Raw genomic sequence first — 144,179 nt, 5'->3', positions numbered from 1 at the left:
GATCTTAAGTATACAAAAATCTACAGATCATTACATTAATAGGTCCTGGGGTCAATTCAGTTGCTATAACAATCAGAGGGTTTGTGATGCAACAGCCTAAGTGATCACTACAAGGTCTTTTTTTGTCATGCCTGAAGATCATGAAAACCAAGCAGAGCATATGTGTGCCTCAGGTGTATTTCTGTCTTTGAAAATATGTTAAGCACCTATTTTAATGATGACTTGTGTAAATAGATCTGACACTATTTAAATCAATTGTGCTTTTTTTTTTTTACCGGTATTGATCTATTTCACACAGTTATTGATCTATTCAATTAGTTATTGATCTAATCGATCGGTTTGTTTTACAAGAATTACAAATGAACAAATGAATGACATGCCAGGTTAAACAATAAGTAGCAGGGTTTCCAAAAAATAAAATGTCACAGGTCCTTACATGTTGCTACCACTGTTTAAATAATGTACCTGTATTTTTTCTTTTCATTGCTAACATCCTGACAACTTTTTACACTTAGGACTGTAAAGTCTGTTTCAAAGCTTTTTTTTCAAAATGTCCATTCTAGTGCCTTGGGTTTGAGATCTGTCCTCTAAGTCACTGCAGGAAGAGCAATTAAAAAAAAATAACAACAATTTCACTGGCTTTTCTGTGCCGAATCACATCATGGATCATTATTGCTGCGTTACCTGTTTGACAATGTGGGCAATAATCCTTACACTGTCAGTTACAAGAACAACATATAGATGTTTTTTTTTAAAATATTGATTAGCTCTAAATGTGAAGAATATGGGAGGTCACAACTGAAATGCATACTCTTACAAGTATATTATTATAGGATTCTTTATAATAATAAAAAGAAACAACGATTTTTTCCCCCAGCCCACATTTTTTTAAATGCTTTGTGATTTATATCACTTCACTATACTGTTTATAATGTTATGCATAACATTTCATATTGATTCATTCTTTATTTGTGGAGCAACCGTGTAAAAAATAATACCAAAAAACAATATTTTCAAAACAATTTTCATTAAATTTTAAAAGTAAGATAATGCTGGATTTTCAGCAAGTGGAAATACATTGAATATGCTGAAAATAAATGAGAATTCATTACAGTATATAAGAGTGTTCTGCTGTACAGTTGCTCTATCTCACCAGACCACAAATCCCATTACTCTGTTATAAGTGGAACTGACAGGAAGAAAAGCATGCAGGGAGCAACGCCAGACAAAGGGAACCAGCATCTGGGAAAATCAAAACATCAGGCATCCAACACTTCCATCTCAAAGGTTATCATCAAATGGGTTACGCATCTTGAGAGGGGGCTGAATGTGCACCATCACATAGATTAGATCCACAGGTTTACATCCAGCACAACCATAGGTCAAAAGATGGAAACCTATACACTAGGAAACATTAGGAAAATTATTACGCCTTCAGATTTGGGAAACTCAGCGAGTTTTAAAGCACATTTTCTGAGAAACGTTAACCTTTTGTACCTGTATATTGAGTATATCATTCCAAAAAAAATACCAGTAAAAATACATAATGGCATCTTAATGACCCCCATTAAACATTGGGAGGAAGAATTTCATTCTCCAATGTTCAGATCAAGCAGATGATCACAGATGATTAACACTGGCTGGAGACTTAATATTGTAATGGGATCTTGTGATGTTTCTTTGTTCTGTTGCTCTTGTGTTTTGTATCTTTTCGCATAATCCAGTGAACACTTAAATGCTGTCTGCGCATTGCCTTTTCATATGTAATAATGTGACCTGACCTTTGAACTCTGTTGGCTGCATTGTTGGTTGGAGCCCAATGAAACAAAAAGCAATGTATTGAAGGTTATGAATGACCGGTTATGGAAACTGTTAGAATGACTGAATTTGACCCAGTATCTCCAAAAGAAGAACATTTTTTTCTAGTAGCCCTAATATAACAGCCCTGTAAACAACTGGGCCGGTCAGCTTCCAGTGACGTCAATTCAGAACACTGCCTTCACCGCAAGCTTAAACGAGAGCGCAGTGGGTCCACCATGTGTTTGACGTCTTATAAACGTTATGACAGCAGAGAGGCTTAGTAGCATTGCAGATGGAAAGAAAAGCTACAGACTATGAACAGTTCTGTTCATGGTTTACTAACTGAGGAACTCACTTTGTATTTGTGATTCTACCCAGTTACAGTGCTAAGCCATATTTCTTAAGAGGTCACAATGTTCTAAAAGTCTATTGTTTTTCAAAGTTAAACTGAGGGCTAGTGCGTCCTCAAAGGACATCTGATCTATGTCTTTCTCAGGCTCCTCCATTACTGCAAGCCTTCTGAAAAGCTAAAATATTGTCAGATAATTAAAACAATTACACACACCCATCAATGCCAGCCAGGTGACCCTTTCCTGTTTTAGTTAGAGGGATAATATTAGTGCTAGTATTTGAAATTAGGATGACAGAGTCACCTAACTATGTATTACTTCTCAAAGACCAGACCAGCACATACAATATATAAAATTATATTTTGGTGTAAGAGGCTGTGTGAATTTTCCTTAAACACAGCCAGGTAATAAATAAACTTTGAAGCTTCACATATAATAAACTTATATTACTAAAATTCTTCATTTCTGTCAGTATCAACATTTTATAAACTTCCCCAGAGAAAGGAAGTAGCATTTTAATAATAGACTGCCCCAGGCTATGATGTATTTATCACTATGCTGATGCAAGTTTTTAAAATGACAAAAGTTAGAGATTAGTTGAAACAATATGCAATTTAGGCTTTGAATTATACATGAAAACGCTGCTATTGATCACAGGAGCTAAACACTGTGTCTCAAGAGTGTAGACCTAGCCCTAATCCTATTAAACAAAGTTCAAAGCAAAGCCCGGGATGAAGGTGGAGCTTATTTCACCATCATCAGAGCATTCGACAGGGAATTGTGAGCCAGTCCACTTGGTGCTGGGATTTCAGAAAGCTTGTGAATATTAAACTCCTCAGATACGCACTGCAGCATGTCTTCTTGTTTTTGCTCTAGGCTTAGAAGCTCAGCTTCATTAATCATGTGAAACGATGTGCACAATAATCTTCACATCATGAATAAAACCGGGTTTGCATAATTTGCCTAATTTTATCTAAAAATCTTTTTTTCAACAACACTTGTGTGTGAAAAACAATGTGCAGTGTGTGAAAATCAATCCCTTGCAAACTAAGTTGGTTCATTGTCACATAAACTAGTTCCTATATACCGCCACACACCCCATTCTGAGCACCATTCTCGATGCTTTCCTACTTTGACAAGAGTGCTAAAGTTCTTCTCTTTTCTTTTATGACAGTTCAAGGCTCCTGTACTGTGCTCCTTGCACATGCGAATTGCTGATTCTGGGTAAAGTACCTGGCAGATACAGCAAAGTGGGCTGAGCTCTCCAATCACTCTGAGAGATGCTGCTTCTGACTGCTGTTACTAATAATGCTCTCTGAGTCAGTTATCAAAGGTGCAGGGTCAAGGCTGCTTTAAGCTTTTTCTTTTATCAAATGAAACCTTGTAATGGTCTGTCTGCGGAGAGCCAGATCCCCCTGCACAATAATACATTCACGACTAGTTCAGCTAGTATATTTTAGCAAACAGAAGGGGCTTTTAGTTTTAGCATGCTTGAGGACTGTTACATCTTTCAGGCTGCAGTAAAATAGGGAATTAAAAAACAACGAGCACTCTAAGATATGTCTCAGATAAAATTGAATATTAAATACTGTGTCTTAGATTTAACACATTTCCCCATAGTTAAAAAGCACTGGTTATAATCAGGGGTAAGACTGGATAAAGGTTTGTTTCAGCGTGTTTAAATTCCTGAACAGTGTTAGGGAGGCTGGGGGTCACATTTCTCTTAGTGAGACTTTCATGTGGAAATAAGATGTCCCCTGGCACAGAGATACACTAGCGCTGATTTGCTGGAGTGGTGGTAGTGAAGCCTTCATATTTATGGATAGCACTGTCCACACTGGTTTTGATCTTTATTGTCATTTTTGTCAGTTAAATATGGCAATGCTTTGGGTTTAAAGAGATGACCCCTTTAAGGAGTCTTCTTGTTAAAGTGATCGTCTGCGCATGTGTCTTAGGTGGGTTTTAAGAAAGGTTTTAAGAAAATTATTAAATTGAGACACGGAAAGTGCTTGACTTAATTATAATGATTTTCTAAATCTCAATCATAGTGCTGCATATCTTTACTAAGAAACTGAACCTATTTATTTGGGTCAGCCTTAAGCAAGATACAAATCCGCACCAGCGTGGGCTTGCTAATAGCAGAGATCCACACCAGCGTGGGCTTGCTAATAGCAGACATCCGCACCAGCGTGGGCTTGCTAATGCACAGATCCACACCAGCGTGGGCTTCATCAAGCAACATTTTGTTTCTTCTAAAAAGGTAACATCTAGATGCAAATAGAATGAATGTGGACTTGTAGCTTACATCTCCATGTGAATCCAGGCTGTATTTTGGTTTCAATAGATGTCTAATGCTGCAATTATATTAATTAATTTTAACTAAAAATATTTTGAATACTAAAGCATGGTCTGGTATCTATAAGTATCAGACATTCCAATGTTTCAAAATGTTTGTCAAAAAAAAATTTAATATGGGGTGTTGAAGCAAAATAATAGTACTGGATAATACTGTAATTGAAAGCATAATTTTATTACTGTTTTACAATTAGGGATTAAAAAAAAAAGAAAAAACCTGTTCAAATATGCATTGAATAAACAGGAGGTATTGCTGCAGAACCAAGGCACAGAAAAAAAATGCATTACAATGCATTCCTGGAGGGCAAAGAGAACAAAGTATAAATCAGTGGTTATTTGGGAAATGAGCACAGACATGCAGCTAAGAAATCAAAGGGATAGAGAGCAGTTCTCATGGGTAATACAGTCATATTTTGCTGGTATAAGAAAACATTTGATACAGTCCAATCAAATAGCTCAGCTTCTTCTGAGCAGGGCACCTGCTTGTTTATGTGTGAGATCTTAGTTAGAAAAACAGACTTTATTTGAACCTTTAATAGTTAAAGCCTCTCTGTTCTAAATCACATTTTAAAAGAAAAGTCAAAACCACCAGATTGCGTGCTAACAAATAATTGCTGGCACTTACAATGGTAGAATATTTTATCTCTGTAGAATTCTGCAGTTTCCTGCAATATTTATGTGACTCAAAACCCCTCGAATTCCTCCCTATTCTTTATATTTCTGTGCTGCAGGTGTCATCGGTACAGTTTTTACCACTTCAGTGAAGTATTGCTAATTAGTTTGCCCAGGCAGACATGCTTAATGTGAAGGAAGGAAACATGAAATGCTGTCAAATACAGTACATTAATTCACTAATTTCCCTCATTTTAACTGCTCTGACTATTTCCTAGAAGATTCCACTGCAAAACATTGAAAAGTGTTAAAGATACCAGCTAGCATCCCATATAAAATACTACACACTGGCATGATCTTGCTTCTTTATCTCTTAAAGCCTGCCTTGAGGTAAGGACTGGACTCCCAGCATTTGTGACTCTGAGGACTTTAATCTGCTTATCTGAGATAAGGAGATATATGGGGAATAATTTAACAACTCAGCAAAGATGGCCTCACACAGTTCTGTCATGGAACCTTTAGGGATGGAAGACATTTTCACTTGACTAACACCAGTGCATTTTACAGAGGATCATGGCATGAAATCCAAATGCAGTGTACAATAAGTTCCAAAGCAAGCCTTTTCTATTGAACGATGCCCAGATATTATTTACAATAACTGATCTCATAAGACAATATTCCCAGCAGCATTGGGTTTTTGTTTAATCACTGCCATGGCCTGTATATAAAGAAGTGTTTTGAAAGCCATTACCATCTTTATTGTATGTATTGAATTCATTTAAATAAGTTATCTCTCTAAAATGTATAAATAATATGCTATATCATATTACAATATAATAATATCATTAAACATATATAAAGTGCAAGAGTCCTGTCTAACTATGTTATTATATATTGTACAGTATATAAAGGACATCTTAACTGTGTAACGTATCAATAGTGTGTAATAGCCTGATTCTACCTCTAATATTTTTTATTGGTAACACTTTACATTAAGTGTCTCTAATTACTGTGTATTTACATAGTAGTTACTTAGTGAATACATGTGTACTTATGTGTAATCTTTTTGCATGATATATGTGTACACGATTGCATCACAAAAGGGTTAGGGTTAAGGTCATGTTGTGCAAAAAGATTGCAACATTAAGTACATTGTAACTATGCATAATACCATTGTAATGATGTGTAAGTGCACGTGTATTTACTAAGTAATTATTATGTTATTATACAGTAATTAGAGACACTTAATGTAAAGTGTTACCGTTTCATGTTTAATCAATCACAAAAAGGGTTACTCGTTCTTCAGTAATATTGAGTATCCTAAATGAAGGACATTTCCCTTATTTACTTTATATACTTGTATTTTAAACAAGTGGATTCAATGGAAGTATAATGAACATTTGACACTTCTACAGGCCTGGATACAACTCCCCAAATCAGCTCTCAATGCATAATTGGTACCCTTTTGAGATTGGTTGAGACTGACAACCCCATAATGGCACATCAGTTTAACGTGGACCATTATTTACACATTTACAGAAATATCTTTTTTTTTCCTGTATGAAGGATTTTTCTGTCACTTATGCTCTGACAAAACTAATCAAACTGCAAAGCTCCACAATGCACAGAGCCAATCCTGTGAGGGAAGCTGGCACATTCAAACTATTCCAGGACAGCCAGTGTGAGGGGGTGGGCTTGTGTCTATGTTCCCTCATGATTGTCTTTTCCTCGACAGATCAGATTGATTTTCAGCCACTCCACTAATTACTTCATCTCAACCAACATGATATTTTTTGTCTTTTTTTTTTTAGAACTGTCTTGAAATTGTATCTGTCGGGAATTGATTTGAAATCCTATTCAAAGGGTATTATCAGTAACCGCTGGGGAGTGTAAAGCTGTTGCACAGCATTGGATCGTGGGTGGGGGGGGGGGGGGTAGAAAGAATTCTTCAGTTAAAATGTCTTTTCCTGCTGGTTAGCTTGGAGTTGTGTGGGTTTGACTCCTAATGAGGGGAAGTGTTACTGACACATGTCAGCTGATCAGATTGAAAGTGGGTTAGGCAGAGAAACACTTCTTTAATTAAAATAGAGTTTCCTTTCGGCATCATGGTTAGCCAAACTCCATTGGATTGGATTTTGTGAGGGATTGTAGCATAACAAGTCCCACTCACTGTAAACAAACCTTGATGTCGGTAAAACCAAGGCAATCACATGCAGAGCGTCCTCATAACCCCTTAGTAAGCACACAGCAAGTGAAATGTTATAGGTAAATGCAATATGAAACTTATTTTGGAGACTAGGAGCATGTAACATAATTAAAGTCTGGTGAAGACAGGATGCAAAACCAGTGCAGTTATCGTGTTCGCAATGTAGAGACAGACAGACACGTGGGTCATTTAAATTAAATATGTAATTACAATTTTAGCTTTACTTAACATAAGTCATACTAGATACTGCACTTCCTAGAATAATGCACTGCTGGGTTTAATTAAAGCAGGTCCCCATTGAGTCAAAGATTTCAAAGTTATTTGGGAACAGAAACTTTGGCAAGAGAATAAATTGGGTCATTTTTAACAATGTAATTTAACTTACTTTCATGATGCCATGCTAACAGTGACATATGTTTTCTTTTCTTCTGGGTTTCACTAGGATAATTGTAAATGCTTTTTGCAATATGCGATAACGGAGGCATTAATATCTTGACGGAAGTGGAGAATAGAAAGCCTAATATGAGAACTTATGAACAAACAGAGAATTTCTCCCACTCACCCTGAAGAAGAATTCCCAGGCTGGGCCAGGAGTTCGGTAGCTGAATAATATCTCTTGCTTAGGCTGAGCGGGTCACTATTTTGCAGAATCTCAATGTCAGTAGGTGGAGAGCAGTGACAACATTTGAATTGGGAATTCGGAAATAGGTAGAATATTGTATAAAACTTGCCAGCTTTGATAACTGGGAGCAATGGGGAAAAAATGAGCCTGCTGAACTCCAAACACTGACCATTGCACACCACAATGAGAACACTAATAGCTGCCCTGGGAGCAAAGAAACCGAAGTTAAAAAGCAAATGAAAGAATGGTGGTGCTGTGGATAGCTTATTGGGTGACAATCACTCTTCATTAAACTTGTTATTTCCAAGCTTTTCAGTCATTGACTGTAGTTTGTAACCTTAGGGAGAAGAGAAAGGAGATTCTCAAGCGAAGCTCATTAGACCATTTAGACTGTGCTAACCATAGCTATGGGGCACTGAATTATATTCACTACAGCTTCCAGAGAAAGTCATTACAATTCTTCAACCTCTGGGTATTTCAAAAGTCATGGGGTAAGTTAAGAATAGTAAAGACAAGAGAATGGTGGTTTACAACAGCAATATTTTTACTTGGCAATTCAAATAGAATAGCTAAAGAACAAAGGTGCTGGCAACTACAGCTATATATCAACATGGTTTTATTTTTTTTTTTAAATGGCATCGTTAAGTCAGTATTAAAATCTTTCCATTGCCAGATTGATCCAAAGTGCTTTTGAACACATAACATGATCTTTTTTTATTATTCATTGTCATTTTTTACTGTTAAACAACATTCAGAAAATAAGATCTATAATTCCAGCAGCACAGATGGTAGCTAAGTTTCAGGATATTTGGATAAATATCAAGAATGAGCATAAGACAGATGACTTTATAACAAGCGCTGGAGGACAAAAATGAAGAATCTGTTAAAAATAGTACTGATATATACTGTAATTCTAAAAACAGCTATATTATCTTTTCCTCTCCACTTATATATTCTAGCAATAAAGGTAAATGTCTTTGATTGATGAAATTAATATTATGTACATTTAAATCAAATTAAGATTCTTAGAATCTTATGTCCGGATCAGGTGTTAATCCTGCAGTAGAGTCATTAGCTTAGGGAAAGCGATATTAAATATTTATTAGCAAACTAACAATAAACATTAACAGAATGCAACATGGTATTTCATTTGAATGTTGGTGTTCAGCCTAGATTTAGGCTTCTTGCCTTATGATTCAATCCCTCAGTAATGAAATAGAAGTTGTCTTTGTTGTAATCAATATTTGTTTCTTGTTTCTGTTGAGTGGATCTGGTATTAGCACAGCTTGCTCCTCTATATTAGTCAATTATTGATATATAGCCAAGTCTTTGTCATAGGTTAGGTAGAGCAATTCTCACAAGCTGATTTCTCTGCCCAGGTCCACACACAACCTGCATTAGGCCATTGGAGGGAGAAGACTTGTTGAGGTGAAAGATAATCAATCATACAGCTTTGAACTGACCTTTCAGATTGAAAGCTTGGCAGCTCTGTAAAGATATTCAGTATCCAGGTTCTCTGCTTGTGAGCTCTTGTGAAGTGTAATTGTGCCACACTCTGCCTTCATCGAGAGCAGCCAGCCATCATTCATGTTGCTGTTATTCTAACCCAGTTTGTGAGTAATATAGATCTGTGTCAAAACTCTGACCTAGAAATATCAAGCTGCTATGAAAAATTTTGAAAGCTGCTTTTGGGGATAGTTAACAGCTGGCATTATTCCAAGTGTAATCTTCATGCCAAATTTTGCATGTGGATTGTTAGAACTGTATCTGCTGTTTCATTCCTTCATAAATGTTACAATATACTGTAACGGAGCCTCACTGCTCAGGTTAATTTTCACCCTTGAAATCACAGACACAGACACAAGATTTATGATTTTAGCGCTTGCGTGCACTTTTGATGAAGCAAAATAAACAAAAATGAAAACAAACACCTCGCTCTTTTCGAGCACTACCTAAACTTATGCAGGTCCCTGACGAGCATGCAGGACGGCTAAGCCGTTTACCTGGCACAAAACAGAAACACACAGAATAAGAACAGACAGTACCTTCTTCAGGGATACGACTGATTCCACACACAGTCGGGCTCTTCACACAGCAACCCTGAAGAGACTGGAAGCTCTCCTTTAATACCCTGCGCCTGGCTCTAATTTACAATGATAGCCAGGTGCAGGTGATAATTAACAATTTAAACCTGTTTTTTGGCAGGGTAGATTTTAACTCCCTCTATGTTGTGCTACTCTATATATATATAGGCAATCAAGAATCTTGCGAGGTTCCCCAAACTTGCTTTGTGGAGGCACAGTAAACTGAATCAATAGAAGTGCAGTCCTTTTTAAATAAATATATAGTGCTCACAAAGTTCTACTTTCATGGCACTGTTATGTGTTTGGTGTATGCTTCAGGAGCATATCAGCTCTGTCTCAAGTGAGCCATTTTTACAGCTTACACTTAGAGATATATTTTTTTATGTCAGTAGAGAATTAATCTTGCTGCATTACTTAATTACCGGTACATCAAGACTTCAGCCTTCCTGCAACCCTCAACCTTTTCTCATAAGCATCTGTAATCAAAAATCTGTGAGATATATAACACAGTAGACAGACACATTACCTTAACAGCCCTGTACTGTGACACATGCTTTCACTGATGTATTTCTACCCTTTGCAGGTTCAGCGATTCTGTTTAAGTAATTATCTCAGCATAATACTCATACTTAATTAAACTTTATGTAGAATCAACAGTTATCTATTCAAGCTAAGGCAGCAATCAGCTGGGTATATAAGCCCTTGCTGTCTACTTAATGAAAGGCTAACTCCTCCCCCCCCAGAGGCACTTGTCTCTAAGTACAGTACATACAAATAAATATCAGGTTTCTTACACCCACTAATCGAACTCTGATTAGACAATAGGCATTAGGATAAGTTCTGTATTAAGATCATGGTAACACACTTACGCATGAGTTCTGGCCTCTGATTGGTTACTGCAGGCTACATCAAAAGACCCGCCCGGTGGAATTTGAAGTTGTGCCACATACTTCACTTCACTATTAAGGTTATTATTCAGCTTGAGAAGGAAAATATGCAAGTGCATGGGAATGATGCTCTGTTCTAATTGCTGTAGGTGTAAGGAACAGTATGCAGGTACTGACACCTGTATTCTTATCTGTGAAACAGGGTGGAGGCAGAGTACAAGCTGGTGAATATACACACAGCGACTGAGCGTCTTAACCACTATGCATAAGAGAAAAGCTTGTCTGCATTCAGGCTGCCCATTACATTGAAATAAAATTACATAGAATGCAAAGCATTAACTGTATTGTGAATGTTAAAAATTAATGGTAATGTACCAGTAATATTTTGTTTTGCTTGTTTTACAAATAATTCCATACAGAAATATATAAATGGATATATAGATACGTAGGGAAATATCAGAATAAAATGGTTTAATCCTATTACATCAAATACTAGTATTGTGTTTGTGAGTTGCTTTATCATGTGTTTACATTATCATGAGCTATGCATGCTTGAACTATTTAATACAATTCCAAGGATGTTAACATTTTTTCCAACTATGTTTGCCTTCTACTTCAAAGTGTGAAAATATAACGCTGTGGGATTCATTGTTTTACTCATGCAAAACCCACTCCCTATCCAGGAAGATCTGAACTCAGACCTAAAGACTGCAGTGGCCCCTAATGGTAACAATCACTGAGATATATATAATATATATATATATATATATATATATATATATATATATATACTAAACATGCCTGTTTCTGGTTATAAGCATTTGTCCAAAGCAAGGGGGCATTCACTCTAGACCTTCATCAACTCAGTCATTCACATTCTGAAATAATTAATTTAATTCCAGTTTATCTTGAGTAGGGCTCACTTTTACATACTGTGCATTATATTCTGAGGGATTAAAAACAAGAATGAGGTATTAGAAGAATCTGGAATTTATTGATCGAGCTGGGACATGTGTGGGCTGATTGAACTTGTCTTCCGTCCCTTTGTCTTCAACTCAACGTAGAGGGCTACCTAGATGGAAAAGCCTGCAAATGATTATTTTTAGTTAATCATATGGTACGACTTTTTAATGTCAATAGTCAATTACAATTTTATGCGCTGCCTTTTATATGCATTTTTCAAATGGACGCACACAAGTACAAGCGTTACACTTTTTACAGAAAGAAAGGTTCCTTACTTCTGCATCATTGCCTGTTGTCCATGTTCTGAATTACATGCTGGGTTGGTATGGACAGCATGGCTGGATTCCTGATTAACTGCAGGTGGGCTCATGTGACAGACGTTGTCTGCTGTGCGCTCCTCCTGAAAAGCCCTCTGAGTCACAGACAATCAGAGGACTGAACAACAGTGAAGATGTTTTTCAATGTCTAGAACATTTGGGGCCCTCTACAGAGAACAGCTGATGTAGTTCAAAATGTCTCTCTGAGTCCTTTACACAATTTGCCTTACTTGTGTCAACTGATTAATGGAATTTTACATAATGCACTGCAGTAGTACAAGGGCCATAGGTTGTTGCATTCATCTTGCAATTATGGGGCAGACAGCTCATCTCTAAAAGCACATATAATAACAGAATGGATTTATACAAGGCCTAAAGTGGTACAGTATTTGTCTATTCGTGTGGGATTATACCAGTGATCAGTTTAATAAAGGTTCATTAAGACTAAAAGCTTTCTAATGGTGAACTAAATACGTTTTATTGTTACTTTTTAATCATTTTTATTACAGATGTGCCTGCAAATGAATTCATCATGGTGAATAGCGCTGACCAGTTTCTGTTCGCTGTATACTGAAATTACAGAAATAATACCAGATTTCCTCTTATAGGGCTAAAGCACACAAAGAAAAGCTTTACAGGTGTTCTTTTATGGAACATTATATTTGAGTTGCCATCATTCTGTACAGTATGAAACTTATCAGAATCATATGGAGCAAATGAGGTGGGTCTGTGACAGATAACAGCTCTGCCTCACTTCAATTGAAATGCATTGCAAACATTACAATTTCTCTTTCAATACAATTTTTTAATTCCTTAAAAGAACCACTAGCCACAGTTAATTTTACTTTTCATTGCTCACCCACAAAGGCATACAAATAACATATTAGAAAATAAACAGAAATTATCTACGTTTTATTAGCAGTATTTGTAGAGCAGGCCAATTGGGGTTGATGTGAAATCTGCAGCAGCATTACTGAACCAATAATAAAGGAGTCTGTGTAAATGGAGAGGGCGTTTAAAAGTCAATAATACCTCTTTTTTTTAAAGCAGGAGTGGTACCAAGTTAGTAAACCCATACTTGGTTAGAGTAGAGCTCTCAGCTATGCTCAGTTTGTGGATATTGCTGCACAGTTTTAATTGAATTCATCTTCTAACATGCCCACCACCTGCTATCAAGCACACTTATAAATCACAAAAAAAAAAAACCACAGAATAACGTGCTGCTCTTTTAGATGTAAAACACTTCCCTGCCTTATCATCTTCAAATAAGCAAATCCAATTTAATAGTTGGTACGTGTAAAAAAAAAAAACTTAAAAAACCATTACTTCAGTTTCATTGCGTTTCAAGCTCACGGTAGGGTGGCATGCTTTTAAAACCTCTCGCAGTTGATTTCTGTAGCATATCTCATTGAGTTAGTGATCATGGAAAATCATTCAGACCCTAGAAGTGCTGTCTTATTCACTTTGCAAAAGACAGGACCTGGGGCAGAAGAACGTGGGAAGAAAAATGTCTGTGAAAAGTGAGGGAATATAGATACATTTCATTTTGTTTCTATATCTCTGTTCCGAGGGCTAAGGCTAATTTCCCTTTCCCGCCCATCTCCAGTGCGTTTTTCTAATTCACTAAACTTCACTTGGTTTCATTTGTCCTCCAGGTAGCGATTTCTCTGTATCGCGAAGAAGTGGGTTTCAAAATGGATCTGTGTCTAATTTTCCAACCACTTTATCTAACATCTCTAACACATTTTTACTCAATAAAAGTTTTCCTTGCTGCGCTTAATACAATAGAGAAAGTGGATACAATGTCTTTCTTAATCTCTGTAAACAGACCTGAGACATCTATCCTTTAAATGCAAGAAAATAATAATAATCTTCATATGTGGTCTCTCAATGATTATGGTTAATGATATTTGTGCTTCTCTAACTATGCACACATCGTAAAGTCTATAGAGACAGCTCGTGCCTCTGTTGCTAGGAGAGAGCTGTTATGCAGTAAAGTATTTTTTTATCGACTAGTGATCGAAGTTAATCACTCAGTGTATTGCTTCACGTTTATAAGGGCTACTGTTTTTTATATTTACACAAGCAGCTGCCCTAGGGAAAAAAAAAAAAAAAAAAAAAGACATAATTTACAGGCCATCACTGCCAAACAGAGCATGTAATCTTTGGAATCACTGGCCAGCCAGTCAGAGAAACAAACTGGAGATCACGCTGTTGTTGCCGTGTTTAGCTCTCCAGCACTGGTTCTGTCATTCCGAAGTGTCGGAGACATCAATCAATGCTTAATAACATATTTGCATTTTATTCAACCCTGCTAATTGCTTAAATCAAAGATGTGTTGATCCGATCATAAGCAGTACACCTATGGGTATGCATGACCCTGTCCCAGTGACAGTATAGGCAGGTATCCCTCGGTGCCTCTGTGGGCAGTGACTCCTTCAGAGGCTATACAAGGGTTAGTAACTGTTCACTACCTCGCTGTGTAGCTATAACACTGGTAATAACATTTATATCTTTATGTAATTCCCCTTTCACTCAAACTTGCACATGCCGGTAGCACCTGTTGAAGAACCTGCTGCAGTCCTGTCCTGACATCATCACGCCCCAGGCATGTTAGGGGGGTTGTTCGATTCTCCAAGGCCAGTTTGCTATGTTGCCTGTTGTTCTGTGTGACCAAGCAGTGTCACGTTTCAGCCTCAGGGCAATTGAAAAAGTGCAGCAGATTCTTCAACAGATGCCCAAAGGCCGGCAAGCATAACCTCGAGTCAGGCTGGGACAAGTGTAAGATCAGTTCCTGTATGCTGGTTTCAGCTCATACAGTTTGGAGGGTTGATACTGTTCAGATCACTGTGTTACACAATCTCTAAAGACCTCGAATAATTCAAAAGTCTCTTCTTCAGATATTTTGAATGTAACAATATGCTTCCTGGTTAAGTACGGTGCAGGCACCATTTAGTGTAACATTTACAACATGATGAGATGTTGCTTTATCCCTTTTACAACAACTTGTTGTCAAAGACGCACTGCATGATGACGTCTATTGTAGATTCAGTATTTTATAAAGCTCCTCGTTTAGCCACACGGTGTCAGTGTTGTGCGTTTTGCGTAATGGTGTTACACAGCAAGAAAATCCAGGAGAAAACTTTTGAAAACATTTATTTGACATGTTGAGCCAAAATAACAAGTACTTTGCCAAATATATAACATTTTAAAAAATATTTAAATACATTAAAATACATCATTTGTGAACTTGGAAAATAAGAGGGTTTTCTGTAAGTTAACTGTTCCATGTTGAAAATTAGCTTCCTCTATCAATATCTGAAAATAGATAACGTTACATGTTTGTCAATGTATTAAAATATATCACAGATATGTTTATTTATATTGTTGTTTTTTCGTTCATATTCTATACGTTTAAAACCATATTTATTTGGCAGTAATGATAGCAGATAAGCTCTATACGTTTTTAAATAAATGCAATATTTAATTACAATATTGATTTTTGTCACATATTTGGCACAGGCTGTAAAACTCACTTCAAGCTAACACTATCTTACCATTAATAAAATACATAATTAACTTGTACCAGAGAGTGCTGAGACTTCAACAGAAATACAACTGATGGGGAATGATCTTTACATTTACAAGGGATCATTTATTTTCTATTTAATTAGTCTCCCACTTTACCCACCCACATTTGCTCTCTTAATTCTATAGAAACACACATGGTACACACAAGTTATTAAATCATAGGCAGCGATTACAAAAAAAACACTTTAAAAAGGCAGCAAAACCTTAGCAGATGTGCTATAGTTAAATATTGCACCATATGGTTCTTAAAAGTAATAACCTCAGTTTTAAAAGCATTGACTCTTATGATTGGATATTTAGATACAGTACTATATAAACAATGGCTCAAATGAATACATCACAGTAAGGCACAGTATTCCAAATACTGAACTACAATGGACGGCAATGCAGAACAAAATGATCTAATTCAGCATTAAAATAAATTTTGCATTTCCCATTTATTCCACCAATGCATTTTGCTTGCTTTTATATAGATCTGCTGCATATTTACACAAACATATCTTTCGGAAACAGTATTACAGTACCAGATACCGTATGTATATAAACACAGTCCAGCCACACTATTCATAGTAAGCATGTGCTTGTGCATGATATGCATTCATACGAGTGTGCCATTTACACAGGGGTAAAACTTAGCAGTGATGTCCCTGCAGTAGGAGAATCTGATGAATCAGGCTCTCAGACTAGTACATTAGCCTACTGTTCCACAGTAAAGAAAAACAAATCAATAGAAATTTCAAATAATAAAAAAATAGCGCTATGGCAACCCTGTTATATTTATTAATTCAACTTATAATAGGCTAACATTAGTCTTACCATTTGCACAGACATAGATCTCAAACCTAGTAAACAGCTTAGCTACTTTTCAGATGTTAAAAACCAGTTAGATTTTTACTGGCACTAGGGCAGCTGATTCCACTGCTGCCAGTAGCTGCACAAAACAAATTCTTAATATAACCCCCCATTACACTTCCTCTAAACATACAGTCAGTAAAATAGAAGTACTTCTCTTTCTTCAGCCCTGATGTTAAATTGATGGCAGCAGTCTTTTGGGGGTTTCTCACTGGAAGTAATAATTTTTCTACTGGTAGTAACCACTTTCTTAAATCATATAAATAGGGATGGTGGTTTACATCTTTTTTTATGAGGCTCAGACACACATGTAAATGTTTGATTTTCATAACATTTGTGTTCACAAAGGTCCCTTTATTATTATTTCTATAAACAAGGCGAAGTTTGATGAATTGATTAATTGAACAAACCCTCAAGTTCTCTGGAATGTCAGAGAAAGCCAAATATAAATACAATAATACAGTATCACTATTGTGTACCCAATACAAAAGCAGCAAGGGATAAATGCAATGCAAAATGTTTTACTTGAAGGTGTGGGTAAAAACTTGAGGTGAATATCTTGTAACATTTCAAACACCTGTGTTATTGATATGATGAGGAAAGCAGCTTGTTAGAAAATAATACGTGGTGAAAGGTTTGGTGATTATTGATAGCGATTTAATATTTTTTGGCTACATTAGTTTGGCAAGTCAATAATAAGGTATTTATGGATGCCAAAACAGAACATTTAGTAGTCATTCATTACATCGGCCAGCAGTCACAAACTATAGTTTTCTAAATTGTATAGTTTAAAAGTTTCCATTTTAACAGTATAGTATTCATATATATATATATATCACAAAGGTCCCTGAAATTTTCAACTGCTGCCATTGAATTTGCATATGCCCTCATCTGTAAACTGTGTATCAAAATATTTTTTGCTCATATCCTTGTTGTATATTGCCACACTCTGACATAAAAAGCAGAACACCACAATACAATTTATTAACCACTTTTACTGTGCTTCCAAATGCTATGATAGACTTTTGACACCCATGCTTCTCAATCATGTTTTTAAGGCATGGCAGGGGTCTTCCATTCACTGAAAGCATTTCAATATTATCTCTGCCTCTGTTAAGCTATTGAGAAAACACTGTGCTTGTTTCAAAGTGCTACTCAAAAAGTTATCATCCCTTATCGTCTATTTTATATACCAGTAGTTGAGAAGTTTGGCCTCGTTGACTGCTGGGAAAGCCCAATCCGTACATGGCGTTGTCTGACCCATAAGGCACAACATGATAAGACTGCAGATTGTTGTAGCAGAAGGACTGAGAGCAGCAGCCTGCAACCATGAGTTTCAGTTGCTTTCTTGGTTCTGGGGTATTTTTTCCAAAGTACTCAAAGTCCTCTTTCTCAGCCTCGTGGTGGATCTTTCTTAACAAATTGTTAATCAAGACAGACCTACGCAGATAGGCTTCAGGATCCTCAAGGAACTTCAGTTTCTCCAGAGACAGCCTCAAAATACATGTCCGGTCCTCTGGCAATATCAAGTGCTGAAAAAAAAGCAACATGAAACATTAGCGATTTCAAGCCATGGAATGCACAGAAGCAGTTTATTTTGTAACATAACAGATGTATACAACACTTGTGGCATGGGGCCAGGGTTGGCACAGTGGGCACACTTCTGGAGACTTGGATTTGCAATCCATGTTAACTGAGTTTGGTCATTTCAAAATGGATGCATCATCCGTATGAAAAAAAACATCCGAAAGCACCATTTGGTTTTGGGTAAATTGAACTTATTTTAAGATAGAGTCTTTCTTTATTTTTTTCTGTTAGTAAAATATGTATGACTCTAACCAAAAAGGCTGGACAGCCTACAGGAATTGCGGATGCTCTGTGTCTTTATATGGGACAGTAGCCTTTCACGCAAGGAAGCCACAGATTGAATAGGCATGGAGACAAAACTATGAACTACTTGTTCGCTCAGGTGGGGTCCTCACAGAGCAGGCTTGGGGCATGTTTACAGGACAATGTAGATGTGGACAAGCTCACATTTCCACAGTTTGTGCTATCCCTCCTGTTCAGATACAGAGAGAGGGCTCTTCTCCTGCCAACCAAGCAAGTTTCATGAACACCAGAATCCATCCCAAAGAAAAGTTCTTACTTTCTGAAAATACCCATGGTAATCTTTATGTAAATCCTCTTCTTCTGCATATTTTCTCTTAAAGTACGCAACTTTCGACGTTGTTGATGTATTTGGTCTTTCTCAGAGTGAATAGGCTGTGAAAAAAAAATAACTGATTATTTTTTAATGTAATGGACAAAAAAAAAAAAATAATGGTTTGGTTACAGTTTTAACTTTAAACAAATAACAGCTTGCATCATTGTTCCTTATAATCAAGCCAGGTTGTACATGCCTCAATAGAAAGGCTGATGGGTAGTTTATTTGGAGGAACAGTAGTTAGGGACCACAAAAAAATGGCTCTTTTAAAGATGGGTCCTAATTTAGAATAAATTCAGGAGGACAATTCTACAAACTGTAGGCTGAGCTTCACAGGGCAGGAATACATCAGAATTAGGGCTGTGCAATATCCATTATAAAGCACAGCAAAGGCTACACCATACGCTTTGATTTAATTCAGGTCCAGGTTCTATATCAAATAACATATTTTAAATGCATAAAACTAGCACACCCTGTTCTTAACTTCTTCATAAACATTTTCCAACAGATTTATGAACATCAGACCTTACCTGTATTAAAAATAAGAATAACTCCAGATTTATCAATACAAACCTTCCCCTCTATATATTGTATTCCAACTATTTACTTATTAAAATAAAATAAAATAAAAGAATGACAGAAAATTAAAAAGTACATATGCTAAACTACAAAAAATAAATTACAAGAAAACCTAAGTGTTCTAAATAATAATAATGATAATATAACAATAATTAACCGACGTTACTGTTGTCAGCCGTCAAACTGCTGTTCTAAATGGATCTCTTTCGTTTCAGAGAGCCTTTTTTCAACAGCAAGCATCTCTTTATTACACAGTCGCTCTTCTGTATGGCTGTAAATTGCAAAAGGAAACAGCGTTAGGTCCATGTACCACACACGATCATGTAATTATTAATATCATAACGAGTACTGTAAGCACATATAGTTTTAGAACAATGAGCTAAATTAAGAATATCCATTGCACATGAGATGGTATTAGAATCTTCTGTATCAAGGTCGGTTTGTCTGGTTTATGGCATATTATTGGCACACGCTGCACTTATTCAATTCGTCTGATGTTTTAAAATCGTAATTACCATTCCCGCCAGATTAACAATTTAGAAAATGTAATCTGGAATTAAATATAAACACAGGGATGTCACATCTTTATAATCCGCTCTTAAAACGACTACATTTTAAGGAGCCATAATTGAAAATGTGTCACACAAGAGCTAACACAATTAACATCAACAATGCTGTTAACTCACATAATGCCATCTTCTGTCTCTAATTTTGTGCGTTAAAATATGCTGTTTAAAACAAACTCCTTCAAATATTCTAGGTGTTCTAGTAAGCATTATCCCTAACACGTCCATGTTCTATCGGGCTAGTGCATTTACACTAGGCTGTATATTCAGGCGACTTTTTGTAACCTGTACCTAAGATCGTGCAGTAACTTGAATGGAACTGAAACACATCTTCTATAAGGATTTACATACATGCAAGTTAAGACGCACCAAATGAAAGTGTTTCGCACAAAGTAAAATGTACTGATTTAGAAAATTACTGTTTTCTGTTTTACATCGTTGTATATTTATATCAAAAGTTTCTGCTAGCACATCCAATACATATTATTGTTCTTCCTTGTATAACATAGCTAAACTAATAGTATTGTATCACCTTCTTTTAGTTAATGCTCCCACTATAACAACGCAATAGCCTACATTGTCCATGCATATTTAATATGGTATTTTATAACATGAATTAGTAGAGGAGGGTAAAATAAAATTAATAAATATACAAATACCTCATAGAAAACACGACGAGTTGTTGTAATTTATAACTATCTCTTCGTTTCTTAAAAACGCAATTCACAGAGGGAACAAATGCAGGGTGATCTTCAGAATATAATAGGCAGGTTGCTGTGCCATTGGTCCTTTGTTTTCTGTCAGATATCCAAACCCTTGTCTAGATGTAAGTTTTTGTTTTTTGTTTTTTGTTTTTTTTTTACACCCAGTTCCAATATCGGTTGCAATAATCTAAGATCTTAAAATATCCTTATATGTGCAATAAGCAATAACACAGCTGTTCTGGTAGCCGATTGGTCCAGGCAGCGGCAGATGTTACCTGTTGCTAAGAGAGTTGCTAGGCGATAATGACGCTCCCCGCATCTCAGCAACATCTAGACTTTGGTGCTAGAGATGTTTGTGTGTGGGTGTGATTTTTTAAAACTACAATTATAAGGTATAGATGACTCCATATGAGCACAGCTGTAATATAAAGAAACTGCATGAAGTATAAAGCTATACACAAAAGTGCTATATAATTGTGTGTGTGTGTGTGTGTGTGTGTGTGTGTGTGTGCGTGTGCGTGTATTCTCAATTGTGTATGTAGTACTGTTTTGTGTGTACTATTGGCTAATGTCACTATCTTTACACAGTGGACGGTCAAAGTCAGGTTCTCCAGCAGCAGTCATTAAATTACACATTTTAAGTTTTACACGTATCCATACTGCCAGTACGCTGCTGGACAAAACGTCAGTTACCTAAACTAATTTCTTCTTCTTGTAGTTCATAATCATTGTGTATGTGCTTTTTTGTTTCAGTCATCTTAACTGGGCAACTTCCTAAGTTTCTTAAAAAATGTTGCAATCGAACAGTAAGACAGACAGTATACAGTGACATGTATTGCATAATTAATTTTATTTCATTTTAAGAAATCATTTTAACTTGGCCACAAAACAGTTGTTTGATGTACCAGCATACAATCTGTATAATTACAAAGCAGGTAAGCTGAACAACCCTTATTTTCATAGACCCTCCAGTTTAGTGTTTAATAGTCATTTTTAATTCACCTCACATTAAAAAAAAGACTTATTATTTTATTTGTAGAACAGTACTTGACAATTTTAATAATGCACATTTTGAATGAGGTTCCAGAACAAGATTTTGTATGAGACGAGGAATTAGACTCTGCTGTTCAGAAGTAGGATTAAGACACACTGTAGGTGCAGAATGCTACAGGGTATAGCCTTACTGTATATTTCTATTCAAATTAGTTTGCTCGTTTCAGTGTGTCATATTCCCTGCTCATTGATAGTTTGTCTATATGATATGGCTTGCATAAATCGAACATTACTCATAGTGTATGAAGTGCTCTATAAATACTGGTATTGTTGGTATGCTTTTTGACGGGGTATATGACATTCTTTTATTGGCTGTATATGTGCAGTTAACATTAACAATTCTTCCTTTAGGTACTGAATAGATCATTATAGGAGAAGTTCTCCAAGAGCTCTTTAATAGAGCACAAAGACAGTAGTTACACCCTTTCAGGCATTCTGCCCTCCAGTGGTTGTTAGAATTACAGCTTGGTGAAATAAAAAGAGCACCACACACAGATATGATGAATTATCCCAGGTATAGTGTTTGAACAGACACTGTATTCGTTCTGTCTGTCTCGTTTTACAACATCTACAGCTATGGACAAAAGTTTTGCATCACCTAGAATTTTAGGATAGAGACATAATCCAAGTTAAAAAAAAAAATAATGAAAATAATTTAGATTTTTTTTTTTTTTTTTAAATTTAACATCATGTAATTGAAGAAACTAGAAAATGATATCACAAAAGTCTACTTGAAGCCATAATAGAAACCAAATAAAAGTATTTAATGTTAGAATTCAACATTTTGTCAGTTTTTCATTAAGTATATGGATTAGTGATTCTAGGGTGATGCAAAACTGTTGCCCTGAGCTGTATGTACTCTGAATTACATACCAGGTACAAATGAGCACAGAGCCAGTTGGCAACACTATGCCATGCAACTATAGCCTTTTGAGGGTTGCTTGCTAATAATCTGCCTGACAACAAATGTATTGCTGCACCTTTTTCATTTTTGTAAAACAAAAAAAAAGTTTAAATACATTGCAAATCTTTTTATACAGACTCAACATTCATTGAGTTGTTTGTTTATAATTCCTTTATATAAGTTTAATGTACTAGGACAGGAAGTGTAGTAAAAGCACAGCTGCAGGATCGCCATGCTCTATACTGTGTGAAGCACACTGCAGGAAACTTCCAGAATAGTTAGCTTCCATTTTGGTTTCAGCTAGCAAGATGCTATCACAGAAATTTCTCACCTTTCTTGTTAAAACACTTGTGTGTGTCGGATTAGTAGCCCTGAAGATGCACAACATTTGCTACTGAATATTGCACTAATAAATCACAACTGACACTATCATAAAATACATGCAAAACATTTTGTTCCCGTTGCAGCATCTTTGCATGCATTGCACAGGTCCTGTGTAAAGACTGTCCCCTGGCGGTTGACGGTTCATGCTTCCATTTGATACCATGGAAACACGTTTAGCGCATGCTGATCTTAAACACTGGTTTTGTTTCTCCTAATACTTACACACCATAGCCCCACACCGACGCTTACCTACAGGCACTTTATAAAAATACAGACAGAATAAAATATAAAGTCATGCCATATGAAATAGATTTTATTTCAAATGCATTAAAAAAAATATATATTTTTTTTAATATACATGAATATAAGGACATGCACATTGTAGGTGTGTTTTGGGATTATATGGTTAACAGTTAAAAGCTTTGTTGTTTGAACTCTAGCCAGTGTTTCTTGGTGTCAGAGCGAATAGAAAGGAATTCAAAGAAAGCTCTGTGTTTGTAGACACCTTGAGGAATATCCCCTAAAAAATTAGACATTTCAAAGCGAACATCACACAACTGTTGCCACAAGGTTTTAGAAAAAGACCATTATTTTACAACATAATAGACAAGACAACATTTTAAATGGACTGAAGTATTTTTGAAATGCAAATTAAAGGAACTAAATGAATTTCTTTCATCACAGCTTGCAAACCCCCAACCTCATTAGACAAACTTTTTTGTGTGTTATTTTTTTAATAATCTTATATTCATTATTATTATTATTATTATTATTATTATTATTATTATTATTATTATTATTATATCATATTTACATTTAAATTTGTTCATGCAATTAAGCACCTCAAAGCACTTCACAAAACGTCCACGATGCCCTCAGCACTAGTCCTACACACATCATACCCTTTGTGGTGAGCATGTCTCGACAGAAAACCAACAGCAATTTGGATCAAAGGGGATCTTACACTGTGCTTGATTTTAAATCCTACACAACATTCAGTACCACTCACTAGATCTCACTTTGCAGCTGCTGTCCATCCAGGACAATAGCCAGGTTCCATACCATACCAGCAACCACTGTTCTTTAATGCCTGCAGCTGTTCCTCTAATGCAGACTGCTGGCAGGTCCTGAAACTAGAGTTCAGTTCTCTGTAGGTCAGGACTACAATTCACAACAGCCAATCCACTCTACTTTACTAGGGTTAATGATGCATATGTGCTGCCATGATAGACAGCTGGGCCTCCCTACATGAGAGTGCAAAGGCTTATTGTGAGGTAGATGTGGCACATTGCCCTGTATATCTAGAGCTGGAGCTCATGGTATATCACTTTCTAAAACCAAGCACACCACTGGCAGTTGATATGTATTCCTCAAGGCTAAATGGATGGAAGTTAAGATGAAGATGAAGTTAGTTTGTGGAATAGCTTCTCTAGGGACTGTGTATATAAGACAAAAATGACACAGCAATGCAAAAGAGCTGATCATTTTGAAAACATTCAGCTTGCTTTTTTAGTGTTAAAAACGTATGGCATGCAATAAAAATGTATCGCAAGTGCACAAGAATTGGTGGTAATGATTTAGTTCATTAGGTCACCTCATGTCTGAATAATTCTTTATTCGTGAGGACTTATAACAGTGAATAATAATAAATGACCTTTCATCTGAACAAACCGTTGTTACATCAAACCTGGATTGCCTCATGTGTAATTCTGAATGCGCTGCAGCAACTGGTCTGAAGTAGGTTCTGGTTGAGAGAAAAGTAATCAAAATGCAAACAAGCCACAGAACTCATCTTAGCACCAGCTAAGAAGCGGCCAGTTCTAGAAGTCCACACTGGTCCTCATGGATTCGTACAAGGGCACCAACTTTAGAGGACCTTCTTTGGACTTTCGTATGGAAGTCTAGGATTCAAGTAAGACGTGCCACCGGCACACCTGCTGGCCCTTGGATTCCTTCATGTCCAACCAGTGGTTCTGTTCCTCCTCCCCGCTGCTGTTCTGGCCCAGGGAGACCCAGCCGATCATCTCCTTGCGCTTCATGGTGTGGCGGTTGTAGATGGAGATCATGAGCGTAACATCAGAGAGCTGGAAGAGAGCCACCTGGAAGATGAAGGTCTCCTTGTAGATGGGGTTGGGCTGGCCCCTTCTGATAGATGTCTTGCACCGAGAGATCTCCTGACCCACCGAGTTCAGAAGCGTGAGTTTCACGTAGGTGTCTACAAGAAACGAGACATCAATCCTCAACCCAGTGTAGGGAAGCCAATAGGAAATACTTACACATTCTAAAGAAGGACCATTCCATTAAAGCAGATGTATGCAGATGATAAGACTAACTGATAAAAAGTGTTTCACCCCTTTACTAAAACTGTTTTTTTTCCTTCTATTTTTAAGACAATTATTTTCAAATCAGTCGCTGTGTTTAGGAGGTATGAAAATGAAGTGTGATATCACTTCTCTGCACACACACAGCCTGGGGCGACACAGCTAATAACAAACAGTAAGGACTGACACTGGAATAAGAAGAGGAAATGCAAAAGTTAACCTGAAAAATATGAAAAAATGAATAGAAACCAACCAACCAACCACTAATAGAAACCCCATCATGCATCCCCTTTGTAAACACATTACATTATGTATGAAAAGGTTCATGCCAAGGAGAGTGCTCCTTTGCTCTAAGGCAACTACTAATGCACACAACTGGTTATAAAGTATTTTTATATGGCTCTCATTTTCCCTTTAATACCAGTCAACATGCACTTGCAATTCTCATTAGAAGGTAGTACACATCCAGCACAGGTCCCTTTAGAATAGCTTCTAATAAGGGTACAGTGCTTTGTGGAGTGCTACCAAGTACAAGGAAACAAAGTAGTCTCCATGTGCTGGGCATGTGGACACATTCTCTAATACAATTCTTCATCTACACCAAGGTTTAAAAAAGCTGCCTTGATCACAGCCTTGACACAATGTGGTAAAGACTGCATAAGGTGTTGGAAGGGGACATGACCTAACCCTAACCCATTCATTCATTGATATTTCGGACTTGACAAGCCTAGCTGACTTTTCCCTCTGTCTATCACTAACTGCTGCGACCACTATCCCCTTGTTTTGCCCTTGCTGATACACTGCATGTCTTGGTTTAGCCTAGAGTACCAATATGACTGTCCTTGCTACTACAGGACCTTCTTTCGAATGCAGTCAGATCTTAACCTTTCCCCTTCCCCTTACCCCAGGCAGTGGCCAGACAGTGTATCAGTTTTTTCTTTCCTTTAAATTTCTTATGCATACCAACCTTTTTCTACTGTATTACAACCTGTATTTTACTGTCTGTCTATGCCTTCTCATAGCTAATTCTCTGAAGTGCAGTTCTTGAGCGGTTGCTTGCAGACTGTAATGCACTCCCAGGATGTAGCCCAGCAGGAGGTGAAGCTGTGAAGAAAGAGCAGGATTTTGACTCACCGGGTGGTCGGTTGAGGGCTAGGTTTTGGAAGTGGCTGCCTTTAATAACCTCGATGGAGAGCCGGCCCGTGGTGGCGTTGTACAACAGGCCAACGAGGAGCTCTGGGACGCCTCTGTGAGACAGGGACTGCGTAGATGAGGCGCTATCGCTGTGGGAGATGGCAGACAAGCTCACCTGGGAATCACCGCTCTGTGGGGCAAGGCAAGAACACTTCCTATCAGCTTAAATACACTCCATGGTGCAGAATGCTTCTGCTTACCTACTGCATACATATATATGTTGCCATATGATTTTAAAATAAAGTTAATTAAAACCATTTTGAATAAACAATGACAGTAATCTGGTTATAATTAAGTTTGCAATCGATTTAAAACCATTCTTGAACAAACAATGACTGTAATCTGGTTATAATTGAATTCTGCAATCGACTTTCCAATTTACCTCTTTTGATTGTACAGCATGACTGATTTACAGATACATCCTGGAGATAATTTGAAATCTGGAATAGCTGATTATTATATTGATCCAACAAACTCATGCAAAATAAAACATGTTCTATGAAATCAGATTTTAATACAGTTACACCCTTTGATTAGTTGTGAAGCCTCAGGTAAGCAAAAGCAAATGCAAGAAAATCTTAGATGCTACAATATTCAGAAATTGTAGGTATTCTTTACGCTTCACCATTGGCTCACACACTTTTGACAAGCTGCAATATCTGAGAGGAAGAGGTAGGAGGTTCTTAAACTCACTTCACAGCCTTCCCCTGCACCATTATTATAAGACGGGGGCGGGGCTTGAATCATATAATCATAAGCCGCAGAGCACCACAATCATGCCCAATTTATATCCACTTATGATTAAGTCAAGATTTCCAAGTGCTAGAAAAACATACCTTGTCCAGTTGGTTTACATTCGTCAAAAGTAAGCTTTGCTGTAGATTACAAATTGCATCTTGAAACTCAAAAGTTTAAAATTACATCTTAAAAACAAGCAAACAAAGAAAACAAAAACTAAAAACGGGAAAAACATTCATGTTTTTCCCAAAACAGTGTATTTGGTAAACAGATTTTACAGCAAATTTATTAACTTAAAAAAATATATTTTAAACCTCCAAATCTTGAAAACAGCATTTCACCCCCCCAAATGCTTTTTTTTATATATTAAAAAAAAATAAAAAACAACAATACATTTTACCAATACTTACACTCATGTTGCTCCGCGGTTCCAGCACTAGCACAGCCTCCATCTCTCCCCCCACGTTCAAGTTTCTCAGGTAGAACAGCTTCTCTCCCATCATCCTCTCGCGGGTCATCTTGCGCACAGCGTACAGACGGAAGCGCAGGGCGTAGTGTTCCAGCTCGTCTGCCTCCAGCTTGCTGAAGCGGAAGGTCTCGTTGAACGTGGGCGTGGAGCCCCTCTGCACCCCAGTCTTGTGCCGCTGCTTCTTCCTGGGCAGGAGGACCACATGAACCTGCCAGGTGTCTACTCCGCTGCGGTCCTTATCTGGGATGTCCTTCGCGGTCGCGACGGTTACCAGCAGTTTCTGGCTGTCAGCCTTGTAGTCAAGTATAATAATGAGTTCCCCGCACTTTGATATGGGTTTGTGCGTGTCGGGCTGCTGGGAAGGTCCATCGGTAACTTCCTGTTCCTGGGATCATAAAGCGAATGCTTCAGTCTGCACTCTCGTCAGCATATACATCTGGTAATGTCTTCATTGATAAAATACACGTAAGGTATTTACATGACTAGATCATTTATTACTGATATATACTTTGCAAAAAGCTGAATTTTACATCTGCAAGTCGCTTTCTGTGGCAATACAGAAAATCAGATAGACTTGGACAGAAGGCTGATAAAAGGCGATGGGCACAAAGAAAGCACAAATGACTGCTTCACAAGGAACAAACGTAATGACTCTAGTTTGGGATTCTGGGGAAGATGCTGAAGGTGTTTGAGGCAATTATCATAATGGTCACATTTCTTTGCAGAACAATTTAAACCTTGAAGTTGATTCGATTATTTTGTCCAACTCAAGTATATTACATCAGAGTCAGATTGAGGCGCCACATATACATATGTGCACTACACTTATACATGTGGAAGCCTTAGTGCTTTAGCTGTATTAATACAAATGAATCCATCAATACATTTTTCTGCTCCATTCCCCAATGACAATGATAACTAAGGATAGTTCCTTCCAGTTTCCCTTGGAGACACCATCTGTCAGCTCTTTGCTGTAAACAGCAGTTATTTCAATAGACAGTTCTCAACCTGGTTTAGTCTGAAATGTCTCAACACAATAGTTCTGAAAATACACAATAGTACTGTACCAGCCCACACTTGGTCAAGGCTTTATGGCTTGGTCTGAATCCTGTCTGTGTAACCAAGGTTTGTCTGATTGTGTTCTCTGCTAGACATCATTAAAACAATTGTTTGTGTCAATGTGTTTATCCCTGCAGAATAATATTTTTTTATTTTTTAATTTTTGCTCAAAGCGGGACTTTGTTGTCACTCAGTCGCAGTTATTATTGCTTGGTGCTGCCTATTCCTTTCTCTAAACTGAAATGGCAGGAAATAAATGCTTACTAGTGTCAAAATCAATAGTGTTTAGAACAGGCATCATTAAAGCAACAGTTGTCACAGACAGTTTGGAGACATTTCCATACTGACAACTGCAAATAAAATAATATGCATTTCTAATGGAAGAAAATTCATGCCATTGATTTTAATGAAAATTGATTTTTCTGCTCAAGAGACATGACGACTTGGTACTTTAAACAGAATCTGAAATTGTTCATTGTTCAAATTGGAGGGAAAAAAATAATGCTTTGAAAAGCATTGTTACAGAAGCAGCCTTGAAAGCACTTTCAATGGCATCAAATCACAGCGCAGACTGATCAAATGTCAGTGATTAGATAACCCTTGAAGTCAGGAACAGGTAATCCAGTCCACATAATGTGATGCGCCCACCCACACGCAATACAGCAAACGCTGGTTTATACAACGACTTCCAGACATGCATCATTATATATTTCTTTTTATATCTGTTCTGAGAAGCAGCACTCCTGCACATTCACAGGCGTTTATCATTTGTGGGTACAGAATTGTGTATTTTTTTTTCGTTTCCGCAGCCGAATCCTGCATATGCATTCAGTCCTTTCCGTGTTTTATGTCACGTATATCACAGGTAAATACATGCTTCTTTGGGGCATTATTGGGTTATATTATCTTGTGTAGAACTCATATTTAAATTGATTTCACTCTACAATGTTATTTGCCTACCCTGGTACAGTGATACTACACCAAAAACAATTACAAATCTTTCTTTCAGAGTACACATGAAAGAAAAAAGGAAAAAAAAACAACTCAAGCGCTAAAACAAAAACAGTTTCTATAGAAATATAGATGTCATTGGCCATTTAAGATCATATGTCATCTACAAATTCTGCACAAGAAGCTAACATGTTGTGGCGGAGTGTCCCACCCCTATGTGTGTGTGTGTGTGTGTGTGTGTGTGTGTGTGTGTGTGTGTGTGTGTGTGTGTGTGTATCAATCAATCAATCTATCAATCTATCTATCTATATAAAGAGAGAGAGAGAGAGATATGTGTGCATTATTATTACAAATGCGTAAGGGAGGCAGCACCTGTGTTGAAAACTGGAAGAAAATGGACGGCAAAGAAAGCTGTGGAAGCTGCCCTTCAAATCGGTGATACTATGGGGCAAGTTCAACATGGAAAAGGAGGTTTTGGTCTCAGTTCAGCTCCTCCTACATGACACAAGGCAACCCCAGCTCAACGGAGGAAGCTGGTAGTCAATGAGGTGCAAAAGCAGGAGGAGAGGATGAGGTGTATAAAGGCCATTTCCCAGGCCAAGTAGGGAGAATGGATGAGATGGGAGAGTGTGGAACAACGCAAGATCGGCTGGCAAGACCTGTGGACAATGGAACAGAGCAGGATCAGCACCACAGAACCTAAACCTCTGGGTGGGTGAGGATCCCTCATGTCCTTTGTTTTAATCACCTGCAACATTAAGGCACATTTTGACAGGATATAAGGTGGGTCTTAGCCAAGGACGGTTTACTTGGTGCCATGACCAGGTGCTGCGATGTTTGGCCTTAGCATTGGAAGACAAGCGTAACATGACCGATAAGTTGCCACCAGTTCTATCAAAGCATTACACACAAAAGACAATATTCCTCCATCCAGGAGAGCAACCACCAAGAAAAGGTGTTAAAACCAAGCCTCGCCCAGGACAACTGGAAGCTGCTACCTACTGGAAGTTGCTGGCAGATGTTGGTCAACAGCTTATTTTTCCAACTGAGATTGCCACCACTAACCTTCGACCAGACATTGTCCTGTGGTCTGGATCAGCACGCTTTGTTCAAGTGGTAGAGTTAACGGTGCCATGGGAAGATGGTGTGGATGAGAAGTATGAAAGGAAGAAACTTCGGTATGCTCAACAGCGAGGTGGAGAGTCTGAGTTTACCCAGTGGAGGTGGGTTGTCGAGGATTTGTGGGACACTCTACAACCCGGTTTCTCAGAGATGTCGGGTTCAGTGGCCAAGAGTTGTGTCGCACAGTGAAGAACTTATCTGAAGCAGTAGAAAGGAGCAGCAACTGGCTGTGGTTGAGACGGAAAGATTCTGGATGGGGATCTCAAGCACAATAGAAAGACTGTAACGCTGACGTACAGGTAAGTAAGCTGGACTGAGCTGAGTGGGGGATGGAGGGTGGTGATGCTGGGACACCAAAATCACTGTCGAGCCCTCTTGAGGTGTCGTGGGCTAGTCAACAAAACACAGAGGATGGAAGGTGCCCACTTGAAGACCCCAGAGATGTACCCTACTTAGCTCAATCCAGACGGTTGTCATGCTGATGCGCTGGGGAGACCGCACTGGGTTGATCCCCGGAGCCAGCATTGCAGCCGCTGTGTGTGCTGATGCGCTGGGGAGGCAAAATGCGCTGATCCCTGGAGCCAGCATTACACTTCAGCAATCAACACCAGATAGAAGGATATCTACATCATCAGATGGAAAACAACGCAAAAGGATGGAGATGCAGATGGATCACATTAGTTTACTGCAAAGCTACATCTTAGTTGTTGCTTATCTTGGCGAGAGCCGAGTTCAAATCAGCATGAAGTTCAACATCACGTGGACGAAAAGCGGCTGCCATTATTGTTTTAGAAATATCTTGTGAGAATGCGTGACTGTTGGATAGCAATTATTGAATTGGCTGACAGTCACGCGTCTTTAGTAAACCCGTGCAGAATGTGCCCGAGGGGTTAATAAGATCATTAATAGCTAGTTAACCCCTCAGTCACCACTATAAAAACCTGCTTTGGCTGCAACGGGTTGAGAGCTTTCAGAGTGGTGGAGTAATGAGAGAGGAGGTAACCTGAATCATTAAATATAAAACAATTCCTGAAGCGTGCTGGGTCTACACCAGCGTGATACTTGTTTTGTTCTGTTTGTTCTGTTTGTTTGTTTGGCCAATGTGCCCTTTTGTTTTAAGTGTTTTGTTTTGTTAAACATTTATTTTTGTTTGTTTAATAAAACGCTGAGCGCCAGTTTCATCTGCCAGTACTTGTGTTTTGGTTTCTGTTCCTGGTCTGTCGTCACCCTACAGCCATCTCTTTCACACATGTCGAAATACATTCATTTAAAAAATATAGACATTCAAAATTACAGTATAAAAAAAGACCAATCTTTATAAAATTCTTACATATTCGTAGAAAAGGTATCTGCAAAGAAGAAGAGGTTTCCACAATACCTCAGGGCTCCAGGCTGATGAGCTGTCTGTCGGCTCATTCACGTCATAGCCCTGGTTGTCAAAGGCTGTCTCCATCTCCAGGCTTCCCTTGGTGGCCTGTCTGCTGGGACTGGAGGCGATGCTGCCTTCTGTCCCAGACACCTTGCGCAGCCCTGAACCTCCCCTCTCAGAAGCCACATGGCAGCCCATCGATAAGCGGTCATCCTCAATGTAGGAATGGGTATCGTGGTAACTCTTACTCAACCTGTCTCTGTCTAAGACATTACATACAAAAAATGTCAACAGTTTTCAGGTTATGATGTGTTAAAAAAACAACCCCAAAACAAAGAACAAATGCACTTCAACAAAATACATTGACAACACAACTGAAAACACTTTAGTTTACATGCTAGAAAGACTCTATTTGTATATGTGTGTTTATGTATTCTTCAGTATTCTGAATATAATCTGTGGAATACCCTGTCCACAATACAACAGCACTTTGAATTGTCTGGCGTGTAAACAGAGTATTCAACAGGGAATACTAACGACTGAACTAACTCCCTACTGGGCTAAGGTATGAAAATATCCACAATTAATATAAACTAAGAATGGCTCCTGTTGGTTGAGATTCATAAGACTGAAGCACCACATGAGACACGATGATGAAGTTAAATTCTTCACTGGAAAGAGTATTCATATTTTAAAGGAGCCAAGTAAATATGGTCTCATATATGAGAAAACTAAAAACATGTTTGCATGCTGCAAATTGAGTTGACTATTATTATTATTATTATTATTATTATTATTATTATTATTATTATTATTATTATTATTATTATTATTATTAAAAGGTCTGCCAAGCATGAATTCAAAATTAGGTCTGAGGGCAGTAGTGAGACTAACTGGGATAGTAAATCCTTGGCTGCAAAATAGTTCAGATATAATTTACAAAAGGCTACATATGAGCTCTTCGTTCCCTTACAAGAATATAGTCCACCACATGCACAAGACAGTATACTGTAAATATAGTGACAGTACACTACATTAGCGGACTTCATACGCCACATTTCATTAAGGGCTTGCTTGCTGCTGCTGTTTTCTTCTGAGACAATGGCACAGCAGGTACCTTCACACTCTGACGCCTCAGTGCTGCCCTCTTCCTGGTTGGAAGGCAGGCGGGTGAATTTGTGGCGCTGTTCAGGGCCTGCCTGTATGCCCTTCTCGGTCACCCCTGAGCGGAAGCTCTGGGAGCGCGACACGGAGATCTCAAACTGTTTAATCACCTCGTCCTCGCTGTCTGATGACGTGGGCAGCTCCTCATCCTGCCCATAACTGTTTACTACAGAGAGAAAGACAGGACAGGTCCTTGATAGCAATCGCTAGACAGGAAGCAGAAGTGAAGGGGGTGAATTGGAATGAGGAAAGCATTAGTCCAAATAGAGCAGATACAATGGATATGCACCCTTATTGAAATTCCACAGTAAGTTTGGATGAAAGTCAATGGTTTATATATGAGGTAAAATTCAGTTGAGAAAGCTTGGTTGGACAAAAGGGGAGCCATGGATAGGGTACTTAAACTAACCAGGTGGAGGAAAATGATTTAAAACATAAAGTGATGCGCTTTCAACTCAGGCAGGGGAAAAGCTGTGACATACATATGCAAAGGAACCGTTTCAAAATGGTAACTTTTGGTTTTACGTGAACAAACCATTAAATGGCAATTCAGCAGTGTTAAGACAGCATGCTAACTGCAGTTGGGGCTGAGTTAATGGTAATTTACTCCACTCCCATTGCACTTATTCTGTATATGGGCACTGAGATCGTGTAATGTGCTTGAAATGCATGAATATTCTGAGAAACCCAGGTACGAGGACCCAAAGAGGAAGGCAATAGGGTTTAGAAACTAGGAATTTCATGTGGGTAGATAGGAAAAAGGGAAAGTAGAAATGTTTTCAGAAAGAAACCCTGAACCCTTTCTTTTTAGCCATGTTTGGTGTCATTCTTTCTCAGACCAAATCTGTCCTCATAAACACCCCACACTTTTGCTTTTAAACCGAAAGCGGGCAATTTCCACAGTGGGCCACTCCTAATCTGTTTAAACTCAAACAGACTGGTGCATAGAAAATTAACAAGAATCGTTGTTCTGTCTGTGTCTATATTAGAAAAGTCTCCATTATGGCACCTACAGTACCATCCAGCAAGCTCCAGGACGGTGCTGGCACAGTATGGGTAACACTTCATTGTACTGTACATTTTATTTTACCTGTTGCCTAGATTTATGTCCAGTTGCCTGATTTGCACACCTCGGCTTCAATAAGAAACAGCAAAACTGATCCAAAAAAACTTAAAATCAAGCAAACAACACTTACTGACAGCTTCACAAGACCCCTACAAAGATAGCACTAACAGCAGATGAGCTAAGCTACTGCTTGCACCTGCGATGCTTATACTGTATGTGGTAATGAGGTTTGTTCGTATTTACTGTGGCATTCATTAAGACTGTTATATAAAGGGCTGTTTGTATTACTTTAATGAGTAAAGTGACCTAGTTTTTTTTTTCTATAAAAGGGCACAAAATGCTGTACCTGCTGCAAACCATGCGAGGAAGAAATTGTCTTCAGTGTCACCATGGAAACCACAAAGAGGCGGACAGGTCTATTTCATGAGCTTCTGAAACTAACTGATTTGTCAGCAGCTGAATCCTGCATGAACACATTCAGTACGTTTTCAAGTTTTATTTGATGTAAATCACACATGTTTCTTTTGGGCATTACTGGTTTATTTTCTGTACATACTGATAATTAGATTTATTTAACTCTGATGTTATTTTCCTACCCTGGTACAGTGATATTTAGGACATACTAAACCAAAAGTAATTAAAAAAAAACCTTTCTTTTGAAAAAAAAAATCTCACCTCAAAACAAAAAGTTTTTATAGAACTATAGATGTCATTGGTCAAGAAGCTAACATGTCCGAATACAGTCAGTTAAAAATATATACATTCAAAATGATAAAAAAATGAACTACTTTATTAAAGCCTGCAGTTTCGTACCTACAGAAGAGCTGGTTAAGTAGACTGTAACCATTACAACCAGTGCAATTAGGATCAGCTTTTGTAATGGCCCTCTATTAGCCAGTATACACAAAGCCATTAAAAACCTACATTGAAATGATTCACTTATTCTGCAAAAGGACCACAGATATTGTACTCCATAAAATTACCAAATGGAAGTGCTGTTTCCATGGCAATGAAAACCACCCACCTCTAACCACTACAGTGGTGCTTAAGATTCTATTAAAAAAAATAGAATACTATGAGTACACTACTAGTAATTACATACAAAACAAGACATGGATAGTTGGATAGTGAAGTGGAGTTAATAATTTCCAAACAAAACTGATGCATGTTGAATGAAGATTGAGAGACACAATGTTTCAAAGTATCTGTCAGTGCACAATGAGGAGCCAGCGTCTTAACTGTTTCAATAGAACAGAACATTAGAACCATGCCACGATTCAGGGAATAGGTTCCATCTAAACAATGTGTGTGCATAATGGTATATAATGTTAAAAGCCTGGAAACTGATAAGCCACCTTAAGTCAACTCCCTCCAAACTGTAAAGAATAGTCCGTCACCAGGCAGTGGAACAGTATGTTACGTGGGCTGCCTGTTCCACATCCTGCTTTCTAAAAATAGCCACACAGGCCTTCTGTTTAACCATTACTACCTAGACAAGTCACTGTTAAGAGCCAGGCAAACATTAAAGAGACTGGATGCTGGACGTTATGACAGCATGACCTTTTGTTACTGGAATATCAAGTAGGGATGGTACTAAGTTAACAATCTTCCCATGTGACTAATTCCAAGACCATTTGGCACGACTTTCTTCTGTAACAGTTTTTTTCAGTTTTGATTCAGTTTCAGACCATTTAGTGAAAGTTTGGTGTAAATCTGGTATGGTCAAGTGGGCAGACTTCCTCAATTAGGTTGATTAAACGCTACTGTCTTCAATCTTAACACCGAACAGTACAGACCTGCACTAGGCACACATGCTTACAAGTTATGAATCTCAGTGCTCAACAGTTGTCATTCCAGGTGTTGTTTTTTTTTTTTGTCAGCCTTGGTTTTGTTTATATGGTTTCACACACAATGTGTCTATTCAGATAGGATGCATTTACCTTTTTTCTAGATCCCTTTCAGGAATTGTTAGCCACTCTCTGTTTTATTTTATTTTATTTTAAAAACAGCAAATTGGTAACAAGTCACGAATAAGATATTAAGATATTAACAATTTGAAAAAGTTGTCATATTTATGTGCAGAAACTGCATTGATCCTCTATTGATTAAGAAAAAGTTGCTAAAAAAGGTGCAAAATATTTGCAAGTTTTCTACATTTCATAACCCAGACTATGGGGAAAGTGAAGTAAATGTCAGTGCATTCAATGTAACACTTACGAATTCTTTACTATTGGTTTTATTTAGTCAATTAAGTCATATGTTGAATAACTAGAAGGTCCCTCAGGATATTAGAACTTGTTGCCTACATATCATCACTTTTTGCTTACCTGCTGTTGGGTTCTTACCATTGCTTGGAAGCTCATGTCTTGTAATATCCCCCTGAAGGTCTCTTATCCGGTTATCCAGGTGTTCAGTCTCTTCAGGAATGGTAGAAAGCCTGTCTAGAAGTTGCTCATCAGTCAAGGCCTGGTAGTCAATCTCTGAGCCAGCAGATTGCACCAAAACGTTATCATGCTGGGTTGAATGAGAGATGTCAACGCCTCCATTGGCACTGCTTTGATAGCTATTGTCATTGTTTGGTTCCACATGAACATCACCAGCAGGTTGCAGTGAATCTGTGCTCCCCACACTCTGAGTTTCATCCTCAGACTCCTCAGGGATGTCGTCCATATCCGAATCAGATTTGAGGCTGTCAGAGTCGTTTGCATTGGGGTCAGCGTTTTCATCCCCAGTAGCTGTCCCCTGACCAAGGCTGAGAAATGTGGTGGATATGGTCTCAGATATTCGAGCCATCCATGCAGAGAATGGATTCTGAGCTTCTTGAGAAGACGCCATGGTTTGAAAGTCTAGTTAACACTTGGCAATCCGGCTGGAGGAGGTCTAATTTGACAACATGCCACAGCTATCAATTTTCCAGCTTTAGAATGAGCATAAATCCATTAAAAAGGGGTTATGATCCAAACTTTACTACACTGTAAAATGTTATTAAGTCAGAAAATAAGGTAAATATGTCAGCGAGCAAACTGACGTAAAAACATGGTAATTGTAGACATAAGAGAAAGGTAGAATCCAGTATATTTAAATGAGAAGGAGATAACGGAAAGTAGGAATAATTACAAAGAGTGGCTGTATATAATTGGTGATTACTTCAGGCAGGAAATATATTCTGGTGCAGTGATGTTATTGTATTTATTGCAAATCTTATTAATTGCTTCTTTATTGATTTCTGCAATTATGAGACTAAACAAAAAAATAACATATTAGCACATTGTCAAGCAAACAGTTGCAATGTTACTGAATGCCAAGAGCTAACCACAGGTCATGGAAACATATCACAGTGGTGTCAGTCAACTCAGTCCACACCATGCTGACATTCTAGTCTCACCAGTCTTACAGCCAGATCTAGTCTCTTCATACAGCTTGTAAAGCACAAAGTGAATTAAATTACCAATATCACACTCAAAACTGAATATGCTTGTAAAGGAAGTAAATAGAGGATTTCTATCATCCTTGCCTTAGTCAATAGTTAATTTGAGTGGAAAAAAGGACATCCCACATTGTGGGAGGTTTGTGTAAAATTGCCCAGATACAAAGGCAAGTTGCTTTAAAGCAAATTCAGTTTTGCGCACCCTGTGAGATTGTCGCTCTAACGAGTTGAATGGTGTTATCTGAACCACTGTAACACATTAATGTGTGAATCTCTACTAGCAATAAAATATGCACAGTGCTATTAAAACTGACAGTAAACCTACAGCAGTTCCATAATGAAGAATTTAGATTAAGTATTTAGATTAATGATAAAGTATTTTGTTCCTTAGAATTGCAGATGATCGCTCCCCTAATATCCTTACAGTAATTTCTATAATATAACATGCACGCTATGAATAATGCACATGAGCTACCTTGGGTTACATCCCTTTGGTTTACTGCTCTCTTCTCTATACAAGCCTATCAAAGCAGCACAGTATACTATACTATTACCCACTATACTGCACAATTTAAAGTTCAGTCCATATAAAAACATGCATACATTCTTCCACTATTAGAAAAGAATGTGCTATACTATAGATTTTGGTATTAGTGTTCTGGTAATTTTAAAGTTAGGGATGTGTAGAAAAACAATCCATTGTCCATTGTTGCATGAGGCGTCTGAATTGTCCTTTGTTTTGTATTGTTAGAACATCAAAGGCATGCACTCCTGTACTACACTGCAATCCCACAGTTCTGAAAAGCATGATGCTCTCCATTTCCAAGCCCTCTATCTGTTACACTGATAATGCCCATCTCTGAGGTCTCTTAAATGTGCACGCTGTTTTTTTTCCAGGTCTCACAGCAGCCCACACACTTCTCTAAAGCCCGATGAGGAAACTTAAGAGGAGAATAAAATTGATAAAAACCTGATTCAAATTCCTGGCATTCTAATCATCTGCACTCCTGGGTTTTGGAGGCTAATTGAGTTTGGGTGATATTCGGTTGATCTGCTTTTGTTTGTTACAAAAGATGTAAATGAGCTTCATGAAACGTAATAAATAATTAAAACATACTTGTCTCTTTATTATTTTAAATTGCAAAACACCATTCCCCATACCGTGCTACTAGATGCTATAAGCATTACCAAGAATTGCACAATGTTTAATGGACTCCTCCACATACTGAAGCAATGAACCTTCAAACAAGCATACTTATAGGCTCCCACTCTCAGCCGGTGGGATGTTACCAATATGAGAGCTTTTACACATCTCCACTGCTACGAAACTGCAGGCTGGTTCATGTCGGTGTTCTCCAAAAGTGAGAGTAGTTACTTGAACTCTCAACTCATTTCATACTTAACATCTGTATAGCTTTTATCACTTGGAGTGGCTAGTAGGCTGTGTAGAGGCAATTCATCATTCCACTTCCAAACCTACTGTATAGTGCCTGGCTACTTTACTGCTGTTACGCACAAGCGACTCCCAAGGTGTGTCTTCACTCAAAAGACAGAAAAAATCTTGAACTCGCTGTCAATCACAGTCAGGTGTATCAACACATTGTACAGGTACCTGAGTTTGTGAAAGGTATCTTCTAAGCTAGATATGCAACAGTGGTTCACCGTATACTTCCCCTCTATTCCGTTAACCGATATGATCAGTTTATACGTTGTGTGGAGGTCGTTGCAGGTTCTGGTTGCTCAAGCTGTAATATTTGTTTTAAGACACTCTACACATGACGTATGATAATTAATCACAATTAAACTACTATTAAACAGAAACTTTTTTTTTTACTTTACTATGCAGTAGTGATTTCTTATACAGTGTACATGATTTATAATATACCTATATCCTCTTGTCACATCTTGCCACCTTACTTCCTCTTGTTCAGCAAAACCGGTACTTCACACAAAAAAAAAGAAATCACCTCACCCATCTAAAACATCTAAAACCCAAAATGCAACGTGATAACAGGCTGATGAAAGGCAATTCACTTTTTCTGAAAGGCCAAAATTACCACAGGAAACAATTAGGACACATCCGTCTGTACTAAATATATCACTTTTATTTCCTGGTTAAAAATAAATAAACAAAAATGAGTTACAGTTGAACAGGCTACAATATGATTAAAACGCTATCAAGGTTGAAAAATCTCTTGAACTCAAACACCCATTAGAAAACAGGGCCACCTCTGTTTAGAACATGGCTCTGTGATTAGGGTTGGATTACAATGGAGGAGGTGTTTATTTGGTTAATCCTCTTAATCCATGCTCTTTGCCTTTTACAAATGCCCCTGACTGCATGGGCTCTTTCTGTATTACAAGGAGGAGTAACTTTCTGTATTACTAAGTGGACTGGAAGGAGGATGAGGAGACTTTCTCTCTGGGTAGTGAGTTCCAATCCCATCCAAGTCTGATAATAAACTCAAGTCATTTTCCCAGAGATAGCACAAATTTGACAGTCGTGGTTTGTATACTGCCTTGTCAATTAAACGGCTTGTCAGAACACACTTTAGAAGCAGCATAAAAAAGGAAGCTTTTGTTCAGCACTGAGAGGGGATTTAATCATATTTAAAGGTGTAAGTACATAAAGAAATGAAGGGACACTGGCAGAATTATCTTGCTTTCCTTTAAAAAAGAATGAATACAGTATGGAAGACTCCAAACATGTCTACAGAAAGAAGGGGTTGTAATGCTTGTGATTCAAATAGTGCTGGGGTCCCTTCTGCAACTCAACTCCTCAAAGAGATTTAAAGAAGAGGGTTGGATTTCCATTCTATTCCCAGTAGAAATGAAAGTACCAATGATATAAAAACGCTCACCCTGAGCCTTGTAGCTTGGAAGTTTGTTTTCTGAAAATAAAGAACGGTCCCGTATATTTACAGGGCTGCCAAACAAACAAAAGGGCAAGAGCAAACGCTGATCAATACAGTACATTATAATGTCCTCTATCAAAATGTCACAACAAACAAGATTACTTCCTAGCAGTGGATGTGATGTTTTCTTAATGTCTGATGTTTTCTTACTTGTATGCTCCCTGTTACTGTATTGCTCCACATTCTACCGCTCATATAGTACTGAATTCATTTTGTGAAGTTTACATTGTCTGTCTCTTCACAATGCATAGTCTGATTGATGCAGCAGTGGGGAAGCAATCTAAAGCTACCCTGTGCCTGTGCCGGCGAAGCTTCCTGGGAGGCTTCAAAGCTGTATGAGTCACAAACACAGAGGCTCAAGGTGATCAACAAAAGAGAATCAAAATAAATGGGAAATAACATGAACCACACAAGAGAGAACAGCAAAACACCCAAAGGTAAAACAGTTGCTAGGAATTAATTCCTAAAGTCTCTTTGAGTATTAAATGTCGTGGTAGTTAAAGCCAGGAGAAACACATAAGAAAGTTAACGAAAGAGAGGTCACTTCAGCCACCAGGGAGTTCTGGTAGTTGCTTGCTCGTGGAACTTACCCAGCCCCTCGTGAATGCCAGCTTTTTCCTTGGTCCGTTTCTTCTTTCCTCGCTGCTCCAGGCACGGCAGGCCGCCGATCTTTTCAAAGCAAAGCTTCTTGTTGATAAAGAGGAAGAGGACAGCCAGAAGAATGACAAACACTCCAACTGCAGACAGGAACCCAATCGCCTCAGGGGTTACTGCAGATCAAACACAAGACACCAAAATGTCATGAAGGCATTGTTTTATTTGTTGAGGGGTGGGGGGGGGGGGGGGGGGGGGTTGTTGCTGTTGTTGACCACTTTGCTGTGAATCAATTCACTTTTTAATTTTTTGTTCTAGACATCCCATCCTGGAGACTTTTTAAAACTCAGAAGTCAAAGGTGACCCTTTGGTCGCCTCTAGTTGATATATTTCTTACTACATTCCCTCGGGGCAAAATGTTTCAAGGGAACAGTTAAATTCTTGGTGAACCAGCTGTACTTTGAGAATATTTGAAGGCCCTTTGGAGGCCATAGGGGATCTTTAAAGTTGAAACTTCTGAGTTTTGAAGAGGATAGGATGATTGAGAACAGACAAGTAAACTAATTCAGTCAAAACAAGAGGATACAGTTAAATGTGATACTTCACACCCATGCCTATGCATGCAGTAAGTTGTGTTAGGCTGTAATTCAAATATTTACCAAAGACAAACTCCGAGAGGGATAAAAGATTAAAAGCTTTAGAAAAGCTTAAGGGGTGTGACAGTTAATATTTCGTTGCAATATTTGTTTTTCTAATGCTTCAATTGAATAAAAATAAAACTGGCTAGAAAGACCTTCTCGCCATTCAGGTCCCTTTCAATGCAATCAGAGGACTCTTTGTATTTAGAAAAGCTCTCTATAATAACCACTTTTTGGTGGTCTCAATTTGCACTTCCTTGTGAGAGAGGGGCTGCATCCCTGTCACATGGTTGCATCACGTGATTGTTGTATCCTCCCACCGCTTGCGCATGAAGCTCGTCAGAGACGCTACAAGTGTTAAACTGATTGACTGCTTTCAGTACAAAAAAGAACCTGCGACCAAGAGAATTTGGTCACGTTCAGGAGTCATATGTAGCTTGCTCAGCTAAAAACCAAAGTGTTCATTCACCAGGCCGAGTCTGTGGGGAGAAGAAGGGCAGCTTTTGAATCTTTAGTCCTGTTCAGTAGAAGCTATAGAGAGTTCAGTGGCCAGGATTAGGCTGTGGACAGCCAAGTAATCCTGCATCTCCATAGTTACTTCCCCACTATCAAATTTCACCTGTGAAAGGTGCCCTTTTGCTTTGTTACATTTATTTTGTATTTTTGAGAAATCTCAAAGCTGTTTTGTAGCATGTAAAAGTAGACCGTGCTAGGAGTTGCCGTTGCTAGGGTTCCAGCAATGGCGCACCACTGAAATGTGTAAATATTTGTCAATAAACCTGGGTGCCTACTCTCTCCTACGATTTCTGTAAGCAGATCCGAGCTATTTTACACCCTACAACACACACATAATGCATTGCTTTATCAGCCAGGTAGCATGTTCTGTCAAACTGTTATCTGTGGGTTTACTGTGACACTGATGGCAGCTGCTCTGCATTTGAGAGGTTTGTCCTACTCCTCTACCCACATGCTTTAATATTTCCATGAAAAAAAAAGCTTGCTTGAAAGGCCACTGCCTTTTGTCTACACTCCACCATTCTAACATTTCCAAGGCAACGTATAACAATGAATTAGCACTGAAAGACTTTAAAAAGCAAGGTCTCTCTTTGCACCTTATTCAATGCAGTGCTGCTAGAAAATAGAATGCCTGCAGACAATAGAATCTGTGGTCACATGGGGACTGGGCACAAATTCAAAGTGTCTTTGTATTTACAAACTGTAATTCTGCTTTACGCTTCTGAGATACCCTTTATAAATTATTTAAATGAAGCAAGAAAGGGAAGCTTTGAAAAAAAAAAGATATATTTGCCGATTTGATAGAATTGTATTCTTAGTTCAGAAGCTCCCTTTCTGAAATGTTTTTGTGGCAAACCATCTCTCTCCCATAGCATTTGAGATTGGACATTCAGCTAGACCAGCAATGCTCTCACTCTGCATAATGTATTAGTTTTTATATGCTATTATCACTGTTATACTATGCATTTACCATATGCTTTACAAGACTTATCTGATCTGGATTGTGCAATGCTTATCTATGCTTTACCATGCTTTCACTTTGCTACAGTAAATTCTTCTAAGGGCTGTCCTGGTCAGAGCTGGTACTTTGCTGTTTTCCTTTACCAGGTGTTGCTAACTCTAATGGCTGAGAGAGACAGAGAGACTGAGAGAGAGACTTTACACTTAGAACTGTGTATAACATTGTCCGAATCCTGTAGAAATCTTCATCTAAAACCACAGAAGTGTTTCTATAGCCTTGAATAGACGCTTTGCAGCTGAAGGTTTATTATCTGCAATAACAGCAGCCTTTTCCTGAAACACCTGCTGGAGAGCTGTGAGTCAGAGATGCTGGTCCAGTGCCTGCTAGAGAGAGGTGGGGTGGGGGATGGGTGAATCCGCTACAGCACTCTGTGGTACTTTATGTGAACAGCACAACATTAAAAGAAACAAAAAATGATCAGTGCTAAGTCTATAAAATATAACAGAAAACAACATTTTGTTTTCTAAATTTGTCATGTTTTGAACAGTAAAAGTGGACATAAGCACTGCCTTTTCAAGGTAATGTCAAACTTCAAAAATACGTCTTTCCAAAATAGCTATAACCAGCTAATTAACATATTAAAAGCTTCATCTACAAGTCTGTCTTACTTCAGCTCAGTCTTCAACGTGTTTGCTTAACAATACAAAAGAGAGCCCACCACCTGTTGCTTACATACCTTAAATCGGTCCACAAACTGGCAAAGCTGGTCTGACAACTGTAACATAAGACCAACTTACTTTTTAAAATTGAAAACTACAAAAACACACACTCTAGCTCCCATTGTATTCCGATTTCTCTCCGTGTTTGCAGTTGTTTTTTATGTTCACTGGGGGTGGCAATGCCTGGAAAAGCCGGGAGTGTTCTCCAGCAGTTTGTGTGTCAGAGGCAGGATAGGCCCTATTGGAATGTTGTTTGCATACGAGCATGTGACACTGAAGAAATTTCATTTCAAGCAGGTGAATCAGGCAGGACAGGTTTAGGGCTATGATCTCCTTTTAGTATCACATTGGAAGGGGTAGTTTACACTGCCATAACCTATCAATTTACAGTCGCTGTACAATACTAGACCTGTTGTACCAGGAATTTAGAAAAAAAAAAGTATAAAGTATAAATGTCCATAACCAGCTCTGTTCAGGATAAATCAGTTACAGTCACTTCTGGAATTTCCAACAAGGAAATAAAGAGATATCTCAAATATGTTTTCGAGATAGCACATACCAAGCATGGTAACTCATCATTTCTAACTTTTACAACTCTTTCCTAACTTAAACTTAGTTACTTACTTACAACAGCCCTTGAGGCTATTGCAAACCAGATCCATCAAGTCATTTATCATTTATCATTGAGCTGTGCTCAACCAGCTGTGTCCCCACTTATAGCAAATAAAATATATAAAATCAGTGTCGCATAATGTGCAGTCTCGTTACAATACAAGAAAATAAACTACTAAACACATCACTAAGGTCTTTGAGTTCCTTCTTTTTCTGTACATTAACTGACAGAAACATTAGTGACAAATTAGAAGAATTATCTAACAGTATTCTGGGAATAAGAGACACGTGACACCGGCTCTCATCATGCTCTCTAATGTCTTCTTGCTATTTTAAAATGTGCAGACAATTTGCTTTGGCGAGTCCTTTGCACTTGAATCAGGCAGCTTTTTTCTACCCGAGGATGACAAAGTGGTCAGTTTCCCTGGCAACCAGCTTCTCTGGAAAATAAAACCATGTGGCTTCTCAGAATTGCCCTCTATAAAAAAAAAAAAAAAAAAAAAGAGCTGTTGCCATGGCGTCCGGTGAATGCCTGTCCTATAGGGTAAATTGTCGAGTTTTGACATAGAAACGTCAACAAGGGGGTCAGTTGTAATTGTATAAACACAGACAATAATAGAGTGGGAGTAATATATATGATTTTACAAAGTGTACTGCTGAGCACAGCTAACCTTGGACAGGGAATTGTGAACGTACAGTCCATAAAATAGCTTGTACCTGGATTCAGTGCCTCATTATTCTCCCAATTCCGGCATATTTAGATTGTATCACTGCTCATAATGTCATTTTACAATACAATGAAATAGAACGTGCCATGCTGAATTAGATTGTCTCAGGTTGTGATCTGTATTAAAGTGTCTCTGTAGCTAAGCTAGGGGACTCACAAGAACACATCTATTTTGGTACTGCTTAGCTGGCCTGCATCCATTTGTGGGCTTTTAAATCACGCGTTTCTAACGCAAACTAAAATGGACGAAAAACATTTTAGTGATCGAAGGTAATGGATGGCACCCCTACAAGACAAGGATCTACAGTAAGTGTGTCACATTTAACTTCAATTAACTTCACATTTGTTCTGTTGCTGATGCGATCAGCCCAAGCTGTTGGGCCTTTTACACACAGGTTAAGTCATAGGTATAACTGTTACAGTAATGTTGGTTGTTCAGCTATTTCTTTCAGATAACATCCTAATTGGTATTATATATGACAATTCTTCTCAGGGGGCATACTTCAAAGCAAATCCTCCCAATGCGATTACATCATGCCTCATTCATTTTCATACTGTGTGCACTTTAAACAGCTTTTGCAATCGTGAAAAAAGCCACTCTTCGTCTGAACTGACTATAATAGGTTCTTGTTTCTGTTATCTTCTGATAAAGCACAGCCATTTCAATCTGATCAAACACAGGTAAATAGCAATTGAAGCATGAATAGGCCAGTATGAAACTCACTACAGTTTTCATCCATGCGTATGACACATTTCTAGGATGATTTCATGGCTTCTTATCAAGCAGCTGTAGTTTTACAGTAAAAGGCTTCATGTGGCACTATCAGGAAGCCTTTTGTAAACTGTGTCACTGTAATATACTGGAGGTTTCATTTTGCTGCATTGCGGGTCGTTCTGTGGCAAATTTTGTATTATTTTAAGTTTTTGAAAAGTCTGTGTTAAGCTGCAATCCCCTTTGTTTGGGTGCTGCCCTTCAGTTCTAGTTGTCTGCGATAATCAAAGTGACAGTGCTTCTCATGTGTATTAAAATCTGTTTATTGCAAATGCTGAGGTGTGTATCATTGAAGGTTACACAGGGTTATGACAGGACATATGTATTTACATTAATATATTTTACTGCTCCCATTTATTTGTCATTTGTAAATAATATAGCCCAAAAATGCAAATCCACTTTATGAAATCGACTTCGCTGAAAGAGGCTTGTTATGTCCATTCACACCTGCGATGAGACAGAGACCTGACAGTTAAGAATATACCTAATTACCTGGCAACTGGAATATTGTTTTACCATAGCAACAACATTGGTGACAAAACACCAGGGAACAGGAAACCAAGGAGGCTGGAAAAATATGAATCTCAGAAAAAGTACACCGCACTCAACTAAGCCCCTTCTTGAAGGCGCCCTTCCTTTTTCTTTTTATTCAATCCATTTGTAAATCACATAATAACAGAAAGTAATAAATCCTGTTCACCAAGATAGAGGGGAGATATACACTGTCTGGCCACTTTATAGGACCTGCACCTCCTGTAATATCAGACTGGGCCACCACATGCCCTGAACACAGCCGTGACCCCATATAGCAGACTGCACAAGATCCTGCAAGGTGTCTCGAAGGATGTAAAAATATTGTTTATTCATATTTCTAAGCCTCTCTGACCATCCTGTCCCTCTGTCCATCGCTGCCTGTTTACGGTCACAGCTGGTTGCCACCTTCCCTTCGTTTTCCCTTGCTGATACACTCTGATGGCCAATGTCTTGGAGCAGCCTTCCTACACAACTGTCCTGGCTACAGTGGCCTCTGCTCGATGTGCACCCACTGCCATGCCTCTCTCGAATGCTGTTAGATCACAGACTTTCTCCATTTCTGGAAGACTGTTTGTAATTATGCTGCGCCCATAGCTTTACAGTGCTATAGCAGGGATGAAAATTTGACTTAGCATAGCAGTTTGATCCATTCCTGTTTTTACTATGGGTTTAATAAGATACACCTCAGCTTGTTACCTATACGTTGTGATTGATCAAGCTCGTAGTAAAACCTGGAATCGGTGACACGGGTTATTTCCATCCCTGTATAGGGATCATGTGACATCAACCTAATCTGCATCTGTAATTCAGATTCCAAATCAAGCTGCACAGACAGGTCCAATTAAAAAGGTCAGGTATAGACTGGAACCCTCATGTATTTTAAACATGGACAAAGAAAACATGCATAACCTGTCATTTAATAAACAGGTAACAAGAACCTTTCATATGAGTCTACAATCATCGCATTTACTAGTAAAATCTTTTAGTGTTTTATTCTGGTGCTAAAACTGACAATACATCTCCCAGTGTTCTTTTTCATCTTTAGTGTTCACCCTGATTACCTTTCCAGTTGGTGCCGTTCCATCAATGAGTAAATGTTGTTAAATACTGCCACCCAGTGGTACACACCTGCACACTGCAATACTACAAACAAGCAAAGCCCCAGAGAGAATTATAAAGCAGCTGTAGGTCTGTTTATAAAATAATGGCATTACTTTGCTTTAGGAATTTTCTAGTACTGTTTATGCTTAATAACCAATATGAACTTCAGGACCAAGTGTCGAGAGGGTTAAAGTTCCTTTTTTCACTATTTGCATTATTTTGTCTGTGCATTCAGCTATTGAGCGGAGGTCTGTGATAGAGCAGTTTGCAAAAGGCTTTTTGCCAGCATTAAATTGAAACAGATCTCTATGGTATGTGCTGCCTGGCTGTCAAAAGTGGAGGCCCACAGCTTCCCTGGGGACTTCAGCACCACATTGCGCATCTAGATCCAGTTTCTCTGTTCCAGATCCAATTGATTTCCATTGAGTGAGGTGCCAGAAAGCATAGTTGCCTTTCCACAGATATCGATCTGTAATTCTTGACATTTTAATCTGTTTTTAACTCTCATTCACATCCATCTAACTTTTACTGTTGAATTGTATTGTTTTTGTGTTTTTTTTTTAAATTCAATAATAAACTGTCAAAGCACAGTTCACTAAAGGTTATATGGCTGTCATCAGATTCCCTAAAAGTAATATCTTTAACTATCAGTGCACAACCTCTATGGGCTGGTTTTTCAAAACCTGTAATCTGGATAAAAGTGATCCGGATTTTGTAATCCTAGATTTTATGATCAAGATTACATTTTAAAAAAAAACTGATTTCGTAGTCATAATTATTTATAATCTGGATAAATCCTGCAGTGACATTTTCTGAAAAAACGGATCAAAACGATCCAGATAAAAGTAATCTCGATCACAAAATATAGGATTACAAAGATTACAAGTTTTGAAAAACCGGCCCCAGGTGTCTGGTATTCTATGTTTGGCACACATGCTGGGTAACAGGTAGTAAAGTTACTGTATACAGAGCAATCTCCTGTTCAACCAACAAAAAGGTCTTAATAGAGTGCTGGTCCAAATGGAGGGGGATCTTCTTGGTTTTACTGTAATAGTGAGCAGGTCTCAGGGGGTGAGTTTACTGTGCAACAGACAAGCAGGCAGGGTGAAAGAGTACCTCAACGGGTAATAAAAGTGCCAGGAAGAGCAGAGATAATGAGAGCAGTCAGAGTACAAAGACAATCAGAAAGCCCATAAAGCAAGGTTACTGACACGGAAAGCTAAAGCTTTTCTGCACCTGCCCCTACTTGTAATGTATAAAGTACTATTAAAAAAAGGATGAGTTGAGAAAAGATCTAATGTGGAGGATATAAAAGAGCATTTAGGGATTTATATCAATTAAAGCAAAGAGACTTTTCAGTGCATACAGAATTCTTTATATAAATCAAATGAACTAAATGCCATTTTATATTCTGACCACATCAGATCTTCCTGTAATTCATCTGGGTTTTTTTTTGTTTTTTTTATAGCATGGGAGTGACACAGAAAAGTCTCATTGGCTTGAGGATCATTGCAGATTAAATACAATTTCCCCTCCTTGGCTACAAATTTTAGTGCATCTGTACAAGTCGCACACCAATGCAAACAACAAACCGGTGATTCTACCACAGTATAACATATTAGACATCTTTCAATCCACTGGCATACTGAGAACGAGAAACTTCCAAAAACAGACCAAATCAACGCTGTACAGGTGTGCAGGCTGAGATATGCCATAAATTACTGCCTCAGACTTGTTCAGTCGGAACAAGTGCATGAGCAAAGGACTGAGCAAAGGAGCAGGCTCTGATTAAGTATGCAGTAGATTTTCCAGGCAGGTAACAAACCCCAGAGGCTTCACTGTTCCCACAGCCTCGATGCAGAGTGCAGCTGTGGATAAATGCCCAGTTCATGCCAGAGATGCAGATCAGCTAAGATGCACGACGTTTAACGGCTGGCACTGGGACCTGATTCCAGCACTGGTTATTATAGCTGCTTTAGGTTTAAGAGCAGACATTAATCTGCAGCCCTGCAGGCTGCCCGACTCTGCCAGGAGCAGATCGCTGAAGAGAGGTGCAGGAATATCAGATCCTATAAGAACCACACTGCAATGGAGTTGTGTCCAAATTCATCTTTGCAGATAGGATGCGTGCTATTTTGCATATCCAGTAAGGATTAAGATGTGAGCCAAGAAATGGAACAGAGCTTTTAAGTGAGTGCGCCAGATCATTTGCAGTATTGTACAAACACAGGTATTATAACTTTACCATACTTCAAAAAAGGCTTAGGACTGCTCACAAACCGTTACACTCAGCATTTCCTCTTTTCAAAATGCACTATATAAATACAGTATACAGTTGTATGTGTAATCCATTCGTAATCACACACTTCTATGGGCCTAGGTCACTCTTGAAGTGTAGTTTGTTGTTTCTGAGAGATAAGTCACATCCTCATAGGAACCTATAGGCACCAAGTACACTTACATTTTCACACTCAGAATGTCAATGACAAAGCATTCTAAATATTTAAACCACAAGAGGTTCTATATAACCAGCTTAAGTACGTTAATATCAGGCTTTCGTCTGTTGTTTATTTAGATATAATGACTTACAAGCTAACACTAATTAAGTTGACAGTGTACTTGCTCTTGCACTCTTTGTATGACAAAGCAAAAGAAAGAGTGTGTGAGAAATGCACTCTGAACTTGATTAGAGGTATCCGTCAAACACTTATAAACATACTCTGCAAGCTTCAGAACACCCATGGCCGTGTAAGTGACGAAAGGCGCCTCTAATGCTACATGTTTTGTTCTTTTCCTTTCTGAGTCAACATTTAATCTTCTGAAGCACAACTCTTCCTGTACCAACAAGCACCGTGTTTCCCTTTTCTGTGATATTTCCCAGCCATCCTATTCCTTAAATTAAAAGACTCCACATGAAAACAGCGATCAAAGATAAGATGGAGATTTCCAGTTATAGATTGCAGAAATGGGTGTTGTGCTTTTGGTTTCCTCCAATGAGGGAATTTTCTTGTATCCAGTCCAGGGCAATTACTGTCCAGTCCCTCCTGCCTGCCCTTAGCACGTAAGACTGGAATCTCCAGCCCACATCCTAGAAAGTGGGATTCGTTGGGTCCTATTCATTAAACATTAATTTGCACTTTATTTAAAGTCAGCGTTAACACAGAAAATTTAACAGAAAATTTTAACAGAAAATATATACGACTCCCATGATTCAAGCATCCATACCAATAAATACGCTAGCATCAAGTAAGATATTCAAGACCATGAATGCAAGTTTAAAGAATTACGCAAGGATGATACAAGGATAAGAAATGATTTCATTCATGCCTTGTACAGAAAATGCAAGGTGCATGGTTGGATGAAGCAAGGGATGCATGGATCTCACACAAATGTGCAGGATTTTTTTTTTTTTAAATGACTGCAAAGAAGGTCTGTAGGATCCTTCTTTATCCTTATACCAGTATATAATCCTTATATCCTTATATACTCAGACAGTTTACAGCTTTAAACTTGAATTGTATTGCCTTGCATGTCCTTGCATTTTAATTGGTATGGACATGGGTTATGAGCCTTAAAATAACCCTGACAAGATTAAATATCATTGCTAATAATGAAATGCAGTTAAACATTACTGCTGTCCCCTATACCTAATGTAGACAGGCTCTTCAGTGGAGGATCTCAGCAAAAGATTTTGTTTTTTATTTTCACTTTCAGTATTTCACTTTTCTTAACTTGAATTGCACTGAAACCCGTCTCAATAAAGCAGGGCGATGGAAGCTTCTTGAAAGAACTCACACAGATTTACAGTAACAGAAACAGAATCAGTCATTCATCAGGAACAAAATTATGCTTTCTTCCATCATAATAAATAATTCAATGGTGTTAATACAGTTTTCCAAACTGTAACAAAGCTCTTTGCATACTGACACATTGCATCATTATAGTATGAAAAAAGCAGAAAAAAGTATCAGAGTGATAGGAAATATATGAAGGCAACTGACCCCTGTAGGCAACTCCTTGATTCCTAACTGTGTTTTCATTTAGTAACACACACATTTCTGTATTGTTAAGAATATTGTTACCAGCAGTTCCAGGAAATGAAACATGGCTGGATTCAAACACCTAAACATACGGTTCCCCTACAACCCACATTACAGACAATGGAGTAGACGTGCCTGTAATCCTGAAGCTGGCATAATCCTGAAGGCTCTAAATGTTAAAACCAATTCAGTAAAAGCCACTCACAGAACATGACAGATAGGAGCCTATATGTCTGTTCCAATCAAATATAGAGATTTTCCATAACTGTTAAAGCATATGGATTTAAAGTAATTTGGGGGTTAGGTCTGTCTGGTTTCCAGAATTTCTCTGCTACTGTAAGAATGTCAGCAAATCACTTCTGCTTATTTACACTGACGATTCAATCAAAATGAAGCTTACCTATGAAATGAATGTTTAAATGACAAAATGACATCACCCCCTGAATAAATGCTCACATAATACAATCTCACAAAACTGCATAACAGTTATCTTTATATCTAAGCATGCCTGTACAGTAAATGCTGATCACTTGAAAACAACATACCTCTTCCGCTAGAGACACTCTCTGTTAAGCTTTGTTAAGAATTTGTTAAGAACAGTGACACTAAATGTATTAAAAAGAAACCAGGTTGTGTCCCTCTTATGGATCCAGATGACTAATGCAATGAGAAAGCACTGCTACTGTATAATGGATTCATTTGCAAAGCTGCAACTCTGTATCGGAACACGATAGGAATTCCTGTTTTCAACCCCTTCCTCTGCCAGCCCATAAGCACAGCATAGATAAGACCATTAATAATTAGTGCTGTCTTTGAAATAAGGTCAATATAAAACAGCCACACAACAGCAAGTAAAGACTAAATAAAATGGAAAAATACCACAGTGTCATATAAAGGGTAACACTGAAGAATATACAGGTACATTTAGATTATCTCCAGAGATCATGTCCCACACTCTTTATAATGCAGCTCAATCATTGCTGCATCGTCCATGTAGTTTTGTAAATAATTTAGCAGCTTCACATTTCCTAAGAAAGCACTATACAGTACCTCTGTACTGTCAAATCTGCAAAAAAGAGTTTGTGTTGTGTACTGGTACACAAGGATGTGATATACTATAGAAAATATCAGCAGGCTGCTTCAATTACTCCATAGGCAAATACTGGCAGTTAAGATAAAGGAGTTGGCTGCAGGTGCACATTCTCTAACTTCTTAAACCACAACTTAAAATGAGTGTGTGTGTGTGTGTGTGTATGTGTGTATATATACATATATATTACATATATATCGAAAGCATGCCTCCACACATCAGCAGGGAAACTATATCATTATTGCAGGTGTTCAATCACTGAGGACAATACCTCAAAACAAGCTGCTTAACCACAAAGACTTCACTGCTCAGGCTCCTCTGCGAAGGCAAGAAAGTGAGAGCACTCAAAAGGCAACTTTCCCATGAATACATTTTATTTTATATAATCCATATTATTCAGAGACAGGATGCTATTATCCTCGGACAGCAAAGCTGATGTCTAGTTTACAATCACATCTTCCTCAGAGCATACTATATCTATATATATATATTATATATATATATATATATATATATACACACACACATACATACACACACTGTGGTAGACAAACCCCTGCTAACCCAGGTTTTTTTTAAATCCTTTACAATTTGTACAACCCATCTCGCTGCCAGCATTGTTGACCATGATCAATATACAGCAGACACTCCCTTATCCAAGCTGCTCTGGAGGTACACATGTGTTCTCACACTTGGGTGTTCTGGGTTGATTTTGTTGGCAGTGAATACAGTATCCTCTGTACTGTAAAAGACATGTGTTCAAAGACATGTGGCTAATCCAGAGTTTTGGATAATCAGGTGGCAACAGTGTTTTGATGTGTCAGTATATTTAGGACACCCACTGCACTTCAGGACTTTTCATAATTATAGTCTGGTAATTATTTTTATTTTATTTTTATTTTTAAACTCTTCCAGATTGCATTTAACAATTAGAGTTTCACTGTTATTGATAAAATTATTATACAGACCTGTAAACATATATAAATTACAGGGGTGTCCAGAACACAGAATTAAGTAAGTAGTCACATATTTTTAAGCACAAAGCAATTCTACCTGTTTTGTCTTTGATCCATGGCAGTCCTTTGAACAGTCCTGTACAGGCATCCATTACAGCAAAAGCTACATGTCATTCAGGATTGATTAACCCATAAATACAAATAACCAAAGAATACAAATAATACAAATGTCTTCCATAATATTTGTTTGAGGATGCACACCACCAAAGTTGGGCACCATGGCACTAGGCTAGATCTTTGAAATGTAAAAATAAAAAAAAAAAAAAACTATATGAGAAGCGATACAGTGCTACTGCCAGTGCTAGCAAAACATTCTTGCAAGTGAATACGTTTGATGAGGGCTCATGAAAGTTAAAGGCATCTATCATGTTACCCACTTACAGATAGACAGATGGACGGACATGGTTGTCTGTTAAGGATCCACATTTTGAATAATGACCTATAAACAAAGCAGGTAAGTCTTTGTACCAATTTCCAGTGAAACTGCTGTCACAGTGTGCATTTACCTTGGAATCTGCAAAGTGACTTTAGAGTCAATTTATTAATTTGCACACTTTAACCACGGGTAAACAGAAAATCAATCAACTATTGTCCTCCTAAAGAATTACCAGGGTCGGAGATTTCTGGAAGATACAACATTACCTGGTAAATGAGAACCCAAGGGAATAGTCTATTCAGTGTCTTTACAGTACATCCTGTAGTACTAGTCCATTAGCCATGAAAATATCATTTAAAAAAAACAATAAAAACACATGTACAGAAAATATGCATTATGATTTTATTTTGCTCAGTCCAAAAGTAGAGGCGGAGACTAAAAACACAATGCAGTGTCTGACTTAGTCCACCACTAGTTCATATTGTTGGGGTAGGATATCTTACCATTCCTCTATATCTACAACATGCAATTCCTTCCTAGCAGATGGGATTCGAAAATCAGCAGCGAAAGTTCCCCCCAAAAAAGGAATAACTTTTTAGACTGCTGTATGTACTGTAAACGTAATACCTACTGCCCCTTTATCAACTAAGAAACAAGTATTGAAGTATCCCAATTACACGACCCTAATAGAAACAAGCCTTTAAACTTGTATTTCTGTGGTATAGCCATTGATTTCATATATATATATATATATATATATATACATATGAAATGATATTTCTTAGTTAACTCACCTACCGTAATCTGAACAAGATGTACAAGTAATTAAAATGTACTGTGCTACCAAAGCTAGCGGTGCGAGTATGGTATATGGTATTTAAAAAACAAATAATCCACACGAGGAAATCAACATCCACTGGTGCAAAGCACAGCACTGCATCAAACACACATTGATAGATACATCCACCTACCGCACTTCTTCAGCAGTTCTGCTCACATTGCAAAAAAAATTATAATAATAATGAAACTATTAGTTAATACACATATATGCTGTATTGGAATACTTACTGTCTGCAGCCATGGTTTCAGATTGAGCTGTTTTGGAAACAGCAAATCCACAGATGTGCTCTGTATCCAGATGTTTTTTTTTTTTGTTGTTGTTGTTTGTTTTGTTTTTTCAACAGCGCATTCTCAGCCCTAGCGCATTATTGCCCGTGATAGTATCTACTTGCTGTTACTGATCTCGCAAAGCGCTCACATCTTCCTCCGCCTCCCTGTTGCTTTGATCCACAACACCGCCAGATCCAGCGCCTCTTCCCTTCCCTTTCCTTTCCAGGCATTAAACCGCAGTGACGTTTATAGCTGGATACAATCTACGCTGCTTCAGGTGCAGCAACAAAGCCGCCCCCAAAACAAAACAATGTGTGTCATTTTGCCTCGTAATGCACTACACAGTACAGCACGCTATTGACGGATGCAATTGCAATAAAAACATATCACCCACCTACACACACGTATTTAAAATACATACAAAAAAAAATACATATATTGTAATTAGCAAGCCTTAAATAATTAACACGCTAGCAAATGAAATTGAATGGTTATAATTTTAACACCAACACATTAATGGTTTTATTCAACATATGTGCCAATCGCCATACACTGTTTTCTAAAGTGTACAGTTGACAATCAGTGGTAACAGAGTGCCTGCAGCAGCCTGCAAACCACAGAGGAGCAAACTGAGCAGCAGCAGCAGCAGCATTTATCTTGAGACATTGTTTTATTATTATAGTCCTTTTCGCAACAGCCAGTTTGGAAGCCTGCAGGGGAGTACACAGTGAAGGTAGAGCCTTGGACTCCAGCTAATTTGTAAATTTGACAAATAATGAATCATAATGAGCCAGTAAAATATACTGACTGTTGTTACTTCATGCCATGCCAGTTCTCCCCATTGGTATTAAGCTAAACACTGCTTTCCTCTCCTGAATTCTTCTGCAATGCCAGGACTCTGGTATACATGCATGTCTAGATGTTTTAACTGAACCCCATAATGCAAAGAGCTTGAAAGAGATGATTAATCTTGTAAAATTCAAAGTGTCAGGCTTTGATACCCATTATGCTTTTCCACTTATTAATATTTGCAAAAAAAGCTAAATTATTACACACTTAATACATTCTTTACCCATATTGACAACCCACCCCACCCCAACACCACTTATACATTAAAAGGATAGCTGTCTGTCTATCTCAGACAAGCATGAAAGCAGAATATAAATTCCAGGTTATGGAATTGTAAGCACAATAACTCATGAGAGAGGCAAGATGTTCGCAGTTTCCAACAGGAATTTCAGAACTACCTTTTCTGAACTGCATTAAAGAATATGCATGTCAAAGTGTCTTCTGACAAGTGGGTTCTGTTTACAACCAATGTACCAGAACAGTTGCATTTAATGTCATGTCACCCTTAAGTAGCAATCTGGGAGCATTTCAGTTCTAACAGAACTGCAACAGCGTAGCTTCACTTTGCTTCCTCGCAGGAATGATGGCTTGCTCCTGTGCATAATCAATGAAAGTGTCCTTATGGAAATAACCATTCAATAGGACTGAACCAGCTTTCTCCTGATGGATGAATACAGTGCCTGATAAAACAAAGCACTGGATGTCATGTTGACAATAAAATACCAAAACTGAGTGAGAAAAGAGCAGGGGTGTTTTAAGAGACGTTGCATAGAGATTTGTTACGATAGGCTATTATGCTCATTCTTTAGATATATGTTAACTTACTAATGTTAGCCTCAAATACAAGGTTTAGATTTAAAGGAATGAAAACCATAAGTAGTATTTGTTACCGAGAAGTTATGGTGCAGCTCTGCACGTGATGCTGAAAAATGTTTTTGCACAAATAACAGACAATTGTAACAGGTGTTCCTTTCCAAAACAAACTCTTTACTATCTACAGAATTTACAATTAGGTCCAACATTTTCAGCAGGTCAAGTGCTGCTTGAATCCTTGAAGACCATCAGGGCTTTCTTTTTTTCTCGTTTGTCATCAGCGTTTTCTTCTCCTTTTTGGAGGTGGTATAACTAGAGAGAATAAAAACACATTGTTAAAGCTTATTGCTTCCTAGTTACATGTGGCTAGTCCATATATTATCTCTTGTGTGTGCTGTAACAAAAACACGAATGAAAAAATGAGTCAGAAATGGGAACAGTACTCCCCCTGCAGAGCCATTTAAGCCAAAATGAGGTGAAACAGGCCAATTAGGCTGAGCTATTTCTCTTTTCAGCTTGCCTCATTCAACTCGCAGTGAAACCTAGAATGGCTCAAGCTGCACTTGGAAATAAGCTCAGACTATTTATTTAAATCTGCTTGAACTGTTTTACCTTCTTTGGTATCACTGTCATCTTCTTCTGCAATCATGGGCATACTGAGCCTCTGAGGGTCTGTCTCCATGGCAACCTCTTGCTTCACCTCATCTGCAAGACACCACCAAAAGAGAATTTTACTTTGTAGCTATCTCTAAACAATCATTAGAAGCCATAACATAACCACTGGGTTATTAACAAATCATTTGACTTATACACACACATAGCATTATTACTTTGAGTAAGAAATAAGTACCTATCTTGTCATATCTGCAGAGATTAAACAGTGACATAATAATATTCAGCCTATGACCTATGTTTCCAATTAACCACATTTCTTTAGTAAGTTAATGGGCCTTGTGTTGATGAAAATGAATCTTACGCAATCTAGTCTCTCTAGTTTATTTCTGCCTCAGGTTACTACTAAAGACAGGAAAAACAATTTAAAGCTGAATCAATATAAATATATATATATGTAAATTACCTTACATGTTCAGAAAAAAATTGAAGTGTACAGATGCAATCTCCTAATGAAACTATACACAGTCTCCAACTGGTGCAAAAAAAAAAAAAAAAAAAAAATTACACTGATATGGTAATAGGCATGTTCTTAGTAACGAGTCTTTTACTCTGCATTGTTTTCTTTTGAAGAAATGTGTAAAAAAAAAAAAAAAAAAAAAAAAAAGAAAAGTAATTGAAGGCATGTTCATTGCCAGGCCCTTTTACACGATCAACCGTCTTTTGAAGATATTTTCTAAAATGTTACATTACATTTCTCCAAAGCTTTCTTTCCCTTTTCTGCCAGTCGTCTTCTTTTGCCACCACCTTTCTCCACTTTGCCCTGATCAGACCCCGATCCTGAGGACTCCAGTTCTACCTGTCTATGTCTTCTTGATTTCAGGGCCTGAAAAAAAGAGGCAAACCAGAGCTCAAAGCTAAGCAAAGCCAAACTGTACAGCATATGTTCCTCAGTCCAAAAAAAGTAAGCTTTATCTATCAACACAGGCTCCCTTGTTATAAGACAGCCCTTTATACTGCGGAACCGGCTGCAAGACAGTAGGCTTCCATCTGACCCATAATGCTATTACAGTAGCACCTGTGTACTTGTTATAAGGTGGAACAGAAATTGCACGGCCTCTTGCCCAAGGCTCCCGACTACAACATTATACAGGGGGTCATTTACTGTGAAAACATGCCCCAGTTTCTAATTATAGTTCATCAACATACTATTACTTAAGCCATGTTGTAATCCAAGCTTTTGCTGGGTAGTGTAGACAGAAAATCAATTCTATACCCAAGCAACTGAAGAATAGTCAGGTAAGTCCATTTAAAAATCAGTTATATTCATCAATACTACATTTTCTGCTTTAGACCATCAATCATTTTTGACGGCTTTAACAATCTTTCCAAATATAACTATATAGTTCACTAAATAAAAACTGAATTAACCTATGGGTTGAATTTTAATGGAATTATACAACTACTTAAGAAATTTAATTGTGTATGTGTTCCAGTATATGGCTCCAAGCAATAGCTTTTTTGAAATAAGAGTATACTGGCCTATCGCTGGTAAACATGAAAACAGTATTGCATTAAGAAACAGTAAACAAGAATAGATAAGAAATAAACCCTTCAGAATGATCCATGAATGCATCAGATATGTATAAAAAAAAAAAAAAAAAAAACACACACACAAAATAAGATACATACACACATACATATATATATACATATACACATATATACATATATATATATATATATATATATATATATATATATATATATATATATACACACACACACACATACACACACACACACACACACACACACACAGAAAACTGCCCAATCCATAGAATTTAAAATTTACAGCAATCGGAAAGAGAATGTGAAAAAGTGAGTGAAAGGCTTTAAACTGCCCTAAATACAATATATGAACAAAACACAGAACAAGAATGAAGGACAGCAGACCTCAGTAACATGGCCGTAGGATTTGGATTTTATTTTTTCCAGCATCTGCGCACGTACAGACGACTGCAAAAGAAAGGACAAAATGTTCACACAGATTTCTCTGTAGTTCCTTCACTTAATAGATCAGACAACGATAAAACTACAAGATTTTCAACACAAGAAAAAGTGAGATCAGTAACAATGCTGTTAAATCGGTAAAACATTTTAAAATCTTGGCAATCACTCCTTTTTAGGCAAACTGAGTAGTAACACCCAGTATCGCATTTCAGAGATTTAGTACTGGCAGTTTCAATACCAAATTCTCTAATTGCACTTTTTATATAAGTAAATAGGTAATACATTCCAAATGATTTCAAACAGGACCCCATAGGGAGTATAAAGTAATAGCATGTTAAATTGGCACTGCAGCAATTTTTCTTGTAGCAACAGATAAGCACACATTCCTTTGATGTACATGAGCTAATCCTCTTCCTAATTTACCTGAATCGACGTGTTCACATTTGTTTTTTGTTTTTTTTATCTATCAGGCCAGTTCTAAAGAACTTGGTTTGCACTTCATCATCTGATAAATGTAACACAATTGGTGTGTAATACTTGGAACCAGGCAGTGCCTTTCCCGTTTACTCAGTGTGAAATGAAATGTGACGGGACTACATTTCCTGATACTTTCAGCAGCTAAACTGGGGTTTTAGGACAAGATTTAAGCTTGGATATATAATTCAGTGTGGACTACAGCTGTTCAGATCAAACATTTAAAAAAAATCCTATATAAAATGCTGTTTCAGCATTCTTGTCACGCAAAGCACCCTATTCTGTTTGCAAAGCAGGATCTTGGCGCATTTGCCTATATAGGTCAGTGATCATGTGGTCATTCCAAACTTACCTCATTCACCCGAGAGCTTCCTTCACCACCACCACCACCACCATCCTCCTCCTCCTCCTCCTCCTCCTTTCCTTGTGCTTCTTTCTTCAAGGCACGTTTTAACATCCTCTGGGAGACAAACAGTGATCTGTTTGTGTAAACTGTATGTGCCATGTTGTAAATGACAGTGAAAATGTGCTTGGGCATTAAGAAAAAGTCCACACAATGTCAGGAACCTTGATCATAAAAGCATCCGTTGTGTTAACATCACACAGACCTGGGAAACTACAAAAATCCAAACCTTTGAATATATATTATTCACCCAGTCACCAAAACAGCAGTTGCTGTTTATTTTATTTTTTAAAACACACCACCCAGTGACCAAATGAGGATGATACAGTAAGCATTTAGTAGAGTTCTAAATAGAAAGAAATAAAAAGCATGGGAGGGTGGGCCTACATTAGGTGTGAACACTGAGAAAAGGCTTGCTTTAAATTGTTCAACTCATTCATAGACTTTCCAGAATGTTTAGAATGTTCTGAATACCCATAACAGACATTCTATCAGGGTCATTGGTTTAGGCATCGTATTCTCAATTAAGGTAACTCTTTGGTAATTTCTACCCTATTCACACTTAAATAATACATGATCATAACGCATTGAAACCACATGATTATCACTTTTTCAAAATGGGAGGACTTCATACTATTTAGGGAGTGTGAATATGGTATTACTCATCCCAGCTTAATGTCAAACCTCTCACTGCATTTCTACCAATTGACTTCAATCTAACAAATCTCATTTAGTTCTAAAATGGCAGACCACAGTAATGAAAATGTGTCCACAAGCAGGGATGCTGTTCCACAGCACGGATGAGGATTTAATGAAATTCTACCTTTGTGTGACATTCCATCCAACAAAATTACAGCTTAGAAGCTGAGATGGCCATCTTCCACCAGCAAGGTAAAATGAACTGAAACCTACTGAATTTAACCACCCAGAAACAACTTAATATTAACACTTTTGCCTTTATCAGTTCAGTGATCACCTCTAAAAAAAACGTTAAACATGTATTTTCATCCACCTCTGTCCTTAACCTGCTGCGGGAATGCCACCCAGGTTATTAACTTCTCAAAACTGTTTGTCTCCATTTAATCTTTTAAACTTCATGCCGTGTGCACATGTTACACTGTTACATTTTGGCTATTGCTCATAAATTCCTACCTTACGGTTTTCCTGCCACTCATGAAAGTCCAAGGCAAAGTTTCTGAGGTCTGACACAAGACCTTGTTTAATGAGGCTCAGGGCTTTGTCGGGTTGGGTCTTATCCGAGGAGATGGCACACTTCATTTTTTGATAGTGTTCGTGTATGTTTGTTATTTCCTAACAGGAGACAGAAAGCAGAAAAAAAAAAAAAAAGAAATACCTCAACCAAAACAGAATACGTTTTATGGACAATGGCTGTAGTATCACAACCACCTGAAGATTACAGTACCTGTTCAGTTCTGTCAGAACGGTAACTTTCCAGAATGTCTTTCTGGAACCTAGAGGCTAAATATTCTTTCAGTAATACCACACTTGATATAAAAACAGTATCACTGTTGAAAAAACAAAACAATTACCTCCAATGCATCTGTGGTAATAAGAGTATTCACTTTAGCAGTTCTGTCTCTAAACTCTTCACAGATCTCCTGGCGGGTCATTTTCACTTTTACCCTATAGAAAAGCTTTAAAAAGTGCATAAAAAATAGTTCTTGGAAGCGATGAGAACATTATTTTTTGGGGGATAGTTATTTCTAAAAACAAATACATTTTAAAAATGTTACACGAAATCAAATTATTTGATTACAGAATAATGACAGAAAAGGTGTCAGATATTTTTGAAAATTATATAAGCTGGTCTGGTTAAAAATGTAAAGGCCTTAAGGAAGTAGGTAAAATAAATACATATACACACGCACGCATTAAGGCTTGAAAACTCCCATACAAAGTGTGCTTTTTTAAAATTTTATTTTACATACAGATATAGAATCTTACTTTTAGAACTGTGACTCACATTCAAATGTATACTGGTACATAATAAATTTACTCTGACACAAAATGTGAAATATAGAAAGAAAAAATACTTACCAAGTGGGGCATGGCTGTGAAGTGAAACGCTTTGGTCAAAAACATCTGCCTTAGAATATAAGCTGCATCAAAGTGCTGTGCATTAATGACATCCTGTTTGAATGCCTCAACTTCCTCCCAGTCTTTTAATGCTAGTCTGATCTGAAAAAGTACAGAAAAGGTCTTCAAGTCCTTACATCTCAGTATTACACTACTTGTATTCTTAATTCAATTCATACACTGTCTATTGATATTTCAATTTTCTACTGAAAGGATTAACATTACACAACTTGTGTACCTGTAACAACACAATAACAGAATGCATGCATTAAAGGAGAAGCTTCACTAACCCCGATTAGCACTAGCCTTGGACTATCTTACCTAAGGCAGCATTTCACATATCACCTGAAGTTATCCCTGTGCTTTGGCAGTAATTGTATTTATAGTACATACCGTTTCCTTGGGCTGACAGAGCTGTGTATTATAGAGCCCATAAAGGAGGTATAGTGCACCCACTCTTATCTGAAAACTGTATGGAGGGAAAAAGTAATGTGAGGCAGTAGACAGCGCTTCTCTGCTGAAATTCCTCTTCTCAACATCTCCCATTTTACCACTAAAACAAGGCAGAAAAAAAAAATATTTAACAGTGCAATCTAATGGAGGAAAATATGTGTGGATAACTTGTAATGGGTTCAGAGCAAAGCTGACCAATTTTGAATTTGAAATTAAAGTATGAGAAAGCAAATACAGTACATGAAGTTATTTATATATATATAAAATCACACAACAAATCACCAAGCATGCACACGCGTAACTATAAACTGACGGCAAGGTCTACTGGTTTGGTCGCAGTATTATGGTAAATACGTTTGAATAGGGTAGGGACAACAATAACCACACGTATTAAAAAGACAAGCGAGTAAAACGGCTTACTGGAATATAGTGGAGAACTTCATCTCCCGCCAGACAGTCGAGAATTCTTCATATCGCACAGACTCAGTCATCTGAAACCTGCTCAGCAAATCTTCGCAGTCAGACTTCAGCGTGTCCGTGTAGCTCACGTTCATGTCTGCTCTGGTTTACTTGCGTTTAGTTATTGTGACAACATACCAGTAGCTGAAACACAATGAATATCAATAATATTGGTTAACGCCATGGAATACAGATTTAATGAAAACATATCCTATCCTCAAATGCAAAACCCGCCAGCAAAACAGTGACTTGTTCACGCAAAAGCCACTATTCAACAAATAACATTAACTACCCACTTTCACTTACTTTCAGACACAGTCCGCGTTGTTTCTCGCTTTTTGCTGCTAAAAATAAATAAATAAATACAAATTTGAGCACATTACTTGATTATGCTGCTTTATTTATTGTATTATTGTACACAAAAAGCGCACAAGAACTCTTGGTAATTATAAATAAATTAACTAACTAATTAATTAATTAATTAAATGAAATACCGGTATGCTCGGTTACAGATTACAACGTCATATCTGAGTACCGTGCAGACTCTGCAGAAAGACAGGGTACTTCCGTGCTAGTGATCGCACTTTGGTCCAAAATGCTAACAGAGCGGTGGCGTCCTAGCTCTCGTTTTGCGGATGTGCTGTTTGCATGCATCTGCGGTTTATAGGACCAGTGGCATCTTCAACGCTTCGTTCTTACATCTGTATATTTCATGTTGATATCTGTAATATTTTTACTGGTAGTTTTCTGTTAAGTGTCAGTAATTATTTTGACATGCTAGACAGTAAAGCACTTTTTACTATTTAAATTTCGGAACAGAGATAAACAGACAAGTGATACATGCAAATATAAATCGGGTGTAATTCAGAATAAACCAATAGTTAAGGGATTTTGGTACGTGTTCATGAATATGCATTAGCAATGAACTCAAACTGATGATTTTAGTTTTTAAAACACACAAAGCAGGCTTAACCAATTACTGTTTATTTACAGAGCCATTTTAACTGATAACATTTTAATATTCTGAAAGCCTTGCATCTTACTTTTGCTACAAGTACCTGAAGTACCCAGTTGAGTTCATTGTATCACAAAAAAAAAAAAAAAAACATACTTGCATTCTAACACATGTTTAATGCTGTCACATCAGCACTCGAGTGTAGATGCCATTAAGAGCACGTACGCGGGGTGTGGCTAAGAAATGAACGTGCGGTTTGGATCGCAGCCTGGAACAAGAGTCAGTGCTGTGTCTAATCTTGATCAAGCTGAGGAGAGAACGGCAAAGTTCACGATGCACGGTAAGAGTCCTAAATGATGCTATATATTTTAACATAATGTGTTTTAAGATTTAATCTGAAATGTGGGGTGGCTATAGTGGTATGGTATTAAATTGGGCATAGGTGGTAAATATTTTAACCAAAGGTTATTTGATAGTTTTTTTATGTAGACTAAAATAGCATGCATATCTGCTTAAATTAGCTTTAATTGTGAAAGTTAAAAAAAAAAACAATAAGGATGTAGTCCTTGTGGAAATATGATTTTGTGAGTTTTCAATGTTAACAGAACGCAAAACTGGGCACATCCTACTCCGATACATATGCTTGTTTAGTTGTCAACAATGCATTTAATTAATCAGGTCGAGTTTATGTTCAATACCAGCTCACAAATGTTTTAGTATCTCTGTAACCTGTAAAGAAAATGATAGGACCATTTCCTAATATGTGAAGAGAGCGATACCAGATCTGTACATTTGAGTTCAATTAGCTGAACGTACTGTATAGCAATCGAGACTAAGTGCATTACTATTCTGAATGCATATTTCTCCATGCTGTGTCAACTGGTCAAGGAAAGTTTGTTTGTTTTTTTTTTCCCCCCTGGATAGGAGACAAACTGTACCATTTACTGTGTGCAAACCCTTTTCTAAAAATAACGGAAGCTTCATAATGAGTAGTTGATATTTTTGTGGAATTGTTTTTGTGCACTATAAAATGATACAACATTTTGTTTTAGGTTTAAAAATAATGCATCAACACTATATGGCTTTGTTGGTTTGGAAGCATAGTAAGGCTGAATATTCACAAGTGTTTATAGGAGTTATTAAAATTGTTTAATTTCTGGCGTGGTAATAGCAATTTCATATTACAAAGTATTGTATGGATGTAACAGCGACTACATAAACAAGGAAACATTAAAAAAAAATCTAATGTAACCATACATTTGTATAAGCTGCAATATATATATATATATATATATATATATATATATATATATATATATATATATATATATATACACACACACACACACATATATATATATATATATATATATATATATATATATATATATATACACACACAAACACACACACATTCTATACTTGATGCATGAAAGGAGTCATAAAATCAGACAACCCCCACCCCACTCATTATGACATTCAGTGCCTGTATAACATTGTATTACAAATGTCAAAGTTTTATCAAACTCAGGCAAGTGATTCTAGAATATTTTATTTATAGGCATGCTACAGGGTGTGAACTTCACATCAAATGTTAATAAAACTAGGCAAGAACATTCCTTACCATAGCTGGCTCACTGACCAGCAAAGGTGGTCCTTGGTTGTTCATTCAGTAACTTAGTTTAATTGCATTTTTTACATGAGTTGTGGATTAAATTAAAGCTGTTTAGTGTTGCAGTTATGTTGACTGAAAGCCTGAGATATGAGTGTGATTTTTCCATCTAGTATTTTTAGAAGTAGCTTGAAGTTTACTGTTGATGTTCAAGTGGTGCATAAGACAGATTTAAAACATGTAGCCTGGTCCACATATAATGTTTATTGATGTAATAAAACAATACATTTAGTGTTTGAACCAACCACAGACAGCAAAGGGATGATTTAACAAAATGAGATACATGTGTGTTACAATCCCACAAGAAAAGGTGTAGATATGGCTAAAAAGTTTTAAAAAGAAACTGCAAAAAAGTTATTACTTACTTGATATCAAATTGATGTTAATAACCACATGTAAAACAAACACTAAGAATATTAACATACTATGCATTTTGTAACAATGCAAAACCTGCAACACTTCCTGTTTGATTCATCATGAACACCACAGTAGACAAGTGTAACATGTACACTCTTTACCTACACAATAATCAAGCATTAACTTTTACAACTACAGTAAAGACTTTAGCTGGTAAAAAGTGACTACTGAAAATATACATATATTTAAATGTAGATCATAATTTTATTAGAATCCGAAATGTTAACATCCCAAGATGAAACCCATCCATAGACTACCAAATTAGGCAGAACGTTTCTAACAAATAATTCAACTCTTTAAAGTACAAAAACAGCATGTGACTTGTGCATTCCAGATTAAATATGGTTTTACTACTATATAGAAAATAACTGAAGAAAAAATAAATTGCTGAATCTTTCATTAAAAGTAGTTTAAAAATGTTTAATATATTGCATGAACTGCTGGTATAGTTTAAGAAAATATATATTGAGCTAGTGGAGCTACAGTGCACTGCTGGCAAAGCACTTTTACTTAACAGAGTGGGACTACAAAAAAAACTTTGGTGATAAAACATCAGAAACATGACAAGATTGCAATAAAGCTGTCAGCATTACACAACTCGACTTTCCACTTGTGCTGCCCATAGATGTTCTTATTTTTTGTCAACAAAACAGATATTTTTAAAACAAAGGTTTTGGATAACACAGCTGCTAAACTAAGTAGGTGCATCACTGTAGCCTGGCTTCAGATATAGAAAATATAGACAGACTGATTTTGGTTCTGATTCACCAGTGTCCAAGACTGAGTGTAGCACAGGAGAGTGTGCTTCAGTTGACTTGATCCAGAGCCCGAATTAGATCTTCACCCTGAAGCAAGGTCTGTTTGCCTTGAACTGGAGCATTTACTTCACAATCGTAACGGGTGAGCTGTGGTAATCCGTTGTTTTCATATGAACAGGCTAGCAGTCTGCTTGCCAAGTCTGCGAAATAAAATAATAAAAAAAAGGAAATTCACTATTTTAAAAAGGTTCTACTTCAAGTCAGTTTACAGTTTCAGTAATTAACTAAAAGTACTTTACCCTAGACAGTCCACATATTCCACTACAAATCATTAGGAGCAAATACCTGATAAGAGCTGGTAAAGTGTTAAAAGAATTCCCAATATCCAACTAGTTTAGAAGTTAAAGTTGCTGAAATTAGGAACAGTTACATTTTACTCTCAATTTATACAATTTCTTTAGACATTTTAGATTTACAGTAAATTGAAAATAAAATACCAGGAATACTTTGAAGACAACAATAAGCACTTTGGAATCAGAGGAACAGTTTATAACATTTATTACAATACAATTTATACAAAAAACAAACCTGTTTGCAGTAGGAGAATGGTCTTGGGAGTCAGCACCTCTTTACCACTATCCTCAGATGCCTTGGATCTTTTCAATGTCCCTTCATGTTGATGTAGCTGAGTACCCTAGCAATAAGAGAAACTTAAGAAAATGCAGCTACTGTCTCATTTTTACTTTTATGGAGTCAGTAGTCTGCTGTAAGCTTTTAAAAACTGACACTTTCAGCCAATGTTTAACAGACAAATATTATTCTAAATTACTGTCAAAAATAGAACAATATTATCTCTTTCATTGTAAACAGGTGTGTAATAAAACATGTTGTATTTATAGTGGTATTGCCAAGTGGTGGAATGTGAATTACCCAAACCATTACTGTTAGCATTGAGCACTAGGAGTCAGAAAACTTACAATGCCAACTGCCTTGGAAAGTGAGAGCCCACTTTCTAGTTTTCTCTTCCGCTGAGCTAGCGTCTTTGGGGATAACTCTTCACTGAAAGCAGTAGGCCTACAGGACAAAAAAACAGTAGTTTTAACAGTTTCACTATACTAATTCCACAAATCAACAATTTTACAAAACAGCAGTTTATAGTTATTTAAAAGAAAATAATAAATAAGAAGGTTGATAAGGTTTGTAAATACCTTTTACTTATCAAAGGTGTTACTGGATGGGATTGGTTCGATTGTTCCTCCAACTTTACTAGAGGCTGTGCGCTTTTTCTGATCGGAGACTCTGTTCGGCTATTTTTTCCACTGAAAGGCGAATTTGGAGCACTCTTTACTTCTTCCATCATATGCAAAGGTGAGACTATGTTCATCAGGGGCATGACATCATACTTTGCTGCTGTTGGTGTAAACGTGACCAGTGTCTGAGCTTTATGAAAGATGTCTGGGGGGCTTGCAGAGACGGGCTCCATCGGAGACAGTTGGTCCAGTGTGCGTAACTGGAAGTCATCATCCATTGGGATATAAGGAGCCAACATTTCCAAATCAAAGTCATCTGCAACCTAGAGAGACAGAAAATTTAAATTAGGTGGTGACAACATGCAATGCAATTACCAAGGCAATGCTCTCTAGTCAGGGAAATGCTTTTACAATTAAAAATGTGTTTTGTTTTAAAGCTGTTAAAGCTAACAGGAGTTCCAATTTGGTGAATGAGGTTTCTAAGGAATGAGACGACTAAAAATTACTGCTTTGTAACAAAACACAGAATTAATATGAAGCAATATTACGGACAATCTAAAATAATCTAGTACTGGCTGTAGAAAGTTCTTTGTTAATAAGCTTAATATAAAATGTTTTGCTTAAAAAAACAAACAAACAAAAAACACACACCACCTACCTGTGTAGTAAAGGGGGTCCTAACTTCAGTATCAATGGCAAAGAGTTTCTCAACCAGGTCCATCTTAAACTCACCATAAATATCAGTTTTAACATTAAAGCAATAATCACTGGGACTGCTTGGCTGTAAAAAAAACAAAAAACAAAACAAAAAAAAAAAAACATTTATTTAGGTACATATGTATGGCCTGTATCTTGCTATACAAAGTCCACATATGCATACTAACTTAATTCTAAATATATATATATATATATATATATATATATATATATATATATATATATATATATATATAGTATAGATAGATAGATAGATAGATAGATAGATAGATAGATAGATAGATAGATAGATAGATAGATAGATAGATAGATAGATAGATAGATAGATAGATACACACACACACAACCACTTGACTACCTAGATGTACTAGACGCATGTCCTCATCAAGTAATGCAGAAAGGTAGGATTTTCTACTCTCCTTTAAAAATGTATTATTTGTACAGAGACTGCTGATTGTTCAATCGGCTTGAAAGGACATGTGCTCATGGCAGTGATAAACTTCCTTCTTTGACAATCATAGTCACGTTAGGTGTTAATCAAAAATAAATGCCTGTGTAAAATAAATTAATTAAACTTAATCTTAAAAGGGGAAAAATGTAACTGGTGGCAGTCAAGGGGTTAATGAACAGTTACATTGGCAATCAGTATTTATCTGGTCAGTTCATAAATGACACACACCTCTGGTGAACTCTGGGTTGTACTTGGTAAAGATAAGTCTTGTGTTTGAGGAATGGTAAATGAAATTCCCAGTGGCTCTGGGTTGGACTCCAGCTTTGTGACTACTTCCAGATTCAAAACTGGATCATGACTGCTAAGCAATGGCTTCACCATTTCTGTGGGTGGGAGAGGGGACATCAGCATCTTCTCACTGGATGAAGGCAGCATGACATCATTGTACAATGGAACAGCGTCAAGCTTCTTTATCTCCGAATCATCTGTGTGGCAAAACAGCACACCGGTCACAAAAGCAAACAAATAGTAACAGATTTAAGTGTTATATTGTACATACATTTTTCTAAATGTAGGGAAACTACACATCTAGACTCAATGGTAAAATCTACCCACCTGATTTGCTGAAATCCAAAGATATTATGGTGTCTCCTGCAGCTGGGGCAAGCAGTGTCAAGGCCTCTGTTTGTTCTTTCAGTTTCTCAAACAGGCTGTTTGTACTCTCCTCTGGATCAACCTGCGTTAAGAGCTTTGTAACATCTGCATCTGGAGACTCGACTGGTTTTAATATGTTCTCAGTCTGACCCAGGGAAAATATAAGGTCTTCTCCAACTACACCACTGAAAGTAATTAGATGAGGTTAAAGTAATCTTCTGAATCTACTAAAAAGCAGACATGATTTTGTTACTTTAAGCATGTTACGAAGAAAATGCAAAAGCTGTTTTACATATAAATAGGTACAATAATAATATCTACCTACCTCAGGACATAGTTCACACACACAATGCACTGTGGCTGAGAATTCTTGGTGTTGTAGATGACAGTAGCTTGAGTTTCAACCCAAACAAACCCCCCTTTCTTGGCCAGCATCCGATATTGCCCTGTCGTGGCTTGTCCTTTTGCAAAAACACTGGTTTAAAAAAAAAAAAAAAAAAAAAAAAAAAAAATTATATATATATATATATATATATATATATATTAAACAAAATCTGAGCATACATCATAAACTGTACTTTGAATAGAACGTTGAATAAAAAATACAATCACTAAAGTAAGTAGAACAGTACTGTCAAAGGCATTGGGCGATTAAGTTGCTTAACTAACCAAATACTGACTGCTGGTCATAATTTAAAGATATTCAGCACCAACAGTAATGAATAAAAAGGTAAACGTCATCTTTTTAATTGTGAATTTCCATTCTCAGTTGAACCCTGTGCAATCAGCCAATGATTGATCTCCATATTAATTTGTTAATGCTCTCTGAATAGTAGACACATCAGCTAATGTTAAAAATATGTTGTAAAGAATAAATCACAATAAAAATGCAGTTTAGTGAAATTTCAAAGTAGCTAAAAAATGTTTTGAACAGATAAGTTGAGATTGTTTTGTTGAAGGTAAATCTTAGGTAAATTGCTGTGGTTTTGGTCTCCCAGTGGATTCTCTTCTGTGCAGTATATACATCAGAAAATCTAAACAATACTGTGCCCCACAACTTTCAGTATATTCACAATATTATTCTTGCTTTTATTCTTCTAGAGTTTAACCTTTGGTGAAGTCAAAATTAGTACACCTTATGTCTCTATAACCTACTGGGGGAAATGTAAAATATAGCATTGTGTTATTTGGCCTAAATTGCAATACTGACCTAAAAACGCATTTTATAGACACCCAGTGTTCAGTGGGTATACAGTATTCCTGCATGGTGTGAATCATTATTGCTGTAATGCTTACAGTCATGGTGTGTTTTAGTAAGATGGTCGGAATCCAGGGCATGGTAATACTCATACACTGAACGGCCCAGGAGATCTTCAGGCTGGTATCCCATCAGCTCTGTAATTCTGTAACAAAGGGGAGGGGAGAAATGCATCAGCACTGATCCTATAAACCGATAACCCTTTGATAAAAAATAATAAACCAACTACTCTAACTGCAATCTGAAAGTAAACACATAAAATTAGCCAAACAGTCAGACAAATTTTGGAACCAAAAGGAAGTTAATAAAAATGATTTTTTTTTTACTGTAATATTTCAGCCACTAGATGGCAGAGAGGTCTCATTTATTCTTTGTCCGAAACCTAGTAAGAAATACTACAAGGTTTTTGGAAGTATAATGTGGAAATTGTCATGTTCTACTGGTTGGTGGGAAATTATAGTAAGGGTATATACAAAAAAATGACCCTCTTTGTGAAATTAGGACCTCTATATCAATGCTGTCCTGTCCTGACTAAACAGTAATTTCTCACCTCTCATCACAGTATGAGAATTTCATGTCTAGGCTGTGGCGACTTAGAAATGTCTTGCTGTCCAATGGAACTTCAATATTTGACGGGTGTGGGATTGGATCGCAGATCAACACCATGGAAGTCATTGGGGGCTCCTTGTACCCGCAGTTATTCTGTTCTCCTTTGGAGGGGTCACACATCCGGATGTGGCCTGTGCAATGAAGAACCTGCATTAAAAATACAAAATAAGTTTATCAAATCAGATCAGGTTAGTGTAACAGAAACTGAAAACAGCAATACACTGTTGGTGAAGTTAGCTCTGGGAGTCTCTGACTGTAAATATTGCTCATTAATTATATTCAATTTCTTTTTCAAAAATAACCAACTAATATTCCTGCAAGCAAAAGAACATTTTCATGCAACTGGATATTTTCATGAACCACTGAAAAAAGAAATAGGAGTTTTTGTGAACAAAAACAAAGCATCCCTGGGAGTACAATCTAAGGGGCAATGTCACGAGAATGAATGGTTTGGAAAGATGAAATAACATGTAAATGTGAAAGATTATTATTGTGTCAAAGCATGTGGTCTGTATCAATGATATGGCCAGTTTATAGCATTAGGGTCAATTTTTACTGGACTACACTGGTAATGGAACTTTTTTAAAATAGGAAAATCAAAGAATACAGCTGTACCAAACATTAAGACAATAAACTGTACTGTATGCAGTTGTAAGTTCAAAAGTCACATGACCTCAACATGGCAGCAATATCTTGTGGTCAGCAACACATTTCACATTAAGGATTTACATAATCCTGCAAATATGGCTCTACCTAAAATAGCTACAAGGCTTTGAAACTGTGGGAGCGGCTTTACAGGATGCTGTTAGATTTTGCGGCCGCAGTGGATTCATACAAGCTCTTTTTCCGGGTTATATCCCTAGTCCTGTATAGTCTGGCTTTCATAAATATAAAGAACGCTGGACATGATGTTCGGTTTTCATTGCGAAATGTTGAACTAATGAAATGTCCCTCAGAAAGAACTGACTTAGATTCTGCATGATGTTTTAAAAGCATGAAGCAAAACAATGACTTGCCTTCCATGTTGCAGACTTGATATTAACAGTACGGCCTCTACTGGTCAGAGTGCACTTCATTCTGAGGAAAAAGCTGCGTTCTGTATTTTGCTCCTTACCCTTCTTGGCGGATCCTAGTACACAAGAAACCATCATCATATTATGATAACTTTCAATCCTGGGGTCTCATCCAACAGATCTGTGTGTGTGTCTGTAGGAAATCCTTTTGGATTAAACAAACAATATGCAATTGTCTTTTTTAAATTTTTTTAAATCCTTGAAGCGGTGTCACTTTCCTTCATAAATTCAACCCATTGCCCAGAAGAGCCTCACAGCACAGCTTTTTTTGTATTAAATATTATCGTATCTCTCAACACAACATGCACCTAACCCACAGCAGAACAAATAGTATTTTAAATTGGAAGCCACGATCATTTAAAACCAGTCAGTCCTAATTGTAACAAACATTTACTCTCAGTAGCCATTCACACACACACACACACACACACTGTTTTCTATGGAGAGACCATTACATTTCAACATCAGTTTTCAATTTTATTCAGAAAGACCTTGTTGGTAGGTCAGGCATTTCACAGGAAATCCAGTTGTGTAATAATATATATTTTTCATGATTATCTGATATTGCCCAAACCTTACATTTAAGCTACAAGTTGGTAATAATTAAAACAAGCCAATTTATATAATTCATTCACCTGTTCTGTGTGTGAGCATTTCTCTCAACTCCTCATGGTCACAGGGGTGTGCAAAATCAAACAAGCTGTGGCCTGTTAACTCGAACTATGAGAAGAAAAAACACATTTGTAAATGTACAACTAAAACAGTTTACTTCAGAATAAATTATTTCCAGAGAAGTTAGACATCAAAAGTCCATCTACTGTACAACTAAAACATCTTTACTACTGTATGTTGAAGTCGTCCACGTCCACCCCCCCCCCCCAAAAAAAGGAAACAATCCAAATGTAATACCCATAATTAGGAACTAAGTCAAAAAGCCAAAAAATCAATTATGCAATGACAGCATTAAAGAATACTGTAAGCAGGAGTTTGTAAAGTATCAAATAACAATGCTGACACTCATTTAACTTAACATGTTGCAGTACCTGAGTAAGGCCCATGCACTTGCTGACATTTTCAGAAAGATAAACCATATCTCCATCCTCTGACAGGACCATTACAAATCCATCCAGTGCTTTCAGGTAGAAGTTGTTAAATTGGCTCTCCAATTCAGACTCCTCCTTTGTATTACCTGCTGAAATAGCAGTTCATTTTAGTAAGTTCACCGTTGTACTGTTGTACTGGTTTAATCTGAATTCATGCGTTTTTTTTTACTCAGAAGTCATGAGGGATTACCTAAAAGCATCTCCCCCTTTTCTTCCATATCCAACATGTGACTAAGGTCACTAAATACATTAATAAAACTATTATCTATTATGCTGCTTGAAGTTTCTTAATCCTTTGTCCCATTATGAGGAGCATCTCAAATTCTCATCTTCTAATCTGTATTCAATGTTTTAATCGGTGTGTTCTAGGATTTCGTTAAGTGTTCCCAGATACATTAGCTAAACTTCATGCATAACTGTAAATCCTGTAAAAAGCTACTTTAACAGAATCAGATTTATTTATTTACTTATTTATTTTAAACAAGAGAACTCACCAGCACTGAGTACATTTCTCATGCGAAGGTAGCTGAGGATCAGTCTCATTATGGATGCCTTATCCAGGTGCGAGGTGACATTGTGAGGCAGAGGCAACTCGTGGGCCAGCTCGTAGAAGACCTCCGACTCTTTGCCTCTTCGACATCTTGCTGCATCTCTTGATTTCTCCTTTCTACGATCAGAACTGACCCTGTGGAGATTGATAACAGGAAAACAAAAGTCAAAGGACGACCCTACTGCATCAGAAGAGAGATCACACATAATGAAAGACAAGCAATAGCTGGCAGGCAGGAACCTGTATCATACTGCTAAAGTGCTGTCTAAAGTCATTTCAAAAGACAGCCTCTGTCCCTTTTCCTCTGACGCAGCTACTGTTAATTTACATTAAGTGAATTCTCGGTGACCATTGGGCGAATACCTGGGGAAAACCAAAAGTATTCTCTTCTGATTGGATGTTTAGAGAAAATGATTAAATAAAGCAATTCCTGTACAAGAATATATTCCCACAAGCTTTATTACGTTATCACGACTCCTTTAAGAATATAACAGGAACAGTAACTGCAAGCGCAAACACACACCAAAGAATAAATGTGGAAATAGAAATACAAAAATATACATTCAAATATTTATAGTTCTAACTCAGGACAATTCCCCATCTGTATAAAAAAAAAAAAAAAAAAAAAAGTGGCAGCTCTACAAATAACAATTTGGCAATCTCGACTCGGGAAGACTCATCTAACAAGAACTTACTGTGTAACAATAGAGTGCACTCAAACTACTGGGTAAACATGTTCCTTCATTGGCAGACAATATTTGCCATTTACCGTCCAACTGTAATAACACACATTTCATTTTGTTTTAGTGATACTGTACTTCGATAGAACAATGCTATACTGTACATAATTTCTAGAGCAACTTAGTTTGTATTCTGAACAGGAAGATGTGGAAATAAATATTGTGCAATTTACAGCAACAATTTTAATTGCATCTCTTATGATATTAAAAACAAAACATCACACATACATGCACATTAAAACAACAACATTAAATCAGTAAATAAGACCACAACTGGAAGATGTCTGGTTTGTTTGGGCAGTGCTGTGACAGTAAATGTGAAGCTAGCAAACAAACCCAAACAGGAAGTCAACTTCTACGACATGCTGCGTTTCCAGTTTGGGTTTATAGATTCTAAAACTAAAGCAAACTTCTTCACGCCATCATATTTTTTTTAACACATAATTTACACAAAAATATTCTGTACAAGAAGAATGTCAACACTGAGAATGTAGGACAGCAATCCATCTTGTCCATCTAAATCCACTCTATGCAAACTACTCTTCTCCCCTTTAACCGGTACTGTATTTTAAAACCTCTGACTCAAGTAAAATCATGTCCTTCATGTTTCTGCCACCTAAACAAATGTTAAATTCAATTTGGGGCATCTTCACAATATCAATAGCTTGAAGTGCAACAGAAAAATGGGTAGGTGTACAGAGGTCAGATTATATTATATTGCTCAGAACGCAGGCAGAGACAGCATAGCTGCTATCTAGCGAATACGATCATCTGATTTTTGCATCCAAATAATTACATGTCAACAAATATTTCTTCGAATATTCAGATATTTGTCCCAGCACTAGTAAATACCAATATTATATCACTTTCAACAGGGTGTAGCACAACCATGGGCAGCAGTGATTTAGCAGGACAAGTCTAGAAGGAGTTTCAATTGTTCTGGAGAAATATTTTTTCCATTCTTCAATTAATGCGTTAGATTTCCTTCATTGAAGTTAGTGGAGGCAATCTGCAAAAATCATCACTTTTGAAACTGTGTAAAGTCGGTACAGGACACCGAGTTCTATACTTCAGGTGAGACGCAAGAAAACCGAACACAAACACGTTCCCAATACTCTAAGACAAAATACACTTTGTAGATGATGCAACTACTGAGATTAACAATCAATTTGATATAAATTTGTAAACGGTGAAGTCGTTGGTTACTGCACTGAGCCATTTCAGTTTTAATCTTTTATTAGGCACACCTGAAAATACCTATGGGTGTGTTAAATTGAATCCCCCTTAAACAAAAAGACTATTTACCCTGAAATCAATCCTTTTTTTTTTTTTTCAAATTTAAGGGTAGTTACATTTCATTTTCTGAGATGTTAACAACTGAAATAGTGGCATGGGTTGACAGACGGACACACTTTTCTAGGTTCATCTGTTTATATAAACCACAATGGCATTCACTGTTCTTAGGGGTGCAAAAACTCACACTCCATCTAAGAAATTACTATTTCTGCACTTTTTTTTTTAGTTTTAAATGTGTATGTTACACAGCAGGAAACAATTTGTATCACTGTAAAATGGGCCAAGTTCCAACCACTTCACAGACGTCACTGCTGATATTGATGGGAAACGGGTGGGGAGCATACAAAACAATGACAAAAAACAATGTACTGGAAGTTCAAATGGGTCTGCCCCTCTATGAAAAAACAATGGTGCAATTTCTAATCCAGACAAAACACAACAGATTGTACATTGGAGAAAAGTGTATTTAATGATATATAAACATTTAAAAGAATCCCATCCAACTTTGTTTTTCATAAGGATTTTCTAAAATAGTTTAAATATGCAAAACATTACAATGTAGCCAGTAGCAGCAGCATGTGCTTAAACAGCTTCAAATTACAGTAATTAAATGCAGCATTGCTTCCAATATACCCAATAAACAATCATAAAAGGCAGTCAAAACTGATACTGAACTGTACTGTACATTAATCTACTACAAAATAGCTATGTTCTGGTTCTGATTGCTTGCACTATAATATGCAAGAATGTGTTTGTCTTTTGTCCATAAAAATGCACATGTTTGAATTAACTGTAAATGGCCCGATTTGTCATATCAAACCAACTTAAAATAATGTAAAAAAATAAAAAATCAATACAAGTATTCTTGAAATACCAAAATATTATATCCACTTTTAAAATTAGTGTCAATCAATATTAATTCGACCGACAATGCAACAAATAACCTTGATTAACTAACTAATGATAGAATACTGTAACTGGTGGCAAATCCATTTCAATCCCATTCAAGTTGAATACTTAACTTATGAAAACAAGCTATACAGGAAATGGGCATGACCCTTAATCCCACAGTGGGCGCAGACTCTTTACACAGACCATGTAGCACTTACCATGATGCAAACTAAGTCAAAAGCGTACTTTTAAAATGTTACTGTGTTACAAAGATTTACAATGTAAAGCCAGGTCTAGGAATACTGGTTTATCTAATTTCGCACATGAATTTTTGGAAAATTCAGATCTACGCAAGATAAACAAAACACTAGAAATCGTGCGCTGTACCCAGGCCCTTGTTATTGAAATGTCTGTCCCACTATAAGGAGCAAATGAGATAGGTTCTTTGTATCAGGTCTCACTTCTTGTAAGGCATTGCAATACCAGCAGTTGAGGCGCTTTAATTTATCAGACTATGTACAACACAGAAGTACATTGTTACACTGTGTTGTGATTTATCATGCAGTAATGCACAAAAAAAACACAAAAGGCAAAAAACACCAGCGATCATTTAACAAATTTCGTTGAGTTCAAAGTATACAACTAATGTATAGCCCAATCACAAATGAACCCTCACCCAGTACCAGATTAATGACGTGGCTACGAAAAGAGCCCACTCGTGGCCCCAAAGGAACATACTGAGGGTATATAAATCAACCCATACATACAGAAATGTAATTAGCTTTTTTGTCTGTTTGTTACTGATTTAATCGCTGCTACTACTACTAGACAGTACAAGTTTGAACAGAACACTAACAGTAAGGATTACATACAGTCACATCAGTCAGGACAGCGAACGTCACAAATCAACACACAAATTAAACTCTCGATCAAGCGTTGTCTTCACGTTTCTAATTTAACCGACTGCATATTCTTAACAAAATACAGTATTGGCACACCAGCAATTTACATTTTTTAACGTTTGGGTAAACTACACACTGTCTGTGTTCACGAAACACTTCATTTTGTCAGAGTTCTCCTACACTTGGGAACAGTAAAAGGTAAAACTCGCTGAGAAATACAGTACCAAAGCCTAATAAGATGCCAACTTTAAAATACACCAACTAGAAGTAAATACAAGTCAACTGTGTTGAAGTAGGTACAAGTAAAGCAGTAGCACAAAATGGCGACGTGGACAGGGCAGAACAAAACAGAACCATCATTTATCCAGTTATTTTTACAACAACAAAAACCAGACAGTAGTCTGAAAAAAAAAAAAAACCAATATTTAAAACCACTTAAAACTTGCCGTTTTTTCTCTGTAACTTCCACCACCTCCATTGTATTACGAATTATTCCCGGTTGGCCTTTCCAAGGATCACAATGTCCCAGGCCTGCACGAAAATACAAGTTATATTCCACGGGAGTAGAGTCCGTAGTTGATCAAATTATTATTTTTTTTTTTTTTAAAAACCAAGCTCTTGACTTGCAACTGACGTTAGTCGGTGCCCCGGTTGTCACAACATATACCTCAGGAACGTCTCGACGCAATTCTGAAGAAGAAACAGTTATAATTGTGTTGGTTTTCTCCCGGTATGAGTTCTGTGCGGTTCACTGGCTTATTTTCTTTCCCGTTTTTCAGGGCAAATTACGCACTAAACCGAGCAGCCTCCCGAGCACGCGCATTGGCCGTCACATGCCTCTGAGGCAAACGTGCGCGCGCACAGCCGTGCCCCTTCACGCTGTTCACGCGCATGTAGCTCAGACTCTTATGCGAAGCTCGTGTTGCTTTCAATTCTTTGACAATCGAAATGCATGCATTGGTTATCGCCGTCCATGCTAATATCGCTTCTAAAACATAATGTAAGCTTGATCGCTTATACAATTCCCTGACCTAAATGAGTGTCCTTTCATTTTTTTATTTATGTTGTACTTAATTTTAAAAATATACTACTGATACTTATATGATATTTAGTATTTCGTTCTGGTCAATGTTAAACATATAGAAGTTAGACCATGTCAGACTCATTGCCACGAATCATGAGAACATTAAGATATGCAATTTCTGGAGAGGTGAAAATAAGATGAAAATTAGATTTCCACTGTATAAAAATGTATTATTACGAGAACAACGCACCTAAGCTTGTAACCTATACATTGTGGCTAATTAAGTGCTCAACAACTCAAACTGCTATGCAATAGAAGCCTAACACCCTATTCACACTATCTATATAATGCACAGTCCTCACATTGTAAAAGAAAGTGAAAAACGGGGTAGCTTTGCTATTCTAATCATTGATCAGTCCAGGAGCAGGTCTGTCAAAGGTCACCACTCTGCCCTTGAGATTACAGGTACTCCCTTTAACCCTGGAATCTCCTGAAAGCAAAAAGCAGGAAAGCTGATTGGCTTGAGAGTGTTTGATTAATGGCAGCTCTTTTCAAATCCAGGGTTCCCTCTCTCTTTCTTTTAGTCCAGGACACCAATGCCTTAAGCGATCAAGCTTATTTTCCTGGTTTCTTTGGAGCTGTCAGTGCACCTTGTGCGCAGTGAATATATTTCCAAATGTGTTTTTCTAAATGTCGGAATGTAAGCCTTCTGTTCTAAAACAGATCAGATGACAGCATCCTTGTTCTGCTGTGCCAACGTGTAATGTCAATCAGGGGAGCTGGAACCAGGGGTGCTGAGGTGTGGTAGCATCCCCTGGCTTTGCATGGATTCCAGTGCTTACAATTTTGTTCAATGGCTATCACCCCCACTTTAAAAATTGTTCCAGTGCCACTGAGGTCAATGCAGTTCATTAGTAAATTAAAATAGGAGCAAAATGTCTCCCAGATTTAGAGCAAATCAAATGCAGTAACACTGTACAGTGGTTATACAGATGTTTTTAAATTATTATTATTATTATTATTATTATTATTATTATTATTATTATTATTATTATTATTATTATTATTAATAATAATAATAATAATAATAATAATAATAATAATAATAATAATAATAATAATAATAATAATTATTTATTTTATATAGCGCCTTTCATTAAAATAAATCCCAAAGCACTTTTCATTTAAAAAAAAAGACACACTATACATAAAAATACATAAATATACATAAAACAACACAATAAAAACTATGCAGTGCAGTAAGCCAATGCATAAAAATGGGTATTGAACATAGACACAGACTCTGATAAACTTTGGAAGGGAGTTAAAATTGATATGTAACATATAATTGGTTACATTGATTTACCATGTGGAGTGGAACGAACAGGCCAGAGCTGCCTTCAATGGTGCATTTTTATGGACCAGAAATGTGGTAAAGTTTGTTTATCACTTGCTACCTGTTCTTCAGTACAGATGATTAAAAAACCAGCAAGCATAGTGGACAGGTGGTCCTTTAAGGACGCTGTGTAGAACACAGTGCAGCTGTTTTAACACACAAGGGTGAGTTATTTATTTTGAAGGATTTCATGATCTCACAGGGATTGTACACTAGTGTAATTCTTGTTTTTCTGTAGATACTTTTCTTTTGTCCACTATCCCCAAACATAAACAATTACACATGGGGTCTATATTTAGTTAAGATTAAGATGGCGCCACACAGACTGAAAGTGGTACAAATGCCATCGTTAAGATGCAATACCTTAACATAATCATCCTTGTAAAAACTTGTCCCCAACTGAAATCCCAGCTCAACCACTGATTCACTGTGTGTGACCCTGAGCAAGTCACTTAACCTCCTTGTGCTCCATCTTTCAGGTGACATGTAAGTGACTCTACAGCTGATGCACAGTTCACACCATAGTCTCTGTAAGTGTGTCACAATGCTATGAACCAATACAGAATCTATTGCAGAACCTCATCAGTTCCAGTGCATTAAGGATGTGGTCTGATAATGATTCTGCTAAGGTTTATTTAGGATAAGATACTGAATTAATTATTTTGTCACAATGGTATTTTATTCGAAATTGTTAGGGGCCTTGCCAAACAAAACATTTATGTTTTGATTTAATTTTTTAAGCTGTGGTGGTCTCAGAATATAACATAATTTCCTGTCACCTTGCATGACCCTGTGGATTTATGAGTGAAGTGCGAGTGCCCGTATATTTATTGTCACAGCGTCCTTTTCCTTTTAACAGGGGAGTTGTGTAGTAACACCAAACAAAAACAAACAAAGTCCTACCTCCACTTTGGAATGTGTATCCCTTTGGAGTGCCTCTGTACTTGTTATAGAGCAGGGGTCTCCAATCCTGGACCTGGACGGTCGGTGTCCCTCCTGGTTTTTGTTCCAACTGTACCCTGAATTACTTAATTGGACAAATTAAGCTTCTAATAAACATTTAATTGGTCCAATTAAGTAATTTAGGGTACAATTGGAACAATAAACAGGAGGGAGACTGGCTCTTCAGGTCCAGGTTATAGCAGGTACAAGCTAGGTTTTATTCGCGGTCCTATATATCTAAGCTCAATAATCTTTCTCTGGTCTCTGTCACAAAGAGGATACGATAAGTGCAGAATTTTCTATCCAGATTTTAATAGCTTCAGCTGGATGCAGCATAGTTTTTTTTTGTTTGTTTGTTTTTTTTCATGATTTTGCACTTGGTGAAACTGCAGCCAAAGAAATAGATTGGCAGAAAACAGTTTCTCAATACTCACTGTTCCAGATTGTGAGTAATGCAAATACATCACAGTGAGATCCGCTGTCTTTTGTTTAAAATAATACCAGCATAAGAGATGGCTTGTTTTTCAAGCATTGTGTAATCAACCTTTCCAAAAAGACTGTTATTTAAAACCATGAGAACGTTCTTGAAATTATACACTAAAGTTAAATAGGGTTCATCAAATATCACGGATTAGGTACACAAAAGACAAAAGAAGCATGTGCACAGCAGGGAAGCAAGGCGCTTCTTTAGTTGTACAATGTTTAGTTGCAGTTATACTCTGCGTATACTTTTACTTATTTCCCACCCCCCCTTTAAAAAGGCTCTGGCCCCGTTGACTCCAGAAATGCGTGTAACAAAATAAAAGTTCCCCTTATAACCAACCACATTTTTTTTGGTTTTCTGTTCTCCATTAGTCATGCTAGAAATTGCTGTTGTGGGAACTAAACCAGCAGTGTCATGCATGTAAGGGGAGTGTTTATATAGGAACATGTAACAAGATATGGTTTTTATCTGCAGGGTTATCCTGGTTGATCCCAACCTCCTGAAAACAGTCTCCAATGTATAACCCAAGGCACTCCGGTTATGCTGAAATTATTGCAAGGATTTGATACATATGACCGGATGAGTTACGTAATGTGTTTCTTCACAGTGTTAGCAATCTTTGCTGAGGTTTGAGCGTGAATAAGTCTCTGAACTCAGTGCACTTCTGTATTTAACCACAGTGGCAGAAGTATTTCTAATGTTTCTATTATTTTCTGTAACAATTTGCACTCAGTCCTTAATCGACTTATTTAAGTTCAGCAATTATCAGCATTGGAAAGCATTTATTCCAGGGACGCTCTAAGTGAAGCAGATTAAAAGTGTGTTTGTATGTAACTCAGTGAGATAAAGATGAACAGTCTGTACTGTTACTGATTTAAAAAAAAAAAAAAAAAATACTTTATTTATACTTGCACTGTATGGAAACTTTTTAAATTGCAGACATCAGCACTAGTCTGAACTGTTATGCTCCATTTTGAGCATGTGGAAACAAGGAATAATGTGGATGAATGCCTGCAAGCCTTTTTTCATGCTGATACATGTAAGCAGCCCTCATAGTTACACTGTGCACTTTCCAAACATTTCTATTGCTTTCCAGTAATTGAACTCACCCAGCCTATTGATAATCCTCTATTTGATTACTGTAGGTAGAATGCTTATTTAACAAAGCCCAGCACAAACAAGGGATCTGTATTCCAGAAACACTTGATCACTGCCACTGCTGAGTCAAAACAGAGGAAAGCCTCATGCCACTGAGTGGTTCTGCACTGACAGTTATATTAAAACTGTGTTGCTTTTCATGTATTGGTACGAATGCTGATAGGCCATGTTTCTCAATATAATTATTACATTTATTTTAGCAGCTTTTCAAACCATGTCATTTTCTCAGGTAGACATTCCTATCTTGCACAGTCACATTATTGATAAGACATATGCTTGATTGATGAAAGACTAAATATTCCTGAAAAAGTTTCAGGTATGCTCTTGAAAACATGTGCTTATTTTGCTTCCAGCAATTTCCCTTACGGATTCTGGGTTTGAGAGACTGGGTTTGGATTTTTTTTTCTTTCCAGTTCAAATACCAAGAATTAGGAACAAATAAGACTGTTTGACTTTGTCAAGGTCTAAACAAGTGACCAAACTGTTCCAGTCTTCTCCGCTCACCTTAAATCACCTCAGTTTTTCACCACTGTGAAGGCTTTATATATAATTGCTATTGCACTGAGGCGATGATTCTAAATCTGGCTTGGTCTTGCATTTTCTTTGGCAGTAAAGCAGGATGCCTTCCTGGAACTCCACTAAAAAAATGCCCACCTCAAAACCTCATGTTTTGGGAATCGTTCTTAGGCAGAAAGCTCTCGATTGACCTAAAAAAATATATAATGTCACAGTTTCCAGCCATTTGCTCAGACATCTGCCTGCTTTCAATTTGCATTTTCTTTCCTCTAAAATAATACTTCTACTAATGGAGACAAGAGTTACACAGTGTGTTTGCTTCCCCGTTTTAAAATCTGGGATGCAGCTCATGCTTTGGTGTCTGAAATGCGAGGATGCAGGTGAAGTGAGTTCTGCTGAGCAGCACAGAATTATTGTGGATAGAAGGGCTCAACCATTTAAAATGTCTGGGAAGTCAGTGTGGATACCAGGTTTCAGTGACGGAAACAGCAGTAGATAGCTGCTAATATGAAACAAATATAACAATATTGGCAGCAATGTTGAAAGAGGTGTGCATGTCCTTGACCCCTGTTCTGTAATTTAAAACAGACTAACTTTGTCTAATCCTCAGACTGTCATTAAATGTTGTTATTGTCTTCAATATACTGGCTGCAAAATGTTAAAAGCCCGCCTGCGTTTTCTGTAAACAATTAAGACATTAGGAAAGAATATATTGTTTATAAACACTGTGGACATGATAGTAAAAGCACAGCTAAATATATTCATATTTAATAATAAATACCTAGCATAGCTGAAAATGTGTAAAGCATGGTTAATCATAGGAGGTCATGGTTAATTCATCATTAACACTGTAGACCTGTAAAGAGATCTAAATGACACTCCTAGGGCTTTCCAGAAAAAATATCTTTAGTTTTTTCACTATGTCATTTTGGTTTCTCTTATACCTATATAAGGTTGTTTCTTTATAAAGTTATTCTGTGTTACACACAATAAGTGCATATTTAAGATGTGCAAGGTATATATTGCCCCAGTTTCAACATAGAGACTAAGAAAAACACAGTGAAGAAAAAAAATAGCCTGGAATAAAACATGGGAAATAAAAATATAAATAGCCTTGCTGCTCCATATGAACACTTGCATGCATAAACTTGGTGTATGTGGGCCAGTGCAATGCTGTATCCTGTGTTATATGTGGAGGACGGTATGCATCTGTATGATGCAGAAACACAGCAACATTTCCATTGTTGAGTTTCTATAGCCCCAATGGCACCTCATGCATTCTGCATTTTTCTATTCTCTTGACCTCCATGTTGACTGCATTTTCGCTAGCAGAGAACCCTAACGAAGGTGTTCTATACTGCAGACCACAGTTTTACATTCTTACAAAGTCTGAGTATCACACAAAAATCAATCTGATTGTATGTCAATGTCAACTCTTACCGCTTACTCTTAATGGATATGCATCAGCATTTTAAGCTGTCTAGGGAGTGCCTTGCCATGGTTGCTACAGTAAACTTGAGTGACCCTAAGCCAGTCATTTTCAGGGCAGAGACTGAAATAATTAAAATAATAAACAATGACGATCATACACAAGATTCGTTTTCTGTTTAAAAATGAATGAATACTTGCAACATGTAGCATCATGCCACTGAAGTGCATCTGTATGGAAAGCAGACGTTAATTATTGTACTATAGTCTGAAGAACAGAGGCCCAATGCAGATCACTTCAATGGCCTTGCCGAAGATACCAGTGGTATCATTTTACAATAAATATAGGCATATATCAAGTGTTTATAAAGGTTAAACTCCAATTTTGTTTTTCTAATTGCTAACTGCAAATGATCATATCTTTTGTGTACCACTAATAATACCACATCACAAGACTCACAGGAGCTGACAGCTGTCCAAGATCTCTGTGCAGTGTAAGTGTGCCGAAAGATAACCCTGAGTTAAAAATACAATAGTAGAACAATTTAAAGATACAGGTCCAAAGGCAGCATTCAATCAGAAAGTATACGGTTTGTATCCCATATTATTACCCCCTCTCATTGATTAAAATGGGATTGAAACGTCCTCCTCATTCTTCTCAATACGTTTTTGGATTCAATCTTTGCATGGCTGTTTATTTCTTGTTTATCTGTGAGCTGATGAGCTAATAGCTTTGGGACTCGTTACACTTGTGATTTTTTTTGGATAGTTAAGGCTAAGAATTACTTTTAAATATGCTACTTTACTCAGGGGTATTTCTAAAGAGACATTTCAGAGATATATTTGTACATGGAATACCCTTTGAGATTTGGAAGAGGCTGTGCAAGTAATTTTAGATCTTTTAAATGGTTTAACTTATTTTCTTATAAATTATAAAGAAATAATATCATTTAGTATAACCCTGTCCTTATATTTGTATGTGTGTATTTTAGCATAATTGTGTACACATACCAGGTTTACTATTGTAAAGCCTTGTTCTTTACTAGTGTAATGTAATTTGAAACATATTTATTATATTTTAATTAAAATCTAATGTATGGCACTGGGAGAGTTAACAAGAGCTGATTCCGTACTATACAAAACCAAATTAAAAATATTAAAAAATATTTGTTAGTGCTGTTACAGGTTTTTTTTTAGTCTAGTTGTAGAGTATCACATTTTTACAGTTTCGACAATTTATTTTGCAACTTTCATTAAAAAAAAAGGAACAACAAAAACAAAACAGAAATGAACAGCTTGCCAGCTCAAACAAGTTGGAAGCAGTTAAGTGGAATAAAACCCCCCTTGGGCATTTTTGAAGTAAACAACATTGTCCTTGCATTTACTGCATTGTCCACCCTCCCTTTCCCACCTCCCCCTCTTCCTCTCCATGTCCCGTTCCCACCCCTTTCATTGCATTGCATTTCCAGCCCCATTCATGTGTTCTCTCCACAGGTATCTCCTGTTGGCCTGTCGATCAACGGCAACAGAAAGCTTTGCTTTTCTACTAAACGTTCTGTTTGTTTGTATTTCAAGTGACAATACTTCTTTTCTTTTCTTTTTTATTTTATGGTTATAATCAGAACACAGAAATGCAAACATAAATAACATCTAAAGCAACATAACTAATTATGTATGATTTCAAAAGATGTATTTGTTTTCAATATTGAGGAATACATTATCTGACTTTATTAAAGACTTCTCAGAGAGAAACACGATTAGTACTACATTTTATTATTGTTTTTTTCCTGGGTAAGATTAAAGAATAGAAAAATACAGGTAAAGGTGATTTAATTTAGATTTATGAAATCTGCTTTTGACGGAGTAGCTATAAGAGGTCACCAATGGCAGATGAATAAAAGCAATTTTTTTATTGTTTCCCCATAGAAGAATATTGTTTCCTGAGAAAGCCTAGACTATTTTTGTTGTGTCAGTAAATGACTTAATGAATGAAACATGTAACGAATGAATGTAATTTGCATAATCATAATTGATTAATTAGTCATATAAACCTCTGGGATGACTTAGAACTGCATAGAAACAATTAACATGTGCCAGTAAGTGGCCGCTGCTGCATGTAACGACACTGCTAATTGGTTACAGGTGGGGTTCTTAAAAAAAAAATGCAAGAATAACAAACATAAAAAAAAAAAAATTGATGCCAAGTAAAACTGGCATTCTTGTTTGATAAGGGGTGTAGATGTTTATTCTATTGTAAAGCAACCGTTTGTGCATTAGTTGTCTATCTGTGTGGATTTCAATCTCATTGACGTCAGCAGAGCTCAGCAACTCTACATGCTGAATTTCCTATATGTTTGTTAGGATCATCATTTTCTTTCCAGCTGCAACTGTAAAGCAATAACTACCCAGCTGCTATATATCTATAGTAGCATAACAAATCTAATTTGTGCATTTAACAACACATGTAAACTGTAAAGTGCTGACACGTTACAAGGAAATATACAGAAACAGGAAAACAAACCAGGAAACCCACATAAAGATGATAAGATACAGTGGCCATCTCTGATCCATCTGACCTTTCAGAACTGAGAATCTGTTGTGCTTCATGTGGCCAGCGTGAGGGTTTAACATTTCCAGACATACAGCAAGCACAGTTAGTGCCATACTGTATTGCTCTAACATGGAGAGTCAAGAGTTCAAAATAGTGGGAGACTATTAACAAATAAAAAACACAATGCAACACAAGACCAGGTGGTGCACCCCAGTGGGAATGGAGAACAATGACGTATCTTCAATCCTCCTTGTCCAGTATATGCATTTTGAAATTCAAAATGAGCATTTCAAATTGTGGGGAAAATGTGGAAAATAAACAAGCTTGATCGGTACAGAGCCAAAGGTACCTGTTTAATTAAAGCCAGATGAAAAGCCCTCCATAACAAAGGCTTTTATCAAAAAAAAAACTTTTCTTTGGAAAAGATTGTGGTTGCAAAAAATGGGTTCCCTCAATAGGATTTAGCATGTAGTCTGCAGCTCAGTAGTTTCTCCTAATTTCTTTCCATGTCTCTCGTATAACCAGAAAGCCATAATGTTATTAGTTATGATTCTCTTAAGAGTTCATTGCTGATCCAAATGTTATAAATATATGCTTTGTTAATTATTATTGAGACAAAAGAGTTACACAAAGGGTGTCTTGTTTTTCTTCTGGCACTTTCCTTATGGGTGCTCTTATTGGCACGAGAAAGAAGGAAATGGATGAAAAACAATGTTCAATGCCTAGTAGAGGAGGTATGGCTGGAGCCCAGTGTGAGTTCTCTTATCTCTTCTGCACAATCGCCTGCAGATTTGAGTGGCTGTAATGAGCAGGCATGCTTATCACAGACGAGACGACATGCAGTGCATCTGGTGTAAACAACTGTGTTCAAGACAACTGTGGCTGTGTGAAGACGTCTCGCTTTGACATGGTCTCTCTTGAAAATAAGATTTTTTTCTTATATTATTTTTTTTTATTTACTATGTCCAATTATAATTTTTCCCCCTATTTTCTCCCAATTTGAAATGCCCAATCGCTTTCCCCTCACCGCAGCAATTTCCCACATGGCTCAGGAGACCCAAAGGTTCAGTGGGCATCCTCTGATCCCACGACCAAGCCAGCTTTCTTTGTCATCCAGGAACTTGAGAGAGGATGTCAGCTTGCTACCGACTTCTGGACAAAGGCCAGCCTTGCAAGAGTCTGCTGTGAGCTCACTAGGTACCTGGCCAGCAGGGTTCGCTGTAGAGCGAGCGATAAGGAGATACAGTCTTTGCTAGTTTTACCTCCCTAATCCATGTGAGCCTCAATGCCAATGCAACGCTCCCTTCAGAGTCCCCAGTGAAGACCGGCCTTCTTCGCACAGCCAGGACGCAAGCCTGCGCTGTGCAACTCACCCTGCGGCTGCACTTCTAACAGGTGAGCCACTCGGGGACCCCTTGATAATAAGATTTTAATCTCAATGAACCTTCCCAGTTAAATAAAAAGTAACAAATAAAATAACAAATTATCTGCATTGATAAATGTCTGCTGCTCCTTAGCTCCATCTCTGAAAATTCTTTGAGCTTTTTGTATTGTACTTGACCCACTGATGAAAGAAGTATTCATTAGTGTGTTCTTTGTTCTTTACTTCCCTTTCATCTATCTATCTTCTTGTTCCTGTGTGCATTATTGAATGGCAACGCGATGGGTATTGCTATTTTATGTTTCTTTACTGGGGTCTTTGAGGTGTGTGGAGAGGGTGACAGTTATAAAGTCCCAGACAAGCCTATTTTCAGTGGGCTCTGGGAACTGAAATGACTCTCCAGAGTCGTGTTCTGAATGTCATTCTGCAGAAAAAATGATTCCTGGTTTTGCGTTCATAGTGCATTCTTTCGGCAGTCATCTAAGTTTTAGAATCAAAATGTTTTATTTTCTGTTTTGTTTGTTTGCATTCTTTTTCAGGAAGCCGAAGTTGATGAACATTTTTGCAATATAAATTCATTATTTTAAGATTCTTTGAAACCAATTTTCTTGGATTTTTAAATGTCAAAAGAATAATTTGGGGACTTGGGATGGTAAGAGTTACCTACTATATATTTTTTTTTTGTCTAAACAAGAAATTAAGGTACCAGTACTAGACTGATTTGTATATCTGTTACTTTTTTATTTATATTTGTACAGTATTTTTTTTTATTAAACGCAGTAGATTCCACCACACGGAAACTTAATTGTAAAATTAGGGGAACTCACGCATTGTCACAGAAATGCTTTGCATCAACGTACATTCGATTGATGTCACTGAAACTGACACTGTAACCAAACAGGATATGTGACACACTAATCTTCAGTTCATTCAGTTCATGCTCTATATTTAACACTGCTACTGCCAGTGAAATAATTTCCCAATACAGTTTTCTCTGTAAGATTTTTCTACTTCCTCCATCTGTAGAAGAGACCTTTGTGGCTCCAGAGAGTATTTTAAATACATATTCAGTAGATCCTATTAAAAAGTACCACCTGAAAAAACCCTTGTTGTACTTCTTGTGTATGGTGGACCAGCACGGCTTATCCTATTCTAACATAAATCAGTAAAACTCTGCACCATCAGCACCATTTACATAAATCCACACCTCTCTGAGCTTGCTGCCTTGGTTAACCTGCCTCAAAGATGCATTCCACATGCCACTACACTGCAGTTCTGTTAAAAGCTGCAAAGGGCTGCATTCTCCAATGATTTAGCTTTTTTCCAGTTTCCAACTATACAAATTGTAACCTATTAAAGTTTACAAATATTTCACATACTATAAAGGGTGAGAGGGGGTGGAAGCTGTTAAGAACAGTTTAGTCCCCATGGACTCAATAGAACTGTTGGAAACTGGATCAAAAGAACAGACGATTTCACAAATAAAAATCTGTAGCTTGTATCACAGCCTTCGTGTAAGGGTAATTTCCAAGTAGTGCCTTTGTTTGTTTATTATCCGCGGTCTATTACGTCTCTATAAATGGTCACATGTGCTGCATTGTTAACTGCAAGTTTTGTATCAATGATAGTAAGTGTGGCACATACTTGTAGAAGGCTCTGCAAAATATCAGCTGGATTGACTAGCAGTTGTTCTGGGAATACTGAAAACAGAAAAATATATTTAAAAAAAGCAAAAGAGATAAATGTGCTACATCATTGCCAAACATGTGCAGAGGAAATGTTAGCAATTCACTGGGATACGCAAGAATAGTTTGTGAGGTCTGAGGTGCTGAATGATAGGCAAACGGAAATGGTATTTAACAGTAAAGCCTTTGGTTTCAGTATGAGTTTTTCAATCTGATTCAAAGTGGGAGGAGGTAGAAACTTACCAGCACTAACATCAGAAGTATCTTAACCCTTTCATGCATGGCTGCCTCATTTGGGGACAGATACAAAACGCTCTCTTCTAGTCTTTATATGGGGACACATGGAAGACCCAAATGCGTGACAGCCTCATGTAAAGCTGGAAATCCTCCCCTCTACCAGCTAGTCAAGCTGAACCTTTGCTTGTGCCTCAGCATCAAGGGGACGACCGGTCTTCAAGAATCGAGGCATATCTACCTGCGCTACCAACCTAATCTGGCATCCTTATGCTATTAATTTTATTTTAGTTGTTGTGTTTAATGGTGCCCAATAAAACAAAAAAACTTAAACCCATCTTTTTGTCCCTGTGCCTCATGAAGTAAAGTTCATGTAAAGGGAAAAAGTAAAACGTACCAAAATGCATTGTGATAGGAGTTGAAAAGTCCTAGTTTACTTGGAGTTATAAGGTAACCTTAGGATAGGTTGGACTGCAAATGAAAACTCAAGAGCTGCTGGGAGCGGTGTAAGTTAGAGACAGACAAATAAAGAGAGATGGGGGGGGGGGGGGGGGCGGTATTAAGTCAAAGCTTTTTAGACTCTGTGGTAAAGCTCTTTCTGGAGTCCTTCCAGTATCCTCAGGTTTCTCCTTTCTGTATCCAGTTCACCTTTCTTTTCACAATCTATTCCACAGGGCTGCTGGTGCAGGCTTGGTTCTGATCAATAGGTTTTCTTTGCCAGCAGCACAGTCCATTTCATGTCATTTCACAGTCCATGTCCCTGCATCATTCATTTGTGTTTGTTTTTTCAAATGAAATATTCATTACCTGCATGGATGCTTTCAGCAATGTGTGCTGGCAATAACATCACTGCTGCTAAATTATTTAACGTGTCCAAAAAGACTCAATATACTTTAAGGCCATCTGGGTCGTTCAATGACCTGCGGTGCAATAGAGTCAATATGTGATTAAACTTCATTGCATTAGTGTGCTTTTCGCTATGGCCATAACTGTACAGCTATGGTCAAGTTTTGCATTAACATATAGAATTAACAGATTTTGCTTCATAAAGTTGAATGAAACCTGCTGAATAATGTTAATATATTGAATTATATACCGCTTTGTAGTTTTCCACACAGTTAGCGAAAAAATGGACAAAATATTAAAAAATTCGAAATCTAACATGAAATACTGTACTATGGTAGACTTTTGCGATACCATTTTGTATTTTCTTTGATTAAATGATGTTAAATAAAAAATCTAAAATCATATTCATATAGTTTTATTTTGTCTCAATCTTGTCTCAAACTCTAGGTGATGTTAAACATGTTGCCAAAGCTGTACTATATATATTGTAGAAGACAATATAAGACGTGTTGACTCACTGAGTTTCACAGTTGCTTTATTTTCTAAAACAAGTACTTGACATGACCGAATACAAAACCTGAAAAGAGAAAAACAATGCCTAAGAGTTACCTGAGCACGGTCTGTACAGAAATCTCGGAAGGGTGTTCTCAGTTCTCACCTACAGAGACGTGCAATAACTGTTCTTGACTGCTGATTTATAAATAAATAACCCTGGGACCTGTAAGGCTTCAGGAAATAGGTACGGTTTTGTTCTCAGTTGTTTTGTTTATTTAGGCTCAACCAGGTTCATTTGAATAACAGTAGCGGCATCATAGTTAGGTCACGAAAAAAACAAACAACAAAAATATTCTGTATACGTCAGTTACTGCTAGTAATTTGCATGTCCAAGAACAGATTTTCATAAATTGTCTTAAACACTGGTCCAAACATGTCCAAGCCTACACTGAAGTCAGTTTATTTTCATATTATATAGCAACGAAGAGAAGATATTAGACAAGGCCTTCTAAAAATGAATGCTAACTTTTACACAAGACTTTTGACTTTTAACCCTGTGAAGCTTTGTGTCTCGTGTAAGACGCTATCATTCCGCCCTTCCATCACACGCATGGGTCCATGTTCCATTCCAAACGCCACTGGCACATCAGTTTTGGTTACAAAGGAGATCCAATTCCAAACAATACAATCCAAGGAATGGAGTAATAAATGACATAATAATACTGATTATGGTCTACTGGTGGTTTGAACCCCTGCTGTTACAGGTAACCTGATAGGTAGTTTAAGTGTGGAGGTGTATGCTATAGATGCACACAATGCTATAGTATCTTTCATTGAATACGAAGGCCTTATGTTTACACATAATCAATGTGTTCTTAACAGCTATCCATTCTATTCATTTGCATTTAGGCCCCATTGTTTACCTCCATTCACAAACATCTGTCAATTAGGCAAGTCGGTCACTTCTTTATAAAAGCATTCAGCCTAAAGGAACAAACAGGAGCATAAAACACATTAAACAATAAAAAAGCGACTTCATTCTAAATCAGATATATAAAAAAACATCCTACTTTACAAATAAAAATTCAAGTACTGTACATACTCACTAAATCTAACTTAGTTTCACATGACCCAAGGTGTTTTTTTTTGACACAGTGCTTGAATGCCTTTAAATATGACAAGCCAGGAGGATGCGATAGAAGAAGAAATGTCCTTTTTTTCTTCTCTCCCCTGTTACACCGCTCTGACGTTCGCTCACTGAATTATGAGTTTGTCCTTTAAGTATCAATCAAGTCCCGCGAAGTAAATGAAAAATGTTTGAACTCGTCTTGGTTCAGCATTTGGATCATCGTGTCTTCAATAGGAGTCAGAGCTGGCTCCTCTTTGGTGAAGTCTGGGTCGAAGTTGTTGACATCCTGGGGGGATTTCTGGGAAATATGAACGAATGAAAATGAATGAGCAGGGTGATGTGACAGAGGACCTGTGGAAAGCAACACCTCCAGCTCACACTGAGCTTGTGCTTACCTATAAAACTGAGAAATAAAAAATAAAAAAAACGGACACCTACGATTCTAGGTTTGAAAGGCGGCTCCAGCTGTCTCCGGTTCAGTAATTCCCAGTCGATTTCTCGGAAGAATGGATGCATCGGGATCACACTCTCCCCACCCTGGGACGGCACACAACCAAGTCTCCTGCTGGGGTTTTTAGTCAGGAACTGTGGAGAGAAGACATTGTTACTACAGTCAGCATGTGAGGAAGAGTTGAATGATCTGGACAATAGGGAAAATAAAAAACAATCCTATCCTATTTGTTAATCTTTTTTGGTTTCATAATATACAATGAAATAATATCTCTCTGCTTTTATTTAGTGCCAAATATTTAGCAAGAACAAGAACCCAATGCAATCAAGATGTTAGTTACTAGTCTTGTAACATTTCCAGTTAGCAATAGAGAAGTCTGGGAAAGCAAGCTTGTGGAGCTGGCACACAGGCTGCTGTTGTAAACTCACTGCTTTGAGAATGTCCACAGAGTCTTGGCTTAGCCAGGCTGCATAGCTGATCTCCTCGTTAAGGATTGACTCGAAGAGATCGTCCTCATTTTCCGCCTCGAATGGCGCGTGTCCCGACAACATCTCATAGAGCAGCACTCCGAGAGCCCACCAGTCAACAGAGGGGCCGTAGAGCATCTCCTGCAGAATCTGAGCACCAGACACAGGGGGAGGGTCACTGCACAGCCAGCATCATCACACTTCTAACTCTCACCCTCAAGGCAAGGCTGACATTTTAAAAGTTACACATTCTTAGATGAATAAATTCGCAAACACTTTTTCCTTTTGTTTTTTTTTTTTAAATCTAGCAGCAATCTGTTGGGGGTAGGGGGGTGGGGTGGGGTGGTATCCAGTGGGAACTAAGTAGAACAGTCTTACAGGTATCTGATAGCAAACATGAAACTGCAGCTCCAAACCAAATGTGATATCAATCAGCAGCAGTCACAGTTGCTTCTAGTTTGGAATCTGCTTTGGAATTTCATCGGCTGCTTGTTTGGTTTCCCATCATGCTTTCTGGCCAAGTGCTATCTATGCATGCTGTACCTCTGGAGCAATGTAGTCTGGAGTTCCACAGAAAGTGCCAGTCTCGACTCCTTCAAAGATTCCCTCTTTACACATCCCAAAGTCAGCTAGCTTGCAGTGGCCATCCTTGTCCAGTAACACGTTGTCCAATTTTAGGTCTCTGTAAAAGACAAGCAAGCGGTCAAGTATAGATTCCAGTAAAATTGAAGAGCACTGCAAAGGAAAACTTCATATCTCATCTGCGCTACCTGACACTGCACTTCTAACACCCTATTAGGTGTGTTCTGTAGAACGTTTCTACTGTTCTTTCTGGCAAAATCATTATTTGCCTCTTTACTAACTATTCCTGAAAAAACACCTTCTAAAAGACTTCTGAAAAATCAACTTTGAGAAGGGAGGAGGGGAAGCATATCAGGATTTCACAGGATTCAGTGCTTCACCTATGGGCCTCAGTGCGCAGTGAATTTGAATGCAATACTGATTACCCAAACAAAGAATACATATTTTGGCCATAAAAGAGGTCTATGAACAGATTAAAAAAGAGTATGAAAAGCTGACCTTTGATGTTTGCCACTTTTCAGATTTTGAAAGATATTGATTGTTAAAGAAAGAAAAAAAACGCACAGCCAAACTGCAACAGGTCAAAGGTTATGACCTCCCTCTCTATTTAGCACATTATTGACCCATCCAGGGAATGCGTGTACTTTACCATGGCGAGTGAATCAGAATTACACTGATCACATTTATATGGAATTTAAGACCTACTTACAGAGAGACAGTCCACTGGATAACTTACGGCAGGGGAATAGAATTTGAAAATACGGAACTATTTGAAACAATCTATGACAACCACATAAGACTTTTAACGAGAGAGGCACTGATTTTGTTGGACTTGGAAAGAAAAAGTAGAAGACCCATGACCTAATAAAAGGCTTCTGATATTTTAAACAGGTCACCTAATGGGGCTGGTTAAGCAGAATGCTTGTTAACATGTTTAACAATTAGATGGACAAACGAGGAACAAATGCTGCCAAAACCTGTGAGGCAGGACTAAACTGCTACTGTGCACAAGTGGCAGTTTAGTTAAGACATGCAGGAAATTAAATATTTACCTATGAGAGAGGTGATCATAGATACAAATGTAACTTGCAGGCAGTGTTTAATGATTATGTACCAGTTATGTCAAGTTCTCCAGTGTCATTTTGTTGACAAGCAGAAAAATTCAATCAAATCAAGCGTTATTAGTTTTGACAGAAGCAAAGTAACTGTGTAACAGGGCAAACTGAGCTCATGCCCTGCCTCTCAAACAGATCTGTATCTATTATATATACTTTCAGATATCAATATTTATGGAGTGTAGTGTTTAGTGTTGAGAGTATGCAGTGCTACTTTGTGTATATTTTTCATCTCATTTTTAAATACTGCAACCATTTAAATCCAACAACAGAATTTGATGGCAAATTGTAAGCAGAGACTTTTTTTGTGCAGTGTGCTTGTTATGTTACTTCATGCAAGCAACAGATGTGGTGCAAGAGAGAGGACTTAGTGAGAAACTGATGCAGTGCACATGAATCCATCTTGAAATTAGTAAGAAATATAATTTGCTGAGCTTCGGACAACAAAGCTTGGTTACTGTGCCTCCACTCTTCCCTGGAGAGCTAAGTGAGCAACCATTTAATGCGTGGCATCTCTGTAAGACTGCCAACACAGGACTGAAAGGCCATTGTAAGGTTTCTGTGGGTTGCTACACCTATATGAGAGAACCTGGGCTGAACAAAGACAACTCGCCCTGAATAGCTGTCAAATACTACTGTAGGGCTAAAACTGAACTGACACTCAGGAGGTAAAGAAGAGGTTCAATACCTAAGTCCTACCCATGTTTCTGATAAGCTATTTTCTTTTTTGAAAGCAAAACATTGTCAGGTAATTCCTTTAGTGAAGAAAAAAATCCACACATTCATTCTATTTTAACTGCTGGATAGAAATGGTTAGATCTTGCTTTTTTTTTTTTTTTTTTTTTTTTTTTTTTTACAGCACTGACCCCCTGCATAAATGATATGCAAATTGCTACTGATTAATGTCCAAACTGGAAGGGCTCAGGAATGTCATAAGAGGGAAATGGCAGGAAACCAAATTAGACCAACAATACAGTTGTAATACTTATAAAATACTCCCGTGGGAGTTACTGCTACTACAGAGCTCAAGGCTGATGCTCCTGGTTGGCAGAAAAGGTTTGGTTTTATTAAAATAAAATAATACATTCAAGTTTTAGCCTCAGAGAGACAATTCTAGAAGCAGCATCACCGCACTGCCAGAGGCATGGACGTGCCACCTCTCCCTCGGCTGCTAAATTTCTTCTCTAATTGCAGAGGGATCTGTCTTTGAATGCTACCGTATTTGTGATATTGTGATAAACCCCAGGTTAGATGCATGCCAACATAAACAGGACTGGTCTCCAGATTCTATGAAATGAAAAGGTTTGCTTTGTGTGCTTGCCACATGAAATTATCTTCCTTTGCATCTCTGCCTGTTAGGCCAGCTATACCTCTTTAAAGCCTCCAATCAAAGTGGAATTGTGCCTGGTAATTCTAAAGCCTTTACCCACCTACAATGGAAAGCTGGTGAAGTGCCAAACACACTGCCTGAGGTGGACTGAAGAGAACCTAAACTAAGCTTGTTAGTTGTTTCTTGCTGAGCAATGCAAAGAAGGTGAAGAAAGATTGTTCTACTCCCATGCTGCGATGTACTGTACTCTGTCACTGAGGTCAGTGATGGAGCAATGTTAATAGCCACATCTCTCTAAATAGCCAAAGCCAAGGACACTATCTCAGAGCATTGTGAAAAGGGGGGGGTCCCTCCCTCTTACACAATCCTGACTCAAGTACGAGCACGATAACATGGAAAGGTTCGAGGTCAACTTAACTTTTTAGTGGCATCGACTTGTCCCTCAAAGAGACAAAAGTCAGCTTTATCAAGCAACTTTGTAGGAAGGAGACTGAGCTGCTCCCTCGCACTGAAACATGCTCACAAATGCTGAAATCACCTTTAATATGCACCCTAATTCATATTTCACTGCTATATGGAACGTGTGCAAGCTGCACCATCCACAGCAGCCTTCCAGTGCTTGCAGGCTTGTCCTAGCATGTCTAGAAGATTCCTGTCATGTCTTACACTCTGTTCTCTTGCATCTCCACTGTTAAAGAATTGCACAGCAAGGCTCCAGGTGGCTTCTTTTTCAATGAGTTTAACCAGGATGCTGAACAACAGCTTGGCTGAGACAGGAATATAAAGCCAGGGCTCCTTGTTAATGCCATTATGAAAAAAACGACTGCTGTTTAAATTGCAGCGGAAAGTGCATTATAATAATTTTGACAAATAGCTGGAGATGCAACTGTTGTATATTATTATGGAGGCCATGCTATTTCCTAGCACACTGCAGCAGTCCATTTCTAGGCAGTCAGATTGGTATATGCATTACGTAGAGACAGAGAGAGATGGCCATGGGGAAAGAGGTCAGATTAGCCATTGGAATCAATACTGGACTTACTGACGCTACAGCCTATTCAATACCAAGGACCAATCTTCATCACGACTCAAACAATGACATTAAGGCTCATTATCAGGGGCTTCTAACTATTTGGTGGCGCCTCATGCATGTAAAAGAACAAAGTTCTTTATCTCTTCATTGAAACATGTTATCAGCAGTGCAAACAGCAATAACCCTAAAGACACCTCACCTTGCTCAAAACATATTAGTTTAGACAGGGTCATGTTTTTTCTTCCCACTGCTTGGCAAGCTACAGTTCATTCACTGAAAATGTAATGTTTATTGCAATTAATAAGTTAATATTATAACTACTGCCAAGTCCTTTTATTTAATTTTTTCTAAATATGCCCATTGCAAAAGGCAGAGCTCTTGTTCGACAGTGTGAAGGAAGAACTATTTCAGAGAATAAGGACCTTTTTAGCCCAGCATGCCACCCTATCAATGTGCAAGTACTAAGCTTGGATGTCATTAGTCTGACATCAATGAACAATGTAACAAATGTACCCCATGTTCATGGAATAGCCCAAAAGCTTCACTAGTAATTAGTTTTGATGAGCAAAAAAATAGAAAAGCCGGAGAGCATTCATGAATCTGCCATGCAGGCTCTGTGCTGGATAGAAAAAAAACTGCCCTGGGCTGTGGATTAACAACCAAGCTAAATCTCAACCTGTCATTCTGTATCTGTATCCATCACTCTGCCTGTGGGGTGCTATGGGAACGAGGAAGCTGTCCTTGAACACTGTACTGTAGATATCTATTACTGAGACACTATACCAATGGCAGATCAGCAGTCCTGGCACTGCAACGCAAAATAACAGCATTCGATTTTCATGTTCCTGTTACTAGGAAAGAATTCCTTGAAGACATTGGGAAAGACTTGATTTGATTGAATTATTTTAAAATAATTCATTAGCTTTAGTTCTTAAGATCCTTACGAAACATAACATTTGTCCACCAGTAGTACATGATTATTATTTTTATTTTTTAAAATACACGGGCCAGCTAAATGCCTTCATGCTAGTCTCTGTTAGAGTATCTGGCTGAAAATGGCAAACATTTCAGATACATAAGAAAGCCCAACTAAAGGCTCAAAACAAAACAATAGTTTTAGAATACTGAGACAATACAATAGTAAGCATAGTGGAGCAAATATAACACTGAAAATATTCACAAACTCCATCACGAAAAACAGCCGATCCTGCAACAGGGCACAAAACATACATTTTAAAACAGGTGGCTTGAAGTGCTGCCCATTCCATGCAGCTGCAGAACTAAGATGGTCGCTTATTGCTGTAAAGCACCTTGGGCTTTTGATTCCAATGCAATTGAGTTTTAATTGAAGCTAGCTGTGCGGCTACACTGTATAGATTTGTTATAGTATACTTGTATAGTTTTGGTTACCCAACACAAGCAGCTTGATTTGGGCTTGATTTTAAATCTGCCAATTGACTACGGGTGCAGAGCAGGTGTTTGTATGGGAAAAGACAGCTCCCTGCAGTGACACACTATATTCTATTGGCAATGCAGGAGTAAATAATAATTCAGTTTATCAAAGCCTGCCACCTATTATACAATTAAAATAAACCAATATGACACTAGCATGGTTTAAGCAACGCTTCAATCTTGATAAGAGCTACATATCTTTCGCAGGAAACAATAAGAGTAAAGCCCTTCTCCCTGCTTTAATACAGACTGATACAGGTGAGGTCTGATAGCGTTCAGGTCTACTCCTGCCCTGGGTGAGGTAACACAAGGTGTGTTTGTTTGCCAAGTCACAGCCGTTATGCTGAATAAGCTTTTCAAAGTCACCTGTAAGTGGACTCGCTGTCAAACTGCAGTCTGAGCAATGTGGTTGCAGGAAACCAGTGGGCTGAAAAAAAAGGTTTGTTGTTCCAGCGCTCACTGAAAAAGCAGTCCGCAGATGAGGCCACTAAAGACCTGTCTGGTGATTTTAATGACTCCTATCCCTTATACTGTACTGCACCTGTCTTACTCACTGTCGGTAGCAGGATGATTCACAAACATATAGCAATGCCCTATGTAGGTCATGCTGTTATACTAAGGTTTCCAATGTTACCCAGTTCCATATCGATGTATCGCCACTGGAAACAGTACGTTAATTTTAGGACTGTTGTTGATGTACTGTCACAATGAATGGAAAATGTACAGTACAAGTAGGATTTAGCACTGTGACCCTCAAACCAAGATGTGGCTATACTGCTAATCTGAGTCCTGACCATTGTCCCTAAAATTCCTCAGCAAGGAAGGAGCCCTTGAAACAAATGCTAAGGAAGCCATCACTTCTGTCAGTCTGTGAAAGTACAAAACCGCGTCGGCATGCATTTCCTCTGGAAAGTACAGTATTTTCGTTTCCTGTTGGTTCAAGGTGATGCTGGGTTGTGTGCAGTTATGCAGATGGACCAGACTATGAACCCACATCTCATTCCCAGTCTACTTCCGCTGTAGTCATGAGGGATTAAGAAACAGGAAGGCCCTGTACAGTCACTTTCTCAGGATCCCAGTCTTTCCCAGGATCCTTTCTGCCTACTACTGGCCCACTATACCACCAAGGACAACTGCTCCATACATTTCAATACAAAACACTGCAGTCAATGTGTCTGGGTATTTTGAACCCATCCTGCAGTTATGCTAAACAAAAACATTCCCCTGACTTAAACCATGTTAAACTTATCTCTTAGATTCACAAGAAGAATTACAGTGCACTGCTAGGCTGTGAGTGAAGCTATAACACCTGTAATTGACACAAAAGAAGATTTAGTGTTATACAACGACATTACTTTCTTCAGGCTTAAAGGAACTTCTGATTGTCTTATGACTTGGACCTTGACTGCCACAGATAATCCTAGCTATATATAGATACTGTATCTACAGGCACACAAGCCTTCCACATGAATTTTGCTATGAGCAGGGATTATAATTAGCTAAATGGAGGCTGAAATGTCATCCATCTCTCTATGGCAGTATGGGGGCTGCTGTTTTCATTTAGCATTTCTGAACAGGAAGTATTGTGGGCTTACTAAAACTTGAGTTGTGGTCCTTTGCATGAGAGTTGAGGCTAGTGTCTAAATGCAGTCTTTGGTGAAAGCATGTACTGTACAGTCACAATGCAAGAAAAACCAATGCTGTGTTTAAGACTGCAACATGTTTATGAGCACAGAAATATCCAAGTCTTGGTATCAATTTCATCCTTTGTTTTATCACTTTTATCCCATTTTCTATCTCAGATTTGTAGTTTTTGTAAACTTATTTGAGTTTTTTTTTTTTTAATTCAGTAGTTGTGTGCGTATCCAAATTGGGTGGACAGCCCAGTAAACTAGCAGCTTACATGTGTTACAAACATTGGCTTCAGTAAGAAATAACTGCTGAACCCAGTCCAAGTTCTGATTTAAAGGCTGGATATTCAATATTATTATTTACTACAGATAGCGCAGTTGTGAGTTTCAAGTACTGGCTGAGAGCTTCAAAGAACGTGAACCCTTTGTGAATTAATGTATAAATGTACACATAGTGTATGCCCAATGAGCTTGCAGGAGAAAGAGAGGCAGGTGGCTTAAAACACAAATCACCTGTGACAAGGAACGCTTCCCTTCCAGATCTGTAGTGTCCGCTCAGATTATCTTGAAGAACACTTAGAAGAAAGCTGCTGCTGCTGTTGTTTTGCAACGTGTGCAATTGTCCGTATCAAAACATTGCATTAAAAACGTGTGTCTGCATTCATACTGCATGTCCATTTGCAACTGTTTCGCTCACAGCTCTCTGTTACGGTTTTTAAAAAAAACACATTATCCAAAATATCTTTCATACTAGGAGCTTATTGTCTGATCTGATTGTATTAATCAACCACTGACACTCATCTGCTATTGCCTGCTAGTGCTTTTACAGCACTGCAACTAATACTAATACTGTAAAGCATATTTCAGTTTACTCAGCAAACTCTCTTTTGATATTGTCTCTCACAAGACAGTATCTGATGTGTTCAGAGGGACACTCTGACATTGACAAAAAGGATAAGTTTAGTAAAGAGAAATCGGCTGAATTTGCACAACACCTTCAAAGGAAAGCACTTTCCGGGAATTATGAAGTGTGGCAACGAGGGTGGTGGCTGGGATGTTTGCCCATATCGAAGAGTGGCTTTTGATTTACTTGCTGCAGCTGGGATGCAGACTACACTAACTGGTCAGTTTCCCAATATCATGTGCCTTTCAACTCTTTGTGTTTACAAGACCTAGAGTACATGGCTATAAAAAAAGTCATACCATACTTAACCCATCTAAAAAAAACACTAATGCAGTGAATGAAATTGACACCTAGCAGTAGTTCAAGACTTTATTAGGAAAGTGGCTGCTGTGATAACATAACTGCAATTGGTGGCGATCTAAGATGCCTGAAGTCTCTGTCAAGCTCCTCAAACCATTTGTGCACAACTCTTGCATGGTGGATGGGTGCATTATCATTTTAGCAGTAGCCATCACTATCAGGGTACAGAATGCAGCATTGCTGAGTGGACTTGATCCACAACAAAGTATAAGTAAACTGCAGCACTCGCTCGGTCTTATATAGTAACCAAGGAACACAAGGTATACCAGGAGAACATGCCTCACATCAAATCGAATGGGGGGAGACAGGTCCTTATAAAGTGCTGGTGTATATTATTAATGCCTGCCTGGAGGCTTATTATCACACTTTTCACTTCCTTTTCTTAGTGGTATTTTAATTTCCTGAAATCTAAGTTATTGTATCGATACAGAGGAAACATGTGTCAGATGGCAATGACCTTGCAAGGCTGACAGAAATTTAAAGGTGGAGAAATATTGCACAAAGCAGCTATGGCACAACCACTGATGCCATTTTTTTGGTAGCCTTTTTAGATGAAAACGAGACTCAATACATATCATTGGAAGCTTCTCACTATCTTTGGTTTCACACACACATGGATTGCCCTGGAAATTAGGTAAGGTAGTCTAGTGCTGATAGATGATCGTCTATCAAATAGATTCTATTTTTGCACTGAGGCATCCCCATCCCATCTCAGCTGCAGGGTTAGGATTTCGAAATACGGTCGTGTTCTCCAGGAGAATACTTTACCTTAGAAAGAGCAAATAGCTTCAAATATCACTTCAATTGCCTTCTGAAACGTCCTCTGCTGTTTCATGCCTTTCCTCATCAATCTGAGTGGTTACTTCAATACAGAGTTCACTCCCTTTACCTGTTGTTTTAAACTCTGTCAGCTCCATATACTCTCTCTGTCAACGCATGTAGAGTATGGGGAGCTGGCAAAGTTAAAAGGTCATATAGTAAAATGATTTCAATGGAATGCTTAGTGCTGGTATCACATGGTAGGTCTTCCCGCCACCAGATCTGTCCCCTGGATAAGCTCCAGTATGGCACATCTTACCCCTGGATAAACTACCATAATCAGTAGCCATGGCAGATCCTGCCTCTCCAATGCAGATCTGCTCCTGTGTTAAATTAGGGGTTTAAATTAGGTTTCTCAAACCGAAACTGACCAGATTTGTCATGTGAAAAGGCGGGGGGACCGATGGTAAGCCAGTCAGCTGAAAGGGGGGGTGGGGGGGAGAGGGGGGGAATCTACCATGTGACACCGGCACTTAGGATTCTCCAAACAAGCTCAAAGCAGCTCACAGCCAGGTAAAGACAGATTTAGCAAACAATGCTAAGAACTGAATATTGGGGCAACAGAACCCTGAATCACTCAGAAAGAACGCAAACACCGTCAAACACCTACTTGCTCTTTAATATCTTGGTTCAACTCATTAACTGTTCAACAGAATTGTTTCTGGATCTGGATAGAATTAACCCAACTCCACATAAATAGCTACTGAACAAGCAGACAGAAGTGACAGGCAGAGTTTGTGGGTCAACTCACAGCTACTCATGATCTGTCCTAGAATTAGATATAAAGGTAATCTCTGTATTCCACAAATCATTCCTGCACCCTACTATTCAGTAACCTTGGACGCCTTCCATACTTAAATCAGTGCCATTGTTAACGACGGGATTATGTGCCACCATCAGCAGAATTACCCTGACTGGCCTCCTTAACCTAATGTCTCTCCTCTTTGAAAACTTATCCATACTGAGCAAATCCTGTTAATGTATTTATTTATATCGATGTGTAGGTACCGCTTCAGTATGTATGACTTTGAGTTTCTGTATTACAGTGTCTTGTGTTTTTTCCTGCTGATATGGAGACAGCAGTTCTAATTTTAAACCACAGCAGTTTTATCAAGCTAATCGGATGGCTCACCAAGGATGCCCAAGCTGATTACCCACATGGCCAGCACAGCATTAGGCCTAAAACCCTCTGCATCAAACAGAGTTTGCATGAGCTTTAATTTTCTCAATTTAGAAAAAATCTCTGACCAAAGGTTAAAAAAACAGTCAAGACTGCCTAACATAACTACTCTGCTTCCTACATTACAAACACATCTGAGCAGACGTTGATTTGAAGGAGAGGGGGCTTTTAAACCATGGAAGCTATGTGCCTCTCCATCTGGTTCTCCTGGACACAATGACGCCATGCCGTCATTAGGAGTCTGAAACAACCTGGCAGCCTTTGAGGCCTATACCTCACTTACAGGGAAGTATTACTACAGTGGTATACAGTGTACTTTTAAGCTACAGTGGACAATTTAGATTAGAAACTGATTGAAAACCAAATATGTTTAAAAACACTCTTTATTCTGCTAAATGTGTTCAATCTTTCCCTTTGAGCAAGAGCAATAACTTGGTTTTAAAGAATGTTAGGGATGGGTTGAATTACTCTCTTGTGGAAATTAGATGTCTTTTGGCCCTGGGATCTGAATGGGTATCGTGTCCTTCCACTATGCCGTTACACAGCGGAGTGGCAGAAGTACTGGGAATCTTGGGATTGGTAGTTATGCAGTACAATTTTCAGAAGGTGGAGGTGGGAGTTTTCAAAGGCTTACTGTGGTCTTTCAACTCCGACACACACAGTAAGAAGAGAATGCAGCTGTATTGATAGTCTCAATACAACATGCCATTAGAAACTGTGTGTAGAGACGATATTTGAATCTATCACTAAGGAAGCAGCTCCTCAACTGTCTTGTTGTTTATGTGAAGAACCTTGGTTGCTTGACATGTTTTTGCTACAGAACTTTCCAAAAATGTATTTTTCAGGGACTTTTTTGTTTCTTCATTTTTCTTTCTGAATCACTATTCCTATACAGCACCGTGTGTGTGTGTGTGTGTCAGATGTGAACTGAGCAAGTTAGTAAGCTCTTCTTAAACACAGTCTTGCATTTTAAGCCTCAGAAGTTCCTGTCATATTTAATCTCTTCCTCTAAGATTTTCTCCATTGAAAAGTTGAACTGAGCTAGAGTTCTGTTAAAGCACCGCTTGCCCAGCCTTACCTGTAAATAATTCCTCTTTCATGCAGAAACATGAGTGCCGAGGTAATCTGAGCCGTGTAAAACCGGGCGCGGGGTTCCTCAAACTTCCGAGATTTCTGGATGTGGAACATGAGGTCGCCACCGTTCACAAACTCCATCACGAAAAACAGCCGATCCTGCAGCAGGGCACAAAACATACATTTTAAAACAGGTGGCTTGAAGTGCTGCCCATTCCATGCAGCTGCAGAACTAAGATGGTCGCTTATTGCTGTAAAGCACCTTGGGCTTTTGATTCCAATGCAGCTGAGTTTTAATTGAAGCTAGCTGTGCGGCTACACTATATAGATTTGTTATAAAAAACGGGCAGCAACAGTTACTGTTGTAGTAATTAGTAATGTGTGACTTGTGTGTGTAGATTGTTTTATATATATATATAATATACATATTTTTTTTTATTCTTTGTATTAAGTTGGTAAGTGACCCTTACTTGTGATTACCATACTTTATGATTAACTAAATTTCCAATTTCCAAATGCTTTCAACATGGTCACTAAAATTGCATAAGAAAATGTAAAACCACTGCCTGTTTACTAGACACTTAATCTTGATCACAGCTATCTTTAAAGAAACAAAGCAATCACTGCCTTTAACAAACTGGATTCACAGCACTCTGTTGCCTAGGAAGGTTTGTGCTTTACACAAAACACTAAACTCTTGCCTGTCAAGCAAGTTATACTGGATTCCTCTATGTAGGAGGAACCCATCTACAATTTCTTAGTATTATCCAGTCCATACTTTCCATGTGTTTAAACACATAACAATTTGCCTTTTGTTATGCATTTAAACACATTTGATGCAATGCAAGGGACCAACCCTTCTCTCGTAAATGTGTGAAAACGTTACTGCCAGCCAAAACCTTAAGGCTGCCACCTCAGTGACTAAATATGTATGAAGCCAGCGTTAATCAAACAGCATTCAAGTGTTAGTTCAGACGAAAGCCTTTTGGTGCCGGCAGAAAAACACTAATGTGACACTGACAAGAAAACCATTATTCAACTGGTTTAATATACACATTACAAGGTAAAAGAGCCCCATAGTGTTTAAAAAGTGGTGGTGGTGGTGGTGGTGGTGGGGGGGGGGGGGGGTTCTTACCGCACGTTGAAAATAACCTGAGCAAAAGCACTGATACGTCACGTTTAACACCCCCTACCCCCAAGTGTCTCACAGTGACATATTGTGGGTTTGTTTTGTTGAAAAGTGCACGGAAGGCTTTGGTAGTGGAATACTGCTGCACATTAGACATATTTCAGTGTAAAATTGAACATTTCGTGATTTTCTAATATTCCGGTGTGTGTGGAGCACATTATTAATAAAGAGAATCACACTGCTTGACATACAGTCAGTTATTCCATACACAACAGCTGATTCTTCAGGAATCATGAGGTCTGGTCACAATCCCCCATGACATCTGAGTGGATGGAAAAATAGATATTTTTCCCCCAAAATGTATTCTTTACTTAAGAATCAAATTAAATTGCACTGGCTTTCTGTTTGTGTCTCTTTAATTACTGCATCAATGCACTCTGCAGAAATGGGGGGGGGGGGGGGTATTTAACCACACAATGATATCCTTGGAAGAGAAGAATTATTCTTTTTGAACATTTCTTGCTCATTTGTGGAACTACTAAAATACCACACTGCCCTTTAGCGACCCCTGCTGGTAATGCAGGATCAAGCAGATAAGATGTCTCCATGCATCTTATGTGCATTGACGAAACAAAGACAAACACATACACAGATTTATTCCCATCAATCAGTTCCATCTATAAAAACCTGCTCCAAAGTCGTCTTGCATGGCTATAAAACAGCAACAATTCAACTGTGCAGTGCCTTTCAGCACACAGCATTTAAAAATATCAAAAAGTAAAAGAACACTCTCTGTTGACGTTCTCTGGAGGCTCTGGGAGGACACTGCAAGGTCCATTTGTTTACAAGCTGCAGATGGAAAATGCTTGTTCTAAGCTACATGTTTATATCTGTCTGAATCAAACCGGGGAAGCTTGTTCCTAACTACACTGATACAGCACAAGTTTAAGTGTCTTTTAAAAAAGTAAAGATAAAACACAATTGGGATGGCATGGCAAAGTGTATTACCTTGATGAAACCACAGCAATTCCTATTCAGACCACAGCACTACCAGCAATGGCAATGGATTTGGAACAGAAATAATGCAAAGTGAGCCTATGGAAGAGCACCAGTGGCACCATTGTACTGTTATGGAATACAACTGGGTGAGTAAAGACTCATCAAATTGGGGGAGCTGTTCCCAAAATACAGCCTTCTCAGCTCAGGAAAATGCCTTGATCTATGGCTATAGTATGCCAAATAACTTTTAGAACAAGCAAACTTTCATCAAATGCTGCAAGCGGTTTTCAAAATACTTGGAAAAATGTACATGCATAAAAAGGTGCATGTATCCCCCACAGTAGATGGCAGCAGAGAGCAATGGTGTTCAGGGCTCAGCTCCAACCCCAAAAGCACTCAGGCTCAAGAGGTTAAATGAATCACTGTTAATGCAGGTCCAATATTGTATATATTGTATTTTACTGAATTGCCCAAATACTGGGTTCCAAATATCCTTTGTTCCTGTGCATACAACCTAACTGATAACATTACAAATGAACACCATGAATCTCTCCTGCATGCAAACACACCAGTTTGCCTTTTTTTTTCTCTCTCTCTCTCATGTGTCCACTTGCTCTTGGGGCTCATGTGATAAAAATAGCTGACCTTTTTTTCCTGTACGCTATTGACAAGCAGAGTGGTCTGTGCCCAACTGCCATCATCAATTGAACAAGACATCGACACCGCTCTGGAAATTAGCAGCATCATTAATTGATCTAAATAATTCAAAGCACATCATGTGAGCTCTTAGCTAATTCTGGACACTAGACAGTACTCCTGACCTCAAAGGCAGTTAGCTGAGTGAGAAAAAATAAACCCTTGAGAAAAACCTGCTAGCAACTGTCAGGCAACCTTTAGTCTTTTTTTAAAACTAAATTGGACACAGAAATGTTTTATTCAAAGCAACAAGGCCCATCTTTAGCATTTCTTGGCTTCCCAATTAGAAAAAAATCTACAGGCTAGACTACTAACTCTCCTATGAATGTTTTAGATTTGCAGCAACGCAATGGCCTGGTTTTCTGACATGTACATGCGTGCAAGTCTGTAAATGCGTTGTGCACATCTGCTACTACCTGGGCAATCGAAGCTTCAAAACGGATGTATTCCAGCTGTAACCCCCTCCCTTTAGAAGTCTATTTATTGAATAAAGACATCATTTAGTTTTGCTTCATTACACATCGTTTCATCAAGCAAACATGCTAGCTAATTTAAGTGTTCCCAGCTCTAGCTTCCACTGTTAACCCCCTGGGCTGGGCTGTGCAGCTTGCGTGCATCACAGTACTTTTTCCCCAATAACCTTTTAAATTAACTGTCTTATTTTACACTACCTACACCCCTGAAAAATAATCACGACGGTATTATAACGCAATGCTGTAAATCATGTTTACTAGCTGCTGTAAATACATGATAACAAATTCAGAGCTACCACACAGTAATGCTGTTGTGATTTAATTAAAAGAAAATGTTGACCTAAAACATAAACCTGCATTTTTATAACACAACAAAGCAAAGGTCCTTTTGTTAGTCAGGGCAAATTAAGAAATGATATAACAAATCGATCCCTCCACACAACTGATAACACCATAAAGCGCAAAGAGAAGAGGGTTTCTCCCAGACCCTAAGCCTTCATGTCAAGGAATAAATAGTTGGTGATAGTACAGGAATGACATAAGGCTGGAGGTCTATGATTTGCAACTCCTTGTGTTCGATTACTGCCAGTAACTGCAAATTAAGCAGCTTTTCAATGCTTCTCTGTAAAAGCCGCAACAATTCTGCCACCTTGTGGTTAAATCATCAAATTGCACAACAAATGATTATTAAATTCCCAAAAGAACATCTATTAAGCAAAGCGTGACTCTGGAGTCATTTTGTATTTAGAAAAAATTTTCTGGGTCAGTCCTGTCTCAGCACCTCCATGGTTTAATATATTTCTTAAATCATACCAGCAATTATCGACAACCTAAAATTAACCAACAATTACAATGTTCCCATTTACACAATTACAACCTATACAGTACAAGTTTATTTATTTATTTATTCATTTATTTATTTTTAATCTACATTTTTCCTTTTTTTAGATAGTCATACCTTCATAACACTTTTTTTTGCACTTTATGCTAGCCGCAATGTGCCCGCTTCCTAAGGAAGGAGGTGTGTGGTTCAATGTCAGCTGACTCCGGAAACATCACTAACATTTTTGAAAATTTTTCAACAAGAAGTCTTGATCTATCAATGTCTGTATGGGTCATTCTAACTGGACCAAAATCTGGGTAGACGTTTCCTCTGTGGCCCACGTTTCATAAACCACATGCGACAGAGCATGGCGCCAGGGCAGGTGTCGAGTTCATGCAAAAGAACAAACTGCAACTCATGCCCCACATGGTGAGAACGTGGTCTAAATGTCATTTGGAAAAAAGGCCAAGACAGACCTCAACGAAAACATTTTTCATACGTGTTTTACTTTCCAACAAAAAAAAAAAAAAGAGATTTTTCTAGAATTCACTGAAGAGACATATTTTCAAAGCGTTACCTCCAGTCTTTAACTCCTATTTAAAAAAAAAAAAAAAAACTGAGTAAAATGCTTTGAAAATATGGCCTCTGAGCGCCTTCCTTGTTCCAGCTGAGCTGGAATGACCCTTAAGTGATATCTTTAGATTTTCTACGTGGACCTCTCGGGTAGATATGCATGCAAGCTGTCCCTTACTGGGGTCTGGAAGCAGCAGAAGAGCTGGGTGAGGTAGGGGTGGCTCCCTGCCATCGACAGGACCCTCTTCTCAGTCATAGTGCACTCCACATCATCATCCTGTAGGATAATGTCCTTCTTCAGCACCTTGACTGCAAACACCCGCTCACAGCCTTTCTGCTTGGCCAGCATCACCTGCAGGGCAAGGTAAAGGCACAGGGGCTGGGTTAGAAGATGAAGGATGCACTGCAGCCACGCAGACAACAAAGGGTTACTGCAGAGGAAAAGAAGTGAGGGAGAACAGGTGGCCCTCAAGAAATCTGTTCTTGAAAGTTGTGCTATAAACATCCAGGAAACCAGGAATGTGTCAGATTGACAGCAATAGAAAAGTGTCATGGTATTGCCTTGTTAAACAGCTGTGTGTAGCTCTCATCACCACATTGGTGCTGTAAATAGGAGGTACACCTCCGCTGATTCATTTTTAAAAATACATTTTAAAAGATAAATGGGAAGGTCACAAGACAATGGAGGGAATCATGGCATGATCTCAATAAGAAACAGAGCAAGATTAAATAAAAATCAAGGACTACCAACCTTCCCAAAGCTGCCTTTTCCCAGAACCTGAAGGAAGGTGAAATCTCCGATGCCTAACTTCTGCTCTGTGTTGCTGTTATTCGTTTGATTCTCCTTCTTGCTTACTTTTCTGGATCCTGTTTCACTGCTGTTATTATTACTTGCCTATAGAAATAATACAGAGCATATACTGTGGATATTTTCACATTTGATAGACAATGGACTGCCACCTTGTGGCAACTCTCGGGATGGTCAACATTTGTAGCAATTAACAGTATATGAGGATAACTGAGTTACCATAAATACAGTCAGTTACTGCTAAATTGGATCATTTGCAAAATAAATAGATAACAGCGGCAATACCCAATAAATAAATGTACGTACCGGTATATCCTAGTTTAACAAATAAAGAAAAACGAGACTAAAATCGAAAGGTCTGTCCCATAGGTGCAGAAAAGAAATAAATGAATACGTACCAAAGAGTTCCTTTTGGAGAGTCCTCCAGCTTGGAGCCCCATCTCCGCTAGTCTGTTGGCCAGCTCCACACTGTTCACTCCGCAGCTGGGAGCCACGTTTCCCTTACAACGGATGTGCACGTTCATTTTGCAATCTGGAATGAAGAAATGGAAACGCCGTCACAAAGGCTCCCCTTTTGCTCTCCGTTAGACACAGCAGCCGACTTAAAACAAGTTTTAAAACAAGCAGAGTGTAAAGTGTTTTCATTTTTCTGTCAAGATATACTGCACCGTATCAGTTTCGCTTCAGTCTTTTATGGATTCTAAAGCAGTTAACAATATCAGTTATTTCCTTCCTCCCCCACCCCCAGGTAATACTGTTGGGATTACTTCAGCTGCCCATTTAGTTTGGGAATCACTGCATTACAGTACATATATCACAACAGTGTTTGCCACTGGGTGTCAGAAATATGTACAGTTATGTTCTGGTTGGATAGTCCCTGTGCAGAATTAATGATCTCCTGTAATTGTTTAAAATAAAAAATAAAACGGACCATTTATTTGATCCCAATATGGACAACAAACTACAGCTTGGTATTTGCTTGTATCCTTTCAGCTTAGCGAATGAAAGGTGCTCACTTTTACACTGCAGGCCCTGTTTCAGCAGACCCCACAGCAGAGATCCGCAGTGGTCACAGAACGTGGGCACCTTGAAGTTGTGAATCTTGAACTTGTGAGGGATGTTGATGCTGAAGCCTTGGTTAGTTGCCTGCAAACGCAGAAGAGTGCATTGCATGATCTCACACACTGCTGCCCAGTTAATTGCACTATACATTTATAAAATGAAGTGATGCGTGGAACACCTGATTGTTTGTAAATGTGGACATGGCAGATGCCCATATTTACACCAATTCCTCCCGGAGCTAAGTGGCCCTATGGAAACTAAAATAGGTCTTTATAATCTGCCTTCCCTTACTTGAAACTTCATACAGAAATCACTCAAATACTACCAACCTGTGGTAGCAGACACTCAATCTACCACTGATCTCTGTGTATTACAGTTAACCAAACACTTTATTATCTTTCATTGAAAAAAAATATCTATAAGTGTTTATTTAATACTGTTAAATACAATGTACTTACATCCATTCATCGAACCTATCTAGTACTAGTTCAATTAACATGTTGATCTTACACCGACTAATGTAATTACAGTGACTACAGCACTAAGTACAGCACCCAACACAATCGAGTGTTAGACAAATTATCACTTGCTGTACAGACATGTCATTAGCAGTACATTTAGTACCAGCATCAACAGTGAGGGGGCAGCAGAGAGATTTTTACTAACTGACATTTGATATCAGCAGCAAGTGCATTTGTTCACTATTTAACCACAGTAGCGTTCAAAAGTTTGGCAACAACAAATGATTTACAGCAAGGCTAGGGGTGTGGAATGTATTGCTCATGTTTCCTCACTCAGACCCCTTATTTCCAAAATACCCCGGTATCTCTCAACAGATAATCATCTCCTTAAAGAATATGCCAAGTATATTCATGAGCAAGACATCTCACAAGTAGACTGGCACTCCAAAATACTCTCCTTTTTCGAGGAAAGCAATACAACGGGATGGGAGTTTGTTGCCGGATAACTACACTCAAGACCACTTTCTCACTAAATACCTTAGTCTAGACAGATACCTCCTTTTTAAATATGCTAAGGACTTTTGAACACCATTGGTAAACCAGCTGCAAGCAGAGGTCTGTTAAAAGCCACACACTGTCAGTTGCAGATGTAGAATTCATTTCAAATATCGATACCACAGAGCAAACATTCACGTGTGAAACAGAAACACGCTAGTGAAAACCTCGAGGCTGGGAGAATGAAGAAGACGACGTGCTGTCAGTTAATTATTTTATTTTTTTACCGTTTTTTTTTTTGTTTTTTTCGATCTGCGAATTTAAAAATGTAACTTCAATTTCATTACCTCTTCGATAGCAGGCTTTTTCATGCGGGGACACGCCGAGACGATGAGCTGGTGACATCGTTTGTGCACGACACACGTGCAGACTGAAACCCAGAAGAGACACAAATGCATTAGAAGGGCCCCCACTTGTTTGCGATTTAAAAAACATCAGCATCGACGGGAAAGGGTTTCGACTGATGGATGATCAGATGGACGGGTGCACTATAAGATTCCCATTTAGCAGATCTGATAATATATGCATTTACTTGCAGGAATGCTGAACTGCTCTGTGGTTTGAGGGAGTGAGATAAGCTTTGATCAGCACATTTGTCAGTCACATTAAAAAGCAGTTCAGCAATAAGTTAATTCAATGCCCTCTATGACTTGTGCAAAGTATATCAAAGTTCATCACAAGAGGATAAGCTGTTCTATAGATATGATGAAAAATAACACAATAAGGCTGTTCTGAAAATATGAAGTGTTAATTATAAAATCGGAGGATGTCTGTGAGCTACTGACCCCTGGACGACAAAGGCCAGCCCTGCACATATCTGCTTGAGCTTAATGAGTGACTCAGTCCCTGCCCATTCAGCCTTCTTAACACAAACAGAAGCATTAAGAACAATTTGAAGCTCTCAGTACATTAACAAAATAATGTATTAAAATAGCAGCAGCTGCTCACAGAAAATGTACCATACCTTGACACTGATACCCCTGTCTCCCAAACACTCCCCTGCAATAAAAGAAAATGAAAACCAACAGAGTGATATTAAAACAAACAAACATTTAAAGACAGAGCAAAGTGTTGTGGATATTATTAGCAGCTCGTTTACTGTGTTCAGTTGTTTTTTGCTTGCTTCAGGTGGTTGTATCGTTTTCAGTGTTTCATTTTTATTTTTTTTCAACTCTAAGTAGCAGATTAATTTTATGGGGGAAAAAACAGAAGATGTATTTATGTAATCTGATACATTACATACTACTTAATTAACTTTTAAGTTATCATAACAATATAGATAAAGAGGCAGTTAAAATAGCAGGTAGACCGCCAGTTAAAAAATTTTCCAAAAAATGATGAAGCGGCCCATCCTCAAATGAGATCAACGGCTTAATGGGCTCATAATGAATATATTTACTATGCTGAGTGCAGCGTATGAGAAGGGCTTGATGTGGTGAAACAGTATGCTCAAGGGGGTGGAAAGACCCTTACCAGATGAAGTCTCTGCAATGCGAGCAGAAGGTCGGCTGGCGCAGGTAGGTTGACATGAACTTGTGCCCGTTGACCTGGTGCACTCGCCGCCGCACCGCTCCCTGACGCTTCCTGGAGAAGTGCTTGAAGGTCCGTCCATTGGCTGTCGCTGTATCTAAAACAAAGAGCCAGCATGCCACTCAGTCAGTGTGTACCCAGCATGCCCTCGGTCAATGTGTACCCAGCATGCCCTCGGTCAATGTGTACCCAGCATGCCCTCGGTCAATGTGTACCCAGCATGCCCTCGGTCAATGTGTACCCAGCATGCCCTCGGTCAATGTGTACCCAGCATGCCCTCGGTCAATGTGTACCCAGCATGCCCTCGGTCAATGTGTACCCAGCATGCCCTCGGTCAATGTGTACCCAGCATGCCCTCGGTCAGTGTGTACCCAGCATGCCCTCGGTCAGTGTGTACCCAGCATGCCCTTGGTCAGTGTGTACCCAGCATGCCCTTGGTCAGTGTGTACCCAGCATGCCCCTCGGTCAGTGTGTACCCAGCATACCCTCGGTCAGTGTGTACCCAGCATACCCTCGGTCAGTGTGTACCCAGCATACCCTCGGTCAGTGTGTACCCAGCATGCCCTCGGTCAATGTGTACCCAGCATACCCTTGGCCAATGTGTACATAGCATGCCACTGGGTCAATGTTTACCCAGCATGCTTTCGGGTCAACGTGTACTCAGCATGTCACTCGGTCAATGTGTACCCAGCATGCCACTCGGTCAATGTGTACCCAGCATGCCACTGGGTCAAAGTGTACCCCACACAGCCCGGCACACTCAAAGCTTTCCTGAAATGACTGCTCCCTGGACCATCTAAAAGAGGTCTTCATACTCATGTGCTTTAACATGTGAAATATATCCATATGCAATGTGCACAAGGTTGATGGTCCTATGAATCTCTGCAGGTCATTTTGTTTCTGTTCAGTCTCACCATTACTAAATCCACCTTTTATCCATATTTAACCTTCATTTTAAAGTCCTAAGGTTCTGGTATTGCTCTTTCTTCCACACCATGTGACTTATGTAGCACTGGACATTATTTATAGTTATTTTAATCATTTTGTTTTGTAAACGCAAATGTACAGATCTGATTAAGACCATGCGCATTACAAACCTGTGGAAATCAAGCTCTCTTTTGCGGGTTTGTAGTCTTACAAAACTGGCCTCAAGATGCAGGACACACATTCAAAACACTTCAGTCGAGTTTTGCTAAATATCGTTCCGATCCCCCGTCTTGATCCTCTCAAAGTCACCATTTACAGACCACTGTCTCCTAGCAGGTGCCTCTCATTTATCATTTTTAACCACTGACACCAGTACATGCACAACACATAGCTCTAACCTTGCCTGCAGAGCATTTACTGAGCTGTCAGACAGAGAGAAGTCAGTGGCTAAAAGTGTTCAACAGGAAGCTCACCTGTGAAGTAACACCAATACCTATTTTGTTATACAAGTTTTCAGAAGTTTCAAATTGTCATTTCACTTGCTTTTTTCATTTGCCTTCCTTACTATAGGTCATTCGGCAATGTGACCTTTCCACACGGCCAGACCCACCTTCTGTACATTTATACAGACAGAGAGATTGGCTGGAGATGGCAGAGTTAACTGACACACTGTTGTATTTATTCTGTATGGAAGGGAAAATTCAATTCCACAAAACAGATTATTTCCATCCTACAGCCACCAGGGGGAGCAGTAACGTTTTTGTAAGGGCACAGAGACAACTTGAGGTTGCTTTATGGTGGCCCTGCAAAGCTGTTTTCAATTCAATATGAACTGAACCTTGACTAATCAAAACAGTTCCTTGAAAATCTTTATTTACTCAACATGAATCATAAGTAGATAACAAGTACAATAAAATATGGGTGCCTCAACTCTCACTGGGCAGTCTCATCTAAAGCACAGGCAGTATTTCACAAAACGCATCAGGCTATATAGGCTTCTAGGGCCCCTGGCTGTGGCAGAGGTACATAATAAATAACCTGGGGCAAAAGGTTCAACACTGAGGACGATGCACCTCCAAAAGGGGGATCAGTTGCCCATCCCTCACCACCGTATCTCATACCACTTGTTAATTTAAGGAACAATACACAATAATGCAGACCTGTCAACTCTCACTTATTTGTCAGAACCTTCACGTTTTTTGGATACTTCTCCCAGTCAACTCCCGGGACAGATTTTCTCTTGTATTTTGCTCAAAACTCTACTGTTAAATCCTGTATGTCGGCAAACCTTTCATTTCTACAAAGGCCACGCTGTTGTTACTTCAATCCCTAGCCCTACTTAGCAGGGTTTAGGACCCAGGGGAGCCCTGTGGCAGGCATGCATTCAGTGTGTGAGGAACATAGTTCACCATCTATGATGGCTCCTTGTACGATAAGCCTTCCTTGTCCAGTAATAATAAATATTTAAAAAAAAAAAAAAAAAAAAAAAAAAACGAAGACAACCGCATTACACAGGGCGATCCGCACACAGGCAGAGGGTGGGCGCAAGCCCGGGACCTCTCGCACAGAGCCGATACAGCCGACACTCTCCCCCCTGCCAGCCGGTGCAGGGGTACCTGTATCTAGCGCTGACAATGTAACGAAATAGCCTTCCCTTCCCTTTCACTGCCAACAGAGAAACGAGACCTTCACATGCTGTGACATGTTCCCAGACTCACACACTGCAAAATATTCTGCTGGAAAGACTAAGTCACACAAATAGTGAATAGCGTTTCTCTTACAATTTCAGCACTAACATTGCTTTAGAAGTTCTGATTGATTGATACTGCGCGTTTACAAACAGCAATGTTGTGTTCATTTAAAATAAAAGATATTTGACAATTAAATGTTACTGGCAGTTCCTGTTTTCCCCTTCAATTATATTAAGTCTGCTTGCAGGCAATCCATTAAGTATTAACTAAAGTGTAAAGCCTCCTCATGTTTTGTTCGATTTTTTTTTTGTAATAATACAGAACTGTAAAGAAGAAAAAATAGATCTTAAACAATCAGATTATTTACATTTTTGCAACCTTAATAGTTTTCTTTTTTGTTTTAGAAAAATCATTTCCAAAAGTTCAATTATTTGTAAATCTAATATAAACTGTATTTGTAGCCGAATGAAGTCGAGTCTCATCTGAGAAAAAAAAAAAACCTGTCTCGTCACAGGAGAACTTTTTAAACCAGGCAACACTCGCTCTCTATAGCAGCGGCTCTCAAACATCTCGGCACTGCGACTGCCTACTACCTTATTAAAAAGGCTTGGAGACCCTCCTGCCCTGTGTTACTGCATTATAGTTAGTATTGAGAAATAAAACATGCATTACAAGGTAATATCAACAAAGCTAATACAGTAACTGCTTACAGCAGTATAAAAAAATAACACATAAAACATATAAGTATGGATGAACATGAATGCTTCAATTTGGGGCATGATAAGACGTTTACAAAAACAATAAATTGCAGGGGTAAGTAGATTTTATTTAATAAAACAAAATTATTTATCTCTACGAACAGTGCGCAATGTATCAAACTGTGTGACTGATAGCGGTGTTAAGACTCCAAGATTTATACATCAAGGTGTGGGATCAGTAATCACTTTCTGTATTATCTCCTATGTGTTCTGATCTTATATAAGCTTAACAATAAGGCTTTATTTGGTACTGGGCCTGCACGCCGCAGGTACAGACTGCTCTGCTTTAAAAGCTGCCTGTGTGTCCTGTGTTGGTCATTTTGTTATCATACGAGTTATAAAAATAGAGGAAACAATCACAGAAATGCTCTCGTAATAAACAGGTTTTTCAGTTTTTATCTGCAAAAAAACCAAGAGCTTAAAGCCCACCCCCAAATAAAATCTGAAATGGCGCCCTTGCAAGAAGGGTCTCTAGAAATTGTGCTCAGCATACACTGAAATGGTTTCCTGTTTGAGGTGAAAACTCGGTATGTGTGTGCTTTAAAACAATTAGTTCAGAATTTACACAAATAGGGAAGTATTTGGGGTCACTGGAAGGGGTAACTCAGGAAGCTTGAACTACATAGGAACTGAACTGAAATTCTCAAGACCGTTCACACTCTGTTAAATGCTGACAGACCTTACTTCTCATTTAAGTGGTTAGTCATGGCACCCAGAGTACTGCTGACTGGACAAACAGTGTCAGCTTTGGAGTTGCTAAAAGTTCTCTCGTATGGAAACCTCTACAATATGCTGACAATGACATTATCGAAAGACAGCCTGAAATGTAATTGTACAGGAAGTACATTAGACTTATGAAAAACACACACTTTCTTCACTGTAGTTTATCTGATCTGAAGCGAACCCTATCACTGTTGCCCTGGACTTTGACATACACTCACTCAGCGGAGTTCCAGTATTCTCTGTGCTTTAATTTTTTAAACCAGGTTCCAGATGGATTCTGAACTTGCAAAGACTGCAAAAAAAAAAAAAAAAAAAGCATGCAAAAACAGGATTTATATTTGGTGTGGTACTAATCACATCAGATGGTCTTACAGACGGCAGACTCACTTGACCTTCCAGCTCCCTGGTCACGCAGCCCTGCTCTCTCAATGTCACTGCTCACAGGGCAGCTTTGTCCTTGTTGCCAAAGCAGTGTTTACTGCAAACATCTCCAGACTGGAAAGCACATACAAGATTATATCATGTTGTATCATGGTCAGGGCAAAGGTTATATATATATATATATATATATATATATATATATATATATATATATATATAATATAATATAATATATATATTATAAAAAATGATCATAACATATGAATATGGTGGAATATAATTCTGAAACATGCACTTTCATAGTGACCCCAGTGAACCTTTATGAACAATATCCATGAGCTTTTCCCTTGCTTATATATTGGATTTACCACTGTTTTTACAACCTGCTTTACCATGTGTGCACTATGCTTTATTCTCCTTTGCTATGCTGTTAACATGGTACACAAGTATCAGGGCTATATTGATATGAAACCAGTTATGAGTTAATCACAATGGTCTATACAGTCATATACTGCAAAGGTGCAGTTAAAGCAGGCTTTGCTGTCCTTTGTACTTCCATAGGGATGGGCAAAAAGGCTCAGATTTCCTCCTACCCTATAAGCTGCAATTAATTACTTGTGCTGAATAGTATCATGAATGAAAGAAACCTGCTAATGTCACGGTCTCCTCTTTAAGGCTGTGCTGTATGTGCACTCCTGTTAATCGTGTAACCTGCAGAGTGGCTGTTAAACAGCCTTGGATCTGGTTACGCATGTTGTAGACGGTCCGCTTGCTTACTGAAGCAAGGTCAGCTGGATGCTAAATAAAGACGGTTTGAATTTAAGCATCGGTTTTGCACAGGAAATGTGTAGCAGGGGTTTGTTTTTCAAGTCAGGCAACACCATACAGCATGGCCTTTCTCATAATCTCTTGTCCTCAGCTGCCTGTTTTAGCAGGCTTGCAGAGTGAGAACTTTAACAAGTGAAGTGTGACCCACAGTCTGCACACACACTTCTGTATTCAATATCTCAACCCATGCTGGACATGCTTCATTGCGCTGGCTATGTAGAGACATACAAATGAAGAATCAAGAACAAACAGAAGTAAGGCAGGTTTCCAGACCCAGTCTGTTTTTGCAATGGTGATTTGGAGGTCAGAATACTGTAGCAAGTATTTCAATTGTGATTTCAGGGTAAAACATGCCCTTGTGTCAGTTTATCCATCTATAATTGATTTGGTTGATACTGACAGATGCAAACCTACATTTTCCGTATATACAATTCTGAAATAAAATAACGTATTCCCTTTAGCTCCGATTATATGCAGGTATGCAGAGTTATTCAATGCAGCCTCAATTACCTGACACACCCAATTTTCAGAAGACAATGCGTGTACATCCTTGTTGTATTGCTCATACTGGAGATGATATGAAATATGTAGGGTGTGCTGCTCAATAGAGAATATTTTCCCTTCATTTAAACCTCTTGGAAACACCACCAGAGAACTGGTTTGCTAGTTTTACACCATTAAAATAGTTTTTATTCCTTTCAGAAAACGTACCTTTGCCCTTGTACTCATTGCTGAATAGGGTCAATAAGGCTGAAAGCAGGTGCCATGAACAGCGCTGTGATGGAAATCATAAACAACTTCTAAAGTTCTCACTCTACAAGTGTCTGCTTGTACAGTGTCCGGCTGCACATTGAGTTCACATGCACACCCTCAACCCACAGCTTTAAAACAACCAAGCAATCTAGTTCTGTGTTCGAAAATAAATAAATAAATAAAAACAGTATTGGTTGCATTAATCCTAAATGTGTTTTTAACCCATTCATCACAGCCAGCTCTTTAACACTGGGCAGCAACATCCCACAAAAAAACAACCCAAGATGATAAGCCATTTTCCTAAGTGGTTAATCAGCTGGTGTTGTATTGTCATGGATCATGGCCATCAATGCACTGGCCACCTTTGGAACCATTGCTGTCCTCAGACAACCGTATTACAACTTGTGTTAAACATCCTATAGGCAGAACCAGAAAGGACCACTTTGTTTAAATTGTAGCCTAATACTGTTTGGTGGGTTCTGTATGTAGGTCCCCCTGAAAAATGGTGGACATGAGCAGTAGTTACTTTGCACCTGAATGGAAATCCAATCATTTTGTATAAATCGGGGTGGAACAGGATAAAAACAATCTGGTTTTACATCTTACCATCAGTAAAGGATCCTGTGAGAGTGATCACAATGAACACTTTCCCTTCTGGCTCCAAATCCACCTGTTCAATAAAAGAGAGACAAAAGTCACAAAGAAAAACAACAACCAGAACTTATGACATTAACATACGACAGTGCATTAGAAACAGACACTTCCACGGAAATGCATGAGCACTACTGTACAGTATTCTGCACCTGACAGTATAGCAGTGTTAAAAATGTAATTAAAAATTAAAACAATGTAATAAACGTGTGTGTTATAATTGATAGTACTTGCTTGCTCCCCGATTGCACACATCCAGTTTTTATAATGAAATGAGGGAGTAACTCTTCAAAACTCAAACGCAACAATGTGTTTTATTCTTAGTCTGTTTAAATGATCTTTTGTGCAAGACTTTACTATCTATCTGCTTTACTACCTATCTGCTTCCTAATGATAGATACAGCTCTAGCTGTAAGATTTTATCACTGTGGCCTTATCAAAGATATGATGAAACCTAACTAAAAGCCCAAGTAAAACAGAATATTATTGCAGTATTTGCGAATACATGTGATTGGATTAGTTTGTTGGTGAAAAGCACTGTCGTCTCCTGTAGCTCTACAAGGAGAGCTGATCTGTATGGCACAGGAGGCTGGGGGTTTACTGTCTCAGTCTTGATCTCCGCTGCTCTGTGTGTGTCCGGACGGGTGCTAAAAGGCAGCAGTATATTACTTTGTCTGGTAACAGTGTATTAGTTCACTGGTGAGTGTACTTCTAGAGAAGAGCAGAAATGCTGTGGTATATGCAACTAGATGCAAGCTAGTCAGCTTGGAACTCCTGCTCAGTATTTAAGCTTGCACGCTCTGATAGTTTCCCACCAGCTTTTTTTTTATTGTTAAACACGACATATGCATACTGACAGCCAGTCACAAACCACAAGACAAAGCCAACATATCCACCCTTATCAATAGTTATCAGCCCAGCTTTTGTTATCTTTGTGGTTTTAATGCATTTCATATCCGGCATACAAAGTTTTGGGGCCATGCACATGAAGCATGAGCTTGTTTAAGTCTCCTGCAGCCCTGTGCTTTTTACTGATAATGCTATTTATAATTATTTATTTTAATTACTAAAGAGCGTGCAGAACTGTATTCTAGAAAGCAATCCAAGGCAGGAACATAAGAGTTATAGGAGCATAACATGAAACAATAACAAAATATTTGCATGTTGAATAATAAACTTATATTACAGTAAACAACTGATAGGGACATGGCAGACTGGAGTATATATATATATATATATATATATATATATATATATATATATATACACACACACACACACACACACACACACACACACAGTATAGGCTGGAGTAAACAGGAGAAAAACTGGAGGAAAAAGGCCTCGTCAGTTCTGCTACATTCACTTTGTTTTTATTCTATGCAAAGCACTTAATATAAATGTCACTTTCCTCACTTATATACAACACTGTGGTCTGTGACTGTGGCTGAAAACAACTCAAATCATAAACAGAAGGCATGTGTAAAGATATAAAGCCACTCTGTGCAGTACTTCCAGTCTGATAAACCTGCAAGAAAGCAAAGTGGTGCTGAATGTCTTCAACACTTATAATAACAATATCTTTATTTTTATATACCACCATCACAAAGTGCTTTATGGAGGTAGGCTGTGACTGTGTCACTTACAATAGGACATTGGTTTAACATCTCATCCACAAGATGGAGCACAAAGAGGTTAAGTGAGTTGCTCAGGATCACAAAGTGAATCAGTTAGTGGCTGAGGTGGGATTTAATCCGGTGACCTTCTGGTTACAAGCCCTGGACTTTAACCACTGGACCACACCGCCTCCTATATTAATTAATACTAATGAAGGCACTATCCTCCCCCAAAAAACTGACTGAGCACAAGATTAAGTGACAGTGAGTCAGTGGCTGAGCTGGGATTTGAACCAAGGATCTCTTGATATGAAGCCCTTTTCTTTAACCACTGGACCACCAAACCTCCTGATATGTGTTCTTAATCATAATTATAACTGGACATTAATAAAGCCGCCGGGATATTTCACCCATGGGGCTGTCTTTGAGCAAGCCTGTGAAATAAAAAATAAAATGAAAAAATAAAATAAAAAATGCTCCACCTGTTGCTATTATTTTTGCAAGAGTTCTCCTAAAATGCTCCCCCCCAGTAAAAGTGAATTGAATCATGTCACCTGCTAAAACATTACCCTCCCCTGGCTTTTATATGCTGCAGCAATGAAAAGCAGCTCAACACCCAAAGCCATCCCATCTGCCCGTACATGTCTCCAATGACATGTCATCAGAAAAATGTGAAATATTTGGAGGGGAAGAGAAACACAGGTTAGTCCAGTTTGTGTGATTTTGGAAATGCCTGGTACAGGGTTAGTGTGAGGTAGAGGTCTGGTATGTGGAGTGGCATTCACGTGAATCTCTGTTTTTTTCCTGCTGACTCGCATGCTCAGCTGGCTGCCATACATACTTCTGCAATGAGTGATAATGGGTTTCATTACTGTACAGCTTTCAAACAGTGCAAGTCTAGAAAAGCAGCCCTTGGCCCTTCAGTTCCAAAAGTAAGGGCAATGCTACCTATTCGTTTGAATTGATGTAGGAATTGTGGGTAACTCCTCTCTCTAAACATACTGGAGAGAATACAGTGAGATCAGCAGAAGCATATTGATCCTATTGATAAAGCATTTGAACGCTGGTAACTACATTACATGGAACTGCAATATCTGGGTGCCAATACCACTCCTGCTTCACTTTTGTTAGTTCATAAACTATCAGCAACTAGCTTACTAACATGGTAACAAAAATAGTTCACTGGTTTGTTAAAAGGTTAGATAATATATTTATAAAGTTTTAAAAAGTACGGTTGATGTTGAAGTGCCTTTAAACAAACATAAACTCACTTGAACAATATCATCACCTCCAGACAACTTGCTTTATCTGAAGTATTTACCAGCATTCAGAATTAAACACAAACACACTTAACGTGTTAGTAAGCTAGTTATTAACAGGTCTTTAACTGGAGAAAGTGACCAGTAAAAAAAAAAAAAAAAATGTTGTCCTAACATTTGAGGGTTTGTAAAATGCTACAGAGACAGACTCATGCTAGCTCCATGTTTACAATAAAGAAAACATAACCTGGTGTACAACACAGGGAAGCAAGAGGCCAACACCAGATATGCAAAATTGTTCTTCATCAACAACTTTGATGCAAATTCACACGCAAGGTGACAGCTGTTCTTCCCAGCAGAGACATTACAGGAAGTCTTATTTCTGTAAGCCAGTTTCCTGTAGTATTTATACCATCTTATTTCACCCCACTTTCCATATACAATACATTTCTGTACTGAGTGAAGCTGCCAACCTTCTGCCATTGAAAACCTGGCACCTAGCTACATCCCTCCCCTAACTGCCTAGGACTAATGATTTTACACAGCTTGTGCTGCCTTATTCTACAGTACCTCCCCTTGTGGGAAACAAAATATAATCCAGTATCTAGTGAACCTCCTTCATGAGGCACAGTAAACCCAGGTTTCTTATTGGCCCATGTACTTTCTAAAAGAGTGCAGGAATTGGCTACCTAGCAACCAGGTGAACATATCATACAAATAATCTGGATCTCATGCAAACATGGGTGGGATATTATAAGAAAACCTGATAAATGTTTTATCCTAACAAATATATTCAAACACATTGATACCTACTGTATACTATCCCATATTTAAAAAAGAGTACATACTGTAGCCCCATACCGTTTATTTCTATTCTGTAAGATAGAGCGGACTGTTCTGATGTCAGCAGGAAGCTGTAGTGACATTATGGAATCCCTTTGATGATATCACACACCAGAACAAACTGTCTACAGTCTACAGTAGCTGCAGTCTTTTGGTTTGTGGCTTCCACCTGCAGTAGAAAACTGTGGGCAGGTTACAAAATATCAATCATGTGATCAATGGCAACTTGTCTTTTCTTATTCTTCGGTTCATGATTATCAGCTTGTGCCTTGAAAATGAGCCACGACGGTGCCATTAAAATGACAAGAATGACAGAATTCCACATGCATCCAAGTGAGGTTACAAGTCAAAAGAGAAAATAAGAAGGGGGTTTAATCCAACCCCTTAAAGGCGGCTCTAAATGTTTTATTATCCCAGTGGTATTGAGCTAACCTTTCTCTGTCATTTCTAGTTAAGCTACGAGGGTTAATGCAGTGAATTCTAGTGCTGCATGTTACAGGAAGCCAAAAATAGTCGACCCCTGTGCTTCTGTAAAGACTGCTGAACTGTACAAAAAAAAAAAAACTGCACACAGAAGCGCTTAAAATACATTATACCACACAGTTTAAAGGGGTGACCTATTGGGAAACAGGCAAGAGTCAGCTATGCATTTTACATTTCATGTAGTTATATTTAGGTTTTAAGATGTTCTCAAGTAGATTAACTACAAATATCCATGTCAGCAGTAGTTCACCTGAACGTATGGCTGGTCCTCAATATATAGTTTCCATTTAGCCCAACCAATCAAAGGCCAGAACTCCATGGTATCCATGGTAGAAGCATGCAGAGCTAGCCTGGTTTTTCTGGAATCAGGAAGCACACACACTGGACAAGCAATAACGATTCTCCTAGCAAATCCAGGAACAGAGTCACATTTATAGATGATACGATCAAAACATTTAAAGCATCAGAATCACAGAGAACGACAGCAAAGAAAATCATAACAAGGAAAGGTAAAGTGGCACAGGAAATGCACCATTAACGGGTTACTCTGTGCAGCATTGTATGCTCTCATGTTCAGGGTCCAGCTAACAATTGAAGCAATCTTGCCACTTGGTACTGGAAGCGTGAAAAACCCTCTACTCACACTTCCTCTGTCCGTGGTTCCGAGAGTGTTCAAAATGTGTCAAGTGGAAATTAAGTTTCATGGTATGACTCAGAAAAAGAAGGGAAAGGCCTGCAGTTTTTAAAGTACTTTTTCTACTAGCCTTGCGTAGTTTCCAGTGGCTATATTCAGTATATTTATTGCACTCTCCAGGGTAAATGCTGGGGTTTCTCCTTTCAGAAAAAAAAAAAAAAAAAAAAAAAAAACCTTTAGCAAAGTTACCTATATTAAAAGCATAGCCAATTGTAATAAAGCATAATGACTGCATGGTAAAGCATAAGTTAGCATTGTAAAGAATAGTGAGTTACGGTAAAGCATACAGCAAATCAGGGCAGGCTACGGTAGATGCATAGTCTAACCATGGGAAAAGCATACTGAAACTGCAAAAGTATGGGGAATACTGTACCAAACGTGTCTAGTTTTAGCCTGAATAAAAAAAGCATGTTATTTGTTCTGTGAAAGGGGGATGCAAAAGAAAAAACAAACATTACTAATGGTAGAAACACTGTGCACGTCATTGAGATCTGACAGAAACTACAAACAGCGGTTTGTGTGAGAATGGACCACATTCACACAGTACAATAAGGGATACTTCAAAACACATGTTCGGGGTTTCACCTCGGAGATGGCCACATTTCTGTTAATGCACCCAATTTCAAAATGGATCCACTTTGTGTATTTATTTGTTGATTTTGTTTCCCGAATCCCGCTTGAAAAAAGCTGGATGTGACAACTTAATGAGGGTTTTCTGGTGGGTAAGTGCACATTTTGATTCAAATGTGCAGCAGAACGGAAGTAAAAAAAAATTTAAATAACGAAGTCTTGGATTTCAGTAATTTTTCAAGATCTGTGTTGCAGGGGGTGGATAAAAGTATATTTTGTGTTTTTCTGTAGCGTTTACAAACTGCTAAAAATACCTTGTTTGAAGTGAAAAGGTCGGGGTGAGTGAGTTTAAAGACAGTGATTTTTTGGGGGGGAGGGGGTATTTTTTTTCCATTTTGCTTTCTTCCAGTTCATTTAATTGTTTTTCATCCAAATTGGTAGTTTTTAAAACACACCTAAGTGAGGTTTTCGTAGTTTGAAACGTGTCACTAAGTTCCACGCGCAAGTTCATAACCCCTCAGCTCCACGCTAGTGCCACTGGAAGCACACCCTGTCACTTTTGCAATGCAACAAATACAACTTACAAAAATCCAAAATACTTAAATGTTTGCCTTATTCTTGTAGATTTCATCAACATCTATCCAAAAATATCTTTGGGTGATCTTTTGGACCCCCCCCCCCCCCCCCCCCCGTGAGTTATTTTGGCCTAAACTTGGTAGAAACACCAAAAACTGTTTTTTATTTAACAGTGAGGGGACTTGAAACCAAAAGCGTTTCACAGAATTTGGAAGACTGGTTCCCAAGGTTCTTACAGCGATACTAACATTTTAGGACCCACATCCCCTACAGGGTAAAGGGTTGGGCTGAAGTTCGTATAAAACTCATAAATTTACCCAAGGTCTGGCAAACAGAGAGAGAGAGAGAGAGAGAGAGAGAGAGAGAGAGAGAGAGAGAGAGAGAGAGAGAGAGAGAGAGAGAGAGAGAGAGAGAGAAGAAGAAGAAGAAGAAGCAGTTATTGAAAGCAAGCGTGGCAGTGACCATCGGAAAAAGGTGCTGGTGGAGACAGAACATGATGTACATTAGACCAAGGAAACTGCAAGCCTTCACTCCCACATAAGCCACTAGTATCTGCATAAGCGAGCCTGTACCTCTGACTTGCACAAAGCCAGCAGCCTGAGCAAAAACATATAACTTAGATATAGAAAAGTATCCACAGCAAAATGGGGAAGTGCAGTTCCTATTTTTGTAGTGTCAAGTTTTCACCTTTTTTTTTCCAGGCAACTTGAAAGCAACAACAAGTAACAGGCAACTTCAAACTTAGTTGCAGGTATGAACAGATCATTTCCAGTTTTAAGAAATATACATATAATTGGATGTGAACAGTGTGACACATTATACATTTCACTTGACTCTCATTGGAAATGTACAGTACAATCCACTACCACTGATGTTGTCCTATAGTTCTCAGAGACCATTTGATACCATGATTAAGATGAAGTACATCTGTACCTTTGCAATGGTGTGATGAAAGCACAGCATTAATTCATTCTTCAAGTACAGTATACAAGCGAAAGCTAACTATATCTCACCATAATCTGTCACTTCAATGTTATATAATGCGTGGGAATCACGGGCACAATTGCCTGCACGGCCTATTCACCATACATTAAGCTGCCACATTAAGTTAGGATGCAGCTAATTAAATGATTTAGCTACAGTTACTGTTCATGCAAGTCCTGCATTGTTAACAGGATACTAAATAAGGGTCTGTGGTTACCATGTATTAGTAGTACAATTCTAACACCAAGAAGCCTCAAACTGTGAAGAATGACAAACCACAGTATGAGGATGCAAATGTATTCAGCGAGAAAAACTTTTCAAACTCATGTTTACCACACTGTATCTTCTACACTGCAGTAAAATATTGAGTAGAAACTACTGCTCTCTTTACAAATCCTATTTGAGAATAAAGAACAACCTGTGTGTGTTTCCTATGTAATCTCCTATTTTGATTGCAACAGGGTTGATATGGTTCCGCCAAAATACTACACAAGCCTAAAACAAGAGAATACAGTAGGAATTCTGAAGTTTTTTTTTTTTGATGGGTCATTATACTGAAATACTTTTAAGAGAAGCCCTGGCAATGCCAGCTCTGTTGCTTTTATGCCCAAAATACATCTGAAGAACACATTCTTCCACAAAGAGGTTCATGTTAACAGCAGCAGTTCAGATTATTAATGATAGCCTTATGAAACAATACAGTACAGTGGTACACCGTAACTGGTTTGCTTGCTATTTAAAGACTTTTCAAGTCCGTTTTTCTCTCATTAAATACAGTTCTATACTCAAGAAACGGTTCTAGAGAGTTTTTGGCTTCTTTAAGTCTACGTAACAGGATTGTTCAGTTGCCCACCCCATTGGACAGAGTTCAAGTTTTGCGAATAGGAGCCAATATAAAAGCATCATTACATGAGACACATTGACCATCATGGATATCTATTTGGGATCAGTAGTGTTGCTAATGTTGTAGTTGCTAGGTTTATGTCTGCTAAGCTTCAAAGTATATTACAGAGCAGTCATAACGCAGTCAGTATCCACTGTGAGCTGGTGCATTATTACCCAGAACAACCTTTTCAGCTTAAAGAGCATTTTTCAAAGACACACACTGAATAAAACCGAATCGATTTCTGGCTGTACCCTTAAATAAATTTGTTTTACTAAAAATGTAAATCATCACCGGACTAAATATCAGCAGAAACGCCTATTTGTTCTACACATGAATGACTTTTTTTTTTTTTTTTTTTTTTTTTTTTTATGCCTCCTTGTTCTACACTGAATGTCTTTTTTTTTTTTTTTTTTTACACTCAGCTTTGATCTTGTATTCTATGTTATGGATGTGCATGCTGACATTAAAATCACCTTGTATGGAATGTTATAGAAATGTACAGGAAGCTACGACTGAGAAGGTAATCTAAGACAGGCCCGTCAATCAGAATCAAATATAAATATCTATGTAATAATAAAATAACTGAACATATGGATCTATATTTGCATATACAGCGCAAATTAACTATAGAACTATTGATCAAATTCACTTCATTTCCATGTGCAATTGCAAGTCCAACGTTTACATTTTCCCCATATGGCTATTGCAATTAAAATAAATAAATAATAAAATACAAACCTCATAGTCTATTCTAAATATCACTTACCCAGCCTTCAAAGGTCTCTTCAGTATTGACGGTGTTGATCAGGTCTTCAAACATGATTAAGCAATTAGCTACAAAATCATCATATCCAATCGGGGTGTCATGGAACACCGCCAGCTCGATCTTGCGCCCATTGTTGATATTGACACAGAATTCCTCGTTGTATGTAGGTCTGTTGGTCTTCTGTTTGGTGTGAGTCTGCCCTACTCTCCCCTCGTCCACATTGATTATTATATAGGGATCTAGCAAGAAGGGTGTTTTACTGAAAAGTACTGAGTGCCTCAGGGAAAATTTGGTGGGTTTCAGATCTACTGCTTCCCCGATCCTCAGTTTTAAATAACCATTAAACCTCATGTTGCCAATATTGGTTTATAAATTCCTGAATTCAGACGGAGAAAAGACACCCGAGTCCTTTGCCATTTATACAAAAGAAGGTTTCAAGAAACTTCTGAATACTTTTTTTTTTTTTTTTTTTATATTCTCATGAAAGAAAAGTTACATAACCAAAAGAAGATGCTTGTCGCAGGTGATCTCTTTTGCGCGCTGTTTCTTTCTCCGAACGCAGACCATTTCAAATAACAAGAAGAAAAACACCAGGAAAATGCAACAGGTGCAGCGCTGTCGCCGTACTGGTTCGTGCTTCCCAAGAACGTTTATGCTGCTCGATTCACTTAACCTATCTTTTCATCTGGCTTCACCAGTCAAACCTGACTGACTAATGTGCGTGCAGTCATCACGCTGTGTTCTGCCCCTTGGTGGTGTTATCCGAAACTGATCAAATCAAATCGCTTTTCTCGCAAGCAACTCATCCAGGAAACCCTTTGCGAAAAACTCCGCACGAGGAAGTTATGGGATTTACAACAAACAAAAAATAAATAAACAAACACATCAGCGATAATAACACCCTCGAGAAGCGTAAACACTAGTTTCCGTACAGTATGCACTTGAATGCTGAGTTCTGCAAAGTTTAAATCTAACCCATTTCTTCACCTCTTGCCTTATTTAAAGAGTTCCATGCAAATAACGAAAAGCTGACGTCTCGGAACATATGTAGTTTTTTCTCTATGTTTCTGCCGCTTGAATGTCAAAGTCTGACAGCGTGTTGGGACTATAACTACCAGAATGTACCACGTTCTCCGGGTTTGACAGCTGCTGCTTTTCGGAGGACGAGGTTCAAATGATTCTGCAAATTAGCTTTCTGTATAAATAACATGCGCTCGTACAGCTTGTAAATTTCAACACAATAATATACATTCTTGTACCTTAGACTGTAATTGTAGTGGATAGAAAGTGTAGCATATTGACAGCTAAATTCAGAACTGCAAGTAGGTACAGTCCACCTGTTCTGGGTTAGTGTTAAATTGGTATAGTATGATTCAGTGCGTTTGTAAATCTAGCATTATTTCATCGATTTTCTGCTTTACCATAATAAAGTACACATTAGCAGGTTGTTGGGCTTTTACTTTCCCCCAAAATGCCTAGCTACAGCAGCCCGGACCATTCGTCCAAGCATTGTTTAAAACTATATACATTATTACCATCATGCCAACGAGAACGCCTTGTCCTTGAATCACTGCGCAGCTTGTGTTTGACCATCGCTACAGGTGCGCTGTTGTTACGGGAACAGGGCACACATAAAGTGGGAAATAGCGTCACCTTCTGGCAAATGTTCAGATAATCTTTATGTTTCCCGAGCCTGGGGAAGTACTGCGAAATAGGCGAGAGAAAGAGGACGATAAGCAGGAGAAGGCAGGGAGGAGGTAAGAAAATACAACATTTTAAAAACTACACTAGCGCGACATTACAATATATGTAATTATAGTTTACTGGCAGACAGATTTATGTAAACTACTGAACTTTAGTAAACTTTTTTTTTTTTTGTAAATGCAGCCTCCATTTCTTCAATATTTTAACCTTATCTGCATTCTTCAGAAAGCTTACATATCCTAAATGTTGTTTTAGATTAATTTGAACTCTTTCCATTTTGAACCTGCTTGTCACTAGACTGCCATATCCGAGTTTTATAAATGGCATCGCCAAGAACTGTTAAAATATTATATTATTATGCTAAACTATTACAGTAGTAACCCAAATAGGACAACAACTCAGGCAATCTGCAATTTGATTGGGTGACCAGTTTTACTGCAGCTCAGTCACCTCCATCACCTACGCCCGCCCCTTCCTGCTTGTGCCAAGGGGGCATGTCAACTATAAGCTGTGGTAGATGTGCTTTATTGTTTCTATATATCAAAGAGTGAGTAGATTTGGTCACTAGGATCCAGGAGAATGTATGTTAAAAAAAGTTAAAGTTTTTTCAAAAGCATGCCTCTATATTGCTCTGCCATTATAGTCCAAAAACCACAGTGGCACCGCAAGAATTTGATTTATGAAGTAGGAGAAAGGGTTATGGAGCTTCTGACTTGGAAAGAATGAAAGATTGCTAGAAAATAAAAACTATGATGTAGTGAAAATCACTGGGGTCTGCTGATCTCAAGAGTGTTTTTTTTTTTTTTTTTAAATCTTTTATATAAATAAATGTAATAAAAAGGCACAATGTTCTTTAACACTCGTCCAACAAAAACCAGACCTCTCGCTCTTAAAAAAAACACCCCACTCCAAAATGCTGTGGAGAAGAAAAAAAAAGACTTTTGAGTTTCTCTCATAAAGAGCATTTGTTCGCTGTTAGTTTGGTTAATTTTTTTTTCAACTTAATTTCCTCTGCTTTCATTAGGTTTTAATACCAGGAGTGAAGCAGGAACATTCCATGGTTTTACTGGGCTCAGTGTTTTACTGGGTCCAACTCTTTATAAAGACCACCTGTCTGCAAGCAAGCCTTGTCCAAGACCCTTCATGTTTCTGTGTAAGGCAGCCAGGATCTAACAATTCACACAACACAGCCCTGAAACGAGGCACTGGCACAAAGGCTTGCTGCAGTAAACTAGAGTTCAAATATAAAAATGAGTTTCCACAGGATCTATGGAATCCCATTCAGCATGTATGTACATTAGCTATCAGAAACAAAAAACAAAAAAAAATGATTTAATCAAAATCATGGCACAGATAATTATCTTAACATGTTATGTTTCCAGTTTTGTGGTGCTATATGTATTACCTATTAAATTGCTATAACCCATAGCAGACCTAAATACTGCCAGCGTTTAAATACTAAACTGGGATCAAACCTGTCATTGTGCTTACTTTTAAAGACCAAAAATACACTTAGGAGGCACACACACACCCTTAGAGATGTTGGTTTATTCAAAGCCCCCTTCCTTTAGTGATTGAGATCAGTTGAAAATAGCATTTATACTGTGTCTCTGGATTGAATATCACCATAGAACATGGGAATAACATGTTCTGTGTTTTATATCAAATCCCAAGTACAGCAATGGCAGGACACAAACTTTGATATTCCTACTGCCCCTTTATGTGATTTTCTTAACAAGATCTCATACCAACAATAATATTGTTTAGATCATCTTGAAACTTTAAACAGCACAGCAACCAATTAACCCATTTTCAACCTTATTGAAAGGAGAAAAGGGCGGGTGGGTTGTGTCTCCTTTAAATGTGACGGCTAGTAAAACTTAGCTAACAGAGTTGACCTGTATGTGATGTATTTTTAGCCCTGGTCTCTCTTGGCAGGGGTGTTACTGTAGTGAGCCCAGGACCAACAAACAGGAGCAGGCAAGAGAGAGTGCATGAGAGAAAAACAAGAGAGACTGTAAAATATTGTGCCCGTGGCCTTGGTATTACCTCACAGCGCAGCACAGCGCAGTACAGTAGGCTGCTAGCTCGTGAATTGAGAGGCAGTCTGCATTCTTTGAATGAGGTAAGCGTCCTCATGTTTCCACGCTTTGAAACTATTTGTGGCGCAGTGTATAATGATTAGTTTTTAATTGCCTTTCACTGCTACAGTTAATTTGGCAGTAAAGTAGAGGCCAGGCCCACTTGCCATACATCTGTTTCACATCCATCTTAACCACCCATGGTGCCTCGAGAGAACCCCGGCCGCTACCAGGCTACCAGGAGTGATTTCTCTGCCCTTTGGACAAGATGAAAGTAGTTAATGCACCCCCTCTTGTTTTGTTTGATGGCCTGTTTTAATGCAGTAAGCAGCTGTAGGGTGAACCGAGGGCACTTTGAATGAATTACTGTGAAGGTTAAACAACTCCTGATGGCAGCAACAGCCGAGCAGGGGCGAATACTGTTTGGGAATAAAAACAAAGAGGCCGGGCTACATCTAGAAGCTGTGAACGATGCATTACGATGTGACAGGCAAGGAAGGGTGCAAATGCCAATTTATTTAGATTTTAAGTTACAAGTAAAATTGCTGTCACCACGGTGAGGTCACTGGAGTGGACGTTGCTTTACAACATCGATTACCACAATACCCCAGTAGGTCATTGTTCGCTTTCATTTTAACTCAAGCCACAGCGTGAACAAAAAAAAAAAAAAGAATCAATATGAGGATTCCATATTAATACCTTATCAATAATCTCTGCACCCCCCAACTGTTGAGCTCTGAACATTTAGAAGTTCTTTTAGAATGACTGCAGTAAAAGTTTCTCACCACCAGAGGGGGCTGTTTTACAAGACCCCAATTTACACATAATTTAATTGCATTGTACAGTATTATACAGTAGTCATGAGCATGTGACTGTATGAATGTAGTATAATTGTTTTGTCTGAATGGATTTCTCAGTTATCTTTTTAAAAGTGTTTTATTTATCTATTTTTATAGACAGCCTAAGTAAACCTTATTATAACATGTGTATACAGTTATATATATTTTTTTTCTAAAAGTACACAGCCAACACAAAATCTATAATGTAGCAGTGTTATTTATTAGTGACAAGTGCATTTTAATACAGTTACCTCCACAAGGTGTTGAAAGTGAATATTAGTTGCCGTGTGACAGTCTATAAGTAGCTAAGCGGTACCACTGCAGGTAACGCTAAAAGTATTTAATATAGTAAAATGAAAGCAATTCATTCTTTAATTAAACCTCTAATAATTGTGTTGGACAAATAAAGAAACTGTCCAACACATGTTAAATCTTCAAACACACTCATAAATTTCAAGATAAAACAAAACAATGCAAAACTAAGTCAAGCAGTTCTTCCAATGCCTTTATCAGTGTTTTACCTCCTGTAAATGCTCAATAGTGAAAGCTGAAATGAATGTGTGTGGGGTGGGGGGCAGACATCTAGCAAGAAGTAACAGCTCTAGATGTTAACGTCGTTTCTGTTAAGTGGTTCCACAACTTAAGAATGAGTTTTCCTTCTTCGTGTACCCTGGTTCAAAGAGGGGCTCTCGCTGCTCTGTGGACTCATGAAAACCCTCAGTGCAAATGGGTGCCTCTGACTTCTGTGTATACACTGTGCCCACTGTGTGCAGAGGCACATATAATCTGTAAAATGTCAGCTTCAAAGTCGCTTCGTGATTGGTGTTAACCCTGACCCCTGACCTACTCCACTTGAGCACTCAGGCTCTCTTTGCCAGCTGGTTTAAATAAATGTGTTTCATTTTGAATACTTGGCCCCAAAACTTTTAACATCCACACTGCACATCACTGGATTGTGCTTGTACCTTCTGCATTTCAACATCACCATAAAAACATCTTACTCTGACTCCTGAGGTTATCAGGAAGAAAATCAAACGGACATAAGTAATATATATATATATATATATATATATATATATATATATATATATATATATATATATATATATATATATATCTATATGTGTTGAGCTCGTTAAATTTTGTGTGATGAGCAGTTTAACTGTTTGTGTTGGTGTTTCTGTTTAGATAAATATTTGCTATACTTGCTAAATAAATACTAATCAACCACTTTTAAAAGTTCTAAAATGTGGTGGTTTAAAAATGGCTTTTTGTTAAATTTCTTTAAACATTGTGCATTTACTAGTAGTGGCCCAGTTGCAGAGGTGGCAGCAGTAGCAGTTGCTCACCCCTAGTGGTAATTTCTAAAACCACCTCACTTCAGAAATTCAATTTTGAAGTGACTGAAATGCCATGCTTGCTGGAATAGTTTGCAAGCATGGTTAATAGTGACCCAAGCAGAGACAACAGCAGAGCATATTAGAGTACACGCTTAACAGGCTATTCAAGTGGTAAGAAATTAAATATCATGAACATGTAGCTAAAGTGTTGCATTAAGGGGCTGGTATTTTTTAAAGTGATAACCCTACTGTTAGAAATATGCCCAGTTTGTTACTGTGACCTGTGTCCCATTTCATAGCTGCGTTCTTAACTGGTAATGTGAAAATAAATAGTTTCAGATATATGCAAAGTATATCAAATTGCCACAGCATTAACTGGGTTAACCCTTACAGTAATACGTACCTTAATCATGTTTTCAAGTTGTATTTAACAAAAGGAAAAGTCTACACAGTGTTGTTGTGGAAACATTACATTACCCTAGAAGAATGAGCCTGAATCCATTTAGTTTAGTTTGAACCAGTTGTATTCCATTAAACCTGTCTGGAATCCCTGAATCCCTCCCTAATACTCTTACAGTCATGTGTGTTAGGACAAATAGGCAGTTCCAAAATAATGAAAACGAGGAGCTGCAGATTCAATTCAACCCAAAACCTGCTATTCATTGTTAGTCCTGCAGAGGGCAGAATATACCTGCAGTTGAGCTCTTGACTTGGGCTCTATTTTTGGGAATGGAATTAGCGCCAGTGTCGATGCCGCAGTAAGTGAATGTGCCTGATTGCACTTGTTGTTCACCTCTGGGATCTGGTTTCTCTCCAGCTAGAGACTGGCAGCTATTGGGATTTGGCAGCTGCCGCGTAAGGGGTCACAGCAGCAGGAATTAGACATCCTCCCCAAACCAGCTGAACTAACAGTTAATGGTGAGTGGGGCTCCGAGAGTACTGGGCAGTAATAGCTTTGACTCCTGCCCAAGAGACACCCTTCAAACTCCTGCCTTCCAGCACCCTGCACACTGTGTAAGAGAGCTGGGGCAGGCCTGCTTTCCTTTGCAAGAGATGCAAAGAGGGAGTTTCATGTTAAAAGTTTCCATTGACTGATTGAAATCCCCTAACTTTTTTATTACTTTAGAAATACAATTGATATCCAAATTGGTTTTGATTCATATGACTGTTACTCCATGTGTCAGCTTTTGATTTTCAAATCGATTAGAGAAACTGAACTTCCAAAGAAATGAGGCAGTTAGGAAACGCAGACATATTTCAATGGCATTGTTGTTTGTACACTGGGGTTCAAGTCCCTTGAGCAGTTTACAGATTTCAGGGAAGATTGCTGCAGAACGATTCCCCTTAGTGCAAGTATCAAACAGGTAGCAGACTGACCCAAGAGGACAGTAGGGTTAGAATTTTGTAACCTATGTTAAAGTTTCTTAATTCAGATTAAATAAACATGGCATAGCTGTTGAAATCATCCTTTTTCATAGTAAAGCTTTTGTATCAACTGTATGTATGCAAGAATGTATGTATTATTTTTGATGACATCATATTAGCATGCATTTATTATTGTTGACACAGTATTTTAAGTGCACTCATGCCATTGGTTGCTGTTGTATTAGTTGTTGTTTTATTTTCTTTGCAATTATGCAACAGATGACTGACAGTAGGCTGGCATTTTTACAATGCTGAGATGGAAGTTGTTTGTTCATGCATTTTATAGCTGGTTTTGACAGGTGACAGTTAAAGAGCCAATTTACTGTGTGGAGAAAGTCACAATGCAAACAAAATGGTTCCATTCAAGCAGTGACAAACCTTTTAAAGAGCCAGTATCATAGTTTAACCTTCATAGTGTTGTTCATGCATTCTGCTTCAATTTTAAACAGTTTGACCGCACCTAAAAAAGTTGTCGTGCTCTGCTTTGCCGTTCTCTCGTTTTCCTATTGCAGAGAGACCTGTCTCCAGCCGGGTTCCCTGAGCGAATACTTTGTGCGTTTTCAATTTTCATCCTGGAAATAAAATTCCAGCCATCAAAGTAAAGATAGGAAGATAAAATGCACAATACTGTACCAATACAATACTTTTGATTGTGAAAAGGTACAATATACAGTCGACCTATATATTTTTTGTTCTGATGACCTCATCTTGCCCTTCGCAGTGTCGGCACACACATTTACCTTAAAGGTATAGCGCACTATATAGTTTTTAGGTATTTGAAGGCAGTTGTTTTATTAATCCCACGTTGAAAGCATCATCCTAAAATTGTTTAGAAATCTGAATTTGATTGTGAGACAGGACTTGATCATTGTCGGGCTTTATTTGACGACATACTGAATGGACTAGGATCACAAAAAAAGTGAGTCCAAAATTGTTCCTGTGCAAGGCCTTGTTCCTGTGTAAGGCCTCATTCCAGGAAGCTTGCGTGGGGGAGTCAAGTGGGTGGCCATGGATATAGCGGTATCCAAACACACTGAATTTCTCAGAGTGGGCTGACTGTGGATCACTAAATATGGCTGTTTAACATCATCCAAAGAACGTGTTAAGATGGTGACAGAGCTTAATGGGGTTTTTTTTTTCTCCCCACTAAAACTTCAAAATCTTCAAAACATTCACAGTCTCATTCATGAATAACAATTAAATGAGCCCAACATGATTTTGCACATTGCACAGAACAATAGCCATGACAAGCAATTAAGTTTACTCATCTTGTTTCAACAGAACAGCTCACTAGGACCACAAATAGTTACAGGTTGACTGTAAGCCAGTCTCTGAAAAGAGGTGCAGCTTAACTTTGATCTTTTAACAGTAAAACAGTTGAATGCTCCTTGCGTGTAGAAAGCATCCCTGGTCAGGAGTTTGTTTAGCTGCTCATGAGAATGAAAAGCTCCAGTGTTTCATGTTTGACAGTCACACGCTGCTCCCTGCTGAATCCATTACCACCACGCTCTGGTAGGTGGGAGGAGGGCATTACTGCAAAACCTGCGGTGTCACAGTTCCAGGAATCACAGCTGAAAAGGAGAATTGATTTTCAGTTGCTTAATCCTGCCAGGTTCCTGGCTGACACTTCCTTTTTGCTTTCAAAAGAAGCTTTTAGATTAAATATGAAAGAATATGTTCCAGATGTTTGGGAAAACACAAAATATCATGACTAGTTTTAAATAGACATTATGCAAACACATACACACCGGCAAGCAATTTTGTAGGGATAATACGAGATTTTTCTTTTTAAATTGTCATTAACCTTTTTTGAGACTGATGTGGACAGTCAATAAAAAACATACAGTACTTATGGTAGCGTCCTGTTGTATGCTCACTGTCAAAAATATCATCAGCAGGACCCTTTGCCCATGGATCAGACTACTAGAGGAAACTAGTCCAGTGAAGATATGTACAGGATCAGTGAAAGCAGATGTGTCAGCTAAGAAGACACCTGACCGCAACAATAAGATACAACCAAGCTTTTTTTTGGTCAGCATCAGGTCTGATTTTGTAGTTCAAGAGTTTAATAAAATCAGCAGACCTACCTTTCAGGATCAGCACAACATTGTGAACTAAAGAATGGCACTGAACTTGTCATCCTAGTTTGTGGCTAACCCTGAAGCTATCCGTTACGTCAAGTGAGCTGTGCTTCAACTTGTTAGAGTTTAGGAGCTTGTTTGGACTCTCTTGGAGAACAAAAATCTGTTTTTTTTCCTCTGCCCTTTTTAGGTTTGTCTCCAGACCGTTTTGTTGTTAAATTAGCACATTTCGGTTTTGTGGTTTTCACGAGGCTGGGGAACCCCCTCTACCTTAATGAAGGCTTTGTCTGTGGCTAGAACGCCGCTCTTGACCTTGCCAGGACCGCGGGCAGAGCTTGATTTAGTTACTTCGTTCCGCTAAGTCCTGACCCTGGTCATAAACTCCCACTGCAGTTAATAACCAAATTATTTGCCAACCATGCTCCTGCTGTTAACTGTAACTCGCCTGGCTTAAAACTCACATCAGGGACGGGAACCTCAATAACGTGTGACTTCAGGGATATAAAACTCTGACAACACTATATATAAAGCATTATGAACTCTGTGGGCATGACATGAGGGAGAGTATTGGGAAAACAGATGTGGGGTCCCCTAACAAGCTCCAGGCAATTCCTCTCGGCTTGCTCAATAGCTGTTCCAGAAACGTGTGGGTGAGGACAACATTGTTCTCAGGATTTATAGACTAACCTTTCACTTGTTGAACCTCGAACCAAATTAGGAGGGTCGGGGTGACTAAACCCTAATTTCTCTTGGTTAAGAATGTGTCGGCTCAGGATAGAGGAAGCAGTCTGGATTAAGACCGTTTTAAAGGCCCTATGAATTTACCCATTCAAGAATGTTATTTTTGTGCAACAATTAAGAGGGCAGAGTAGAGTAAAATGGCTTTTGTTGTCTACAGCAATCTCTTCATCTACTAATGAACTGTATACCAAAAAAGTCTTAGAGATAGATTTGTGCTGTCGAGAAAACTATTTCTTGATCATAAACGATCTGTGCAGATTGTAATCAACGTGCCCAGTTCTTATAAATACATACCAATGTTTTTATATCAGCAATCCTATTGACATATTGAAAAATCCAATTTTGTTTTCAGAAAGGTACACATTCAATACTGAGCATACAGGGGTGTCTGAGCTGCCTTCCCAAAGCAACATAGTTTAGACACCCCATTGAATTGCCACATTGGTCACTATGGTCTAAAACTTTTAGATGACTTTCTCTTGTGGACATTTAAAGTCTTGTGCTACTCCAGACGTAGTGGGGAATGCAGATCCGCCAACAACAGAATGGTGCTCAAGCATCTCCTGCATTAAAATTGTACATGACACTGCACAAGGATGTAGGTGCTTTCTATAGTAAAAAGCAGTGACTTTGTACCAGCCTGACTTTCCTGCTGATCTGTTCATTTATATGTCTTGAAGACGCTGAATCTAATCTGTAAGCGTTTTAAGTGAAGCGCAGTCTGCAGTGGTTATGAGTCTTCTTTTTTTTGTCCCCTAGGACTTTACAAGCAGCATATTAAAATGTGAATAAAACCAAGGCATATAATTTACTATCATAAAAGTTGATTTGGTGCTAAGTATCCATTTTCACAGGTCTACATTTCATACCGTAGCTCATATTAGGAATGAAATCCAAAACTTTAATTTAAGCACCCTTGTGAGGCTTGAGAGAGTTTGCATTGTCCCAGTCAAGTCTAGCCAGTCTGAATAAAAATACCACAATAATAACCATTTAATGAACTAAGCAGAGAAAGTTCAAACATCATAGCACTTGAAGGGGGTATTAAATATTCAGAACCGTGCTTTTGAGGCCCACTTCTCTGACGGTTTCATATTTTAAAATGTAAAATGTAAAACCGTGAAACGGTGCTTGTTTAATCTATATAGCTCTGCATTTTCCAATGGCAGCCCATAAAAATTCTTGAGAAAATTTACAGTGGTTAGCTCAACTCAGAGAAAAAAAAAAGAGAGAGCAAGCGAGAAGGACTTTGAGCCTGAGCAATAATAATGTGACATTTTCGTTCACAGAGACTGGGTACGTCTCGTTTTTGCAAGCAGGCTTTCCATCAGAACTAATATGAACCAGATGTAAGAACTACCACCGCCAGAGAGGCGTCGCTGCAGTGTTAAGGAATCTTTTGAACGTTCAGTAAAAGGATAAATTTACTTGAGCCCCCACATGGCTGTCTCTGAACTGGTGGCTTCTGAATCAAACGCTAATCCCTTTTGTTCTACACATTTAAATACCTTTGACTACCTCAGATGAATTAATCACAAAACATTAGGATATTAAGTAAGCTTTTGTCCAGCAGACCAAATATATTTGGGTTGCCCACACTTAAAAGAGAATACTGTGTGGAACTAGAAATCATCACCAACAATATTTCGTACAAACAATATGACAACAATTTTAATTTGTCAAAAAAGTTTTTAGTTTTTTTTTACACACAAGACATTTAACTTGATCACACACTGTAGTAGTCAAGTGATAATGTCCTCCCTTTTGTACATTGTCTATAACTTTGCTTTGTTTTTATAAATAAAAAAGAGACATTGTCATTCTTTTCCCCATAGAAAGGCCTTTTCTTAATAAAGGAGAATGAATGGCATACATATTTTGTCATACTATTAATTTAAAGGGCCATTCTCCCAATCTGCTTTTGGGTGTAGACAGTTTGTAAATTGAATGAATGTGTACAGTTGACCCTATCTTTCATTCTGTCAGTGTTCATGTGCATATGTTGATTAAAAAGGACAATCAAAATGCATAACTTAGTGGTTCAGTCACCAGCAAGAACACTTATTCATAACGGGGTCAGAACGTTCCTGTTGATTTCACGTGTGTCATCTTTAATTAAAGGAACACTACTGCATCTTCTGCCAAAGGTTTTTAGTTTTGTTCAACATGAACTTCACTTGTTTCTATTGTGAAAAAAGATAAGTGACGTTTTAAGAATATTTTCCTGTTTACATTTTCGTCTGTGTGTCACGAGCAGACTACAAAAAAAAAAAAAGTGTTGCACAACTGGATTTCGTGTAAATGGAGCATATTGATCAGCAGGGAGAAGGTTGATGACTCCATGATAATAACTCTTGGAATCAGTTTTACAGCTGAGGTGCTTTAGAGCAATGAAAGATTGCAACAGTTAGTTCACCTGTTTGTACTAGCGGCACTCACAGCCACCGCTGAGGAGTACTGTGCGCTGCTCTTTCATTCCAGCTGCACTTGCATGCAGTTTGCTCCTTCTGAATTATGATGCTAACCCAGGGGGGCTCACCTTTTGGCGATTCTTCTCACAGACCTCTACCAGCATGGGACCAGAAACACATGTTGTTGTGTTTTTTTTGGTTTTTTTTTTTAGGAATATTACGCTCATAAAAAAAAAAAAAAGAATAAATAGCTTTTAAAATGCATTGTAATTGCAAAGGACAGCTTATGG

At 38.1% G+C, this 144,179-nt stretch overlaps 4 protein-coding genes across 11 annotated transcripts; all 4 read right to left on the bottom strand.

Moving 5' to 3' along the window:
* Positions 1-24,572: 24,572 nt before the first annotated feature.
* Positions 24,573-55,913, bottom strand: LOC121330037 (synaptotagmin-16-like). Of its 7 annotated transcripts, XM_041276269.1 has the most exons (8): positions 55,592-55,913; positions 41,418-41,597; positions 33,373-33,585; positions 32,217-32,518; positions 27,696-28,139; positions 27,384-27,422; positions 26,488-26,677; positions 24,573-25,247 (listed from the first exon to the last, which is right to left on the bottom strand). In XM_041276269.1, exons 1-8 carry the CDS (start codon positions 55,602-55,604, stop codon positions 24,934-24,936), a joined length of 1,695 nt encoding a protein of 564 aa, XP_041132203.1. In that variant the 5' UTR covers positions 55,605-55,913; the 3' UTR covers positions 24,573-24,933. The 7 variants fall into 7 exon arrangements, with proteins under 7 accessions (XP_041132203.1, XP_041132206.1, XP_041132200.1 ...); XM_041276272.1 differs by lacking the exon at positions 27,384-27,422 and having other exon boundaries at positions 32,265-32,518; positions 55,592-55,901; XM_041276266.1 differs by lacking the exons at positions 33,373-33,585; positions 55,592-55,913 and adding an exon at positions 36,831-37,402 and having other exon boundaries at positions 41,418-41,504.
* Positions 55,914-57,448: 1,535 nt separating this feature from the next.
* On the bottom strand, positions 57,449-64,372 carry LOC121329583 (snRNA-activating protein complex subunit 1-like). 2 transcript variants are annotated; one of them, XM_041275236.1, is made up of 12 exons: positions 64,301-64,372; positions 64,113-64,150; positions 63,768-63,950; positions 63,288-63,447; positions 62,856-62,996; positions 62,348-62,452; positions 61,950-62,108; positions 60,747-60,854; positions 59,864-59,926; positions 58,661-58,793; positions 57,908-58,000; positions 57,449-57,607 (listed from the first exon to the last, which is right to left on the bottom strand). In XM_041275236.1, exons 3-12 carry the CDS (start codon positions 63,899-63,901, stop codon positions 57,573-57,575), a joined length of 1,131 nt encoding a protein of 376 aa, XP_041131170.1. In that variant the 5' UTR covers positions 63,902-63,950; positions 64,113-64,150; positions 64,301-64,372; the 3' UTR covers positions 57,449-57,572. The 2 variants fall into 2 exon arrangements, with proteins under 2 accessions (XP_041131170.1, XP_041131169.1); XM_041275235.1 differs by having other exon boundaries at positions 64,113-64,350.
* Positions 64,373-66,622: 2,250 nt separating this feature from the next.
* LOC121329585 (hypoxia-inducible factor 1-alpha-like) lies at positions 66,623-79,929 on the bottom strand. The gene is made up of 15 exons (XM_041275239.1): positions 79,549-79,929; positions 75,218-75,408; positions 74,664-74,809; positions 74,256-74,340; positions 73,564-73,676; positions 72,489-72,694; positions 71,973-72,083; positions 71,006-71,155; positions 70,642-70,865; positions 70,255-70,511; positions 69,517-69,639; positions 68,817-69,181; positions 68,586-68,682; positions 68,197-68,302; positions 66,623-67,808 (listed from the first exon to the last, which is right to left on the bottom strand). Exons 1-15 carry the CDS (start codon positions 79,578-79,580, stop codon positions 67,657-67,659), a joined length of 2,358 nt encoding a protein of 785 aa, XP_041131173.1. The 5' UTR covers positions 79,581-79,929; the 3' UTR covers positions 66,623-67,656.
* Positions 79,930-93,265: 13,336 nt separating this feature from the next.
* LOC121329580 (protein kinase C eta type-like) lies at positions 93,266-132,154 on the bottom strand. Its single transcript, XM_041275230.1, has 14 exons — positions 131,268-132,154; positions 122,546-122,609; positions 115,822-115,975; positions 115,313-115,347; positions 114,636-114,718; positions 113,287-113,416; positions 112,669-112,802; positions 112,214-112,357; positions 111,641-111,814; positions 106,774-106,928; positions 95,833-95,971; positions 95,251-95,439; positions 94,810-94,956; positions 93,266-94,669 (listed from the first exon to the last, which is right to left on the bottom strand). The coding sequence occupies exons 1-14, from the start codon at positions 131,616-131,618 to the stop codon at positions 94,520-94,522; spliced, it is 2,049 nt and encodes a 682-aa protein (XP_041131164.1). The 5' UTR covers positions 131,619-132,154; the 3' UTR covers positions 93,266-94,519.
* Positions 132,155-144,179: the final 12,025 nt, after the last annotated feature.

Source organism: Polyodon spathula, chromosome 17 (genome assembly GCF_017654505.1).
Source record: "Polyodon spathula isolate WHYD16114869_AA chromosome 17, ASM1765450v1, whole genome shotgun sequence".
Taxonomy (NCBI): domain Eukaryota; kingdom Metazoa; phylum Chordata; class Actinopteri; order Acipenseriformes; family Polyodontidae; genus Polyodon; species Polyodon spathula.
This window is presented reverse-complemented; position numbering and strand designations above follow the sequence as displayed.

Bases quoted from the DNA above. Each gene is read 5' to 3' on its own strand.
- LOC121330037 (XM_041276266.1), bottom strand. From the start codon at position 37,320: ATGGCGTCTTCTCAAGAAGCTCAGAATCCATTCTCTGCATGGATGGCT. The intron at 32,519-36,830 runs GTAAGAACCCAA...GTAATGTCTTAG, and splicing joins ACATGAGCTTCCAAGCAATG to ACAGAGACAGGTTGAGTAAG. The intron at 26,678-27,383 runs GTATGTTTTTCT...CTTGCCCCACAG, and splicing joins ATGTAAACCAACTGGACAAG to AGCGGTGATTCCCAGGTGAG.
- LOC121329583 (XM_041275236.1), bottom strand. From the start codon at position 63,901: ATGAACGTGAGCTACACGGACACGCTGAAGTCTGACTGCGAAGATTTG. The intron at 62,997-63,287 runs GTATGTACTATA...GTACTTTTTCAG, and splicing joins TCTGTCAGCCCAAGGAAACG to ATCAGACTAGCATTAAAAGA. The intron at 58,001-58,660 runs GTAATGTAACAT...GGTGTCTTGCAG, and splicing joins AAAGAAAGCTTTGGAGAAAT to ATGAGGTGAAGCAAGAGGTT.
- LOC121329585 (XM_041275239.1), bottom strand. From the start codon at position 79,580: ATGGAGGTGGTGGAAGTTACAGAGAAAAAACG. The intron at 72,084-72,488 runs GTGAGAAATTAC...CCTTTGTTACAG, and splicing joins TTCTCATACTGTGATGAGAG to AATTACAGAGCTGATGGGAT. The intron at 71,156-71,972 runs GCATTACAGCAA...TTTTTAAACCAG, and splicing joins AAAACACACCATGACTGTAA to TGTTTTTGCAAAAGGACAAG.
- LOC121329580 (XM_041275230.1), bottom strand. From the start codon at position 131,618: ATGAGGTTTAATGGTTATTTAAAACTGAGGATCGGGGAAGCAGTAGAT. The intron at 115,976-122,545 runs GTAAGATGTAAA...TCTTTGTTTTAG, and splicing joins CACAGGATCCTTTACTGATG to ATACAGCGACAGCCAATGGA. The intron at 112,358-112,668 runs GTACGTATTCAT...TTATTTCTATAG, and splicing joins TCTCCAAAAGGAACTCTTTG to GCAAGTAATAATAACAGCAG.